Here is a 144,179-nt window from a genome sequence, read left to right as displayed (position 1 = left end):
TGTCACACCCCCTTAGAGTCAAGAAGACAAAGGCCAGCAGCACTACAACCAGACTTCACCCTGCATAAAAACCAGAGATGTACTGGGAGTGGAGCTGTCCTATCAACAGCAGCAGGGCTAGACTCTCACAGATTGCTGTGTGTGATTAACCACTAAACCAGGAAACAGCAGTAACGGCTGCTTTGGTCCTTTTGACTACTCAACATTTTTGATGTGATGATTTGCTGGTTAAAAAGCCCTCCAATCTCTGTGACATAACTAATGCTAAATCATTACATACATCATTGGACCCTTACAGGACTCATTTGAAAAAGAGACTTAAACGCAGCAAAAAATGAAACATCCCTTTTTCAGGACCTTGTCTTTCAAGATAATTCGGAAAAATCCAAATAACTTCACAGATGTTCATTGTAAAGGGTTTAAAATAAATGTCCCATGCTTGTCCAATGAACCATAAACTATGAATGAACATGCAGCACCTGTGGAACGGTCGTTAAGACACTAAGAGCTTACAGACGGTCGGAAAATAAGGTCACAGTTATGAAAACATAGGACACTAGAGAGGCCTTTCGACTGACTCAAAAACACCAAAAGAAAGATGCCCAGGGTGCCTTAGGCATGCTGCAAGGAGGCATGAGGACTGCAGATGTGGCCAGGGCAATGAATTGCAATGTCTTTACTGTGAGACGCCTAAGACAGCGCTACAGGAAGACAGGATGGACAGCTGATCATCTTCGTAGTGGCAGACCACGTGTAACAACACCTGCACAGGATCGGTACATCCTAACTTCACACCTGCGGGACAGGTACAGGATGGCAACAACTGCCCGAGTTACACCAGGAATGCACAATCCCTCCATCAGTGCTCAGACTGTCCACAATAGGCTGAGAGAGGCTGAACTGAGGGCTTGTCGGCCTGTTGTAAGGCAGGTCCTCACCAGACATCACCTATGGGCACAAGCCCACTGTCGCTGGATCAGACAGGACTGGCAAAACGTGCTCTTCACTGACAAGTCGCAGTTCTCTCACCAGCGGTGATGGTCGGATTTGCGTTAATCGTAGAAGGAATGAGCGTTACACCGAGGCCTGTACTCTGGAGCGGGATCGATTTGGAGGGTGCGTCATGGTCTGGGGCGGTGTGTCACAGCATTCTCGGACTGAGCTGGTTGTCATTGCAGGCAATCTCAACGCTGTGCGTTACAGGGAAGACATCCTCCTCCCTCATGTGGTAACCGTTCCTGCAGGCTCATCATGACATGACCTTCCAGCATGACAATGCCACCAGCCATACTGCTCTTTCTGTGCGTGATTTCCTGCAAGACAGGAATGTCAGTGTTCTGCCATGGCCAGCGAAGATCCTGGACCTCAATCCCATTGAGCACGTCTGTTGGATCAGAGGGTGAGGGCTAGGGCCATTCCCCCCAGAAATGTCCGGGAACTTGCAGGTGCTTTGTTGGAAGAGTGGGGTAACATCTCACAGCAAGAATGGGCAAATCTGGTGCAGTCCATGAGGAGATGCACTGCAGTACTTAATGCAGCTGGTGGCCACACCAGATACTGACTGTTATTTTGATTTTGACCCCCCTTTGTTCAGGGCCACATTATTCCATTTCTGTCAGTCACATGTCTGTGGAACTTGTTCAGTTTATGTCTCAGTTGTTGAATCTTGTTATGTTCATACAAATATTTACACATGTTAAGTTTGCTGAAAATAAACGCAGTTGACAGTGAGAGGACGTTTCTTTTTTTGCTGAGTTTAGGTCTCAATGTTACTGTCGAAGTAAAGGTTAAATAAAAAGTAAAAATGTACCTGTCTCTGTATGTTCCTGAGGAGTCGTGTGGGGCTGCTGGGTTCGTTCTCCGTGTCGGAGGGAGGGTCTCTGCCCCTCGATGTGAACGGCAGTCCTGCCGTCTCCGTTAGTAATGTCTGCTGAATCTGCCCGTCTGTCATCGGCTGGGAATCCGCCAAGACCACACCCCCCTGAGACCACAAACACACTACTATCAACCCCACCAGGGCATATTCACACCAAATAAAGCTGGTGAGGCGCGGACGGCTCATATGGCTTATGCAAACCATGTGCTTGAAAGCATTCCAGCCATTACTATAAGCCGATGAAGTGCCACCGGCCCCCACTAATTCACACATGATCATAGGACAGGTCGTGAGGGAGGTCGTGGTGTTTACAAATGTCTGGAGGCAGCAGGAGGAGGGGGCTGTCATGACTGCTGATGAGAGCTGATTGACAATGAGTGAATTAGATCTGGGAAAACTAATGAGAGATTAAAAACACCACAGGCACATTACAAGAACAGGTCCACACTGATGTCACACACACAGGCGCATCTAATTATAAAAGGTCAGAGGCTGACTAGAGGAGGAATGCTGCACATCCTTATCTAAAACACAACCTTTAATTAACTAGTCAAACCTCAGAAGGCTTTGTACAGAAGATAGAAAACAAAGTCAAGTGACAGACAGGCGTATGACAACCTCACCCCCCCTGCCTGGTCTAGAGCCTAGGGGATAGAGTCCCCTCTCTGTGTGTGTGTGTGTGTGTGGGCCAGGGTTCACTAGGGGCCTATGGAACTGGGCCTTACCTTGGTGGAGGTGATCTGTTTGTGCAGGTCCCCCAGTTGTTGGATGCGTCCCTCAAGCTCTGCCACATGCAGCTGTAACCAGGTCCACCCGCTGCCCACCTCTGCCCTCTCCCTTTGCCACCTCCACTCACACCTACTGGAGAGGGAGACAGACAAAGAGAGAGGTAGAAAGAGCATATGACCAGACAGTCAATTTCATATTTTTCTAGATTCATAATATCTGTAGGTTTGGTATCCTTTTTTCTTATTTTCCCCCCCATCTATTAAAAAGACAACCTTTTCCTTGAAACAGGTTGAACGGTTGGAGTGTTCGTAGGTTTACTGACCTTTATAACATAAATAGCCCAGCACAACAAGAGTACAGAGGCTGAGGACATATGGTTCATATTTACACAGTACCATCAACAAATAGCAAACACTATGACCTACATTATAAAGCACTAGATGAAAATGCTACTTTTGCATATCAGATTTTTCTTATTATATGGCGGATGAGGGGGCTTTATTCTTATTCTGTTGAGTATAAAGTATATCTAGGCCACAAATAAATCATTAGAAAACTGTGTAGGTTTCCATGGAGCTTCTGACTGCGTTCCACTATTACTGTAGTGCAGGGTTAGAGGTTGGTTTCTGGCAGGCAGTTAGGTTAGTTACCATGGCTCTATGTAGTGACCCTGGGAATGCCAGGAGCAAGCCACTTAGAGTGGACAACTAAAGGGAACATTTTTCATCAGACAGGCTGGGTCGGCTGGTGAGGCATAGACATAAATAGACCCCCACGCGAACAAACACAGGCCCAACGCTGTAACACCGTAGCCTCTCAAACTAAGAACACTTCAAGTTTGGTTTCATTTTACAGTAAGGAAAGTGACAAAATGACTTTTGACATCCTGAGTTGTAGGCTAGGTGGTGGAACGTATCCACACCGTAAAAGTGTAAAAAGCTGCCACCCCCATTCCCAGTCAAGCCGTCTCCGAGGAGAGGAGAGGCACTTCCTCCCTCCCTCTCGGGTTGCAGCATAAACAAACAGCCCACAGGACCTGGGCATTATCTCCATTCTCCAGAGACACTGCTGCCGCCCAATGGAACACCCCCCCCCGAGCCACTCTCTGCCGGGCCAGCTCAACAAAGATAAATATACAGCGCCACTATAGCGGTTCTATACTGCTGGTGCATTTCTTTACTCTTGCAGTTACACACAGGTTGTTTTCAGCCCTGATCCCAACTGAGGAAAAAGCCAGCCTGTCTGTATTAACTAAGCTCTGCTTTCTTAAACACGTATTTCTCTACTTGTATGTCTGGGCATAAAGTAAAGCTTACAGCTGGGATGGCCCATGGATCAAACCCCCCAAAATTACTATTTTAAATAATATACACTTCCATTTAAAAGTTTGGGGTCACTTAGAAATGTCCATTAAAATAAAATAAATTGAACAGAAATACAGTGTAGACATTGTTCATGTTGTAAATGACTATTGTAGCTGGAAACGGCTGGTTTTGAATGGAATAGCTACATAGGGGTACAGAGCCCCATTATCAGCAACCATCACTCCTGTGTTCCAATGGCACGTTGTGTTAACTAATCCAAGTTTATCACTTTAAAAGACAGTGTTTTCTAATGATTAATTATTCAAATTATGTTAATAACTGAAAACTGCTGAAACAGCTGAAAACTGTTGTTCTGATTAAAGAAGCAATAACACTGTCCTTCTTTAGACTAGTTGAGTATCTGGAGCATCAGCATTTGTGGGTTCGATTACAGGCTCAAAATGGCCAGGAACAAAGCCCTTTCTTCTGAAACTCGTCAGTCTATTCTTGTTCTGAGAAATGAAGGCTATTCCATGAGAGAAATTTCCAAGAAATTGAAAATCTCATACAACGCTGTGTACTACTCGACTTCACAGAACAGCACAAACTGGCATTAACCAGAATAGAAAGAGGAGTGGGAGAAACAGATGCCTCACAAGTCCTCAACTGGCAGCTTCATTAAATAATACCCGTAAATTGTCATTAATAACATTTTTTTTTTTTCTGCTCTAGAGGGCAGCTACCTAAACTTACAGTAATCATGTTCCAACTATTGACCGGGTCAGCAACCATTGATTTTGTTAGTCACTCTCACTCAGAGTGACTGCAAACATTTCTCACCACCCTATAGATTTCTTTTTTAGAATTGCAGAAAATGTTGCTTAGGGAACCCAAAAGGCTAGGGCCAGCTCTGACTGCATGTTTGCGTGTGGATGTGGGTACACAGACCCACAAGCCACTGCGGCCATGAGGAGTTCAGATGTGGCCCCCACTCCCATCAAAGTTGCCCATACCTGGTTACAAGGTGTACCCCACATTTCACTTTCAAATATTTATCCTAGTCTGCCACAGTAACTCCCACATCAAATTATGAACATATATGAGTGGAACTGAAAGAGGACAGAAATCAAGAGAGTTTGACTTCCCAATTTTATCCTTGTAACCATTGTTATCACTTTTTGAAGGAAGAGAGGCCAAAAATGGCCCATCCAGTCTCAGAAGAGGAGATATTCCCAGGGGAGGTGCATGCTATAACCTCTCCCCATGAAGGAGCTAATGAAAGGCCACAGAGACAGACCATCCTACCCCATAGAAATAGAATGAATAGAATAGGAACCGTTCTTTGTTCTACCCAGCAGGAGACAGGGGCTCCAACAAAGACAAGACTGCTGCTGCCAGGATGATGCCAGACCCAAACCACCCCTCTGCTCTGTCAAACAAATCATCACCCCCTCCCCTTCCACCTCTTCTCCCCTGTTCCCTGAGCTCATAAACCTGTAACTCTTTCTAACACACACACACACACACACACACACACACACCCCCCCGTTTATTAGACAGGGAATCACAAAGGCATCCCCTCCACATTCCCCTTTGGTCCCTTCTGCCCCACGCAAACCCTGTCTCCTTCCTCAGTCACTACATACCAGACAGGGAGAGCAGGTTACCTGGCGATGTGCTCCCGGCCTGGAACTTAAACACAAACCGGCTCATCTTTGCTACTTACTTAAAAGTTCAAACCTCCCAACAAACTATAATGAGAAACATGAAACCTTCCTAAATGCTGGATGATTCAAATGTTAAGAAACCTGGCGTGATCACAGTGTTTGAGTCTCAGAGAGCTATTACCTAGGCAGAGAGACACACATAGCAGAACCATTATTACATCCTCTTAATTTAGCCCTAAACACTTTCCTCGTCTCATGATCTGGGTCACACAGACTTCAGAGGAGGACTCAAAGGGCTCTTCCACCGAGGCAGTGTGTGGGGGTGGATATATGGCCTTACAAAGTCTGTTTATGTACCTGGCCTGGATGTGGGTTAGAAGAGGAGAAGGTCTGTTCTGTTCGTACTGTAGTAGAGGGTCAGGTGAATAGTGGAGGAATCTGCTGCCTCTGCCGCAAACTAAAGAGGTTATATGATTTTAACAACCGGTTTTGTGCATTGAATGCGGTCAAGTGAAATGTAATTTCAAGTGTAAGGTCTGTGTTTTTCTATGTATAATTCACTCACTGCCACACATATGGCATGTGTTTCTCATAGCCTACCTCTGCCCTTAACCCTGTTTATTTAGCTGTGATAACCCACTGTGGTATCCAGGAAAACACCACAGCTCTTTAAAATATGCCTGAAATATGAGAAACAGACTCGAGCTCAAACAAAGCTACAGGTTCAGCTCACAGCTTTTAACAAAACTCATCCAGAAACATAATTAACTCTGAAAATGCTGTGTTCCTGTTGCACAGTTAGGACAATGTTTTTGCATCCCAGTCAAGCATGAAATACATTTCTCTACCATTCTTATTCAACTGAACATACTTCCTGTTTCTCATAAGTAATTAACAGGTCTACAACATAATTACAGCACATTACCAGAATGTCTGTACTCACACTGGTTGAGACGTGGTCCCCCATTTCTGCTCAGGCTCCAACTCTTCATCTGAGCTACTCTCTGTGGCATCAGAGTCTACAGCCTCCTGAACCCCGCGCAGCACGGCCTGGGCATAGCGCGTAAACTCCTGGATGTCTGTGGAGGGAGATGGCGGTAAGGAGGTGTGCAGTAGGGCATGGCCCTGGGTCCTGCGGCTCAGTGTACCTGTCTGTCTCTGCCCCGTGGCTGGATCAAAGGGCTTGGTATTTGCAGGGGGTGAAGGGGGACCTGGGGTCTCCCTGCCCTGACTCCCCTTCAGACCCTCCAGCTGGAGGCTGCAGTGGCGAGAGGCGTAGTCCCCTAGTAGAGCTTGAAGTCTCCTCTGGAGCCGCCCAGCCCGTCCTAACTGAGACGTTTGTTGGGAGAGATGCCAGTGGGTCTGCTCTCTCAATGCCTCCTCTACCAATGCAGTCACAGGCTGCTCCAGGCCCTGGCTCCTAGCTCCCCTGACCCACAGCTGTGTTGGAGATGTGTCTGTGCTGCTGGAGCCCCCCTCCTCCTGCCTCTCAATGAGGGGTGTGGGGACAGCAGGGTTATACTGGGACATGAGGTCACCCTGGCAGTATTTTGAAGGGGACTGGGGGATATCATAGCCATCTGGTCCATGGCCACTGTGTTGAAACTGCTGCTGCTGCTCAGCCACAACTTGGCTATTGTGTTCAGGGACAGGAACCAAATACATGTCTTGTGCACCTGGACAGGCAGCCAGTGATTGCTTCAGGTTTTTGTTGAGAGACAGGAAGCTGAGCAGGGAACCAGGGCTGGAGAGAAGCACTGTTTTGTACTGGCCAGCCGAGGCCTGTAGAAGAGGGGACAGGAGCGAATCGGCAAAGTCAAGGGGACTCTTGCTTGAGCAACACGTGTCCAGAAAGGGCAGAGAGGCGAGGTTGAGCCACACCCTCTGAGCATAGCTGTCCTCCATCAGTTTCAACTGAGGATCACACTCGATGTTGAGCATTGCCCCATCTGCATCCATGTTGCTGGACGCCAGGTGCATTCCGTGGACGTCTTTGGAGAGCTTGGTCAGGGCTGGGGCCATTCCCTCCAACCAATGATGTCACTGCTGTTCTCTGTCACACCAGAGGATGCCAGATCTGCCTCAGACTTTCCCTTGACCAAAAAATAAAACCCTGTCAGCACTTCATCCACCAAGCTGAAAATAAACTGGAAATACTAAAAACTGCAAATTCTGGGTAGGAAAACATCCAGACAGTAGATAGGCAGCTAGGTACATTAGCTTAGCTATAGTGATAAAAGATGAAGTCAGAACGAAACCATTAACGTTAGCTAGCGATCATCATGGATGGCTCAAACAAGTCAATGAACTGACGAGGTGGGAACTGTGCTGATATTTATAATTGTCGAACTGCAGTCAGAAACACAAACGTACTCGACTTAATAACAAGACCGTTTGCAAGAATAAATCAAACACCTTAATCAGCTTGAAAGCTTCCTGGAACACAAAAACGGGCACGGAACGTCAAGTTGAAAATAACGTATCGACCATCTTTTTGCTATTCACCTTGAATGAAAATTGACAGGGTCCACGAAAATAATATTCTTGAAGCCTTGATTTATTTCGTGAAAAGCTAAGCCTTTCCTTCATTTGACATGTTAACCGCAAAAGTCTGGCTAGACAGTTTATCAGAAGATCTTTCGGGTTGACAGTCCCTTCTCCGTGGTCCTATTTATTTCCAACTGCCATGGAACGACGACGGCGGCGAAGACAACTGCTGCTGCTACTGCTGCTGCTGCTCTGCGTTTGACGCAATGACTGTTCGCGTTGAGGAGCTTTGAGTGAGTGTTGGGGGGCGTGGATTCCTACGTGGGGGCAAGTCTATGCAAACGTATTTCCATTCAGGACCAATAATATTCAGTCATATGAGAACGTTTAAAACAGTTTTTACTTTCTAGAAAACTAGAATCAATAATCACAATTTCTCCTCAAATCCTCGATTATTTCATAGCCTAGCCCAGTGGTTTCCAAACTGTGGGTCGGGATACACTTGTGGGTCGTTGCAGGGGTGGGTCACGGGGTGAATTCTTTTGAGGGTAGAAAATATAATGGTCCTATATATTGTTTAAATAATAGCTCATAAAAATAAGAGAAATTAAAATCACCAAAATAAAAGCTAGACAATCAAGCCCCCAATGATTGTGTTATGCTTGAGCATAAGAACGCAGCATTAGCCATCTGTAGAATTGGGGGAAATTAAAGTGAAAACTGCCAAAATTCTCTCTCAGCTCCATTGCAAATGTGCAGAATTGCTGGAAATTGGCATTAAAACTGCAACATTTTCTAGAGGGCCTCAAATGTTCTTGCCCAGGGCCATGACAGAATTGTGCATGCATAGAAAAGTCAGCCCATTGCCAAGCCCTGTGTCAAGCCCACCACCTAGGCCCCTTTCCGATTCAGAAAAAAAAACCTGCTCTAATCATCCACAGTTTTAAAATCATACCATGTAAAAAAAATCATGACGAAATAGGAAATGCAGGCAGATAATTGGTTTGTTTGACATGGTGGGATCTTTTTTTGTAGTTAAATCAATTTTGCGAGAAATGGCGGTGGAAACGCTTTTATGTGCTGTTTAACACAGAAGCAAATAGACCTGCTGTATAGTTCTCCATGTCACTAAGATCAATTGTTTGCCTGAAGTCTCCATCAGCCCAAAATGAAAATACAGGGGTGTGTATTCATTACACTGATTCTGTTGCGAAACGTTTCTTAAACGGAAGCAAACGGAATGAAACGGGGAGGGACCGAGTGACCTACCTGAATTCGTCCAATAGATTACTCTCATTTTAGTTGCAAAATGTTCCGTTTTGAAACTGTTCGGACTAATGATTACACCCCTGGCAACATAGCTCTCTTCTATATTATTTATTTATTGAGCACACAAAGTCATACTTCTTTTCACAAAGTGTTTTAATACATTTGTTACAAATGAACCAAAATAACAATTTCACGCAATAAAAGTCACACATTTCAAACAAGTTTTTTTTTTAGATTATATATTTGTTACAAATGAACCAAAAGCACAATTCCCACAATAAAGGTCACACAAATACAAGTATTTCTTAATAAGTTTACATGTGTAATCAAACACACAATCATGTATAATATATGAATATATAGGTCAATTTACAGCAAGAAAATGCATGGTTATCTTCATAATTTCTAAACAGATTATATTTGTTTTAAGTATAATCTATGCTCATACAATAGTCCACATGTCACACACCCTGATCTGTTTCACCTGTCTTTGTGCTTGTCTCCACCCCCTCCAGGTGTCATCCATCTTCCTCATTATCCCCAGTGTATTTATACCTGTGTTTTCTGTTTGTCTGTTGCCAGTTCGTTTTGTTTGTCAAGCGAACCAGCGTTTGTCCTGTCAGCTCATGTCTTTTCCCAGCCTCTCTTTTTCTCGCCCTCCTGGTTTTTGACCCTTGTCTGTCCTGTCCTGTCCTGTCCTGACCCTGAACCCACTCACCTAACCACTCTGCCTAACCCTGAGCCTGCCTGCCGTCCTGTACCTACGCCTCTGCTGTAATAAACATTGTTACTTTGACACAGTCTGCATCTGGGTCTTACCTTAAACTGATACCACAGAAGAACGAGAAAGATGAGAAAACGAAAAGGAATATCACAGGTCTGAGGTATGAGAACATGTTCAAGGTAGATACAGTGCATTCAAAGTATTCAGACCCCTTGACTTTTTCCATATTACAGCCTTATTCCAAAAATGATTAAATCGTTTATACCATTATTCTCTGCAGATCCTCTCAAGCTCTGTCAGGTTGGATGGAGAGCGTTGCTGCACAGCTATTTTCAGGTTTCTCCAGAGATGTTGAATTGGGTTCAAGTCTGGGCTCTGGCTGGGCCACTCAAGGGCATTCGGAGTCTTGTCCCAACGCCACTCCTGCGTTGTCTTGGCTGTGTGCTTAGGGTCGTTGTCCTGTTAGAAAGTGAACCTTCACCCCAGTCTGAGGTCCTGAGTGCTCTGGAGCAGGTTTTCATCAAGGATCCCTCTGTACTTTGCTCCGTTCATATTTACCTCGATCCTGACTAGTCACCCAGTCCCTGAAAAACATACCCCCAGAATGATGCTGCCACCCCCATGCTTCACCGTAGAGATGGTGCCAGGTTTCCTCCAGACGTGATGATTGACATTCAGACCAAAAAGTTAAATCATGGTTCCATCAGACCAGAGAATCTTGTTTCTCATGGGATGAGTCCTTTAGGTGCCTTGTGGCAAACTCCAAGCGGGCTGTTGTGCTTTTACTGAGGAGTATTTTCCGTCTGGCCACTCTACCATAAAGCCCTGATTGGTGGAATGTTGCAGAGATGGTTGTCCTTCTGGAAGGTTCTCCCATCTCTACAGAGGAACTCTGGAGCTCTGTCAGAGTGACCATCAGGTTCTTGGTCACCTCCCTGACCAAGGCCCTTCTCCCCCGATTGCTCAGTTTGGCCGAGAGGCCAGCTCAAGGAAGAGTCTTGGTGGTTCCAAACTTCTTTCATTTAAGAACTATGGAGGCCACTGTGTTCTTGGGGACCTTCAATGCTGCAGACATTTTTTGGTACCCTTCCCAGAACTGTGTCTCGACACAATCCTGTCTCGGAGTTCTACAGATAATTCCTTCAACCTAATGGCTTGGTTTTTGCTCTGACATGCACTGAACTGTGGGACAATATCTCGACAGGTGTGTGCCTTTCCAAATCATGTCCAATCAATTGAATTTACCACAGGTGGACTCCAATCAAGTTGTAGAAGGATGACAAATGGGAACAGGATGCACCTGAGCTCAATTTCGAGTCTCATAGAAAAGGGTCTGAATACTTATGTAAATAAGGTATTACTGTTTTTAATTTTATACATTTGCAAAAATAAAACGTTTTCGCTTTTTCATGCTGTATTGTGTGTATATTGATGAGGAATTCTTCTTTTTAAATCATTTTCAGAATAAGGCTGTAACGTAACAAAATGTGGAAAAACTGAGTGCCGTCTGAATACTTTCTGAATGCTCTGTAACCTGTTTGCATCTCAGATAGGCTATACATGTAGATGAAAATCAGAATTCAGAAACATGAACGAAAAACAGTCCAATTATATATTTGCTAAAATAAATATTTATATAGTTCTATGATGACTCAAAGAATCATTTTCACATTAAAGTCTACTTAATGGACCAGTTTCACAGACCCAGACTGTAATTTAATATTCTCAGATTAAGATTATTAACCATAGTCCAGGTACTGGACAAAGTTCTATGAGGTCAAATTATCATCATAGTATTCATTCAAACCAATGAATAATATGATGATAATTTGACTTCATAGAAATTTGCATACCACCCCAACAGATCCACCGATGATGCAATCTCTATTGCACTCCACACTGCCCTTTCCCACCTGGACAAAGGAACACCTATGTGTGAATGCTATTCATTGACTACAGCTCAGCGTTCAACTCCATAGCGCCCTCAAAGCTCATCAATAAGCTAAGGACCCTGGGACTAAACACGTCCCTCTGCAACTGGATCCTGGACTTCCTGACAGGCCGCCCCCAGGTGGTAAGGGTAGGTAACAACACATCTGCCACGCTGATCCTCAACACAGGGGCCCCTCAGGGGTTCGTGCTCAGTCACGGCCAGGCACGACTCCAACACCATCATTAAGTTTGCCTATGACACAACAGTGGTAGGCCTGATCAACGACAATACAGCCTATAGGGAGGAGGTCAGAGACCTGGCCGTGTGGTGCCAGGACAACAACCTCTCCCTCAACGTGATCAAGACAAATGAGATAATGGTGGAATAGAGGAAAAAGAGGACCAAGCACGCCCCCATTCTCATCAACGAGGCTGCAGTGGAGCAGGTTGAGAGCTTCAAGTTCCTTGGTGTCCACATCCCCAAACAAACTAACATGATCCAAGCACACCAAGACAGTCGTGAAGAGGGCACGACAAAACCTATTCCCACTCAGGAGACTGAAAAGATTTGGCTTGGGTTCTCAGATCCTCTAAAGGTTCTACAGCTGCACCATCGAGAGCATCCTGACGGGTTGCATCACTTTCTGGTAATGCAACTGCTCAGCCTCCGACCGCAAGGCACTACAGAGGGTAGTGTGAACGACCCAGTACATCACTGGGGCCAAGCTTCCTGCCATCCAGGACCTCTATACCATGCGGTGTCAGAGGAAGGCCCTAAAATTTGTCAATGACTGTTCTCTCTACTAGCGCACGGCAAGCGGTACCCGAGCGCCAAGTCTAGGTCCAAGAGGCTTCTAAACAGCTTCTACCCCCAAGCCATAAGACTCCTGAACATCTAGTCAAATGGCTACCCAGACTATTCACATTGCCCCCTCCCCTCTCCACAGCACTGCCACTCTCTGTTGTCGTCTATGCATAGTCACTTTAATTAACTCTACCTACATGTACATACTACCTCAACTAACCGGTGCCCCTCTCACATTGACTCTGTACCGGCACCCCCCTGTATATATTGTTCTTTTTTTTTTACTGCTCCTCCTTAATTAATTACTCAATGAAGTTCCACAGAGCACAAAGGAAGTCGAGAAATCCCTGCGGGATTCCCTGTGATGACCCTTATCTGACTGTGTAGTGGATTGGCAGAGGCATGGGCTGGTGGGAATTTTTACACCATATTTCTTATACCAAATCAAATCAAATCAAGACATAGCCCACATCACTATGAGATGAACACATGAAGTCTGTATTCATAAACCGACTCAGAATAGGATTGCTTATATATATATATATACATATATTCATTATAATCTAAAAGCTAGAACTGATCCTAGATCAGCCCTCCAACTCTCAGATGCTTTACAAATATGGGCCCTGAGCTTGAGTGTGATCATGAAAACATAACTTCCCCCAATGATCACATTTAAAGAGTCAACAGACAGGCAATTGTACAGAATGTTATTTTATTTATTAAATATGCATGTCTGACTAAAACGCCAGAGGTAATAGACCATTCATATTACAAGGAAAACAACAAAGATATAAAAGGGTACTCTATCTACAAATATAGTACATCTCTATGCAAACCATAAATGAGAGCTGACACTTAGCATGTTTATTGAACTGAATTAATCCAAGATTCACACACATACACACAGTCTTGTACAACGAACCATGTGAGGACACACAATTCAGTCCCATTCAAAATCCTATTCTCCCTAACCCTAACCCGTACCCTAATCTTAACCCTAACCTGAAAATCAAACCTTAAACCTAACCCTTAGCTCCTAATCCTAACCCTAAACCTAATTCTAACCCTAACACTAATTCTAACCTTAACCTTAAACCCCTTGAAATAGCATTTGACCTTGTTGGGACCAACAAAATATCCCCAGTTAGTCAAATGTGGGTTCCCACAAGTATAGTTAAACACATCCACACATCCACACACACGTCCACTCACACACACGCACACACAGCCTTTTGTGTTCCAAACTTCAGATGTTTGTCCCTACAGAACAGGGTGGGGTATGAGTCCCTCTGACAATGCAACATGTTGAAAATGTCTTCATACGTTTTTAACTGTTGAAATACATTCAATAAATTACAAAAACTGTTGTACTGTTCCGATCGACAGACAGCAGCTTGACCATCATTCAATGTGTCATAGGAAACCACTTTGGTGCATCTATTCTTCATCTGACAAATACAGTACATTGATTTTCCATCTGACATGCCGTTAAATATCTTTACACAATGTAACAATACTTGACACACACAAAACAAGTTTTTTGCAGCATTCTCTTTTCAACCTGCTTTTTCAGTACACACACACACACACACACACACACACACACACACACACACACACACACACACACACACACACACACACACACACACACACACACACACACACACACACACACACACACACACACACACACACACACACACACACACACACACACACACAGACACACACACACTTTGCAGAACAGACAGACATGCATCCACATATTATGAATACATGGTTTACACCGTAACTTTTATCATTTATGGATTGCTTTTATTATTGCTTTTGACATACGATCAAATCATATGATAAAATTTGTACTGATCAAATCAGTGTGAAGTGTTTTTGGTGCACTTAATCATGGATGTGGTTGACTGGAGACCAGGCAGTGGTAGCCTGCGTGTCAGTGTGTTTATGCTACCATGCCAACTCCTTATCACTCATTGCCATGTTTGGCTTGACAAGGACAACAATGGAGTATGCAAGAGCACAAACAAATCTGGGACCAGGCTAAAGCCTAATGTACACCTTCCACTTCTGAGCTGTCCGCTTGGTCCACTCAAACAAAATTATGCAAAATCGAATGCCCACTCCTGTCCGTTCGGACACTTTGCCAAGGAGGTGTGCAGATGCGGACCTTGTGTGGACGTTGAAGTGAAGTAGAAGGTGTGTAAATTAGGCTTATGGCAGTGGTGGAGTTGGCTGGTGAGGCAGGGCCAGAGGTGGAGTTGGCTGGCTAGGCAGGGCAAGAGGCGGAGTTGGCTGGTGAGGCAGGGCCAGAGGTGGAGTTGGCTGGCTAGGCAGGGCAAGAGGCGGAGTTGGCTGGCTAGGCAGGGCCAGAGGTGGAGTTGGCTGGCTGGCGAGGCAGGGCCAGAGACGGAGTTGGCTGCCGAGGCAGGGCCAGATGCAAAGTTGGCTGGCGAGGCAGGGCCAGAGGCGGAGTTGGCTGGTGAGGCAGGGCCAGAGGCGTGGTCTAGGCAGGGCCAGAAGCGGGGTTGGCTGGCTAGGCAGGGCCAGAGGTGGGGTTGGCTGGCTAGGCAGGGCCAGAGGCGGAGTTGGCTGGCTAGGCAGGACCAGAGGCGGAGTTGGCTGACTAGGCAGGGCCAGAGGTGGGGTTGGCTGGCCAGGCAGGGCCAGAGGTGGGGTTGGCTGGCTTGGCAGGGCCAGAGGTGGGGTTGGCTGGCTAGGCAGGGCCAGAGGTGGGGTTGGCTGGCTAGGCAGGACCAGAGGTGGGGTTGGCTGGCTAGGCAGGACCAGAGGTGGGGTAGCTGGGCGTCAGAAGTAGTCCCGACGTCGTGAGTCGTCGTTAATGAACGAAGGGTTCCATTGGGCGGGATAGATACAGGAGTGACGGGAGCCTGGCAGGCCAGAGAACGGGTAGAGGCCGTTACGCTCTAGGTCAGAGTTACGTAACGCAGGCTGCAACACAGATATGGGGTGGTCAGTATCAAGGGGGGGGGAGAGAAAGAGAACGTTGTAGGCTAATCCTTACCTGCTATGGTGGACCAAAAATAACAAACATAGTGGCCCTTCTGTCTAATTGGTTTGTCTATTGTCTTCTAGAGAATTGCTATGTTTATGTGTTAACATTGTGTTTTGTTTCTTTATGTGCCGCTAGATGTCTGTGCTTAGAGAATAGATGTTTATACATAGAGTACATAGACGTATACTGTATGTACAGAGTAGTCGTTTCTATATGTACAGAGTAGTAGGTTGTATATGTACAGAGTAGTAGTTTCTATATGTACAGTGTAGTAGTTTCTATACGTACAGAGTAGCAGATTCTATATGTACAGAGTAGTAGTTTCTATATGTACAGAGTAGTAGTTTCTATATGTACAGTGTAGTAGTTTCTATATGTACAGAGTAGTAGGTTGTATATGTACAGAGTAGTAGTTTCTATACGTACAGAGTAGTAGATTCTATATGTACAGTGTTGTAGTTTCTATATGTACAGAGTAGTAGTTTCTATATGTACAGTGTAGTAGTTTCTATATGTACAGAGTAGTAGGTGGTATATGTACAGTGTAGTCGTTTCTATATGTACAGATAAGTAGTTTCTATACGTACAGAGTAGTAGATTCTATATGTAGAGTAGTAGTTTCTATATGTACAGAGTAGTAGGTTGTATATGTACAGAGTAGTAGTTTCTATATGTACAGAGTATAGTTTCTATATGTACAGATAAGTAGTTTCTATACGTACAGAGTAGTATATTCTATATGTAGAGTAGTAGTTTCTATATGTACAGAGTATAGTTTCTATATGTACAGAGTAGTAGATTCTATATGTACAGAGTAGTAGTTTCTATATGTACAGAGTATAGTTTCTATATGTACAGAGTATAGTTTCTATATGTACAGTGTAGTAGAATCTATATGTACACAGTAGTAGATTCTATATGTACAGAGTAGTAGTGTCTATACATACAGAGTAGTAGATGTCTGTCATTTGTAGCAGGTTCTTGGTGCTACCGTTCTCCTGCATCTCGATGGCCTCTCTCCCCCACTCCATAGAAACACGGTTACTCTTTGGGAACTCTGCGTACGGCGACATTTGAAAATCGCCACTTTTGAAAATGATCTTGTTGATGTCATTCTTGTCTTTCCTGTAAAAAAAATATTATAAGTTCACTCAATTATTTTATAAACACTTATAACAGTTATTACAAATTGTGTGGTCAATTACATTTTTCTAATATGGCACAACATGGACTGAGAATAAGGAATTAGTGGTTGTCCTCTTACTACTGTGTTATTAAATGGTTATAACTACAGCAATAGTGTCATGGAATCTTACTTGCAGCAGGTGACAATGAGAGCGATGATGAGAACAAGGAGTAGGGCACCCCCTACTGGCGATACCACCACAGCTATCAGCTTGTAGACTAGAAGACAAAATGTTATGATTAAACTGGAGGTCTACGCTGTGACTGTGAGTGCAGAAAGAATAACCATGACGACAACTAAGGAGTTAAGTGATTCAAATGTTGTCTTGATTCTCCATTATATATTTTTCTCACACGTTTTAAATTATCATTTAAGTCATTAAAGTCTCCTACTTACAATTTCCACAGTTGAATCCTCCAAATCCAAATGTGCACCTGAAAGATATTAACAACCAAATATAAGACCAAAAAAATCATTAATAACATGTATTAATGGAATGGTCCAGTGGATTAGATGATTAGAGTTGTCACTGCTTACCTGACACAGGTTCCATTGACCCGTTTCAGACCATCACCACATTCTGTAAGATGTAATTTTACAATCATTTCAAAGCAACAACATTTTTGTTTTATAATACATTTTCTTTTCAAAAACTTGCCTGGTAAAATGAAATGAAAATAAATAAAGTCAATTTGATGTAAGATATGTTTGACCGAGGCTGGGTCATATTCACGAGGCACAAAAACGAAGAAAACGTACTAAAACCCCGCAGGGACTACGTGTTTTTTGTTTTGCATTGCAAAACGTTTTGCTATGGTATGCTTTATCGTCTGCTTGCTCCACCCTTCCAGGCCTCACCTAGACAAGATGGAAGACAACCCTCCACCTTATCCTCGTTTCAGGCCTCACCGAGACAAGATGTAGGACTACCCTCCACCTTATACTCGTTTCAGGCCTCACCCAGACAAGATGTAGGACTACCCTCCACCTTATCCTCGTTTCAGGCCTCACCTAGACAAGATGAAGAACTACCCTCCACATTATCCTCACCTAGACAAGATGCCTCCACCTTATCCTCGACAAGATGTAGGACTACCCTCCACCTTATCCTTGTTTCAGGCCTCACCTAGACAAGTTGGAAGACTACCCTCCACCTTATCCTTGTTTCAGGCCTCACCTAGACAAGATGTAGGACTACCCTCCACCTTATCCTCATTTCAGGCCTCACCTAGACAAGATGTAGGACTACCCTCCACCTTATCCTTGTTTCAGGCCTCACCTAGACAAGATGAAGAACTACCCTCCACATTATCCTCGTTTCAGGCCTCACCTAGACAAGATGTAGGACTACCCTCCACCTTATCCTCATTTCAGGCCTCACCTAGACAAGATGAAGGACTACCCTCCACCTTATCCTCGTTTCAGGCCTCACCTAGACAAGATGAAGGACTACCCTCCACCTTATCCTCGTTTCAGGCCTCACCTAGACAAGATGTAGGACTACCCTCCACCTTATCCTCGTTTCAGGCCTCACCTAGACAAGATGGAAGACTACCCTCCACCTTATCCTCGTTTCAGGCCTCACCTAGACAAGATGTAGGACTACCCTCCACCTTATCCTTGTTTCAGGCCTCACCTAGACAAGACGGAAGACTACCCTCCACCTTATCCTCATTTCAGGCCTCACCTAGACAAGATGTAGGACTACCCTCCACCGTATCCTCGTTTCAGGCCTCACCTAGACAAGATGAAGAACTACCCTCCACCTTATCCCTCCACCTTATCCTCGTTTCAGGCCTCACCTAGACAAGATGTAGGACTACCCTCCACCTTATCCTCGTTTCAGGCCTCACCTAGACAAGATGAAAGACTACCCTCCACCTTATCCTTGTTTCAGGCCTCACCTAGACAAGATGAAAGACTACCCTCCACCTTATCCTCGTTTCAGGCCTCACCTAGGCAAGATGTAGGACTACCCTCCACCTTATCCTCGTTTCAGGCCTCACCTAGACAAGATGAAGGACTCCTCGTTTCAGGCCTCACCTAGACAAGATGTAGGACTACCCTCCACCTTATCCTCGTTTCAGGCCTCACCTAGACAAGATGGAAGACTACCCTCCACCTTATCCTCGTTTCAGGCCTCACCTAGACAAGATGTAGGACTACCCTCCACCTTATCCTCGTTTCAGGCCTCACCTAGACAAGATGAAAGACTACCCTCCACCTTATCCTTGTTTCAGGCCTCACCTTAGGCAAGACCTAGAAAGACTACTACCTCCACCTTATCCTAGTTTCAGGCCTCAACTAGACAAGATGTAGGACTACCCTCCACCTTATCCTTGTTTCAGGCCTCACCTAGACAAGATGTAGGACTACCCTCCACCTTATCCTCGTTTCAGGCCTCACCTAGACAAGATGTAGGACTACCCTCCACCTTATCCTCGTTTCAGGCCTCACCTAGACAAGATGTAGGACTACCCTCCACCTTATCCTCGTTTCAGGCCTCACCTAGACAAGACGGAAGACTACCCTCCACCTTATCCTCGTTTCAGGCCTCACCTAGACAAGATGTAGGATTACCCTCCACCTTATCCTCGTTTCAGGCCTCACCTAGACAAGATGAAGGACTACCCTCCACCTTATCCTCGTTTCAGGCCTCACCTAGGCAAGATGTAGGACTACCCTCCACCTTATCCTCGTTTCAGGCCTCACCTAGACAAGATGTAGGACTACCCTCCACCTTATCCGTTTCAGGCCTCACCTTCAAGGCCTCCACCTTATCCTCGTTTCAGGCCTCACCTAGACAAGATGTAGGACTACCCTCCACCTTATCCTCGTTTCAGGCCTCACCTAGGCAGGACTGGTCCTCAGGGTTGAGTTTGAAGTACCCTGGTTGACACTGGCAGTAGGCTGTCCCATTGGAGTCGACACAGAAGGAACGCTCTAGGTGACACTGGGTGTTCTGGGCCAGACACAGACTCTCAACTGAGGGGCAGAGATAGGAGAGGGGTAGATTAGGATGGCTGTAGCAGGGTCAGGTATGAAATGTAAAACATGCTAATGTTTGACGTTCATCGTTTTTTTGGGCTAGAAAATGCTAAAGTTAGCAGATGGTGGCAGTGACGGCATACACAAACCCAATGCATGGATTGAATTCTACCTTTGTCCCCACGGGCTGCTTACAAGGTAACAAAACAAATATGTCATTTTGAAATTAGGATGAACTAATCCTTTAAGACTGGGATTAGGGGAAAGAGATGAGGATGGGTCATGAAGCTGAGGGTGAAAGAAGGGAAGACGGTGGATGGAGGAAGTTGAGAGAGGAAGATGGAGGTAAGAGAGTGCTGTTACCGTGATAGGAGCACTGGTGAGTGACCACCACTCTGCTGTGTCCAGCAGTGCTGTTACAGTTGTTCAGAGACATCTGTATGCTGTATGCTGTATAGTCATTCAGGGTAAGAGTTAGGGTTAGAGTAAAGAGGAGAGGATTGGTCATGAAGACGAGGGAGGAGGACTGAGGATGATGAATGGAGGAAGACAAGCGGGGCGGCAGGTAGCCTAGTAGTTAAGAGTGCTGGGTAATTAACCGAAAGGTCACTGGTTCAAATCCCTGAGTTGACTAGATAAAAATCAACTGATGTGCCCATGAGCAAGGCACTTAACCCCAACTGTAGGTTGCTCTGGATAAAAGCATCTGCTAAATGACAAAAAAAAATGAGAGCACATGACAGAGGGATGTAGAGAGTGCTGTACCTTGATAGGAGAGCTGGTGAGTGACCACCACTCTGCAGTGTCCAGCAGTGCTGTTACAGTTGTTCAGAGACATCTGTATGCTGTCATAGACCTCAGAGCTGGTCACGTCAGCAGAGAGGGAGAACATGTTGACAGCAGAGATATGAACTCCGTCTTCCCCTCTGGAACACACACACGACAGCAAACTTGATTTAAAGTCCATTTAAATCCCAAAAGGCGTCAGAGTTGTAAAGTTGTTGTTCTATTGAACATCCATTACAATAAAGTCCTTTTAAATGTATCAAGAGTGTATACAAGACCAATATACACCAGGCCAGTTCAATACAAGACCAATATACACCATATATTGCTGGATTTTTTATTACACTTTACATGCAATGTTGTCATGCATGTTGTGCAAAGACAATCTTATGGGGGAAGAAGAAACTCACTTTTTACTCAAAGTAGAGCGCCGGTAACCATGCAGAATTGATAATGAGGCATTGAGCTGTAAGAAAAAAAAGAGTGAAAAAAGAGGGGGGTCTAAATATCATTAGTTGGGCATGATCACATTTAATTATTTATAATATATTAACTATGTCTTCCTTATGTTCCTAATACATCTATCAAATTGATTGAACAGGCTTGCTGCATCATTACAACAAATACACAATACACAATGTCAGTGATAATCATTCCTCTCTCCACACTAGGGTTGCAAAACTCCCGGTAATCTAGCAAACATACCAACATTCTTGAGAGATTCCAAAATTACTGGTTACAGGGAAAATTCAGGGATGTATACAGGGAATATTCAGGGATGCATACAGGGAATTTTCTGGGATGCATACAGGGAATATTCTGGGATGTATACAGGGAATATTCAGGGATGCATGCAGTGAATATTCAGGGATATATACAGGGAATATTCTGGGATGTATATAGGGAAGATTCTGGGATGTATACAGGGAATATTATGGGATGTATACAGGGAATATTCAGGGATGTATACAGGGAATATTCAGGGATGTATACAGGGAATATTCTGGGATGTATACAGGGAATATTCAGGGATGTATACAGGGAATATTCTGGGATTGTCACGACTTCCGCCGAAGTTGGCTCTCCTGCCCATTCGGGCGGTGCTCGGCGGATGTCGTCGCCGTCCTATTAGCCACTACTGATCCCTTTTTCGTGTATCTGTTGGTTTTGTCTAATTGGTTTCACCTGTGTGTTGTTTAGTTAATTAGTGTCTGTATTTAATGTAGGTTGTCCCGCCCTTGTTTTGTGCGGGATTGTTTATTTTGTCATTTCGTTTTGTCTGTCGGTGTTAGCTGTTTGTTTTTTTCTCCGGTTAGTCTTTATCCTGTTTTGGATATTTCACCCTGTCTGTTTTGGGTTGACTGTTGTTTGTTTTTTGTTCACCGGAGAATAAACTTCATTATCGCATTCTGCTCTCTGCGCCTGATTCCACCCACCTTGACCAGACGTGACAGAATCCCGCACCACCCATGGAATCAGCAGGAGCAGCAGCGTCTCCTCTCCCATCGATGGAAGAGAGGGTCCTCCATCATACCAGCGTGCTTCACCGGATTGGTTCTGCTATGGACCAAATGATGGAGAGAATGGATCGATGGGAGAGGAGTGGCCTCCCCACATCATCTTTACCAACCCCTTCTCCAGCACCTCCTGTTTCTGCGACCTCATCTGGCTCTGGGGCTCTTCGGCTGACACTCCCACGGGTGTTTGACGGATCGGCGGCTGGGTGCCAGGGTTTCCTCCTTCAGCTGGAATTATACCTGGCTACCGTGCGTCCTGCTCCCTCTGGAGAGGAGAGCGTGTGCGCCCTCGTCTCCTGCTTGACTGGGCGAGCCCTCGAGTGGGCTAACGCAGTATGGAATGGTCCGGACTCGGCTAAGGATAATTACCCAGAGTTCACCCGCCGATTTCGAGCTGTTTTTGACCATCCACCCGAGGGTCGGGCGGCGGGTGAACGGCTGTTCCACCTGCGTCAGGAGAAGAGGAGCGTACAGGATTTTGCCCTTGAGTTTAGGACGTTGGCAGCAGGAGCAGGATGGAACGACAGGGCCTTGATTGATCATTTCAGATGTAGTCTCAGGGAGGACGTCCGCAGGGAGCTGGCATGTCGGGACACCACATTCACACTGGATGGACTTATCGATCTGGCTATCCGTCTCGACAACCTGCTGGCTGCTCGCGAGCGTTCGGATCAGGTCCTGTCGTTTCCTATCCCCAGCCCCCCTGTTCCTATCCCTATGGAATTAGGTGGTACGGCTTCAAGGGGGACTGGAGGAGGAGTGTTCTCCTGCACCAGTTGTGGTCGACGAGGGCACACGTCCGACCGGTGCTGGAGGAACTCGTCTAGGAGTCGGGAAGACAGGCAGAACACTGCTCGATCACCCCAGGTGAGTAAGCACCAAACTCATTCAGAGCTTCCTGTCGGTCATGTGTTTGTATTCATTTCTTTCCCTGGTTTTCCCCATCTCTACAGCATAAGGCGCTAGTTGATTCAGGCGCAGCTGGGAATTTTATGGATCGTGGGCTTGCGTTAAGGCTAGGGATTCCCCTGGTGTCGTTAGATCGACCTTTCCCCGTGCACTCCTTAGATAGCCGACCATTAGGGTCAGGAGTAATTAGGGAGGCTACGGTGCTGCTGGACATGGTAACGCAGGGTGATCATAAGGAGCAGATTAGCCTGTTCCTTATAGATTCACCTGCGTTTCCAGTGGTGTTGGGGGTTCCCTGGTTAGCTCAACACAACCCAGTGATTTTCTGGCGACAGGGGGCTCTTAAGGGGTGGTCAGAGGAGTGTTCAGGTAGGTGCATAGGAGTTGCCATTGGTGCGACCACGGTGGAGAGTCCAGACCAAGTTTCCACCGTGCGCATTCCCTCTGATTATGCCAATTTGGCTATCGCCTTCAGTAAAGGGAAGGCGACCCAATTACCACCTCATCGTCGAGAGGACTGTGCGATAAACCTTCTGGAAAACGCTGCACTTCCTAGGAGTCACGTGTATCCATTGTCCCAGGAGGAGACAGTTGCGATGGAAATGTTTCCGCATCGCTGGGACAGGGATACATTCAGCCCTCCATATCACCCGTCTCCTCAAGCTTCTTTTTTGTGAAGAAGAAGGATGGAGGTCTGCATCCGTGTATTGATTATAGAGGTCTAAATTCCATCACAGTGGGGTTTAGTTACCCACTACCTCTCATCGCTACGGCGTTGGAATCATTTCATGGGGCGCGATTCTTCACAAAACTGGACCTGAGGAGCGCGTATAATCTGGTACGTATCCGGGAAGGAGATGAGTGGAAAACCGCATTTAGTACTACTTCTGGTCATTATGAATACTGCGTCATGCCATACGGGTTGAAGAATGCTCCAGCCGTTTTTCAATCTTTCGTAGATGAGATTCTCCGAGACCTGCTCGGGCAGGGAGTGGTAGTGTACATTGATGACATTTTAATCTATTCTGCCACACGCGCGGAGCATGTGTCTTTGGTGTGTAAGGTACTTGGGCGACTACTGGAACATGACCTGTATTGCAAGGCGGAGAAATGTGAGTTTTTCAAACAGTCCGTTTCCTTCCTGGGGTATCGTATTTCCACCTCCGGCGTGGTGATGGAGGATGATCGCGTTACAGCCGTGCGTAATTGGCCGACTCCGACCACGGTGAAAGAAGTGCAGCGGTTTTTAGGGTTTGCCAATTACTACCGGAGGTTTATCCGGGGTTTTGGTCAGGTGGCTGCTCCCATCACCTCACTGCTGAAGGGAGGGCCGGTGCGCTTGCGTTGGTCAGCAGAGGCGGGCAGAGCTTTCAGTCGTCTGAAGGAGCTGTTCACCAACGCGCCCGTATTGGCGCATCCGGACCCCTCTTTAGCGTTCATAGTGGAGGTGGATGCGTCCGAGGCTGGGGTTGGAGCTGTGCTGTCCCAACGCTCGGGCGTGCCATCCAAACTCCGCCCGTGTGCTTTCTATTCGAGCAAACTCAGCCCAGCGGAGCGAAACTATGATGTGGGGGACCGGGAGTTGTTAGCTGTAATCAAGGCTCTGAAGGTGTGGAGACACTGGCTTGAGGGGGCTAAACACCCTTTTCTCATCTGGACTGACCATCGTAATCTCGAGTACATCCGGGCAGCTAAGAGACTAAATCCACGTCAGGCTAGATGGGCCATGTTTTTTACTAGGTTCCAGTTTACCCTCACATATCTACCGATAAATACAGGGATTATTCAGGGATGTATACAGGGAATATTCAGGAAAGTATACAGGGAATATTCCCTCCTTCTGCAACTCCCAGCCTGTCCCTGTCCTTACCAGCTGGTTGATCTCTCTCTGGATCTCATGCAGTGTGGCGCTCCTGGAGAGCAGTGGGTCATAGTGAGAGCTGTTGACACTGAACGTCCCCAAGAAAGTTTTTGCTGTAGAGGTAAACAGACACTGTGATTAACTAAGGTTCAAGACTGTCTCTAAAGTTTACAGTCATTTCTTTCAACTAATGAAATATAGCTAACCCTTTATTGAGAATGAATACATCATTAAGATTAGTTGTGTCTTATCTTATCATTACCTAATAACATAACCCAGGGTCCCCCAACTGGCAACCCCTGCATCGAATTTGCCCCGCGGGTGGTTTAATTATTTGTTCCAAAGTATTCTGACGCATAATAGAGAGAAATGTGAGCGTACACAAATGTAAGAAAAGTTGGAAATCATGTTTTAGTAAAATATTATATCTGTTTGGGCTAATAGCAGTCAATTTGCAGTCTACAAATAATTTGTAATTATGTTCCACCCCCCAATCATCTTGTTGATGATGGCTGACATAACCTATAACATAACCTGATCAACCACACAAGCCACGGCCTGTTCACCTCGCTATCATCCAGAAGGATCAAAGCTGGGACCGACAGATTGAAAAACAGCTTCTATCTCAAGGCCATCAGACTGTTCAACAGCCATCACTAGCCGGCTTCCACCCGGTTACGCAACCCTGCACCTTAAGAGGCTGCTGCCCCATATACATAGACTCTGAATCACTGGCCACTTTAATAATGGAACACTAGTCACATTAATACTGTTAAAATAATGTTTACATACTGCTTTATTCATCTCATACTGTATGTATATACGGTATTTTAGTTATTGCCACTCCGACGTTGCTCGACCTAATATTCAGTCTTTCATTCATCACCTAATATTACATTCTTTTAGACGTGTGTGTATTGTTATGAATTGTTAGAAACTACTGCACTGTTGGAGCTAGGAACACAAGCATTTAGTTAGATACTACTGCACTATTGGAGCTAGGAACACAAGCATTTAGTTAGATACTACTGCAATGTTGGAGCTAGGAACACAAGCATTTAGTTAGATACTACTGCACTGTTGGAGCTAGGAACACACTCATTTAGTTAGATACTACTGCACTGTTGGAGCTAGGAACACACGCATTTAGTTAGATACTACTGCACTGTTGGAGCTAGGAACACACGCATTTAGTTAGATACTACTGCACTTTTGGAGCTAGGAACACACGCATTTAGTTAGATACTACTGCACCGTTGGAGCTCGGAACACAAGCATTTAGTTAGATACTACTGCACTGTTGGAGCTAGGAACACACGCATTTAGTTAGATACTACTGCACTGTTGGAGCTAGGAACACAAGCATTTAGTTAGATACTACTGCACTGTTGGAGCTAGGAACACACGCATTTAGTTAGGTACTACTGCACTGTTGGAGCTAGGAACACACGCATTTAGTTAGATACTACTGCACTGTTGGAGCTAGGAACACACGCATTTAGTTAGATACTACTGCACTGTTGGAGCTAGGAACACACGCATTTAGTTAGATACTACTGCACTGTTGGAGCTAGGAACACACGCATTTAGTTAGATACTACTGCACTGTTGGAGCTAGGAACACATGCATTTAGTTAGATACTACTGCACTGTTGGAGCTAGGAACACAAGCATTTAGTTAGATACTACTGCACTGTTGGAGCTAGGAACACAAGCATTTAGTTAGATACTACTGCACTGTTGGAGCTAGGAACACAAGCATTTAGTTAGATTTACTACTGCACTGTTGGAGCTAGGAACACAAGCATTTAGTTAGATACTACTGCACTGTTGGAGCTAGGAACACAAGCATTTAGTTAGATACTACTGCACTGTTGGAGCTAGGAACACACGCATTTAGTTAGATACTACTGCACTGTTGGAGCTAGGAACACAAGCATTTAGTTAGATACTACTGCACTGTTGGAGCTAGGAACACAAGCATTTAGTTAGATACTACTGCACTGTTGGAGCTAGGAACACACGCATTTAGTTAGATACTACTGCACTGTTGGAGCTAGGAACACACGCATTTAGTTAGATACTACTGCACTGTTGGAGCTAGGAACACACGCATTTAGTTAGATACTACTGCACTGTTGGAGCTAGGAACACACGCATTTAGTTAGATACTACTGCACTGTTGGAGCTAGGAACACACGCATTTAGTTAGATACTACTGCACTGTTGGAGCTAGGAACACAAGCATTTAGTTAGATACTACTGCACTGTTGGAGCTCGGAACACACGCATTTAGTTAGATACTACTGCACTGTTGGAGCTAGGAACACAAGCATTTAGTTAGATACTACTGCACTGTTGGAGCTAGGAACACACGCATTTAGTTAGATACTACTGCACTGTTGGAGCTAGGAACACACGCATTTAGTTAGATACTACTGCACTGTTGGAGCTAGGAACACACACATTTAGTTAGATACTACTGCACTGTTGGAGCTAGGAACACAAGCATTTAGTTAGATACTACTGCACTGTTGGAGCTAGGAACACAAGCATTTAGTTAGATACTACTGCACTGTTGGAGCTAGGAACACAAGCATTTAGTTAGATACTACTGCACTGTTGGAGCTAGGAACACAAGCATTTAGTTAGATACTACTGCACTGTTGGAGCTAGGAACACAAGCATTTAGTTAGATACTACTGCACTGTTGGAGCTAGGAACACAAGCATTTAGTTAGATACTACTGCACTGTTGGAGCTAGGAACACACGCATTTAGTTAGATACTACTGCACTGTTGGAGCTAGGAACACAAGCATTTAGTTAGATACTACTGCACTGTTGGAGCTAGGAACACAAGCATTTAGTTAGATACTACTGCACTGTTGGAGCTAGGAACACACGCATTTAGTTAGATACTACTGCACTGTTGGAGCTAGGAACACACGCATTTAGTTAGATACTACTGCACTGTTGGAGCTAGGAACACACGCATTTAGTTAGATACTACTGCACTGTTGGAGCTAGGAACACACGCATTTAGTTAGATACTACTGCACTGTTGGAGCTAGGAACACAAGCATTTAGTTAGATACTACTGCACTGTTGGAGCTCGGAACACACGCATTTAGTTAGATACTACTGCACTGTTGGAGCTAGGAACACAAGCATTTAGTTAGATACTACTGCACTGTTGGAGCTAGGAACACACGCATTTAGTTAGATACTACTGCACTGTTGGAGCTAGGAACACACGCATTTAGTTAGATACTACTGCACTGTTGGAGCTAGGAACACAAGCATTTAGTTAGATACTACTGCACTGTTGGAGCTAGGAACACAAGCATTTAGTTAGATACTACTGCACTGTTGGAGCTAGGAACACAAGAATTTAGTTAGATACTACTGCACTGTTGGAGCTAGGAACACAAGCATTTAGTTAGATACTACTGCACTGTTGGAGCTAGGAACACAAGCATTTAGTTAGATACTACTGCACTGTTGGAGCTAGGAACACAAGCATTTAGTTAGATACTACTGCACTGTTGGAGCTAGGAACACAAGCATTTAGTTAGATACTACTGCACTGTTGGAGCTAGGAACACACGCATTTAGTTAGATACTACTGCACTGTTGGAGCTAGGAACACAAGCATTTAGTTAGATACTACTGCACTGTTGGAGCTAGGAACACAAGCATTTAGTTAGATACTACTGCACTGTTGGAGCTAGGAACACACGCATTTAGTTAGATACTACTGCACTGTTGGAGCTAGGAACACACGCATTTAGTTAGATACTACTGCACTGTTGGAGCTAGGAACACACGCATTTAGTTAGATACTACTGCACTGTTGGAGCTAGGAACACACGCATTTAGTTAGATACTACTGCACTGTTGGAGCTAGGAACACAAGCATTTAGTTAGATACTACTGCACTGTTGGAGCTCGGAACACACGCATTTAGTTAGATACTACTGCACTGTTGGAGCTAGGAACACAAGCATTTAGTTAGATACTACTGCACTGTTGGAGCTAGGAACACACGCATTTAGTTAGATACTACTGCACTGTTGGAGCTAGGAACACGCGCATTTAGTTAGATACTACTGCACTGTTGGAGCTAGGAACACAAGCATTTAGTTAGATACTACTGCACTGTTGGAGCTAGGAACACACGCATTTAGTTAGATACTACTGCACTGTTGGAGCTAGGAACACAAGCATTTAGTTAGATACTACTGCACTGTTGGAGCTAGGAACACATGCATTTAGTTAGATACTACTGCACTGTTGGAGCTAGGAACACACGCATTTAGTTAGATACTACTGCACTGTTGGAGCTAGGAACACAAGCATTTAGTTAGATACTACTGCACTGTTGGAGCTAGGAACACAAGCATTTAGTTAGATACTACTGCACTGTTGGAGCTAGGAACACAAGCATTTAGTTAGATACTACTGCACTGTTGGAGCTAGGAACACAAGCATTTAGTTAGATACTACTGCACTGTTGGAGCTAGGAACACAAGCATTTAGTTAGATACTACTGCACTGCTGGAGCTAGGAACACACGCATTTAGTTAGATACTACTGCACTGTTGGAGCTAGGAACACACGCATTTAGTTAGATACTACTGCACTGTTGGAGCTAGGAACACACGCATTTAGTTAGATACTACTGCACTGTTGGAGCTAGGAACACAAGCATTTAGTTAGATACTACTGCACTGTTGGAGCTAGGAACACAAGCATTTAGTTAGATACTACTGCACTGTTGGAGCTAGGAACACAAGCATTTAGTTAGATACTACTGCACTGTTGGAGCTAGGAACACAAGCATTTAGTTAGATACTACTGCACTGTTGGAGCTAGGAACACAAGCATTTAGTTAGATACTACTGCACTGTTGGAGCTAGGAACACAAGCATTTAGTTAGATACTACTGCACTGTTGGAGCTAGGAACACACGCATTTAGTTAGATACTACTGCACTGTTGGAGCTAGGAACACAAGCATTTAGTTAGATACTACTGCACTGTTGGAGCTAGGAACACAAGCATTTAGTTAGATACTACTGCACTGTTGGAGCTAGGAACACACGCATTTAGTTAGATACTACTGCACTGTTGGAGCTAGGAACACACGCATTTAGTTAGATACTACTGCACTGTTGGAGCTAGGAACACACGCATTTAGTTAGATACTACTGCACTGTTGGAGCTAGGAACACACGCATTTAGTTAGATACTACTGCACTGTTGGAGCTAGGAACACACGCATTTAGTTAGATACTACTGCACTGTTGGAGCTAGGAACACAAGCATTTAGTTAGATACTACTGCACTGTTGGAGCTCGGAACACACGCATTTAGTTAGATACTACTGCACTGTTGGAGCTAGGAACACAAGCATTTAGTTAGATACTACTGCACTGTTGGAGCTAGGAACACACGCATTTAGTTAGATACTACTGCACTGTTGGAGCTAGGAACACACGCATTTAGTTAGATACTACTGCACTGTTGGAGCTAGGAACACACGCATTTAGTTAGATACTACTGCACTGTTGGAGCTAGGAACACAAGCATTTAGTTAGATACTACTGCACTGTTGGAGCTAGGAACACAAGCATTTAGTTAGATACTACTGCACTGTTGGAGCTAGGAACACAAGCATTTAGTTAGATACTACTGCACTGTTGGAGCTAGGAACACAAGCATTTAGTTAGATACTACTGCACTGTTGGAGCTAGGAACACAAGCATTTAGTTAGATACTACTGCACTGTTGGAGCTAGGAACACAAGCATTTAGTTAGATACTACTGCACTGTTGGAGCTAGGAACACACGCATTTAGTTAGATACTACTGCACTGTTGGAGCTAGGAACACAAGCATTTAGTTAGATACTACTGCACTGTTGGAGCTAGGAACACAAGCATTTAGTTAGATACTACTGCACTGTTGGAGCTAGGAACACACGCATTTAGTTAGATACTACTGCACTGTTGGAGCTAGGAACACAAGCATTTAGTTAGATACTACTGCACTGTTGGAGCTAGGAACACAAGCATTTAGTTAGATACTACTGCACTGTTGGAGCTAGGAACACAAGCATTTAGTTAGATACTACTGCACTGTTGGAGCTAGGAACACAAGCATTTAGTTAGATACTACTGCACTGTTGGAGCTAGGAACACACGCATTTAGTTAGATACTACTGCACTGTTGGAGCTAGGAACACAAGCATTTAGTTAGATACTACTGCACTGTTGGAGCTAGGAACACAAGCATTTAGTTAGATACTACTGCACTGTTGGAGCTAGGAACACACGCATTTAGTTAGATACTACTGCACTGTTGGAGCTAGGAACACACGCATTTAGTTAGATACTACTGCACTGTTGGAGCTAGGAACACACGCATTTAGTTAGATACTACTGCACTGTTGGAGCTAGGAACACACGCATTTAGTTAGATACTACTGCACTGTTGGAGCTAGGAACACACGCATTTAGTTAGATACTACTGCACTGTTGGAGCTAGGAACACAAGCATTTAGTTAGATACTACTGCACTGTTGGAGCTCGGAACACACGCATTTAGTTAGATACTACTGCACTGTTGGAGCTAGGAACACAAGCATTTAGTTAGATACTACTGCACTGTTGGAGCTAGGAACACACGCATTTAGTTAGATACTACTGCACTGTTGGAGCTAGGAACACACGCATTTAGTTAGATACTACTGCACTGTTGGAGCTAGGAACACACGCATTTAGTTAGATACTACTGCACTGTTGGAGCTAGGAACACAAGCATTTAGTTAGATACTACTGCACTGTTGGAGCTAGGAACACAAGCATTTAGTTAGATACTACTGCACTGTTGGAGCTAGGAACACAAGCATTTAGTTAGATACTACTGCACTGTTGGAGCTAGGAACACAAGCATTTAGTTAGATACTACTGCACTGTTGGAGCTAGGAACACAAGCATTTAGTTAGATACTACTGCACTGTTGGAGCTAGGAACACAAGCATTTAGTTAGATACTACTGCACTGTTGGAGCTAGGAACACACGCATTTAGTTAGATACTACTGCACTGTTGGAGCTAGGAACACAAGCATTTAGTTAGATACTACTGCACTGTTGGAGCTAGGAACACAAGCATTTAGTTAGATACTACTGCACTGTTGGAGCTAGGAACACACGCATTTAGTTAGATACTACTGCACTGTTGGAGCTAGGAACACACGCATTTAGTTAGATACTACTGCACTGTTGGAGCTAGGAACACACGCATTTAGTTAGATACTACTGCACTGTTGGAGCTAGGAACACACGCATTTAGTTAGATACTACTGCACTGTTGGAGCTAGGAACACAAGCATTTAGTTAGATACTACTGCACTGTTGGAGCTCGGAACACACGCATTTAGTTAGATACTACTGCACTGTTGGAGCTAGGAACACAAGCATTTAGTTAGATACTACTGCACTGTTGGAGCTAGGAACACACGCATTTAGTTAGATACTACTGCACTGTTGGAGCTAGGAACACAAGCATTTAGTTAGATACTACTGCACTGTTGGAGCTAGGAACACAAGCATTTAGTTAGATACTACTGCACTGTTGGAGCTAGGAACACACGCATTTAGTTAGATACTACTGCACTGTTGGAGCTAGGAACACAAGCATTTAGTTAGATACTACTGCACTGTTGGAGCTAGGAACACAAGCATTTAGTTAGATACTACTGCACTGTTGGAGCTAGGAACACACGCATTTAGTTAGATACTACTGCACTGTTGGAGCTAGGAACACACGCATTTAGTTAGATACTACTGCACTGTTGGAGCTAGGAACACACGCATTTAGTTAGATACTACTGCACTGTTGGAGCTAGGAACACACGCATTTAGTTAGATACTACTGCACTGTTGGAGCTAGGAACACACGCATTTAGTTAGATACTACTGCACTGTTGGAGCTAGGAACACAAGCATTTAGTTAGATACTACTGCACTGTTGGAGCTCGGAACACACGCATTTAGTTAGATACTACTGCACTGTTGGAGCTAGGAACACAAGCATTTAGTTAGATACTACTGCACTGTTGGAGCTAGGAACACACGCATTTAGTTAGATACTACTGCACTGTTGGAGCTAGGAACACACGCATTTAGTTAGATACTACTGCACTGTTGGAGCTAGGAACACACGCATTTAGTTAGATACTACTGCACTGTTGGAGCTAGGAACACAAGCATTTAGTTAGATACTACTGCACTGTTGGAGCTAGGAACACAAGCATTTAGTTAGATACTACTGCACTGTTGGAGCTAGGAACACAAGCATTTAGTTAGATACTACTGCACTGTTGGAGCTAGGAACACAAGCATTTAGTTAGATACTACTGCACTGTTGGAGCTAGGAACACAAGCATTTAGTTAGATACTACTGCACTGTTGGAGCTAGGAACACAAGCATTTAGTTAGATACTACTGCACTGTTGGAGCTAGGAACACACGCATTTAGTTAGATACTACTGCACTGTTGGAGCTAGGAACACAAGCATTTAGTTAGATACTACTGCACTGTTGGAGCTAGGAACACAAGCATTTAGTTAGATACTACTGCACTGTTGGAGCTAGGAACACACGCATTTAGTTAGATACTACTGCACTGTTGGAGCTAGGAACACGCATTTAGTTAGATACTACTGCACTGTTGGAGCTAGGAACACACGCATTTAGTTAGATACTACTGCACTGTTGGAGCTAGGAACACACGCATTTAGTTAGATACTACTGCACTGTTGGAGCTAGGAACACAAGCATTTAGTTAGATACTACTGCACTGTTGGAGCTCGGAACACACGCATTTAGTTAGATACTACTGCACTGTTGGAGCTAGGAACACAAGCATTTAGTTAGATACTACTGCACTGTTGGAGCTAGGAACACACGCATTTAGTTAGATACTACTGCACTGTTGGAGCTAGGAACACACGCATTTAGTTAGATACTACTGCACTGTTGGAGCTAGGAACACAAGCATTTAGTTAGATACTACTGCACTGTTGGAGCTAGGAACACAAGCATTTAGTTAGATACTACTGCACTGCTGGAGCTAGGAACACACGCATTTAGTTAGATACTACTGCACTGTTGGAGCTAGGAACACACGCATTTAGTTAGATACTACTGCACTGTTGGAGCTAGGAACACACGCATTTAGTTAGATACTACTGCACTGTTGGAGCTAGGAACACAAGCATTTAGTTAGATACTACTGCACTGTTGGAGCTAGGAACACACGCATTTCGCTACACCCACAATTGCATCTGCTAAATATGTGTATGTGACCAATCAAATTTGATTTGATTTGATCTAATATAACCTAAACAAGGCCCTACGTATTGTTCATATTGTCATGTGATATGAGACTTGTAAATAAAGCATCTATGTTTAGTTGTATGTCGTGCAACTGGCTTACTTTAACATCACCCCAAAAATAAAGAGCTAAATATTGTTTATATTTTTATCGTCATATGAGACCGTAAACAAAGGCTGTATGTACTGTTTGTTAAGCCGTACCTCGCGTGCAGTCTCGTCCGTTCTCAATGTCAAGGCCCAGGGGACACTCGCAGCTGAAGGAGCCCCTGGTGTTAACACACGTAGAGTCACTGGGACATGGGCCCGAGGGGCCGGGGCCAATCTCACACTCATCCACATCTAGACACAGCAGAGACAGAGGACAGAGAGGGCAGTGTGAACATAGAGGACAAGATGACTATAGTGAATACAATCAGCAATATAAAGACATTTTCACATCTGGACAAACAAAGCAACACAGATACATAGACAGAGGACAAGGACAGAGGACAGCTGACAGAGGACAGATGACAGAGATCAGTTACACAAAACTGCACAAAACTTGAATCATTAAACCCTCAATAAAACTCTCTGGGGTCCTGGGCCAAGAGACTTGGGGCTCTATAGCTGCTGCATTAGGCATCCATCTCCCTATGGGTTGTATACAGGTTGTTCACACCTCTGTTACTCGGCCAGGTTGCTAGGGTCACCTAGACTCAATCATGGACACTCTTAAAGACAGTTGTGGTTGCTTTGCGTGATGTATTGTTGTCTCTACCTTCTTGCCCTTTGTGCTGTTGTCTGTGCCCAATAATGTTTGTACCATATTTTGTGCTGCTACCATGTTGTGCTGCTGCCATAGAAAGAGGAGTGGGAGGCCCCGGTGCACAACTGAGCAAGAGGACAAGTACATTAGAGTGTCTATTTTGAGAAACAGACGCCTCACAAGTCCTCAACTGGCATCTTCGTGAAATAGTACCCGCAAAACACCAGTCTCAACATCAACAGGGAAGAGGCGACTCCAGGATGCTGGCCTTCTAGGCAGAGTTGCAAAGAAAAAGTCATATCTCAGACTGGCCAATAAAAAGAAAAGATGGGCAAAAGAACACAAACACTGGACAGGTGAACTCTGCCTAGAAGGCTGGGAATGATAGGTTGAACTCACCCTCATTGCAGCTAGGTCCTGTCCATGCTGACAGACAGTAACAGGTGAATTCCCTCCCTCCATAGGTCTCTCCACACTCACCTCCGTTCAGACAGGGGTTGGATTCACAGGCACTACCTAAAGAAGAGAGATGGATTCAGACTGATGTACTGCAACTCATATCAATGCAGTTCATAGATTTTCTTCATTGTTCCAAACAACAGTCATTAGGATTTGGGAATACACACATCTTAATTCCACGTTTCCAGCTAAATTCAGGGAAAAACTAACTTTAGCACAATAAAAGTTTTAAAAGATATACTGTTGACAAACCTCGTGTCTGAGTTGTAGATCTGATGTCCATTGGAGCTGTGGTCACTTCTACCTCAGTGGTCCCCCTGTCAGTGTGTTTCCCTGTAGTGTGCAGTTCCACTGTGCTCCTGGTGGTGCTGCTGTGGCTGTAGGAAGAGGAGGCTGTAGTAGTGGTGGTGGTGATGTCCTGGCCGCTGTGGGGCGTGGTGTTCCCCGGTGTGGCCGTGCTGGTCTCCAGGTACAAGGTGGTTACATCGGTGAAGCTGGTGACGTTGGTGATGCTCACCCCTGTTGAGGGCTCCTGGGTCTGGGTCTGAAGTGTAGCTGGGCGCTGGGGGGTTGAAGCAGAGGTCTGGAGACCCAGAGTGGTCTCAGTGGTAATGGTGGTAGGGATGGTGGTGGGTTGAGTCTGGGCTTCGACAGAGGTGGTGCTAAGCTGAACCATCCTTGTTGTAACCAGAGGGGGTGTCAGTGTGGTGCTGGTTGCCGTAGTAAATCTGTAGGTCTCCTCCTCAGTGACCTGTGACGTCATCGTAACGGTAACGGATGTGGTGGACATCAGGACCTCTGTGCTCACCGCCGGCGATGGCTGCTCTGTCTTGGGGACAAAGGGAGGCTGGCTTGAGATGAACCGGGACAGGGAGTCGTCCAGGGCGGTGACACTTTCTCGTAGCGTCGGGTGAGCAGTAGTTAGAGCCAGACCTACGATGGTAGGTGTGTCCTCTGTGTGGAGTGATGTGACTCCTTCTGTCTCACCCTGACCCCCCTGAGTGCTGAGGGCACCTGTGGAGGACTCTGTGGAAGTGCCAGACCCGGTGACCATGATGGAGGGAGTATCTCTATCTCCTCCCTGAGAGGTGTTGGTGCTGGGATGACTGGGTCCTTCTGAAAACAGGAAGGGGAGCTGTGAAGAATCAGGGACCCCATCTTCTGTTTGGGACGTCCTGCCTCTGGAAGGCTGACTGGAGTCTGTTGTGTCTGTGTCCTGTCTGCTGTGGTTATCAGCCACACTGAGAGGGGGGGTGGAGTAGGGGGTTCCCTCCGAAATCAGAGAGGTGAGGTCCTGCTGTTGGGTCACATTGGGTGGTTCAGTCAGCGGGTTGGTCCCTCTGGAGGACAAACCACCAGGCCTCTCTGTTTAGAAGAAGTAGAAGAAGAGGAAGAGGGAGAAGAAGATTACTTTTTGTCCATTTACAACATAAGAAATGGAAATTAGTATTTTGCATATCCCATTCTCCCCGGTAGACATATACATACTGTATATACATATACACAAAGAGGGAATTTCAGAAGGTTGTTTACCTTGTGAAGAGTTGGTGTTGGAGTGGGGGTGAGAGTCAGACCCAGACGTAGCGTCATGCCCATGGTCAGGTCCAGTGGAGGGAATCCTGTCGGTGACATCGCCAGCCCCGGCACCGGTGCGGCTGGTCGGGAGGCCCAAGGTGGAGTCCTTAGGGTACATGGTGGTGCTGTTGGAGCTCACAGACAGTAAGGTCCTCTCTCCCGCTCGACTCATAGTGGAGGAGATGTAGGTGCGGTCGGTGTGGACAGGGATGGGGAGAGCCATGGTTCCTAGGTCGGTCCACTGTTCCTGCCTGAGAGTATCTGTTGACTGTCCTTGGCCGAGACCCACGGTGCCTTGGTTTGTGGAGTGGTCCTCTCTGAGACCCATGGTGCCACGGATTGTGGACTGGTCCTCGCTGAGGCCCACAGTGCCTTGGTTTGTGGACTGGTCCTCGCTGAGACCCATGGTGCTTTGGGTTGTGGATTGGTCCTCTCTGAGATCCACAGTACCTCGGTTTGTGGACTGGTCCTCTCTGAGACCTACGGTGCCTCGGGTTGTGGGCTGGTCCTCGCTGAGACCCACGGTGCCTCGGTTTGTGGACTGGTCCTCTCTGAGACCCACAGTACCTCGGTTTGTGGACTGGTCCTCTCTGAGGCCCTCAGTGCCTTGGTTTGTGGACTGGTCCTCTCTGAGACCCACGGTGCCTCGGTTTGTGGACTGGTCCTCTCTGAGACCCACAGTACCTTGGTTTGTGGACTGGTCCTCTCTGAGGCCCTCAGTGCCTTGGTTTGTGGACTGGTCCTCACTGAGACCCATGGTGCCTCGGATATTGGACTGGTCCTCTCTGAGACCCACAGTACCTCGGTTTGTGGTCTGGTCCCCTCTAAGGCCCTCAGTGCCTTGGTTTGTGGACTGGTCCTCACTGAGACCCATGGTGCCTCGGATATTGGACTGGTCCTCTCTGAGGCCCTCAGTGCCTCGGTTTGTGGACTGGTCCTCACTGAGACCCATGGTGTCTTGGGTTGTGGATTGGTCTTCTCTGAGACCCACAGTACCCCGGTTTGTGGACTGGTCCTCTCTGAGGCCCTCAATGCCTTGGTTCGTGGACTGGTTCTCGCTGAGACCCACGGTGTCTTGGGTTGTGGATTGGTCTTCTCTGAGATCCACTCTGAGACTGCTGTCAGCATCAGGGCTGTCCTGAGGTGGTCTGGCTTCCGTAACAGACACAGACTTAAGTTCTACTGAGCGTTTTGTTTCAGTCAAAGCCCTGAGCTGTGCTGGGAGCCCAGAGTAGGCCTCTGGTAGGTGGTCTGGTGTTAGTCTGGTCTTGTCCTCCCACTGTGTGGTAGCCTCTGTAGACACTACAATGGTAGAGCTCCTCTGCTCCGTCGACAAACCAAGGGTTCCTTCTGATGTCCAACTGGTTGAGCCCGAGGAGAGACGTATGTTTTGTTCCGTGGCTGAAGAATAAATATATAAATACAATTCAAAAAGGATGACAGGTATGTGTTTTCTGTATTCAAGGAAAGCTATGTGAAACATAGGCCTACATAAAAAGTTGGGAAGAAAGACACCCAAAACAAAAACCTAAATGTCTGGACCACCAGATGGCCCCAGAGAGGTTGTATCTTGCTTCAAACTCTAAAAGGGAAGATGTCAGGAGTTGCTGCCTGCAGCTGTTCTGATTTTGGGTGGAGAACAATTGGCAGCCAGGCCTGTCTACCCTAACAAAAGCCTGGGCCCTAAATATGGAGGTGACTCTGGCCTTTGGGACTTTGCCATTTCCTTCCTTAAGCTGACATAGCAGAAGTCATAGATGTTATAATACTGTCAAACTGCAGACATTGTTTGGGTTCATATTGAAGCAGAGTTTGCTCTTTGGCTCACAGTTTTTTGGGGCTTTTTGAAAACAGTCAGTTAAAGACATGCTCCACTAGTATTTTTTAAATGTCCCGCTTTGTGATGGATGTGTCAATGTGTAGTTCATACATGCATAATCTATAAGCAGAATTACTGTTTTACCTCAATTAGCCACAAAATCCCTAGTTTGAAAGTGTTTTTTGGAAGATGTGCGCTGCCATCTTGCCTACATGTACCCCTATTTGGACAGCCCTCTAGCAATTTGAGTTTCAGCCAATGAGCTTCAGCCCTTCGCCATTTAAGTGACAGCTAGCAAGACGCACACACAGTAGAGCGAGAGAGAGAGAGCAATGACAGGGTGCACATATGTGACTCATTTCAGGAAACTGGGCGTATGTCGAGAGTCACTAATTGACAGGAGAGCCATTTGAACGCAAACTATTATTTATTTATCAAAATGTGTTTTTTGGCAGAAATGCCTTCTGGAACATGTGAACTTTCATTTGCCTTAATAACAAACTTGTATGCCATCTGTAAACTAATAAAATTGTGAAATTATGAGCCTAGTTGGTTTAGCCATGGAAAAAGAAAGGAACCTTCCCGCTAGCCATGATTGACAGAGGTAATGGATGGGCTGGACATGCCGGCAGATGGGTTCGGAATGGTCTGCCATGTAGCTGCTTCTGTCTATAACATGAGCTGGTCAGTATTTGTAGATAATCCTTTCTAATACTGCTTTTTTTTAAGATAACAAAGTGTTGCTCTCCACTTTCTGGAGGACCGAGTTTTGAAATCAGTGGAAGGCCCGGTGGAATTAGAGTATGATAGCTAAGAAGATGGAGAAAATTCTGGTCTTTGATTGCAAATATGCAGTGGGAGTCGAAAAGAGAACACAGAAATTTGTATAAAACACCTGTCTCCGGATTACATCTTCAAACTAAGGGCAGCCATGGCATCCGCGACAGAGAGGGAGAAACGTCCATACATGTATACAGGTAAGACAGTCTAGCTAGCTACATTTTCAGATATTACACATTTCTAATTTTGTCAGAAAATAATTTTCATTTCAAGTTAAAGCATACTGTTAGGTAGCTAGCTAACATCAGCTGTATGGCTCGCTAGCTAACATTACGTGTATGATCTGTGACAATGCTCTGAGGTTATGAACACCCAGGGTGCACTCTGGCACTCCAGATTTAATTAATTAATACACCTGTAGTATAAACCAGCCTTTAGTCTTGAAATCTTTGGTTGATTATTACATGGCCTCACATGTGAACCCTTAAAGAGATGGGCGGGGCTAAGGCTTAAGAGGGTAAAAACGATGCAAAATGGGTGTAGACAAAGAAGAGCTATCCAGTAGGTTTACAAAAACATTCAAGGGCCATTTTCTCAAAAGTGAGGTTACAGGTTTATCAACTTTCAAAGCAGAATTACTTTCCCATTGTTCCTCAACTGTAGTGTATGATATGCCATTTTCTGGCTCTGAGTCTCTACTTTTATCCAATGTAAAACATAAGACCAAATCAACCACATATATACACATTTGTGACGTAGTACACAGGTTTTGGGGACTAAAGGCTAAAAAGTATACAAATCTCATTTAAATCTAACAATTGATTGGTATGTTCATTGCTTTATTTTTTTTCAATTAAGTTTCCGTTTGTAAAGATACATGACAAGGCCTCCTACTACTAAGATATGTCAGTTCTAGGCCTCCTACTACTAAGATATGTCAGTTCTAGGCCTCCTACAACTAATATATTGTAGTTCTAGGCCTCCTACTACTAAAATATGGCAGTTCTAGGCCTCCTACTTTTATTTATTTTATTTTATTTCACCTTTATTTAACCAGGTAGGCTAGTTGAGAACAAGTTCTCATTTGGAACTGCGACCTGGCCAAGATAAAGCATAGCAGTGTGAACAGACAACAACACAGAGTTACACATGGAGTAAACAATTAACAAGTCAATAACACAGTAGAAAAAAGTGAGTCTATATACATTGTGTGCAAAAGGCATGAGGAGGTAGGCAAATAATTACAATTCTGCAGATTAACACTGGAGTGATAAATGATCAGATGGCAATGTACAGGTAGACATATTGGTGTGCAAAATAGCAGAAAAGTAAATAAATAAAAACAGTATGGGGATAAGGTAGGTAAAATTGGGTGGGCTAATTACCGATAGACTATGTACAGCTGCAGCGATCGGTTAGCTGCTCAGATAGCAGATGTTTGAAGTTGGTGAGGGAGATAAAAGTCTCCAACTTCAGCGATTTTTGCAATTCGTTCCGTTTGGTATGTCAGCCCTAGGCCTCCTATTACTAAAATATGGCAGTTCTAGGCCTCATATTACTAAAATATGGCAGTTCTAGGCCTCATATTACTAAAACATGGCAGTTCTAGGCCTCCTACTACTAAGATATAGCAGTTCTAGGCCTCATATTACTAAAACATGGCAGTTCTAGGCCTCCTACTACTAAGATATGGCAGTTCTAGGCCTCATATTACTAAAACATGGCAGTTCTAGGCCTCATATTACTAAAACATGGCAGTTCTAGGCCTCATATTACTAAAACATGGCAGTTCTAGGCCTCCTACTACTAAGATATGGCAGTTCTAGGCCTCATATTACTAAAACATGGCAGTTCTAGGCCTCCTACTACTGAGATATAGCAGTTCTAGGCCTCCTATTACTAAAATATGGTAGTTCTAGGCCTCCTACTACTAAGATATGGCAGTTCTAGGCCTCCTATTACTAAAATATGGTAGTTCTAGGCCTCCTACTACTAAGATATGGCAGTTCTAGGCCTCCTATTACTAAAATATGGTAGTTCTAGGCCTCCTACTACTCAGATATAGCAGTTCTAGGCCTCCTATTACTAAGATATAGCAGTTCTAGGCCTCCTATTACTAAAATATGGCAGTTCTAGGCCTCCTACTACTAAGATATGTCAGTTCTAGGCCTCCTACTACTAAGATATGGTAGTTCTAGGCCTCCTATTACTAAGATATAGCAGTTCTAGGCCTCCTATTACTAAAATATGGTAGTTCTAGGCCTCCTACTACTAAGATATGGCAGTTCTAGGCCTCCTATTACTAAAATATGGTAGTTCTAGGCCTCCTACTACTAAGATATGGCAGTTCTAGGCCTCCTATTACTAAAATATGGTAGTTCTAGGCCTCCTACTACTCAGATATAGCAGTTCTAGGCCTCCTATTACTAAAATATGGCAGTTCTAGGCCTCCTACTACTAAGATATGTCAGTTCTAGGCCTCCTACTACTAAGATATGGTAGTTCTAGGCCTCCTACTACTAAGATATAGCAGTTCTAGGCCTCCTATTACTAAAATATGGTAGTTCTAGGCCTCATACTACTAAGATATGGTAGTTCTAGACCTCCTACTACTAAGATAGGACAGTAGTTCTACACGTGCAGATGACACATGTAGGCTATTTCATGGTATGAGAACGAGACCCTGGGTCTCGACCCCGCCCTGTGCAACTGGGTACTGGACTTCCTGACGGGCCGCCCCCAGGTGGTGAGGGTAGGCAACAACATCTCCACCCCGCTGATCCTCAACACTTGGGCCCCACAAGGCTGCGTTCTGAGCCCTCTCCTGTACTCCCTGTTCACCCACGACTGCGCGACAACGCACGCCTCCAACTCAATCATCAAGTTTGCGGACGACACAACAGTGGTAGGCTTGATTACCAACAACGACGAGACGGCCTACAGGGAGGAGGTGAGGGCCCTCGGAGTGTGGTGTCAGGACAATAACCTCACACTCAACGTCAACAAAACTAAGGAGATGATTGTGGACTTCAGGAAACGGCAGAGGGAACACCCCCTATCCACATCGAAGGAACAGTAGTGGAGAGGGTAGTAAGATTTAAGCTCCTCGGCATACACATCACAGACAAACTGAATTGGTCCACCCACACAGACAGCATTGTGAAGAAGGCGCAGCAGCACCTCTTCAACCTCAGGAGGCTAAAGAAATTCGGCTTGTCACCAAAAACACTCACAAACTTCTACAGATGCACAATCGAGAGCATCCTGGCGGGCTGTATCACCGCCTGGTACGGCAACTGCTCCGCCCACAACCGTAAGGCTCTCCAGAGGGTAGTGAGGTCTGCACAACGTATCACCGGGGGCAAACTACCTGCCCTCCAGGACACCTACACCACCCGATGTTACAGGAAGGCCAAAAAGATCATCAAGGACAACACCCACCCGAGCCACTGCCTGTTCACCCCGCTATCATCCAGAAGGCAAGGTCAGTACAGGTGTATCAAAGCTGGGACCGAGAGACTGAAAAACAGCTTCTATCTCAAGGCCATCAGACTGTTAAACAGCAACCACTAACATTGAGTGGTTGCTGCCAACACACTGACTCAACTCCAGCCACTTCAATAATGGGAATTGATGGGAAAGGATGTAAAATATATCACTAGCCACTTTAAACAATGCTACCTTATATAATGTTTACATACCCTACATTATTCATCTCATATGTATACGTATATACTGTACTCTATCATCTACTGCATCCTTATGTAATACATGTATCACTAGCCACTTTAACTATGCCACTTTGTTTACATACTCATCTCATATGTATATATGATGCTCTGCACCATCACTCATTCATATCTTTATGTACATATTCTTTATCCCCTTACACTGTGTATAATATATTAGTTTTGGAATTGTTAGTTAGATTACTTGTTGGTTATTACTGCATTGTCGGAACTGAAGCACAAGCATTTCGCTACACTCGCATTAACATCCGCTAACCATGTGTATGTGACAAATAAAATTTGATTTGATTTGAAAAAAAAAAACAGACACCCCGGGTGTGGTGTGTTCCTGTCCGTATCACCACTACTACTAGGGCCTACAAACTCCACCTAGGCCTAAAGCTGGGTTTATAGATGGTCTAGGGCCTGAAATCTCCACCCCTCTACTCTGTGGCAGCCTGCCTGTTTGTCTGCCTGTCTGTCAGCCTGGCACTTCTCCACTAACTCAACACTGCTGCTGGGGAGCTTTGGAACAATAACCTACTGCCACTGCCAAGGAAGAGCGCTGTCTGTGCTAGATAACATCCTGAATGTAACACATAGCAATGACACAGTCAAACAGTCAGGCTGTCAGACAGTAAGCAGATAGCGGGAAGAAGAGTACAGCAACGGTACAGTCATTCCACAGAGAGAGAGACCTAGGATGCGTCCCAAATGGCACCGTATTCCCTATATAGTGCACTACTTTTGACCAGAGACGTACAGTACCATCAGAAAGTATTCATAGCCCTGGACTTATTCCACATTTTGTTGTGTTACATACAGCCTGAATTCAAAAGTCATTAAATATATTTTATCACACATCTACACACAATACCCCATAATGACCAAATTAAAACACGTTTTTAGAAATAAATAATTCACACCCCTGAGTCAAAACATGTTAGAATCACCTTCGGCAGCAATAACAGCTGTGAGTCTTTCTGGGTAAGTCTCTAAGACCTTTGCACACCTGGATTGTATAATATTTGCCCATAAAATGAAGGTTAAATACATTAAATGAATATTATTTTCAAAATTCTTCAAGCTCTGTCAAATTGGTTGTTGATCATTGCTAGAAAAACGTTTTCAAGTCTTGCCATAGATTTTCAAGCAGATTTAAGTCAAAACTATAACTCGGCCACTCAGGAACAATCACTGTCTTCTTGTTTTAGTTATTGTCCCGCTGAAAGGTGCATTAATCTCCTAGTGTCTTGTGGAAATCTACGATTTCCTGTTTGGCCCTGTCCGGGGGTGTCCTCGGGTGGGGCCACAGTGTCTCCTGACCCCTCCTGTCTCAGCCTCCAGTATTTATGCTGCAGTAGTTTATGTGTCGGGGGGCTGGGGTCAGTTTGTTATATCTGGAGTACTTCTCCTGTCCAATTCGGTGTCCTGTGTGAATCTAAGTGTGCGTTCTCTAATTCTCTCCTTCTCTCTCTCGGAGGACCTGAGCCCTAGGACCATGCCCCAGGACTACCTGACATGATGACTCCTTGCTGTCCCCAGTCCACCTGGCCGTGCTGCTGCTCCAGTTTCAACTGACCTGAGCCCTAGGACCATGCCCCAGGACTACTTGACATGATGACTCCTTGCTGTCCCCAGTCCACCTGGCCGTGCTGCTGCTCCAGTTTCAACTGTTCTGCCTTATTATTATTCTGCTGGTCATTTATGAACATTTGAACATCTTGGCCATGTTCTGTTATAATCTCTACCCGGCACAGCCAGAAGAGGACTGGCCACCCCACATAGCCTGGTTCCTCTCTAGGTTTCTTCCTAGGTTTTGGCTTTTCTAGGGAGTTTTTCCTAGCCACCGTGCTTCTACACCTGCATTGCTTGCTGTTTGGGGTTTTAGGCTGGGTTTCTGTACAGCACTTTGAGATATCAGCTGATGTACGAAGGGCTATATAAATAAATTTGATTTGATTTGATTTTGCATTTCAGTTTATTTATTATCCTGAAAAACTCCCCAGTCCCTAATGATTACAAGCATACCCATAACATTACTCAGTAATGTGCTGTATTGGACTTTCCCCAAACATAACACTCTGTACTCAGGACAAAAAGTGAATTGCTTTGAAACATTTATGTTATGTTATTACTTTAGTGCCTTGTCGCAAACAGGATGCATGTTTTGGAATATTTTATTCTGTAGAGGCTTCCTTCGTCTCACTCTGTCAATTAGTTTAGTTTTGTGGAGTAACTACAATGTTGTTGATCCATCCTCAGATTTCTCCTATCACAGCCATGAAACTCTGTAACTGTTTTAAAGTCATCATTGACCTCATGGTGAAATCCCTGAGCGGTTTCCTTCCTCTCTGGCAGCTGAGTTAGGAAGGACTCCTGTATTTTTGTAGTGACTGTGTGTACTGATCCACCATCCAAAGTGTAATGAATAACTTCACCATGCTCAAAGGGATATTAGATGTCTGCTTTTTAAATGTTTACCTATCAACCAATAGGTTCCCTTCTTTCCGAGGATCTGGAAAACCTACCTGGTCTTTGTGGTTGAATTTCCATTTGAAATTCACTGCTCGGCTGAGGGACCTTACAAATAATTGTAGGTGTGGGGTACAGAGATGAGGTATTAATTCAAAAAGCATGTTAAATACTATTATTACACACAGTGTGTTCATGCAACTTATTATGTGACTTGTTAATCAAGTTTTTAATACTGACATTTTTTAAGATTTCCATAACAAAGGGGTTGAGAACTTATTGACTCAAGACATTTCAGCTTTTCATTTTTAATTAATTTGTAGATATTTCTAAAAACATAATTTCACTTTGACATTATGGGGTATTGTGTCTAGGTGTCAAATGTCTAGGTGATGCTGGTAAGACGGAGTCAGGCGCAGGACACAGAGATGAGTAATAACCGTTACTTTACTCAAAAACAATATTCCATAAAGGAGACTAAATAATCCAGGTCACAAAATCATACAACTTGACAATAACAAACATGCACAAAACCAAGGGGGAAACCAGAGGGTTAAATAGGGAACAATGATTATGGAATGGAAACCAGGTGTGTATAATGAAGACAAAACAAACTGAAAATGAAACATGGATCGGTGGTGACGAGAAAACCGGTGACGTCGACCACCGAACGCCGCCCGAACAAGGAGAGGGACCAACTTCGGCGGAAGTCGTGACACTTGGCCAGTAACGCAAAAATCTCAATTTAATCCATTTCAAATTCAGGCTGTAACACAACACAATGTGGAAAAGGTCAAGGGGTGTGAATACTTTCAATATATAGGGAATATGGTTTCATTTGTGACACACTCTTAGAGAATTAGGCCATTTTCCTCTAAACTAAAGCTCTCTGGATGGAGTCCACTGGCCTAACTGGCTGGCTTAGCCCTGCATTCAGTACACTGTAATCAAAAGCAGACTGGAATGGAGCACTATTGGTGCTGGCAGGACCAAGAAGTTAGCTTTTGTGTGTTTAGTTATTTTTATTTTTTTACTTCTGTGGCTCCCAGTTCATGATGATGATGAAATGGCTTCTGTCCCAAATGGCACCCTATTCTCTTTATAGTGCATTTATACCGCATTTTCATGGAGACTTACCGCCACACCAGTGAGTTGCCAGTGTTTAATGATAATACAAACTCTAGTGTAATTGTGTTTCCATAGCTCGGGCTGACAGTAAAGGCGTCCACATGCTTCCCAGCCGAAAACGGTTTGGAAAAGTTTGTGCATATATTATGATGACATTTTGTGACATTTTTGTTCGTTTTGGACTTCAGTGAGGGTTTTTTCGGCTGTTCGTGCAGACACATTTTTTTCTGGAGGCAAGCCGAAGTTCAGAGCCGAAGTCTACGTCCCTTCGTAGGTAATTGGTCAACAGTAGGGATTCTTCAATAAAGTCTTTGTTTTCATTCAATGAGATATGACTCATTTTCATGCACATTTTTTTCATTGCGTAATACTGCTCCAAACATTGCGCGATTAAAATCTTCTCTGCAAAAATTCATGACAGATTTCTTGAGTTATCTTAGATTAATTCTGACTATTTTGAGAAAGTGTATACTGGCTACGACGTCTCAAAAGTGACAAACAGTATTATTGCCAGTTTTTTCAAATGTTTCAAGTGAAGATCTTTTAAGGGAGTATGTGAGCACACTCTTTCGGTTTGGCTAGCCGAGTTTTGTCGAGGCCCAGCTGAACTGATGCATGCAGAATCAACAACCTCTGCATAATCAAAACAGATGCTTTGTGAGAAGGTGTTAAAGGTCACAGTCAGTCAGTGTTATGTAAATGCTGGCTGAAAACTATCAGTGGCCTGGCTTTGGCCCCAGGTGAAAGCAGGTCTGCCGGAGCCATGGCCTAGTGAAACAGAGGTGCCGGCCCCCGTAGATGGAAACAGAAAATTCTGAGCCTTCTGGGTAAAACACCTGGGGTAAATCCTGTATGGAAATGCATCATAACTTTTGACCGGGCTCTGGTCCTATTTCCTGGTCCCATTCCCTACATAGTGCACTACCTTTGACCAGGGTTTCAGGGCAAGCCATAAAGGTCCAGACTCAGACCTCTTGACAGTGACTTATGAAGTGGATGTGATAGTTACCCATAGTATGTTGGCTGGAGTACATCTGTGACATCACACCTTCCCTGATCTAAAGCCAACTGTCACTCACGGAGTGGCTCTTGCTCTGCTGGCTAAAACGGTTGGCTTTGAGTTCTGTAGACTTAGTGCATGTTTTTGTGCAGATGATTGCTGGTTTGCGCCCTGTTCACCACAGAAGAGAATGCACTCTGTTACACTTCTATATGGAGAGATGACACTCTTCACCTTCTGGAAAAGCGGAAAATGTACCTCTCTCACAAACTCCAATGCAGACTAAGGCATTCTTCCGGTAAAGGCCTGAGAGACATTGTGGTTATCCCAACTGTTGCCACCGATGTAGTGATTGAGAAGGGACAACGAGAACTGGACTTGAGCCAGCAACCCTGCAGGTAATAGGCAAGCACACTGCCCCCTGTGCCATAAAGGTTCAGACGTCTTGGCAGTGGCCGTAGTACGCTTACAAGGAAGCTATAATAACTAATGAACAATTATTCACCGAAAGAGTTAACACTTTCTCCACATGTAGTCACTGGCAATACCTCATAAGAATTTATGGAGGTAGACAACATTTCTAGCAGAGTCCTGAAACATGAGTCAACAAATACATTGATTGGTTTGAAAGGTATACCTTGGAAGTTGTTCAATACAAGGTGTATAATTCTAATCTACTTAGGCTATCAGCTGCCTATGATATTTTAGTATAATGACTCAAATGATCACTATGATGAATTATACTATTATAAGAAGACCTTATTATGGCGTAGATAAGGCTACATCAAATGTCCATAGGCATATAAATGAATGACAGGGGACAAGGCCAGTTGATTTTCTTTGAGGGGATGCCTGCACTAGATTACAAGAAAATAACCCAACAAAACCATCAAACAGGAGGGGGAAAACATGGTTCGAAGCTTGTGTCAGTGTGGAAACACCAGGTTCAGGTGGGGAATTCCAAGTACAATTCTGATAGCCCACATATATGGCCTTATATAATCTAGTCATTTAGTAAGTTAAATGTTGGTTTCTGACTGTCAGCAAATTACGCAATCATTGTATCCATATTTTAAATGTATCCATGTTTTTTCTTATTTTGTTCTGGGGTTATCAGCCTAAATGCCGTTATTTTAAATTAGTCCAAGTGGACCCAAGGAATGTTGATCAAAAATCATATAAACATGTAATAAACCACCCGTTATAGCTTCTACATACAATGATCAAATCATGACTGAGGTTTAAATATTGTCACTCTGCGCGACCCTTGCCACATAACGGGATGGGACAGTGTGTAGAACTCTTGTCCCGTTTTCGAAGCCCAAGGGTGCACTCTTCCATATGTCTGTACCATACTGCACCTTACCTAATTTGTCTTCACTCAACGCCCGTGTCTCACTCTCATCGGAATGCCTGACTCTGTGGTGGAGTTCTGTTCCAGATGATGGTGATGATACCTCCCTAAAGTCCGTAGAAGTTGCCGGAGTAGTAAACAAGTATTTTGGTAAGGCAGTTATGGCAGTTATTTCTTCAGAGTTGGTAACCCGGGGAGAGAAGTATACCCCCGTTACCAGTACCCTATCCATATCGTTGCTGCTGGAGGTGTACATCCACGCATTGAGGGGTCTCAGAACGACCAAGAGGACCAACAGAGAAAGACGGGTTAGGACTACGTGACTCAAATAGCAGGTTTCCATAATCATAACGACCCGAAAACGGCGGCGGGTAGGCGTATATTCCAAACAAGTAGCAGCGAAGTGCCCACAGCCACCATCAGAAACTATATTTTTCAAAAATGTATAATTTGAAATACCTTCGGAGACCCTAAACATCAATTGATCCGATGAATTTTAATACGTTTGCAGACCGTGAAGTGGTGCAGTGGTGCTGGAAACAGAAGCCTGTTATCACATCATAGGCGCCAAGCTCCTCCCACACACATCAGCGATAGTGTTTTCCACCCAATTCCGCCCGAGTAGGCTGAGGTTCCGCGGGATGTGGGCTATTGTTACACTCAACTAGACTTCAGAATATCAAGAATCTCTGAATCTGGTATTTTGCTGTGATTTATTCAGTGTAAGATACTATAGTAGACGTTACATGCATGCCCACAAGTGTGGAGTGCAAACCTCTCAGATGAAATGTCGACTTGATATTTCTGCAAATGTTACATTGTTGCTTGTGAACAAAGTTCCAAATGGTTACAGTTGCTTGCAATGGGGACATCCCCAACGTACAAGCAGATGAAGAAAGACATTCTAATGAGGTCAAACAGATTAGAAGTAAACATTCCATGGATTGCCTCACTCAGTCACAGAGACCTGTAAAAATCCATATCAATCATATTTATTTAGAAAACCCTTTTTACAAAGTGCTACACAGAAACCCAGCCTAAAACCCCAAACAGCAAGCAATGCAGATGTAGAAGCACGGTGGCTAGGAAAAACTCCCTAGATGACAGTAGAGTAAAATTTCAGCTTTCAGTCAGACTGTTTATAATCTGTCTATAAGGCCTAGAATGAGACATTACCTTAGCCTCGTCCCAGATCTGTCAAGTGCTGTTTTGCCAAGTCCTATGGTCATTGTCACGAGTTGTTAAGACAGCCCAACAGATCTTGGACCAGGCTACTATGGTCTGTGATGGGACCAGCCAACCAGAGGTTTGATGATCAGTTGAGTTGTAGGTGTGCCATCTTGTCTGGTTCAATAAAAGAAGACTGGTGGTAGCGGTCCCGAGAGCCAAAGTCCAGGTTTATTCCGTCAGCTGCCTAGTTTCCATGCCGACTCCTGACAGAGAGAGTGTCACAAAAATCTGGTCCTGAGGAAGCTCACCCCTGAGGAAAGGACATTAGAATAGAATAGAGTTAGAAAGCCATCTGATTAATCCGGTTAAATACATCAGTAACACGTTAATGTAAGTCTTCTAGTAGGCTATGATGCTTTATCATTTGTTCTACGCATAAATTATGAGCAATTTGTAATGTAGGCACTTGTGCTAGGTACTCATGACACAAACCGTTTACTTAAAGCTTGCAGGTGTGATGCTTCATTACTACTTTATAATATATTGGTTCTTTCTACTCATGACCAGCTCAACATAAATGGCAGGCCTATGACGCTTCTACAAACATACTGCACTACAATATGGATGTATCCTAAATGGCACCCTATTCCCTATACAGTACAGTACTTTTGACCATAGCCCTATGGGTCCTGGTCAAAAGTAGTGCTCTATATAGGGAATAGAGTGTCATTTGAGATGCAACCAATGTCAGTAACGTCCTACTCTGAACCCAGAACCAGTGGTAAACAGCTCCAGAGGCTACTGCAGTGAGTACTGTATCACAAGCAAGCAGCTGACCTGACCTTGTGCAGGGAAAGATACTGTTGTTTCAGGGCTCTTGGTTGTTTTCGCTGCTCAGAGCTGATATTGTACGAGCATTTCCTGAGTTCCTGAACATTTCCTGAACTTGGTTACAAAGACGTTGATTTCACTGCTTCAGTATGCTATATTTCATACATGATTGCAGATTTAATTTTAATTTAACCTTTATTTAACCAGTTAAGAACAAATTCTTATTTAACAGCCTAGGAACAGTGGGTTAACTGCCTGTTCAGGGGCAGAACGACAGATTTGTACCTTGTCGGCTCAGGGGTTTGAACTTGCAACCTTGCGGTTCCTAGTCCAATGCTCTAACCACTAGGCTACCCTGCCACATTCTTGGTCTTCAAGACATCATGAAAAAATATCATACAGTTAGAAAGCTGAATACATTAGATTACAAGATTTGGAGTGAAGCTTTATACCTTACCAAGCTACTCAGGGTGGTCCTAACCCATCTGAATAAGCTTAAACGAGCTGCAGCTCCTGTAGCTAGATTCACAAAACATACTGTAATTCAATATATTATTATATTTAATATATTATAAACCATACATTTCAATACTAAACTTGAGTTAAGAAGTGTCACTCTTTGCCACCCCAGAATAAAAATCTACTCCTCTGATATACAGTAGGAGATCTTTGTGTGACCTGTAAAATATGAAAACCATCTCACTACCCATGATACCTGTGGTACAAGCGGTGTCCATGTGTGATCTACAGTATGCCTCTGTCACAGTCTTGAGATAGGGTAAGCAGGGTATTGTTTGCCTGGCGACCCAGAATCCTTGCTACCGCCAAACGCTAGGCCACACCGTTGTTGCATAGACCCACTGAATGACAAACATGATCAGGATGGAATATAATGCCTGGACAGGGGGAAAACGTGAGTAAATCAAGAAAATACATTTAGATACAAAAGGGCAGAGGTGTGATACTACATGTTCAACTGGCTTACACCAATCAGTGCAATCTAGTGGTTGCAGAATTTGGCATAGAAGGAATCAGAGGGTTGGAGATAGAGAGTGAGAGAAACGCGGGGGGTCTGAATACCTTCGCAAGGTATTCAGACCCCTTGACGTTTTCCACCTTTTGTTAAGTTCCATCCTTATTCTAAAAATGAGTCAATTGTTTTTTTTCCCTCATCAATCTACCCCATGAAGACAAAGCAAAAACAGGTTTTAAAATATAAAACTGATATATCAAGTATTAGACCCTTTAGTCAGTACTTTGTTGAAGCATCTTTGGCAGAGATTACAGTCTCGAGTCTTCTTGGGTATGAAGCTACCAGCTTGTCACACCTGTATTTGGGGAGTTTATCCCATTCTTCTGTGCAGATCCTCTCAAGTTTTGTCAGGGTGGATGGGGAGCATTGCTGCACAGCTATTTTTAGATCTCTCCAGAGATGCTTGATCGGGTTCAAGTCCAGGCTCTGGCTGGGCCACTCAAGACATTCATAGACTTGTCCCAAAGCCACTCCTGCATTGTCTTGGCTGTGTGTGCTTAGGGTCTTTGTCATGTTGGAAGGTGAACCTTTGCCCCAGTCTGAGGTCCTGTGCGCTCTGGAGCAGGTTTTCATCAAGGATCTTTCTGTAATTTGCTCCATTCATCTTTCCCTCGATCCTGACTAGTCTCCCAGTCCCTGCCACTGAAAACATCCCCACAGCATGATGCTGCTGCCACCATGCTTCACCGTAGGGATGGTGCCAGGTTTCCTCCAGACGTGACACTTGACATTCAGGCCAAAGAGTTCAATCTTGGTTTCATCAGACCAGAGAATCTTGTTTCTTATGATCTGAGAATCTTTAGGTACCTTTTGGCCAACTTCAAGCGAGAGGTCATGTGCCTTTTACAGAGGAGTGGCTTCCGTCTGGCCACTCTACCATAAAGGCCTAATTGGTGGAGTGCTGCAGAGATGGTTGTCCTTCTGGAAGGTTCTCCCATCTCCATGGAGGGACTCCTCTTGGTCACCTCCCTGACCAAGACCCTTCTTCCCCGATTCTTGGTGGTTCCAAACTTCTTTGATTTAAGAATGACATAGGCCATTGTGTTCTTGGGGGACTTTTAATAATGCAGAATGTTTTGGTACCATTTCCCAGATCTGTGCATTGACACAATCCTGTCTCAGCTCTACGGACAAGTCCTTTGACCTCATGGCTTGGTTCTTGCTGTGACATACACTGTCAACTGTGGGAACTCATATAGACAGGTGTGTGCCTTTCCAACTAATGCCCAATCAATTGAATTTACCACAGGTGGACTCCAGTCAAGTTGTGGAAACATCTCAAGGATAATCAATTGAAACAGGAAACACCTGAGTTCAATTTCAAGTTTGATAGCAAAGGGTCTGAATATTTATGTAAGAAAGGTATTTCTGTTTTATTTGTTTGTAAATTTGCAAACATTTCTAAAAACCTGTTTTTCCTTTGTCATTATGGGGTATTGTGTGTAGATTGCTGAGGAAATTGTTTTATTTAATCCATTTTAGAATAAGGCTGTAACGTAACAAAATGTGGAAAAAGTTAAGGGGTATGAATACTTTCCGAATGCTCTGTACACTTCAACCATCCTGCCTTAACCACCACTGGTGCTCTCTGGCGGTGTTCCAGGGCAACCTGGGCCAGCCCCATCCGTCTCCCTTCATCTCCCTTCCTGCATTTGTTCTAAGGCTTTGATTCAGGGCGAGATGTCTAGGGCCTGGTTCCAGCGTGAAAACACACACACACACACACACACACACACACACACACACACACACACACACACACACACACACACACACACACACACACACACACTACTGATGGGCGTGGGGGCTGAGGAGAGGAAGTGGGGAGTCAGGGGGGTCAGTGTGCTGCGTTTCATAAGACACGACCAACCTTTAGACCGTTACGCTACACTCAACCTGCATCACAAATGGCACCCTATTCCTTCGAAGTGCACTACTTTTGACCAGATCCTATAGAATCTCCGTAGGGCTCTGGCCAAAAGTAGTGCACTATATAGGAAATTGGGTGCCATTTGGATTGCCCCCTCAGTTCCCTCACTTCACTCTCTCTGTGAGGTTAGTTTACTCTACTGACCACTCTAAAATTAGGCCATTCTCTCACCGTTTCCCGTGGAACCCACCCATCGTACTGGTACCACACCCTCCCACTCGAGACAGACTATATTGTATTTGATGGTTCTGATTTATAGCCAAAGAGAAAAACTTCAGTTTAAGTTATGTGACGGAAAACTGTTTGCAGCAAAATGTGTTTTTGCACTTATGTTAGTTATTTATTTAAGTGCTGGAGAGTACTGTGAGTAGGCTGCTGACATGGGGTTTAAGTGGGCTGTTATTTCTGTTCATATAAGAATTACTATCAGGAGCTTTATGTATCAACTGCCTCAGAGTAGGAGTGCTGATATAGGATCAGGTCCCTCTATCTATTTCACTTTATTCATTATGATCTAAAAGGCTAAACTGATCCTAGATCAGCACTCCTACTCTGAGACGCTTGAAACGTAAAGCACCTGATCCATTTATCTTAATATTTTGTGATTCATGGATCATCCATCCAGCCTGCCAGGCTTATCCAACCCTGGTCCAAGGAAGGTCAGGGCTGGGATGACCCTCTCCTTGGCGATGACCTGGAGGATCCTGGGTGCCCTGTAGACCACCCATGCAGGAGGCCAGCAAGGAGATGTAGAGACCCAGCAAAAACAGGAAATCCACCAAGGAGACCTGGGAAGTTGGAACAAAACCGAGAAAGAGATTAGTAAACTTTTCCCAGCTCAGTTCTGCTCAACCAACCCCTTTTGAAAGCAGAACAATGTAGGCATTTTGAAAATTAGAACAACTTCATATATTAATTTGGTAACACATTACTTGCAGACATTAAATAAAGTGTCACCATGAATTTTATCGTTTTTTTAACACAAAAAGAAATATGCTTGCAAACACCTTGGTGTACAGAATGTGTGATGTATATTTGTTCTGAGCTCCGTATTATTTCTGCTGTAGATAACACTACCACCCACTAATCCAACCCCCCACTACACTACCACCCACTAATCCAACCCCCCACTACACTACCACCCACTAATCCAACCCCCCACTACACTAACACCCACTAATCCGACCCCCCACTACACTACCCCCCACTACACTACCACCCACTAATCCAACCCCCACTACACTACCACCCACTAACCCAACCCCCACTACACTACCACCCACTAATCCTACCCCCCTACACTACCACCGACTAATCCGACCCCCCACTACACTACCACCCACTAATCCAACCCCCCACTACACTACCACCCTCCACTAATCCAACCCCCCACTACACTACCACCCTCCACTAATCCAACCCCCCACTACACTACCACCCTCCACTAATCCAACCCCCCAATACACTACCACCCTCCACTAATCCAACCCCCCACTACACTACCACCCACTAATCCAACCCCCCACTACACTACCACCCACTAATCCGACCCCCCACTACACTACCACCCACTAATCCGACCCCCCAATACACTACCACCCACTAATCCGACCCCCAATACACTACCACCCATTAATCCGACCCCCCAATACACTACCACCCACCAATCCGACCCCCCACCACACTAACACCCACTAATCCAACCCCCCCCCCCCCCCCACTGCACTACCACCCACTAATCCAACCCCCCAACCTTACCACAAACAGCTGAGCTGTCACTCCCTGTTTAGTGGATCAACCCCAGAGTGCCCACACCCCCTACTATCCCCTGCTGTATCTGATGTATGGACAGCTGTGACTGAAGATAGTGTGAGGCTGTGGGTGTGAGGGTATTGACCCTTAGCTGTACAGCAGGGCTGTGCACAGACCTTTGCAGGGGCAGGTGCTCAGTAAATTTGTAAAAATCCAACATATTTGTTTAGCATTTATTTCCTGCAAAAACACTCATCCCACTGTAAGCAAGCTACCTAGTGGGACGCAGGAGTCCCAATGTCAGCCTAATGTCCCAATAGACTCCCAGAACTTGTTGCGTCAAAGCTACCTAGCTAGTTTATTGCTCACAGGGACGGCAAATAGATGAGGGCTATCAGCTGATCATAGTGAATGTAGACTATGTAAATAAGCTAACTGTAAATAAGCTAAATAACTGCAAGCTATGCTGTTGTAACAATTGAAACTCTTTAACTGTGATTGGAGTTTGTTCTGCTGCACGATCTGCATTGTATGCCCATTTAAAAACAGTTGAATTGAACCCTTCCCTGTCTCTGATCGTGAGAGATGACACAAATTAAAGATATCCAGTGTGCCACTACTCATACTACCGCTACGCGCCGGTAGCGTCTGCTTTAGCTTCAGCGGTAATTTAACTGCAGGTGGAAGAGTGCAGTTCGCGCAGGGGAGAGAGAATTTTCCAAGATGTTTTATTATTTTTTAAATTAGCTAGTTTGATGGCCGATTTTTTTGAGATCAGGAGAGAAAAGAGACCAAACTACAATAAAAATGTATTAATAAAAAAAATATCATATTTCACAACCATAAATACTTTCAAACAAGCAAGCAAGCAAGCACACCAGATTTTCTTCAGAAAATGTACTTTTCTAGTTACAGATTAATTCCCATTATGCCCATCACACAGTTAGGCTATAAGGAAGCATACACAGACAATTCTTGTGTAACCTATGTCTGTGTATATTTTCTATATTTGAAGAATGTGTAGGAAGTATGACCTACATTGGATATGAATACTTCTGAACTTGTTCAACCATAGGAAAGAGAGTAACCTCTTCTAAAGGAAATAGTCACTATGTTTAACATGAGGAAAGCCCCTTGTAAAAAGGGGGTAGCCCTTTTGTATGGAGGAAGGGAGGATAGACGGAGAGAGTTTACCTTTTCCGCTATTAAGAAGTCATAGCACAGTGCCTCTCTGGTGCAGATGGCTCCCAGAAGGAACACAAAGATCAGATACAGGAACCACCTGTAGTGGCCAACAATACCAATAGCGGTTTATTATCAGTTAGATGGAAGATCACACACATCACACTATAAATAGAGGATTATGTAACATATTTACATAATGGATATGAATTCAGATGGCTGAAATTCTTAAATATTAAAGCACTGAACCTGTCACGAAAGGCTTCAGTCAAAGTTGTACTTAAATCTGAACTGGTTTCCATCAGATTAGTAAAACTGTCTCACCTTGTTTAAAAATAAATGGCCTTTTCCCATTTATTCAGATTTCAACTTCTCACTTTTGGTTATTTGAATCAAAACATTTGTTTTAAACAAGCCATAGAAAGCTGGTTGCAATTTCAGTTTAATCCACCAGAAAAGACAGAACAAATATTACAACAAATATTGTGGTTCAACATAAATACACTACTTGATGAAAAATATATGTATATTTTTGGAAGAAATGCTAAAGAACAGCATAATCATTGTTAATGATATCATAAATAGGACTGGTGGAGTTATGTCACACAATGCAGCTAAAAACTAAAAAAATATGTATGGAAATGTCTGCTCTATCCAACATTACAACCAACTGATTGCAGCATTACCGCAAAAAATGTCATTATTAAATGGAATTATACAAAAATTACTGCAAAAAGTGGAAGGGGGAGAAGGTAAGGAACTTGACTGTTGGCTCTACATTAAAGACCAAAAAGAAAATGTGATAAATAAAAAAAGTACAACAGTTTCATTTAAGGACAACAAAAAAATGGAAAGCTGCGCCAGGCAGGTTGAAAAATAGGTGGGAAGAGATTTTCGATGTGCCTATTTCATGGCATATGGTTTATGAACAAATATAATGTTATGTATATGGGGGACACAACCATTCCAGCTCTGCAGATTTTGCTGCGAAGAGACAGAATCATTAGATCACTTGTTTTGTTACTGCCCATATGTAGCTTGTTTTTGGTAGCAGATCAGGAATGCTGAAGAATTGCAACATTTACCTGAAGCCAACTCTGCAAATAGCACTGCTGGGTGACTTGAAAAGCCATAGTCAATCGATAAATAATATAACAATACTCTTAGTAAAAATTTTCATCTTTATTTTTACAATCTGTAGAAACTGAGAAAAGAAAGATTCAGAATTTAGAATTTAAAAAAAATATCAAAACTGGATGCTTTTCAGAGATAGATGGGAGGGGCTGAGGGTAGCTGAAGGGTGGGACTGGATGCTTTTCAGAGATAGATGGGAGGGGCTGAGGGTAGCTGAAGGGTGGGACTGGATGCTTTTCAGAGATAGATGGGAGGGGCTGAGGGTAGCTGAAGGGTGGGACTGGATGCTTTTCAGAGATAGATGGGAGGGGCTGAGGGTAGCTGAAGGGTGGGACTGGATGCTTTTCAGAGATAGATGGGAGGGGCTGAGGGTAGCTGAAGGGTGGGATAAAAACACATTAAAAAAGATAACGCATATAAAATATACTGTGTCCATAAAATGTATATAGTATGTATAAGCTGGAGGTAGAAGCCTAAGTATTGTTGTCCATTAGTTTACTCCAATTAGGGGAGGAGTGGAAGGGTTAGGGTAATATATATATATATATATATAAATAAAAACACAAGGAAGTAACAACAATAGACACGTACGAGGCAGAGACGGCAGCCAGAGATGTTGTGTTCAGGTCTCTGCAAATCAGAGCTCATGTTGAAGCCAGCCATCACACCTACACACCAGGGACAGGAGTACTGTAATAATGACATAAATCACAGGTATTCAAACACTGTGGAAGCTCACACCTACCATGAAGGCAATGTGTTCATTGAAATAACCCATTTAAATGAACAGCAGGACACCTAACAGATTGTGCCTTTACAGCACATATGTCAGAGTCAAGGCCCGCGGGCCACATCCGGCCCGCGAGAAGGTTTTTTACGGCCCCTGGGATGATCTTGATTTATTATTAGAACCGGCCCGCAGACCGCAGCAAGCCGGCAGCCCGCAGATCTTTTACACGCACCAATACTACATTTCCCACAATGCAACGGTGACGCACCGAGCAGTAGGCTGCTTCATTTCAATATTTATTGGCACAGCAGTCGTCAGCATCACAGTAAAATTAACTTTCAGATACCCATCAAAAATGGCAAAACGGAAGGTGGACACTGAGAACCGGGGTTTCAAACAAGGTGGGAGTCGGAGTATATGTTCACGGAGGTAGCTGGAAAACCTGTGTGTCTTCTGTGTGGAGAAAGTGTGGCGGTACTGAAAGAGTATAATCTGAGACGACATTATGAAACGAAACACGCGGACAAAAACAAGAATATGGACATGGAACAAAGGCTACAAAAGGCAGAGGAATTAAAACGAGGCCTCAAATCTCGACAGGCTCTGTTCAAAAAAGCCAAATCACAAGGCCAGGCTGCTGTCAAGGCCAGTTTTATTTTGGCAGAAGAGATCGCTAAATCAGCCCGGCCATTTACGGAGGGGGATTTCATCAAAAACTGCATGATTAAAGTTTGTGACGAAGTTTGCCCAGAAAAAAGGCAACTCTTTTTAAATGTGAGTCTGAGCAGAAACACCATTGCCGAGAGAGTAGACCAGTTGTCCATCAATCTAAAAGAGCAGCTTGTGAAAAAGGGAAAAGATTTCATTGCATATTCCTTGGCTGTGGATGAGAGCACCGACATTTCTGACATTGCCCAGTTGTCAATTTTCATCCGCGGAGTGGACTCCAGCCTAAGCGTGACAGAGGAGTTTTTGGCTTTACGTCCTATGCATGGCACAACTACGGGGCATGATTTGTATGAAGAGGTGTCAAGATGTGTAAATGAGATGGAGCTGCCTTGGGAAAAACTCGTGGGTTTGACAACCGACGGAGCACCTGCAATGTGTGGACACAGGAGCGGACTGGTGGCGAAGATACGGGAAAAGATGCAAGAGGAAAACGCGACAGGTGAGCTGACAGCTTATCATTGTATCATACACCAGGAAGCGTTGTGCGGTAAAGCCTTGAAAATGGAGCATGTAATGAGCATCATCACGCGCACAGTTAACTTTATCAGAGCCAAAGGTTTGAATCACCGCCAGTTCAAGGCATTTCTGACGGAGTTAGAAACGGAGCATGGTGATTTGCCTTATCACACAGAGGTGCGATGGCTAAGCCAGGGAAAGGTGCTTCAAAGATGTTTCGAGCTTCGTGAGGAACAAAGTGTTGTTTTTGATTAATAGATTTTTGCACTTTATTTTATTGTATTTCAATCCAATTATATTTTAAAAATATTTCAGTTGAGTGGATGATAGAAAATTGCTATTATTGTTTTTTTCTTTGAAGTAAATTTAGCCCACTTTTGCTAAAATAGAAAATATAGGCTACTGATGGTGCCTTGAATACCGGTTTCTTTCATTTAATGTTCATGTTATGGGGATTTTTATATAAAGGAAATTTGTCTTTTGTGTCTGTTGAAAATTAAAGATTACTGACAGAGCCATAAGAAAATATTGCTTTATTTATCTGATCATATTGGAATATATTTGTTAGGTTTTCAGTAGGTTCAATTAGGTTCACTAGACTATATGCGTCATTTAAAAATTTTTCAATGAACATTCGAACAGTCCGGCCCTCGGCTTGTAGCTAAATTTTTTATTTGGCCCTCCGTCCATTTGACTTTGACACCCCTGCTTTACAGTATGGCTTATGGCTTATAGTCGGTCCTTTCAACAACTATAATGTTACAAGTGTCAATGAATTCACTGACGGACTGGCTAAGAATGTCTGCTAAATTACACAATGTCACTGACGGACTGGCTAAGAGTGTCTGCTAAATTACACAATGAATCCACTGACGGACTGGCTAAGAATGTCTGCTAAATTACAAAATGAATCCACTGACGGACTGGCTAAGAGTGTCTGCTTAATTACACAATTTCACTGACGGACTGGCTAAGAGTGTCTGCTAAATTACACAATGAATCCACTGACGGACTGGCAAAGAGTGTCTGCTAAATTACACAATGTCACTGACGGACTGGCTAAGACTGTCTGCTAATTACACAATGAATTCACTGACGGACTGGCTAAGAGTGTCTGCTAAATTACACAATGTCACTGACGGACTGGCTAAGAGTGTCTGCTAAATTACACAATGAATTCACTGAAGGACTGGCTAAGAGTGTCTGCTAAATTACACAATGAATCCACTGACGGACTGGCTAAGAGTGTCTGCTAAATTACACAATGAATTCACTGACGGACTGGCTAAGAGTGTCTGCTAAATTACACAATGAATCCACTGACGGACTGGCTAAGAGTGTCTGCTAAATTACACAATGAATTCACTGACGGACTGGCTAAGAGTGTCTGCTAAATTACACAATGAATCCACTGATGGACTGGCTAAGAGTGTCTGCTAAATTACACAATGTCACTGACGGACTGGCTAAGAGTGTCTGCTAAATTACACAATGAATTCACTGACGGACTGGCTAAGAGTGTCTGCTAAATTACACAATGAATCCACTGACGGACTGGCTAAGAGTGTCTGCTAAATTACACAATGTCACTGACGGACTGGCTAAGAGTGTCTGCTAAATTACACAATGAATTCACTGACGGACTGGCTAAGAGTGTCTGCTAAATTACACAATGAATCCACTGACGGACTGGCTAAGAGTGTCTGCTAAATTACACAATGTCACTGACGGACTGGCTAAGAGTGTCTGCTAAATTACACAATGAATTCACTGACGGACTGGCTAAGAGTGTCTGCTAAATTACACAATGAATCCACTGACGGACTGGCTAAGAGTGTCTGCTAAATTACACAATGTCACTGACGGACTGGCTAAGAGTGTCTGCTAAATTACACAATGAATTCACTGACGGACTGGCTAAGAGTGTCTGCTAAATTACACAATGAATCCACTGACGGACTGGCTAAGAGTGTCTGCTAAATTACACAATGTCACTGACGGACTGGCTAAGAGTGTCTGCTAAATTACACAATGTCAAAATGAAGGCTGTCAGAGTTAATCCGTTTACTCCATTTCACTTTTTATTTTAGTGCATACTTTTTTTATCGTGATTCATTGCATTGTCTGAAAGTGTACAAAATACACTGAAAACAAAAAAATACACAATCTATATATCTTAAAAACAACAATGCATTGTAAAAACAAGTTGAAATTAAGGTTAAAGAAGTGTGTTCTTAATTTACCTAATTTTGCCAACTGTTACTTTAGACAAAATCAAAAGGTCAATAGTCTTGTAACGTTTTTGTATGAAAAATTGTAAATTACAGCTTAAATTGAGTAATTTCTGAATTTGCTATTAATCGCGATTAATCACACAACATCCTGCAAACACAATTCCATTTTTTTATCATTTGACAGCCTTAGTAAAAATGTAAGCAGCTGTAAATACGGCTATACTAATGTAAGATCATAAATTGATCACCATATTGGATTATTGTATTTGAGGTTTCAAAAGGCTTCTGAAGTTTGTCATTTCCACTTTGAAATTTCTGACTTGATTTCCCCTTATGAAAAATGTATCAACCCAAATATGTCCATTAACTATAATCCACGAAATAATTCACATTTCCTGTTGTATCAAACTGGCTCAAATTAAGATCATACAACTGCAGTAGTTGTAATTCGCCTGTAACAGCTGGGAAGAACACTCCAAACACAGTGAAGAATCCTTCTCCTGTCTTATAGTCTGGTAGAGTGGTCTTACGTATCAGCTCCTCTAAATACCCTATGAAACCATGTTCTGAAACCACAAAACATCCACCAAGACTTAGGTTTAACAGAAATATTCAGCATCAAATTATGTCTAATTTGTGTGGATATAGGGATGGAATCTTTACATTCATTACGTTTTCATAATGCGCTCAGGCATTTTAACTCCTGCCTAACTCCGTGATTGGTTCCATAACTCCTGGTAAAAAATGTGCGAAAGCCATTAGATTATTATTAAGGCTCATAAATGCTCATAACAAGTTATAAAGCATCCTGACTGCAAGTTAGGTGTTACCCTAGTATTTTTTCCATTGTCCGGAAGACCAAGGCTGAATTTCGGACTGGACTAATCCTAACTCTGACCCGCAGGGATCAAGTCAGAGTTGTCTGCTCTTATCCTGACAGCTAAAGCCCCTTAGATGCATTATTATGGCTCATACATGCTTATAACAACTTTTAAAGCATCATTTCTGCAGATGTTAAGTAAGACTGGATTCCCGGAACTGCCAGAACATCTGGACCAGAACCCCCGGGACCAAGCCAGAGGTGACTGCTCTGATCCTGACAGACAACCCCAGACCTTTACAACTCTAAACATAACCCAGCCCCATAAGTAACTATCCAGAAGGAGAAGAACCAAATGGGGCCCCGCCTAGATGCTAGCAATCAGGGGGCCAGATCCTAGTTCACAGTAACACATGCCAAGTTCAATAGCACTAGCAGGCTAGCTGTAACAGCACTGTGGTTCTGACAGACAGAGAGAGAAAGGGAGAGAGAGAGAGAGAGAGAGAGAGAGAGAGAGAGAGAGAGAGAGAGAGAGAGAGAGAGAGAGAGGGTTTATAGAGGGGGTGAGAGCGAGAGAGCGAGACAGACATACACACAGACAGAGAGCGAGAGAGAGTGAAAGAGCTGAGCTGGATTTGCTCACTCACAAACACAAGCAGCCTCACACTGGCGCCGGACGAAGATTTGCACGAACTGCAAATGGGAGATAAAAAGTTTTGCTCCTATACAGTTGTTCGGCCAAGACTGATTTGTTCACACCACCTTATGAAATTTAACATGGGGCATCATGTTGAGTATGGATGGCTTAGATTTCAGAGCACATAACTGGTCATGATATGCAGGCAGGCCTGCACGAAGTACAGCTATATCAATAACTGTGGAGTATATGGTCAGCCTACACAAACAATACCCTACAAGCAATTTAAAAAACACAGGAAAATATAAAGTCCTGACCATGAATACAAGCTTGTATGATTTGAGCTCCTCATTTGCGAGAAACTATTCCTGTAGTCTTTGTACATGGTTCATGTGGTTCTTCCTGAGGTTGAGGTACTGTAAAGTCTGTGCCCCAAATAGCATCCCATTCCCTATATAGTGCACTACCTTTGACCAGGGCACATAGGGTCCAATGTAGTGCACTATATAGGGAATAGGGTGCCATTTAGGACGTAGCCTATGTTCTTGTGCGGTTAAAAGGTTTAATCCAGAGGGTCAAATCTGAAGGACCCGCCTATGTTACGATCATGAACCATTTCCCTCTTGGTTATCTTGCGATGGGAAAGAATGTGTTCTCTCAGATTAATGACATGTTTATCCAAAAGGAAGTCGCCACCCTTTTCAGAAGCCCTGCTGGTTCCAAGTCCAAGAGAAAGAAACACAGACAGAGAGAGAGAGAGACAGAGAGAGAGAGAAACAGAGAAAGAGAAAGAGAGAGAAAGAGAGAGAGAGAGCTAAAGAGTGAGAGGAAGAGAGAAACAGAGAGGGCAAGAGAAACAGAGAAAGAAACAGAGAGAACGGCACCTTGTGTACTCTCATTTTAGCTCTGCAGCAACACCACAGAATGAACCAAACACCAACCTCGCTTTTGGCAACTGTAATAACAGGGACAAAGGTAAAAACTAAGCTCTCTTGAGTCGTCACTAGTTACCACAGCCACAAAGTCTTTAACCCTGCCTATGGGTGTGAACAAAACCTTTAAACAGGTCAACATTCACAAAGCCACTGGGCCAGACGGATTACCAGGATGTGTACTCAAAACATGCGCGGACCAACTCTCAAGTGTCTTCACTGACATTTTCAACCTCTCCCTGACTCTGTAATACCTACATGTTTCAAGCAGACCACCATAGTCCCTGTGCCCAAGGAAGCGAAGGTAACCTGCCTAAATGCTTACCGCCCTGTGGCACTCACATCGGTAGCCATGAAGTGCTTTGAAAGGCTGGTTATGGCTCACATCAACAGCATCCTCCCGGACACCCTAGACCCACTCCAAATCACATACCGCCCCAACAGATCCACAGATGACACAATCTCAATCACACTCCACACTGTCCTTTCTCACCTGGACAAAAGGAACTCTTATGTGAGAATGCTGTTCATCAACTACAGCCCAGGGTTCAACACCATAGTGCCCATGAAGCTCATCACTAGGCTAAGGACTATGGAACTAAACACCTCCCTCTGCAACTGGATCCTGGACTTCCTGATGGTCCACCCCCAGGTGGTAAGAGTAGGCAACAACACATCTGCCACGCTGATCCTTAACACTGGGGCCCCACAGGGATGTGTACTTAGTCCCCTCCTGTATTCCCTGTTCACCCACGACTGCGTGGCCAAACACGACTCCACCACCATCATTAAGTTTGTTGACGACAACAGTGGTAGGCCTGATCACCGACAACGATGAGACAGCCTATAGGGAGGAAGTTAGAAACCTGTCAGGGAGGAGGTCAGAGAACTGGCAGTGTGGTGCAATGACAACAGCCTCTCCCTCATTGTGAGCAAGACAAAGGAGCGGATTGTCGACTACAGGAAAAGGCGGGCCAACAGGCCCCCGTTAACATCGACGGGGCTGAAGTGGAGCGGGTCAAGAGTTTCAAGTTCCTTAATGTCCACATCACCAACGAACTATCATGGTCCAAACATACCAAGACAGCCGTGAAGAAGGCACGACAAAACCTTTTCCCCCTCAGGAGACTGAAAAGTTTTGGCATGGGTCCCCAGATCCTCAAAAGGTTCTATAGCTGCACCATCGAGAGCATCCTAACTGGTTGCATCACCGCCTGGTATGGCAACTGCTCAGCATCTGACCGTAAGGCGGGTAGTGCGAACTGCCCAGTACATCACTGGGGCCAAGCTTCCTGCCATCCAGGACCTATATAATAGGCAGTGTCAGAGGAAAGCCCATAAAATTGTCAGAGACTCCAGTCACCCAAGTTATAGAGTGTTTTTCTGCTACCGCACGGCAAGCAGTACAGGAGCACGAAGTCTAGGACCAAAAGGCTCCTCAACAGCTTCTACCCCCAAGACATTAGACTGCTGAACAGTTCATAAAAATCGCCCCCGGATAATTTACATTTGTAAAATCGCCCCCTCTCTCTCCCTTTTGTACACTGCTGCTACTCGCTGTTCATTTGTTACCTATGCATAGTCACTTCGCCCCCACCTACATGTACATACTACCTCAACAAGCCTGTACCCCTGCACACTGACTTGGTACCAGTGCCCCCTGTATATAGTCTTGTTATTGTTATTCTTATTGTGTTACTTTTTATTATTACTTTTTATTTTAGTTTACTTGGTAAATATGTTCTTCTTCTTGAACTGCACTGTTGGTTAAGAGCTTGTAAGTAAGCACAGTTAAAGTCTTGTTGTATTCGGTGCATGTGGCAAATCAAGTTTGATTTTATTTATTCTACCGAACCTTAAACACACTGCTAACCTTATGCTTAACCTTAAATTAAGACCAAAAAGCACATTTTGGTTTTCATGAATTTTTACGATATAGCAAATTTTGACTTTGTGGCTGTGGTAACTAGAGGAAACCGCTTTCTTGCTCTCCAGCAACAATGGCCACAAAATCCTTGTACATTCCATGACCCACTGAGACCTCCCTCTATCCAAACAAAGATAAGGTCACTGAAGTACAAGTGAACAGAGACAGGCCCAGGCAGGTTGTGTCCCAAAGGACACCCTATTCCCTATAGCCCCAGCTCTGGTCAAAAGTTGTGCATTATATAGGGAATAGGGTGCCATTTGGGACACATCCCCAGTGTCCATGAGCTCCACTCTAATGGTGTTCAGACTGACCAAGTTCACCTGACACAGCTCTTCCCACTCCTCTCATTCATCCACAATGACCAAAAGTAAATCAACCTTGTGCGTGAGTGCATGCATGCTGACTGGAGACCATAGAGATCCTATGATTCACTTCACCCTTGATAACATGCCTCTCCGAGCACTGAGCAGAGTCACCACAGCCAGGACCTTGTTCATTAGGAGGAGACCCTGATTTTCTGATTGGAGGACCATTCATAGTACAACAGGAAGGGATGATGTGGTGCTTGGTCTCAAGCACTCTCTCTTTTTGTCATTGTTCAAAAATGTGGGTGAGCCCGGTTAACACCCTACAACCTAAACCATGAAACACATTATGGAACTTCATGTCTGTTCGATCTGGAAAAGGGTTTAAATGAATATCGGGAGAGACGAGAGAGAGAGATAAGAGGAAGAGAGAACGAGAGAGGGAAATGGAGAGAGAAAAAAGGAGAGAGATTGTGTTTTGTGATGAAGTGACAACACTGTCTCCAGCGTTATAAATATGAACCAATAGACTAGCTTTGGTTACAGGAATTAGACCATAAAATCCCACTGGTTAAATAAATGAACCCATGCATGTATGATGCAAATGCTCTACCATGTGAGGACAGAGGTTATTCCTCGTATTAGTTATGAAGATTACTTTATTGTCCAGTTCACATAAACGTCCATTGTAAAACAAATCTTTATCCCACTGCTCTACAACACTGGTCTTTTTAGTCTCAGTAGTGGGCTATGGATTTTTATTTTACCTGAGAGTCAAACTACACTACTGCATCCAGGAAGGACTTGTCAGTCTACATCATTAAATAGCTACATGAACTGGGAAAGGAAGTTAAGATCACTTCACAAATCAAAGCGTCTCTAGTTTAAAGGGTTAGGCATATTCCCATTTGACTCATAATGAGTTTTCCACACAGAACACAGATCCGTGTGGCAGGATAACGATGCAGGAATGTTAAAGAGAGATTTAGAAGAGGTTTCAAAACCTATTCATATTTCACTACAAAGTTATGCCACTAGCTTCTGAATTCTCCCACGAGGAACTGTTAGTTAATCCGTCCTTCATGCCCTCTCAGATCTCTATACCGCCTCAGGTTGTCTGACATCAAGAGTACAGTCATAGTCAGTAAAGCACTATAGAAGCAGGTTGATGGGGTATAGAAAACTGCAACCATATAGCTGTTATTAGCGTAATAAGCAATAACTAAACCTTTACTACAACATTTCTGTAACATAGACAACAATTTCATCTACATCATCCATGACCAGAAACACATCAATCTTGCCAGAAAAGACAGCATTAACCGTTGAGACTACCCTGACCCTATGCCGACTAGGCCAGCTCCTCAAATCACCAGTCTGATTAAAAGTGTAATCAAACTATAAACACATCTGCATGGCAGCTCATTTTTCCAGCCACTGGCAGGTAACCAGCCAAACCAGGCCATGCAGCGCTCAGCCAAGTGTGTATCCAATATGGCACCCTTTCCCTTATATAGTGCACTACTTTTGACCAGAGCTCTATTGGCCCTGGTAAAAAGTAGTGCACTATACAGAGAACAGCGTGTCGTTTCAGACACAGTCCTAGTCTCCTACACTGGAGGACCCAGTGGCTCCGTGCCAAAGCATGAGGTCACTTAAAAACACAGCAGCAACTTAATTGGAAAAACCTTGGCAATCCACTGCCTCAGTTTCACTAGGCCACAACCACAAGATGTGGTCCATATGCCAGCTCTGGTGTGTGTCCCAAATGGCACCCTATTCCCTTAGGGACTCTGGTCAAAAGTAGTGCACTATGCAGGGAATAGGGATTAATTTGGGACGCAGGCTTGGACTCTGGGTTCTAACTGAGAATGGGGAGAGGATCATTAGGAATGAAAGGTTTGAACTGGAGAGGAGAGACATGGTGGGCAAAAGGCTGGGGTAAGGTTTAAGGTTTCAGCTTCCTGAACTAAACCAACTCCCACCACCACCATTGACTCTAGTCCTTGTGGTTTGTAAAAAATAAAAATAGAAACATTTTTAAAAATCCCAGGCCCTACAGGTAAATGGTGTTTTTGCATCCCAAATGGAACCCTATTTCCTAATCAGTGCACTACTTTCGACCATGGGCTCAGGTCAAAAGTAGTGCACTACATAGGGAGTAGGGTGCCATTTGAGATGCATGCTGTGCTTTACCCCTGGCCTGGACAGGAAGTGGATAATCAGTGAGAACAGGAAGAGCAGGGATCAACTTCCTGTTGAATGCTGGGGAAAGAATACATACCGTCTGAAAGCACACCCACCCCTTCCTCATCATGAAAAACCTTCTGGGTAAACATTACACAAGATTTAGTGCTGCCCAAGTCAATTAAACTTAACTCAGGGCTGATTGCGCTCTATGCATTATCTTTGCTCATAAGCTACTACACAGGCATGCACAAACACACACACACACAGTCTTGTTTTAATAACCTTGATTCCCATTCAAAATCCAATTTTTCATAACCCTTAACCTAACCCTAACCTTTAACCCTAACACTAATTCTAACCCCCCTAGAAATAAACTTTGTCCTTGTGGGGACTGGCAAAATGTCCCCAGTTGTTCTCATTTTTGATTGTTTACTATTCCTGTGGAGATTTCTGGTCCCCGCAAGTATAGTTAAACATGTTCACACACACAACTAGTCTGGAAACTTCAAACTGTGATGGGGACGAAACAAGGCTCTCTACAAGGTGATTCTATTTGACCAAGGGGAAGAACTAGGTATGCTTATAAGCTACAGCTACTGCATAAGAGCATGATGTAAGAGGTGCAGTATATTTGCAACAAAGCTAGAGGGCTGAGAGACGGTTTATGAACTCTGAAGTCAGTAAATACAAAGCCTGGAGGATTACCACAGGCTATATTATGCCACAATGACACCTACTGGAGAAAACAGTTAATAGGTCCTTTAATCTATGCTACACAACAACAATTCCACCACTGTGCTACTCCTGGCACTCAACTCTAATCTGTCAGATCTACAGACAAACAAGAGTTACATGTGATTTTGTGTACTATGTCACGTACACGCCTATGTCACGTACACGCCTATGTCACGTACATGCCTATGTTCCGTACACGCCAGTAGTATCATCTGGGGACGGATGATCCATTTACCCTCGGCGAGGTTAATACCCAGAAAGCAGAGCAGGATAATAGCCACTGACATAAATTCATTATTGAAATAAATTCTGTTCAGATAAACTGAAATTAAGTAGCCTTACAGAAGGTATACTGTATATTATCAACAAGTGGACAACACTACATTCAGCAGCTACATTGCCTTGCGAAAGTATTCGGCCCCCTTGAACTTTGCGACCTTTTGCCACATTTCAGGCTTCAAACATAAAGATATAAAACTGTATTTTTGTTGTGAAGAATCAACAACAAGTGGGACACAATCATGAAGTGGAACGACATTTATTGGATATTTCAAACTTTTTTAACATCTCAAAAACTGAAAAATTGGGCGTGCAAAATTATTCAGCCCCCTTAAGTTAATAATTTGTAGCGCCACCTTTTGCTGCGATTACAGCTGTAAGTTGCTTGGGGTATGTCTCTTATCAGTTTTGCACATCGAGAGACTGAAATTTTTTCCCATTCCTCCTTGCAAAACAGCTCGAGCTCAGTGAGGTTGGATGGAGAGCATTTGTGAACAGCAGTTTTCAGTTCTTTCCACAGATTCTCGATTGGATTCAGGTCTGGACTTTGACTTGGCCATTCTAACACCTGGATATGTTTATTTTTGAACCATTCCATTGTAGATTTTGCTTTATGTTTTGGATCATTGTCTTGTTGGAAGACAAATCTCCATCCCAGTCTCAGGTCTTTTGCAGACTCCATCAGGTTTTCTTCCAGAATGGTCCTGTATTTGGCTCCATCCATCTTCCCATCAATTTTAACCATCTTCCCTGTCCCTGCTGAAGAAAAAAGCAGGCCCAAAGCATGATGCTGCCACCACCATGTTTGACAGTGGGGATGGTGTGGTCAGGGTGATGAGCTGTGTTGCTTTTACACCAAACACAATGTTTTGCATTGTTGCCAAAAAGTTCAATTTTGGTTTCATCTGACCAGAGCACTTTCTTCCACATGTTTGGTGTGTCTCCCAGGTGGCTTGTGGCAAACTTTAAACGACACTTTTTATGGATATCTTTAAGAAATGGCTTTCTTCTTGCCACTCTTCCATAAAGGCCAGATTTGTGCAATATACGACAGTGGTCTGATACTCCTTCCATTTCAATATTATCGCTTGCACCGTGCTCCTTGGGATGTTTAAAGCTTGGGAAATCTTTTTGTATCCAAATCCGGCTTTAAACTTCTTCACAACAGTATCTCGGACCTGCCTGGTGTGTTCCTTGTTCTTCATGATGCTCTCTGCGCTTTTAACGGACCTCTGAGACTATCACAGTGCAGGTGCATTTATACTGAGACTTGATTACACACAGGTGGATTGTATTTATCATCATTAGTCATTTAGGTCAACATTGGATCATTCAGAGATCCTCACTGAACTTCTGGAGAGAGTTTGCTGCACTGAAAGTAAAGGGGCTGAATAATTTTGCACGCCCAATTTTTCAGTTTTTGATTTGTTAAAAAAGTTTGAAATATCCAATAAATGTCGTTCCACTTCATGATTGTGTCCCACTTGTTGTTGATTCTTCACAAAAAAATACAGTTTTATATCTTTATGTTTGAAGCCTGAAATGTGGCAAAAGGTCGCAAAGTTCAAGGGGGCCGAATACATTCGCAAGGCACTGTATATAGCATGACTTTAGAAGAATCTCAGAACTGTTATGTTTACATGGCCTACGGTAACAGACCCCATATTCATAGGGCATCAGAGTAAGAGGCTGATCGAGGACCAGCCACCTTGCCTGACGACCCACCCTGAATTTATTTCCGCTGCTCTATCGATCGCTGTCACACCCTAATCAGTTTCACCGGTCCTCATTATTGTCTCCACCCCCTCCAGGTGTCGCTTGTTTTCCCTAGTGTATTTACCCCTGTGTTTTCTGTCTCTCTGTGACAGTTCGTCTTGTATGTTTCCAAGTCAACCAGCGGTTTTCCCGCTCTCCTGCTTTTTGCATTGTCCTTTTTCTAGTCCTCCCGGTAATGACCCTTGTCTGTTTCTGGACTCTGTACCCGCCTGCCTCTCCATTCTGCCTGCCTGACCATTCTGCCTGCCTTGACCATGAGCCTGTCTGTCACTATATACCTCCTGGACTCTGATCTGGGTTTGACCTTTTTGCCTGTCCACGGCCATTCTCTTGCCTACCCCTTTGGATTAATAAACATTGTAAGACTCCAACCATCTGCATTTGGGTCTTGCCTTGTGCCTTGATATTGTTACATACATTCTGCCTGAAACTGCCATCCTAGAAGTCTTTTCGTCTAACAAATCAAATCAATCAGAGTCAAAGTTGATAACGTTGTTGTGTAGGCTGGCTCTAGCCCATCCTACTTGGAAACGATCAAGTCAAGAAGTATTATGCCGAGTTAGTGGTTCAGCCAAACTATTTTTCCCTTGCAAAGGTAGAAACAGCCAACATTTCCAGTATGCTAGCAGAGCTTAAATGATCCAAAGCCACAGGCCTGTATAATATTCCTGCAAGATTTCTTGTAGATTCTGCTGAGCAAATTGCCATTAGTATTACACATATCGCTAATCTCTCTCTTGAACAAGGCATCTTTCCCATGGACATGAAACACACTACAGTTATACCTCTGTATAAGAACGGGACAAAGTCTGACCCTGGGAATTATAGGCCTGTATCCATCCTCAGTGTAACATCAAAGATCCTGGAGAGAGTTCTACATGAGCAAATTTATGAATATGGCAATAAACAAAGTCTAATGTATGATTTTCAGTCTTGGTTTAGAAAAACATACTCCACTGATTCATGTCTACTTTACTTGACTGACTTCATCAGGAAAGAGATTGATGAGGGAAATCTGTGTGGAATGGTACTGCTTGACCTACAGAAGGCCTTTGATACAGTTCACCACTGTCTCCTAATCTCCAAACTGGAGGCACTGGGGTTAAGCTACAGAAAGCCTTTGATACAGTTAACCACTGTCTCCTACTCTCCAAACTGGAGGCACTGGGGTTAAGCTACAGAAGGCCTTTGATACAGTTAACCACTGTCTCCTAATCTCCAAACTGGAGGCACTGGGGTTAAGCTACAGAAGGCCTTTGATACAGTTAACCACTGTCTCCTAATCTCCAAACTGGAGGCACTGGGGTTAAGCTACAGAAGGCCTTTGATACAGTTAACCACTGTCTCCTAATCTCCAAACTGGAGGCACTGGGGTTAAGCTACAGAAGGCCTTTGATACAGTTAACCACTGTCTCCTAATCTCCAAACTGGAGGCACTGGGGTTAAGCTACAGAAGGCCTTTGATACAGTTAACCACTGTCTCCTAATCTCCAAACTGGAGGCACTGGGGTTAAGCTACAGAAGGCCTTTGATACAGTTAACCACTGTCTCCTAATCTCCAAACTGGAGGCACTGGGGTTAAGCTACAGAAGGCCTTTGATACAGTTAACCACTGTCTCCTAATCTCCAAACTGGAGGCACTGGGGTTAAGCTACAGAAGGCCTTTGATACAGTTAACCACTGTCTCCTAATCTCCAAACTGGAGGCACTGGGGTTAAGCTACAGAAGGCCTTTGATACAGTTAACCACTGTCTCCTAATCTCCAAACTGGAGGCCCTGGGGTTAAACTACAGAAGGCCTTTGATACAGTTAACCACTGTCTCCTAATCTCCAAACTGGAGGCACTGGGGTTAAACTACAGAAGGCCTTTGATACAGTCAACCACTGTCTCCTAATCTCCAAACTGGAGGCACTGGGGTTAAGCTACAGAAAGCCTTTGATACAGTTAACCACTGTCTCCTAATCTCCAAACTGGAGGCACTGGGGTTAAGCTACAGAAGGCCTTTGATACAGTTAACCACTGTCTCCTAATCTCCAAACTGGAGGCACTGGGGTTAAAACTGGAGGCTACAGAAGGCCTTTGATACAGTTAACCACTGTCTCCTAATCTCCAAACTGGAGGCACTGGGGTTAAGCTACAGAAGGCCTTTGATACAGTTAACCACTGTCTCCTAATCTCCAAACTGGAGGCACTGGGGTTAAGCTACAGAAGGCCTTTGATACAGTTAACCACTGTCTCCTAATCTCCAAACTGGAGGCACTGGGGTTAAGCTACAGAAGGCCTTTGATACAGTTAACCACTGTCTCCTAATCTCCAAACTGGAGGCACTGGGGTTAAGCTACAGAAGGCCTTTGATACAGTTAACCACTGTCTCCTAATCTCCAAACTGGAGGCACTGGGGTTAAGATACAGAAGGCCTTTGATACAGTTAACCACTGTCTCCTAATCTCCAAACTGGAGGCACTGGTGTTAAGCTACAGAAGGCCTTTGATACAGTCAACCACTGTCTCCTAATCTCCAAACTGGAGGCACTGGGGTTAAGCTACAGAAGGCCTTTGATACAGTTAACCACTGTCTCCTAATCTCCAAACTGGAGGCACTGGGGTTAAGCTACAGAAGGCCTTTGATACAGTTAACCACTGTCTCCTAATCTCCAAACTGGAGGCACTGGGGTTAAGCTACAGAAGGCCTTTGATACAGTTAACCACTGTCTCCTAATCTCCAAACTGGAGGCACTGGTGTTAAGCTACAGAAGGCCTTTGATACAGTCAACCACTGTCTCCTAATCTCCAAACTGGAGGCAGGCACTGGGTAAGCTACAGAAGGCCTTTGCTACAGAAGGCCTTTGATACAGTCAACCACTGTCTCCTAATCTCCAAACTGGAGGCACTGGGGTTAAGCTACAGAAGGCCTTTGATACAGTCAACCACTGTCTCCTAATCTCCAAACTGGAGGCACTGGGGTTAAGCTACAGAAGGCCTTTGATACAGTTAACCACTGTCTCCTAATCTCCAAACTGGAGGCACTGGTGTTAAGCTACAGAAGGCCTTTGATACAGTCAACCACTGTCTCCTAATCTCCAAACTGGAGGCACTGGGGTTAAGCTACAGAAGGCCTTTGATACAGTTAACCACTGTCTCCTAATCTCCAAACTGGAGGCACTGGGGTTAAGCAGTATCCCTCTAGGCTGGGTAAAGTCCTATTTATCAAGTAAGGAGCAAGTAGTAGAGGCAAGGCCTCCCGGGTGGCGCAGTGGTCAAGGGCGCTGTACTGCAGCGTCAGCTGTGCCATTCAGGGTGGGTCGTCAGGCAAGGTGGCTGGTCTTAGATCAGCCTCTTACTCTGAGGCGCGCCCAAGCTCTGTCGCAACCGGCCGCGACCGGGAGGTCCGTGGGGCGACGCACAATTGGCCTAGCGTCGTCTGGGTTAGGGAGGGTTTGGCCGGTAGGGAAATCCTTGTCTCATCGCGCACCAGCAACTAACCAAAGGTTGCCAGGTGCACGGTGTTTCCTCCGACACATTGGTGCGACTGGCTTCCGGGTTGGATGGCGCTGTGTTAACAAGCAGTGCGGCTTGGTTGGGTTATGTATCGGAGGACGCATGACGTTCAACCTTCGTCTCTCCCGAGCCCGTACGGGAGTTGTAGCGATGAGACAAGATAGTAGCTACTAAACAATTGGATACCTCGAAATTGGGGAGAAAAAGGGGTAAAATAAATAAAAATAAAAAAGTAGTAGAGGCATACTTAGCACAGAGCTTAATTAGCACAGAGCTTACTAACATTAGCAAATAGCTTGGAGATAATAAGCTATCTCTGCACATAGGTAAAACTGAGGGAATTATTTTTGGACCCAGACCTAAATTGAGTAGGTCCTCTGAAATCAGACTGGAGTTAGGGGGTGAGGTGCTGACTACTAAAACCTCTGTTAGGTACCTGGGATGTATCGTTGATGGAAGCTTGGGAGGTGTGAGCATGGCCACTTAAGTGATAGGGAAGGTTAATGGTAGGACTAGAAAGTCCAAGCTGCTTGATAAGGACTCCATGAAAGTGCTAGCCACTGCCCTCTTTCAATGTTATTTTGCCTAAGCTAGTACTTACTAGTTTGGGGGCTTATCTAAGCTTATGAAGGGGAAGCTCCAGATAGCCCAGAATAAGCTGATCAGGGTAGTATTGAAGGTGAGTCCACGTACTCACATATACAGGAGCTGCTTTCAGGAACTCAAGTGACTGTCTGTTGAGTTCTAGAGTGTCCCAGATTAGACTGGGTTTGGTTAAAGGAGTATTTATGTTTCTGCGCCCAGATATCTAAGTGATTACTTTCCTCGTGTTAGGGATGCACATAATCACAGCACCAGATCAGGTGTTGCTAACGTGTGCTTATACAGGTCCAGGAGTAATGCTGGGACAGGTACTTTCTTGTATACTGGAGCCTCAGAATGGAATGACTTGCCTCTGCTCATAAAAATAACGTCCTCTCTGGGCAGCTTTAGACATAAAGTAAAACACTGTTTGATGTCTTCTGTGCCCATATGAACATCCCCTAGGATGAAACTGCAATGATGATATTGATGTTCTTCTTCTTTGTTTTTTGTTTTATTATCTCGCTGTCAACTGTGTTCAACCATGTTAGATTTTGTCTAGCACCTTGTTTCAACAGGACCAAAATGGAAATAAGTCCCAGACTTTATTGTGTGTTATCCTCATGATTTTACTCATGCACATGTATGGCTTTTTCAAGTTTTATGTGTGCTTGTTTTTTTTAAATGGTCAAATTACTAAATTAAACAAAACAACCCATTGGTTTCTGGGACCAATCAGAATGGTCAGAATGTGTTTGAGTTCTACAAATCATTGGGGGAAGCAGACAAATCCATACTCATTATGGAGAACAAACGTCAGTTGGCCGGAGCAATGTTGATGGGTAGCCAGGCAACCAGCCCCTCCCCCTGTCCATACAGTCTTATTCATTATGATCTAAAAGTAAAAACTGATCCTAGATCAGCACTACTACTCTGAGATGCTTTATAAATACAGACCCAGATATCTGGTGAGAGTTAAAGCAAGAAAAAGGTGGAAGAAACATGATTAAAGTCGATTAGAAAATGAAAACAGAGAAATAATTATAATGTAAGAGTTACTATGCAACCAAATCCTTTTCATTACACCTTTGTGGCTTACATTTCTTAATTTACAATCTAATAAACCCATGAGTGCTTTTCCCCCCACAACCCAATTACATATGGGAAAGTGCTTCCTATATATATTCTTCTATTTTCATGATTTCCAAAATTGACCATTTTAATCTAACATAAATACGTATATTTGTATTTGTAATAATCACAGTGGTTGTCAAGGGTGCAACAGGTCAGCACCTCAGCAGTAAATATCAGTTTACTTTTCATAGCCGAAAGAGAAAGAGAGAAATTAGAGAGCATACTTAAATTCACACAGGACACTGGATAAGACAGGATAAATACTCCAGATATAACAGACTGACCCTAGCCCCCTGACACATAAACTACTTCAGCATTAATACTGGAGGCTGAGACAGGAGGGGTCGGGAGACACTGTGGCCCCATCCGACGATTCCCCGGACAGGGCCAAACAAGCAGCATATAACCCTACCCACTTTGCTAAAGCACAGCCACAAGACCACCACAAGAGGGATATCTTCAACCACCAACTTACCATCCAGAGACAAGGCCGAGTATAGCCCACAAAGATCTCCGCCACGGCACAACCCAAGGGGGGATGCCAACCCAGACAGGAAGATCACGTCAGTGACTCAACCCACTCAAGTGACGCACCCCTCCTAGGGACGGCATGGAAGAGCACCAGTAAGCCAGTGACTCAGCACCTGTAATAGGGTTAGAGGCAGAGAATCCCTGTGGAGAGAGGGGAACCGGCCAGGCAGAGACAGCAAGGGTGGTTAGTTGCTCCAGTGCCTTTCCATTCACCTTCACACTCCTGGGCCAGACTACATGCAATCATAGGACCTATTGAAGAGATGAGTCTTCATTAAAGACTTAAATGTTGAGACCGAGTCTGCGTCTCTTACATGGGCAGGCAGGCCATTCCATAAAAATGGAGCTCTATAGGAGAAAGCCCTGCCTCCAGCTGTTTGCTTAGAAAATCTAGGGACAGTTAGGAGGCCTGTGTCTCGTGACCGTAGCGTACGTGTAGGTATGCACGGCAGGACCAAATCGGAATGATAGGTAGGAGCAAGCCCATGTAATGCTTTGTAGGTTAGCAGTAAAACCTTGAAATCAGCCCTTTCCTTAACAGAAAGTAATATGATCAAATTTTTGGGTTCTAGTCAAGATTCTAGCAGCTGTGTTCAGCACTAACTGAAGTTTGGTTAGTGCTTTATCCGGGTAGCCGGAAAGTAGAGCATTGTAGTAGTCTAACCTAGAAGTGACAAAAGCATGGATACATTTTTCTGCATCATTTTTGGACAGAAAGTTTCTGATTTTTGCAATGTTATGTAGATGGAAAAAAGCTGTCCTTGAAACAGTCTTGATATGTTCCTCAAAAGAGAGATCAGGGTCCAGAGTAACGCCGAGGTCCTTCACAGTTTTATTTGAGTCGACTGTACAACCATAAAGATTAATTGTTAGATTCAACTGAAGATCTCTTTGTTTCTTGGGACCTAGAACAAGCATCTCTGATTTGTCAGAGTTTAAAAGTAGAACATTTGCAGCCATCCACTTACTCATGTCGGAAACACAGGCTTCCAGCGAGGGCAATTTTGGGGCTTCACCATGTTTCATCGAAATGTAGGGCTGTGTGTCATCCGCATAGCAGTGAAAGTTAACATTATGTTTCTGAATGACATCACCAAGAGGTAAAATATACAGTGAAAACAATAGTGGTCCTAAAACTGAACCTTGAGGAACACCAACATTTACAGTTGATTTGTCAGAAGACAAACCATCCACAGAGACAAACTGATAACTTTCCGACAGATAAGATCTAAGCCAGGCCAGAATTTTTCCGTGTAGACCAATTTGGGTTTCCAATCTCTCTAAAAGAATGTGGTGATCGATGGTATCAAAAGCAGCACTAAGGTCTAGGAGCACGAGGACAGATGCAGAGCCTTGGTCTGACGCCATTAAAAGGTCATTTACCACCTTAATAAGTGCAGTAACAGTGCTACGATGGGGTCTAAAACCAGACTGAAGCGTTTTGTTTGTTTGTCTTCAGGAAGGCAGTGAGTTGCTGCGCAACAGCTTTTTCTAAAATTTTCGAGAGGAATGGGAGATTTGAAATATGCCGATAGATTTTTATATTTTCTGGGTCAAGGTTTTGACTTTTTCAAGAGAGGCTTTATTACTGCCACTTTTAGTGAGTTTGATACACATCCGGTGGATAGAGAGCTGTTTATTATGTTCAACATAGGAGGGACAAGCACAGGAAGCAGCTCTTTCAGTAGTTTAGTTGGAATAGGGTCCAGTATGCAGCTTCAAGGTTTAGAGGCCATGATTATTTTCATCATTTTGTCAAGAGATATAGTACTAAAACACTTGAGTGTCTCCCTTGATCCTAGGTCCTGGCAGAGTTGTGCAGACTCAGGACAACTGAGCTTTGGAGGAATACGCAATTTAAAGAGGAGTCCATTATTTGCTTTCTAATTATCATGATCTTTTCCTCAAAGAAGTTCATGAATTTATCACTGCTGAAGTGAAAGCAATCCTCTCTTGGGGAATGCTGCTTTTTAGTTAGCTTTGCGACAGTATAAAAAATTACATTTAGGATTGTTCTTATTTTCTTCAATTAAGTTGGAAAAATAGCGTGATCGAGCAGCAGTGAGGGCTCTTTGATACGGCAAGCCAGTCATAAGACTTCCAGTTTGGTGTGGCGCCATTGGAAGAATGGAAGAATGCTTCAGAGCTTGGGTATTTTCTGTATACCAGGGAGCTAGTTTCTTATGACAAATGTTTTTGGTTTTTAGGGGTGCGACTGCATCAAGGGTATTGTGCAAGGTTAAATTGAGTTCCTCAGCTAGGTGGTTAACTGATTTTTGTAATCTGACGTCATTGGGTAGGCGGAGGGAGTCTGGAAGTGCATCTAGAATCTTTGGGTTGTCCGAGAATTTATAGCACGGCATTTGATGATCCTTGATTGGGGTCTGAGCAGATTATTTGTTGTGATTGCAAACGTAATAAAATGGTGGTCCAATAGTCCAGGGTTATGAGGAAAAACATTAGGATCCACAACATTTATTCCACGGGACAAAACTAGGTCCAGAGTATGACTGTGGCAATGAGTAGGTCCGGAGACATGTTGGACAAAACCCACTGAGTCGATGATGGCTCCGAAAGCCTTTTGGAGTGGGTCTGTGGAATTTTTCATGTGAATATTAAAGTCACCAAAATGTGAATATTATCTGCCATGAGTACAATGTCCGATAGAAATTCAGGGAACTCAGTGAGGAACGCTGTATATGGCCCAGGAGGCCTGTAAACAGTAGGTGAGGTATCACAATCTCTTTCAATAATGACAGGAATGGAGGAGGTCTTTATTCCAGTGATATTGCTAAGTTGAACACCGCCATGTTTAGTTTTGCCTAACCTAGGTCGAGGCACAGACACGGTCTCAATGAGGATAGCTGAGCTGACTACACTGACTGTGCTAGTGGCAGACTCCACTAAGCTGGCAGGCTGGCTAACAGCCTGCTGCCTGGCCTGCACCCTATCTCATTGTGGAGCTGGAGGAGTTAGAGCCCAGTCTATGTACGCAGATAAGATGAGAGCACCCCTTCAGCTAGGATGGAGTCCGTCACTCCTCAACAGGCCAGGCTTGTGGGTGAGTCCCAGAAAGAGAGGCAATTATCTACAAAATATATCTTTTGGGAGGGGCAGAAAACAGTGAAAGCACTTTAACAGTGAGTATCTAGTCCCCCCCCATTTAAAGGGATCATAAGTATTTGGACAAATTCAATAAAATGTAGTTAAAAGTTAAGTATTTGGTTACATATTCCTGGCACGCAATGACTGCATCAAGCTTGTTGGATGCATTTGCAGTTTGTTTTGGTTGTGTTTCGCATTATGTTGTGCCCAATAGAAATGAATGGTAAATCATGTGTACTGTATACTTTTATTATAAATAGGAATAGAATGTTTCTGATCAAAATGCTAATCTCCCCTGGTATAGGTGATTTGTATGTTTTTTTACTTTCCCAGGTAAATTGACTGAGAACACATTCTCATTTACAGCAACGACCTGGGGAATAGTTACAGGGGGGATGAATGAGCCAATTGTAAACTGGGGATGATTAGGTGGACATGATGGTATGAAGGCCAGATTGGGAATTAGCCAGGACACCAGGGTTAACACCCCTACTCTTACGATAAGTGCCATGGGATCTTTAGTGACCACAGAGTCAGGAGAACAGTTTAATTTACCATCAAAATGACGGCACCCTACATAGGGCAATGTCCCCAATCACTGCCCTGGGGCATATTTTTCTTTTGACAAGAGGAAAGGGTGCCTCCTAATGGACCTCCAACACCACTTCCAGCAGAATCTGGTCTCCCATCGAGGGACTACCCTGCTTAGCTTCAGAAGCAAGCCAACAGTGGGATGCAGGATGGTGTGCTGTTGGTAATGGTGCGAGGGCATGTATGGGGGGGGCATGATCTTTGGGTGAATGTAAATTTCTTACTCATTACATTTACATTTAAGTCATGATCTTTCCAGAGCGACTTACAAATTGGGTGAATCCAGTGGAACAACTTTACAATTACTAAATACTCATCATCATTATTCATGAATTTATCACAAGTAGACTCCAAGTTGTTGAGACATCTCAAAGATGATCAATGGAAAGCTCAATTTCAAGTCTCATGGCAAAGGGTCTGAATAGTTATGTAAATAAGGCATTTCCATTTTTATTTTTGATAAATTAGCTAACATTTCTAAAAACCTGTTTTCACTTTGTCATTATAGGGTAGTGTATGTATATTGATGCATGTTTTTATTGAATCCATTGTAGAATAAGGCTGCAAAGTAACAACATGTGGGAAAAGGGTCTGAATACTTTCCAAATGCTCTGTACATTTCGGTTTTGACCAGTGACAATTTAAAGGTGTGTTGCTCTGCTCCAAAAAGATACAGCTCGGCTAAAGTCCTTTGTTAGTTTTAACCAACCTTCAAATAGGCAGTTGTCAGCAATTGGGTTTTAATGACATATCAAATTCAGAAGTGTAATTTGTGTATTTTATATGCCTCATCATGGAAAATAACCGAATCAATATCAAAGCATTTCTTCAATAAATAATATATACCTATAATGAACAATTATATAATTATTATACTTCCAAGAAACCAGTAGGCCTACTGTATGGATAATTATTTTTATTTGGAAGGACATGATAAAGAATCAAAAACCAACAATTGAAGAATCAGATTTTTCACAAGTCCATATAATATATTGCATAAATCTAATAGAACTTTACTGAAATAAAATAAGCTACAATTAAAGCAGTACATTACATATAATATCCAGTTCAATCGAATCGACAACTAAAAGACCATGCAAATCAACATCTTGCTTTTGATCAACCATCTGTGAAATATAATAATTCATCACAACTTGACTAACAATGAGTTTACTATCCTTCCTTCTGTAGCTCAATGATAGAAGATCTGAGTCAAAATAACTCCGTCTCAAAGGAAGAAGCTCTTGTCCACAACTGCCAAAGAAGCTCAACATATCCAAAATCAAACAATTATCTGATATTAACTGAGGACTGTCTGCAATAATGACTATATGACATACATACTTCAGAGCCTTTTTACAAGCAACATATTTTTCAAAAATAGAAGAAAGCATCTATCAAAAAGTTTAACATTTATACTTTTCCCCCCAATCTGATGAAACAAGTTTCATTTTTTCCCAGCTTATACAAGGACACTTATGGTCAGTTTATGGATAGGGGGTTACTGTAAGTGGTGGAACTGTCCCAAAAATGGGTTGCTTTTTCACAACCATAAGAGAAATCTTTTCAGTTCCCTCGGTATGCAGTTGAAGAAGGAACATATTGGGTCTCAAACTTATACTGTAAGTTCAAATCTAAGATAGTCGTGGAAAAGTACACATACAACTATACACCGTGCTTTTGAAAGGGCTTTCTTTCACCGGTGTACAGTAGGTTTAGTTGAAAACTTAAACCCATACAATCAGATAAACGGAGCCAAAAATGAAATGAAAACAAAAAAGAAAACATTTTTCACATCTCATGATTGACTACAGGTCAACATTTCAGTTATATGCCACAACATTGAATAATCTTTGTTTTGTTGATGAATTTACGAGGATGATGCCCCAGTTATTCTTCAAACTGACAGTCCAGTCCACACTACAATACTGGAACTATTATTTAATGTAAGGATGGGCGGACTTTAATTACTGCGAGTCAAATCATAGCTGGTCAAAATCCCTAATGAGGGAAATAAATTTTAAAAAATAGGTGGAAAAAACCTATGGTTTCACAGAACATGAAGTGACAAACATTAAACTGCATTGAAAATCTAATGAAAAGTGGCTCCATAAAACATTGTACACCAGTCCTCACTGTAGCTACAACCATCAGTTTGTCCAGAACTGAAAATACACAAGCCAAAGATATTCTACTTATTTACAGCAGAGATACCAACTATCTATACATTGTACAGAGGGAATGTTTACAGGGTAAAGTTTAGTAGCTGTTGAATCCAGAACGAGGGTATTATTTGTCCCTGATTGTCAGAGCTAGCATTTGATGTAAAACACAATGTTGACATAATATAACTAACGTGACATCAATTCTATAAGCAAAACAATTTAACTATAAAAGACATGAACAACAAAGCACAAAAAGAAAGACATCATGCAAGACAAAATAGCAAGACCAAAATGACTAAGGCAATATAACGAGAAAAATAATTTCAAACCATTTCATTTTGTCAAGGTAACTTTCAAAAGTGGCTGTTATTGTGTTTCGCTTCACATGCAACAATTATATCAATCTGTTACAACAAATACCATAGAAACCCAACAATGCAAGAGAGTCAACAAAATATATCTCAAACCTTTTCTGTAACCTCTGCCAAATATGCACAACTATTCAGAAAGGTAGGCAGTGTGTAATACAGTAATAGCTATAAAGAAATAACCATTCACTTAAAATGTCATCGTGCAATTCAAATCTTAATTTTCAGAACTTTCTTAGCCACTAAAAGCCATCCTACCACTTTTGCTAATGTGAGAGCACACAGATAAAACACCCTAACAATAGATTACCGGTAGATACAACATTTATCATATCTGTGCTACAAAAGATAGAAAATCGGAAGAGATGCCAGTGGTCAGTCTTTGCTGTAATAGCAAGAGGGGTAAAATGTTTGAAAGGGACGTCCTTTTAAAGAGCAGAAAGTTCCACTTTCATTGTAAATAACTTTGAATTGGGTTTGTTTCAGAAAGTGCAGATGGGGCTAGTATATTTAATTGACAGACACCAAAAATGACTATGAAACATATGGGGATGGCTGGAAATATTTAAAAAAGGCACTGATGACTAATAAAACTAATAAAGATATTTTCCAGGACAGGAGCCTAAATGAAAGACAAACTTGAATCTCTTACAACTATATGTGCAATGTAGGATATAAAGTACTGTGGAATGGGCAATTCTCTTACAAAAAAGAAAATTACATTTCCAGCAACAGTTTTTATGTGAGTAAAGTCAAAACGTATAAAATAATCACGATAGTTGTGATGGAAAGCAGAAGTTTCAGTACAATTCTATTAATGCCCACAGATAATGTTCGTTCAACATGGATCTTTTTGTGTTGGTAAAATATATTAGGCAAGAAATGTCAGTGGAAATGCCCTTACGTGCAAATATTGATATAAGAACCATCATATTGAAGTAAACTTGGGAGTCATGGGATGATATGTTGTGTGGTCCTCCCACTTCGACTCGTCGGGAAAGCATGCAGTTTATTAGGCTACAGATGAAATAAGTTATGAACTTCACAGGATGGTGAAAGTGCAAGCTTGACGTTGTTTTCCAATAAATATATTGAGTGTCTTATTCTGGTGACATGATGATCTATGCTTGGCTGCCATTTAACAAATATTCTTGCTCTTATCCATAATTTCATCATGTAGATAGCCAACCCGCACTGTGTCTGCGAGCTGTTGGCTATAGAGAACGCATGCAAAGACCAGAGTCGGAACATTCCCTATTTAATAAAATTTGGGTGGGACAAAACAAACAGTAGAGTTGAAAACGCGATTTTTAATTTTATCTCAAAAGTTATGGGGACGACGTCATCACGCACAGCCTTTTATCCACAACAAGTTAATTAGTTGTAAACATCTCTGGTGGGAAAATGTGCATATTGTTTTTAACGCAGAGTTTAGAATATTCACATGAAAATCTGTCACCAACTGGATGGAAACCTACCTACGCTGACATACATTCACCCGTAATAAAGTGATTATTTGATATAACTTTACGGGGTGATTTCCCTCTCTACTCATGGATTTTTCCCCTTGCGGTCTTCACCTGCTACTGGAAAAACAGCCGTAAGACTAACAACACCTTCTAGAGACTTCAGCCTCCAATGACTGCTTAGATTGATACATCTGCAATGAACCATGATTTGTTTCCCAATAAGTGCATGCAACATAACTGTAGAACATGTCGATGACCAATAAAGCATTTAGGTTCTCATTTGAACCATGATCTAAACCCTAAAAAGATCATCAATTAACCTCACTTAAGGTACATTGTGCAAACATAATTTAATATTCAGACAAATTACATTTGTTTAGTATCTTTAGATTATTTAGAATGGTCAAGACCAACCTATTTCCATCAAGTACTATTGATTTGGATGAAGAATGACATACACTATATGCACACACAAAAGTATGTGGACACCCCTTCAAATTGGTGGATTGGGCTATTTCAGCCACACATGTTGCGGACAAGTGTAAAAAATCTAGCACACAGCCATGGAATCTCCACAGACAAACATTGACACTCACTACCGAGTTCCAAACTGCCTCTGGAAGAAACATCAGCACAAAAATGGTTTGTTTGTCAGGAGCGTCATACTTTTCCATGGCCGAGCAGCCGCACACAAGCCTAAGAACACCATACGCAATGCCAAGCGTTGGCTGGAATGGTGTAAAGCTAGCCACCATTGGACTCTCGAGCAGTGGAAATGCGTTCTCTAGAGTGATGAATTACGTTTTACCAAATGGCAGTTGACGGATAAATCTGGGTTTGGCTGATACCAGGAGTACGCTACCGGACCCAATGCATAATGCCAAATGTAAAGTTTGATGGAGAAATAATGATCACAGTCTGTTTTTCATGGTTCAGACTAGGTCCTTTACTGTAGGGAAAACTTAAGACTACAGCATACAATGACATTCTAGACAATTCTGTACCTCCAACTTTGTGGCAACAGTTTGGGGAAAGCCCTTTCCTGTTTTAGCATAACAATACCCCCGTGCACAAAGTGAGGTCCATACAGAAATGGTTTGTCAAGATCGTTGTGGAAGAACTTGACTGGCCTGCAGAGCCCTGACCTCAACTCCATCGCACAACTTTGGGATGAATTGGAAACCCAACTGCGAGTCAGGCCTAATCACCCAAAATCAGTGCCCAACCTCACTGATAGTCGTGGCTGAATGGAAACAAGTCCATGCAGCAATGTTCCAGCATTTAGTAGAAAGCCTTCCCATAAGGCTGTTATAGCAGCAAAGGGGGGACAATTTCCATATTAATACACAGGATTTTGGAATGAGATGTTTGATGAGCAGATGTCCACATACTTTTGGTTATGTAGTGTACTTCATTCCACACCAACCACCATACATTTCTTCCAGGGGAGAGCTTTGAATCAAGTGACTTTAAACTAAGACTTATTAAATCAAAAGATCAAATACAAATAAAATCAGATTTCAGGCTACACACCATGAAAAAGGAATTTAGCAAGCAACTGAAGAAAACATTCTTTACATAAATTTGAAATGAATTCTGTTCAGATAAACTGAAACGAAAAGGTCTTACAGCAGGTATACTGTACATTATCAACAAGTGGACAACACTACATTCAGCAGTTATATAGTATGACTTTAGAAGAATCTCAGAACTGTTATATTGACATGGCCTACGGTAACAGGCCCCGTATTCATAGGGCCTGAGAGTAAGAGTGCTGATCTAGGACCAGCCACCTTGCCCGACGACTCACCCCAAATGTATTTCCGCTGCCTTATCGATCGCTACATACATTCTGTCTAAAACCTACATCCTAGAAGTTGTTTGTGCGACTTCAAAATGAGGGGAGTTGTACAAAACAAATTCAATGGCAATTGGGTCATCCAACAAATCTAATCAGAGTATCACAGTTGATAACATCACGTTGGCTGGCCCTAGCACAACTAATTGGTTTCTGGGACGACTTAGACAGGTCAGAATGTGCTTGCATTCTACAAATCATTGGGGGAGGCAAGCGATGTTGATTGGTAGCCAGGCAACCCCCCCCCATCCATACAGTCTTATTCATTATGATCTAAAAGTAAAAACTGATCCTAGATCAGCACTACAACTCCAGATGCTTTATAAATACAGACCCAGATATCTGGTGAGAGTTAAAGAAAGAAAAATGTGGAAGAAACATGATTAAAGTCAATTAGAAAATGAAAACAGAGAAATAATTATAATGTAAGAGTTATTACTATGCAACCAAATCCTTTTCATTACACCTTTGTGGCTTACATTTCTGAATTTACAATCTAATAAAGCCCATGAGTGCTTTTCCCCCGCAACCCAATTACATATGGGAAGGTGCTTCTCATACAGATATCCCCCCTATTTTAATGATTAAATTGACCATTTTAATCTAACAGAAAAGTATATGTATATATATACATATATATATACACATATATATATTTTTTATCACAAATGCTTTGAGCAACAGCAACCTTTGCAGTGTAACCTATTTTGGCAGAACAGAGGATATGTATATGAAAGTGCCTTCCAAAATGATCGCAGAAATAAATAAAAATATCCTCAACCAAACGTTTGACTCCTTGTAGCATCAGGGGAAGAGTTCAATTGAGACCTCGTCTCAAGGGAGAATTCAGAGAAGTCTGTTCCATGACTTCGCAGACTGACTTGTCCATTGGCAATAGTAAATTGGGAGGTGATTCCAGAACGTGACGAGGCCTGGAACTGTGACCGGAAGTTCTGATCGAAGGTGCTGATTTGAAAAGTCTGATGCAACCCTTGAGCATCAGTCTTTTTCGAGGATGCAACTTCCTCCAGAAAGTCTTCGGTTGGCGACACAGCTGAGGGGGTCGTTTCGTCCCCTGAAAATGAGAAAGAGTGCTGGGAATCCCCTACAAGTAGTCCAAAATGGGGTTTCTCCAAGGTAGAGCGTAGTGGAGAGTTCATCCCTGACCTACCAGTGGTAAACCTGCTGGGGGAAGGGTTCTGTTTCTCTGTGGAGAACAGAGGCTGGTTGGAGAGACTGGGGCTCTCGGTGACAAAGGTAAGACTCTGGCTGCTCAAGTAGCTATCGTTCTGGCTGGTTCTCTCCAGTGCTTGCTGAAGGAACTTTGAGTACTCATGCAGGAGGCTAGACTTCTCTGCTGGTGGGGCTTGAGGGTTACCTCCCAGGCTCTCTACCGGGCTGGCCTCAGACACATCCGAGGAGTTGATGGAGATGCTGGAGGTCACCTCCGTGTCAGCCACACTGAAAGAGATATCAGGTTGCCCATTGGCCTTGTTTGAGTAGTGGTCCAGGAGAGTCTGGAGAACCTCATCCGGGAGAACGTTCTTGTCGTGGTTGGACTTGATCTCGACGCTCAACGGCTGGGGTTCCAAGATGGTGGTGGGAACAGTTTCGTCGATGACATCGGCCACTGCGGCTTGTCTAATGGAAGGCTGGGACGTGATGCTGCTTACATTCAGGGCATAATTGCGGTTGTTGGACAGAGTGGCCTGCTGGAGATACCTCTTCTTCTTCAGGAACTGCACTGCATCATCGTAGTTTGTGCTGCTGGATGCTGGTTTCGTCTGCCCTCCTTGGAGAGCATCTACTGGCTCCAGGTCAGAATTGGCCACATCCACATCCAGAAGACCTTGTTTGTCCACGATCTCAAACGTGTACCTGGTGATTTTGCCATCTTCAAAAGAGGACAAAGGGGACAGACTCACAGGTGGTTCGGGTTCAGTTGGTTGCTTCAAACTCCTCTTGGGGACCTTCTTAAGGACCAGCTTGGGAGGATGAATCTCCTCAGGGGAGAGATTCTCCCCACCCAGCCCCAAATGCTGCTCGCCGGACGAGTCTGGAAGCTCCACAGAATAATCTGCCACAACATACTCATCTTTGACCACCTTGGAGGTAACTGCATAGAGAGGTAGACATTCGATTTTGTTAGGTCTTTGCTCCACCTCCTTATCCATGGCGCCAAAAGAAGAGACCGTGGCAACGTCTTCAGTGACAGCAGCTGAGCATTGAGACTTGTCTGAAGTCTTCAAGCGTTTCTTCTTGGGCAGCGAGCATTCTTTGGCAGAGAAGGAAAAGCCCAGAGATTCTGTGTTGCGCAGGAGTCCTCCATCTTTCCCCGCTGCTGCAGCCTTGTGGGCTTTCCTCTCCTTCATCTCATGGCACATGCGCCTGTGCTTTAGAACCCGGTCAGTTCTGGAGAAGTACTGTGGAAAACAAAACCGAATGGGTTTGTGGCATACATGGATAGTAGTAGAATAAATGTTTTTAAAGAAACGTCTGCATGCTATATAAACCAGTTTTAAACTAGAATTTGAACTAGTGATGTATACTATTTGTGCCATCTTGGTAACTCCTAAGGTCATTGTCTATCATGGCAAACCATAGGAGTTGGCTATACAGCACAAACAGATATGGGACCAGGCCATTGAGATGTGCTTTGATAACATAAATAACCAACCTGGTGGCAGTAGTCACATTGATAAGGCTTCTCTCCACTGTGGGTCCTTCTGTGCCTCTCCATGTGGTATTTCTGAATGAACCTCATGCCACACTCCTCACAGCGGAAGGGCTTCTCACCTGACAAAGTCAAAGGGACAGCTCATTCTGTGGGCTAGTAACATCAACATTCAACAGGTGGGATCTTTGACTAACCATTGGCTAACATAGTTCAATCACAGCTTCGTGGGGCATTCTCTTACCAGTGTGGATTTTCTCATGTCTCTGGAGAAGGTACTTCTGTATGAAGCGCATATCACACTGGCTGCACTGAAATGGCTTCTCACCTGAAACCAAGCAAGTTGGTCAGTTAAACCATATTTTTCTTGCTTCTATTCAATGGGAAATTGTGTTAGTTACAATTTCTGCATAATAAGTAGGCTTACAGCATAGGGCCTAGATCATAGTTTTGTTAATTTAATGTAAAGCAAGAGGCTTGACTGTCATAAGACATACCAGTGTGGATGAATACATGTCTTTGTAGATGGTAGTTGGTTCGGAAGGCTGCGTTGCAGTGCACACACACATGACACTTTGGACTCTGGAGACCCAATGACCCATCCTCATTGATGGTGAGAATCTAAACAAAGAGAGATACATGGAAAGACAAGGACCAGAAATGTGTCAATTCACAATTTATTTACAACTGAAGCTGGGTGAGCCTTCACAAAATAATAATAATGGTTTTCATGTTGCTTGTTTTGGCAGTCCCAAAATAAATATGTAATCTGCACAGACCATGTGGTTATAACCTGATTCAAATGCAAAAATGTATTATACATTTGCACCTTGGCAGGAGAGCGCTGCTTTCGCTTCTTCTTCTTGTGACACTCTGTGAGGTCTCTGGGCTGTTTTCTTTCTTTCTTCCCCAGCATTAGTTGATCAGAAGTCAGCTTCAACTCTTGTTTTATGCTTACCTACAAAACATTGTTTAATGTTTGAATTGCACTGCTTAAAGTCAGAATGATACTTCGCTCAATGGGTGAATCTCAAAAGTCTTCAAAATTAAGACCGGGAGAAGAGAGGAAGTAAGGAATGAGGAAAAACTTGAGATTCACCCAGTGTCACGATTTACAGCATGTATGGCAAGAAGACTGGCAATAAGAATGTATGCATGACATGGACTCACAGGCAGCTTGTGTGAGAGTCTCTGATTCATTCCCCATTCCCTGCCATTCACAGTCTCCTCATGTACCACCATCTCATCAGTTGGGATCAGGTCATGGGACACCACTGAAACCCCTGTCAGGTCATCATCATCCTCTTCATCATCGTCTGCTAACAGGGGGTGGTGATCTAACCCCCGCTCGCCCAGGGTCATGACGACTGGACCTCCACCCCCTAACCCCACACTCTCATCCACTCCCCCACCACACTTCAGCAGCATCCCCTCCAGCTTGTCATCAATGTTCATCTTAACTTAGAGGGACCTACGTGTCTGTGGGGTCAAATGAGGACAGAAGTATTAGCTAGCTAACGAGTTACTGTAACTTAGTTAAAGACAACGAAAACATTTAGCTACATTTAAGAGGGGTCATCATTGAGTAATCTCGGGTTTAGCTGAGTTACCTAGATGAATAACTAACAAACAAAACCTTTTTTGTCAGCCAACTGAATAATTACTGTAGCCATAAACAATCCCTTTAGATCAAAATAACACAGCGAGCGTTAGCCTACTAACGTTAGCTAGTTTTAGTACTACGGCGGCTATTGTACATATTATGTTGTTAGCTAGCCTAGCTACTACTATGTCGCTATAAAATAAATTGAGTGGTCAACTAGCTGACTAGCTAGCTAAATGAACTACATTTAGACGTTAGATGTTAAGATGATTGGTAGCTTTAGCTAGCTAAACAACTGTACCTAAACAAGCAACACAACTAGCCAGCTAACGTTAGATAGCTATCAGTGTTGACAGGCAACGTTAGCTAGCTTGCTAACTTGGTTATCTGTAAATAGCAAACGTTAGCTAGCTAGGCCTGATCAGAAATAACAACCCAGAAGATCTGGTAAGAACTCAAGTCAAGATTTAGGTTAGCTTCACTCAAGTGAAATCGAGAAGGAGCTAATGCACGGCAGAAAACTGTTCACAACTAGCTAGCTGTCTAGATAACGTTTCTAACCAAATATATGTATTACTAACGTTAGCATTAGCTAAGATAGCTAACGTAACGTATTTAGACTGCTTACCTACTTTGGAGTCTAATAAGGTCGTTTAGCAGTCATGGTTAATCTGCAAAAGTGTATCCGCTGTGTGATATATGCCGCGAGAGAAAGAAACGTCACCGCATTTGGCCCAACTGCAGTGCATGGGGAATGTACGTTATACTATCTAGTTTGCGTTGTGATGTCGTTTACCTGTAGCAAACATTTTGTAAGTAAACCAAGATAGACCACAACGTGTCGATTCCAATGGGAACAAATGAGTCATAGTGGGCAGAACCAGCAAGAAGATGGGCAGAGCCAAGCATAAGGTTGCGAGATCCTATTGGCGTGTTCTAGCACAAATCTGCATATGTCCATTAGGGAACGCCTACTCTGTAAAGTGCGCGAGTGCAATAACTCAATTGGTCTTCTAAACCTTCTAAACAACGTGATTTTAAAAATCGTTTGCAAATGGTAAAGTCTCCAAATCTCAGTCCACTCTTTTCATAACATAAATTAGTTTGGGGAACAGAACACTGTGTTTAGATCAAAAGTTTCATCAATGACAAAATTTGAAGAATTTCGCCCAAAATCCATCTCGTTCCATTTTCTCTCACGACCCGCCTTCAGGTTTTCGCTCACTACCATATTTAGTAGTGAGTGGAAATGCCAAGCGGATGCTTCACATTTATACATCCAGTGAAATATCTGTCTCATTGTTCTATCTGTGCCTGTAGTGACTCGTGGAGCAAGCACTACAGTGTGTGTTCAGCAGCCCTTTTCTACATATCTTTAGCGCGCTCGCACGCAGAACTAGAATATGACTACGCTACTATTTGTTCCCAAAACACGATGTTTAATGCATTCAAGAAACAGAATACTGTTTGACAGATAGTCATATCAAAACTTCCTCATTAACAAAAAATAAAACAAAGATTTGTTAAAGAACTTACTATTAAATCAATTCACTAGTACACAAATTAACCTTTAGCTACTACATTAATCTGATTAGAGCACAACTGTATCACATAAATCACAGAGCAAACGGGGCCTAAAAATGTAAATTGATTCTCGAGCATTTATTACCAAAACACTATTTTAAGTTAACAACAGATGGCAGCATTCACTGAACATTGATTGCTTCTGTCTGATAAACGCATAATGGAACAATGTGTATCTTTCAGTCAGCCTCCTTTCCTTTCCCATAGAAATATATACAATACCAGTCAAAAGTTTGGACACACCTACTCATTCCAGAGTTTTTCTTTATTCTTTATTAATAGTGAAGACATCAACACAATGACATAACACATGGAATCATGTAGTAACCAAAAAAGTGTTATTCAAATATATTTGAGATTCTTCAAAGTCGCCACCCTTTGCCTTGATGACAGCTTTGCACATTTCTTGGCATTCTCTCATCCAGCTTCATGAGGTGGTCACCTGGAATGCATTTCAATTAACAGGCATGTCTTGTTGAAAGTACATTTGTGGCATTTCCTTCCTTCTTAATTGTGACAAGGTAGGAATGTTATAAAGAAGATAGCCCTATTTGGTAAAAGACCAAAACCATAGTATGTCAAGAACAGCTCAAATAAGCAAAGAGATTACTTTTTCATTACTTTAAGACATGAAGTTCAGTCAATCTAAATTCAACAAATGTTCAAGTTTCTTCAAGTGCAGTCGCAAAAACAAAGCGCTGTGATGAAACTGCCTCTCATGGGGACCGCCACAGGAAAAGAAGACCCAGAGTTACCTCTGCTGCAGAGGATAAGTAAATTAGAGTTACCAGCCTCAGACCTTGTAGCCCAAATAAATGTTTCAGAGTTCAAGTAACAGACACATCTCAACATAAACTGTTGAGAAGAGACTGTGTGAATCTGGCCTTCATATTTGAATTGTAGAGTGAAGGAAAAGCTGTAATCAAAGGGTGGCTACTTTGAAGAATATAAAATATATATACAGTTGAAGTCGGAAGTTTACATACACCGTAGCCAAATACATTTAAACTCAGTTTTTCACAATTCCTGAAATGTAATCCTAGTAAAAATGTCCCTGTCTTAGGTCAGTTAGGGTCACCACTTTATTTTAAGAATGTGAAATGTCAGAATAATAGTAGAGAGAATGATTTATTTCAGCTTTTATTTATTTCTTCACATTCCCAGTGAGTCATAAGTTTACATACACTTAATTAGTATTTGGTAGCATTGCCTTTAAATTGTTTAACTTGGGTCAAATGTTTCGGGTAGCCTTCCACAAGCTTCCCACAATAAGTTGGGTGAATTTTGGCCCATTCCTCCTGACAGAGCTGGTGTAACTGAGTCAGGTTTGTAGGCCTCTTTGCTCACACACGCTTTTTCAGTTCTGCCCACAAGTTTTCTATAGGATTGAGGTCAGGGCTATGTGATGGCCATTCTAATACCTTGACTTTGTTGTCCTTAAGCCATTTTGCCACAAATTCAGAAGTATGCTTGGGGTCATTGTCCATTTGGAAGAGCCATTTGTGACCAAGCTTTAACTTCCTGACTGATGTTTTGAGATGTTGCTTCAATATATCCACATAATTTTCCTCCCTCATGTCATCTAGTTTGTGAAGTGCACCAGTCCCTCCTACAGCAAAGCACCCCCATAACATGATGCTGCCACCCCCGTGCTTCACAGTTGGGATGGTGTTCTTCGGCTTGCAAGCCTTCCCCTTTTTCCTCCAAACATGGTCATTATGGCCAAACAGTTCTATTTTTGATTCATCAGACCAGAGGACATTTCTCCAAAAAGTACAATATTTGTCCCAATGTGCAGTTGCAAACCGTAGTAAGTTTTATGACGGTTTTGGAGCAGTGGCTTCTTCCTTGCTGAGCAGCCTTTCAGGTTGTCGATATAGGACTTGTTTTACTGTGGATATAGATCATTTGTACCAGTTTCCTCCAGCATCTTCACAAGGTCCTTCGCTGTTGTTCTGGGATTGATTTGCACTTTTCGCACCAAAGTACGTTAATCTCAAGGAGACAGAACAGGTCTCCTTCCTGAGCGGTATGATGGCTGCGTGGTCCGATGGTGTTTATACTTGCTTACTATTGTTAGTACAGATGAATGTGGTACCTTCAGGCATTTGGAAATTGTTCAAGGATGAACCAGACATGTGGAGGTCTACAAATTTTTTTCTGATGTCTTGGCTGATTTATTTAGACTTTCCCATGATGTCAAGCAAAGAGGCCTTGAGTTTGAAGGTAGGCCTTGAAATACATCGAAAAGGTACAACTCCAATTGACTCAAATGATGTCAATTAGCCTATCAGAAGCTTAAAGCCATGACAATTTTCTGGAATTTTTCCAAGCTGTTAAAAAGGCACAGTCAACTTAGTGTATGTAAACTTTTGTGAAACAGAATTATAAATTAATCTGTCTAAACAATTGAAAAAAAAAAAAAATGCGTGTCATGCACAATGTAGATGTCCTAACCGACTTGCCAAAACTAGTTTGTAAACAAGACATTTGTGGAGTGGTTGAAAAAAGTTAATGACTCCAACATAAGTGTATGTAAACTTCCGACTTCAACTGTAGATTTGTTTAACAATTATTTGGTTACTACGTGATTCCTTGTGTTATTCATAGTTTAGATGTCTCCACTATTATTCTACAATAGTAAAGTAGAAAATAGTCAAATTAAACAAAAACCCTGGAATGAGTAGGTGTTTCCAAACCTTTGACTAGTAGTCTATATACATATATTACACATTCTCTAAACTTTGTTTTGTCTCATGAGTAAAAACATGATTTAAGGACTGACAACTAGACTTCATATTTATTAGTGTATTTTTGGCACAATGATTACAACCGCATAAACAGTATCCATTTCCTGCCGGTGTTCTGATCTCATCTCAAATGAATGATTAACATTACACCTCCTCCCCTGGCCCTTAGAGTGAACTAAAATACAAGAGGCCTGGGGTTGTCTCAAATTGCACCCTTCCCTATATATAGTGCACTACATTTGAAAAGTATACACTACATAGGGACTAGGGAGCCATTTGGACCACATCCCCAGTACACATAAAGCACCAACATAAGGCAATTATCACATCCTGTTTTTCCTGTGACCTTCCTATTCCTTTGGCTAGATTGATCAAAAACACTGAACCACCCACTCCAGAAATGACAACACTGCCATTCATCATAGTGGCTACTTAAGACCCAGTGCCAGATTACAACCTTGAATGGAAAAGTACAGAAAGGCCTTTAAATATACAAAAACATCCCAAAAGGTTGAACCACTTATTTAGTACACTGGGACAATGCAATGAGAGAGTAGAGAAAACAGAAACGTCAATATACCAACCACATGGTCCACTCAAGAGAGTAAAACATTTACAAAAGCAGAATCAGTAAAGTATGCATGAAAATGACAAAAAAGTAAAGAATATTGTTCTTATAGAACAAATCTCATTATCTATTTTTAACATTGTGTAAAAGGCAGCATTGGAAAATTAGCTTCAGTCCACATTTCTTGCCATCGCTATAAACACAGTGAAAGTGCTTAGTGATTTTCCTTACAAAAATCCACGTTTCAGCAAAATTAAATGTGTACGAAAAAACACATACATTTGACAAAAAAATGCAATGGCAAGTGGACAAATCTAAGCAGCCAGCAATCAGACATGATAAAGACATAGAAAAGGAATAAACTGATTCTCTTGTGTATAACTGATCAACACACCTCTCAGTATACTGCCATGGATACTTCAGTAGAATGAATGTCCAGGAATGAGTCCCAAAAACAACCCTTATTCCCTATATATAGTGCATAAACTCCAGAGCTCTGGTCAAAAGTGGTACAATACATAGGGAAAAGAGTGCCATTTGGGATGCAAGCTCCAGGAGGAGTCCCCTGAAAATAAGCCTGTTCTGGCAGTTTTTTTGAAGGGTCTGCTTTGGCCTTGAAGATCACATCTTGTTGAAACACTCCTTTGCGTTGGTCCACACTTGTATTCCCTGAGAGAGAGAGGGGTGAGACAGAAACAGAGAAAAATAAGTATTAACATATTTGGCATTGATAAAATAACAAAATAAACATTTCAGGGCAGAATACTCTGTTTTAAGTATCAGTGGGGAGGTGTCACCTACCTTTTTGCACATGCTGATCTGCATGACTGCATAGCTAATTAGGGCCTCCTTCAGATCCCGGTCCTTCTGGTCCTTAAAGCGTTCAATGTCTTCCCAGGCAGTCTTCACAAACTCACTGGGGAGACAGACTTGCTTTAGAACCTTCTCAAATAATTGAAATGAAAAAATATGGTCAGCTGGTCAAACTTTCAAAGCAGCTGATTAGAGCAGCAAATTTAGTGATTCAATTATAACATGCTAGACAAATCGACTGACAGAGAGAGCGAAAAATATGAAGACCGAGAGAAGAGATTGGAGGGTTTCTCACTCGCTCTCGGTGTTCTTCTCTTTAACAGCCTCCTCTCCCTCCTTTAGCTGCTGTTCTAACACTTGTAACTTAGCCTCCCTCTGCTCTGCAGTCTCCTGGCCAAACAGCTTACTGGTCATCCCCTTCAGTGAGAAGGTCCGCACAGTCTGAACACAGGGAGGGAAAGAAACATTCCATCTGGCCATTTGGATAAGCTTAACTTTGATCAAATTCAATGTACGCATTTCTGTGCTTGCTACTGTATGTGATCTATTGTGTCATTATCTTCTGGTGAGTTCCATGGCTCTTTAGAAAATGGATTCTATATCCTACTGTACACTTTGTATTTGGGCTGACCCCAATTAGTCGACTGGTCGTTTGTTTGGTCTTAGGCTAGGCTATTGGTCAACCGAGATTGTTTTAGTCGAGTAGTCCCTCACACAAGTCAAAAGTTGAGACAACCTACTTATTCCAGGGTTTATTTAAAATGTTGCACTATATTGTACAATAGTGGAGACAACAAAACTATGACACATGGAATATTTGAGATTCAACTTAACCACCCTTTGCCTTGAGAGCTTCACACACACTTCAGACCCCTTGCCCTTTTTCCACATTTTGTTATGTTACAGCCTTTTTCTAAAATGGATTAAATACATTTCCCCCCTCAGTCTACAAAAAAAAAAATAAAAAATCTACAACTTGTTTGGAGTCCACGTGTGGTAAATTCAATTGATCGGACATGATTTGGAAAGGCAAACACCTGTCTATATAAAGTCCCACAGTTGACAGTGCACATCAGAGCAAAAACCAAGCCACGAGGTCAAAGGAATTGTCCATAGAGCTCAGAGACAGGATTGTGTTTTGGCACAGATCTGGGGAAGGGTACCAAAAAAAAAAAATGTCCAAGAAAACTGTGACCATCATTCTTAAAATGGAAGTAGTTTGAATCCACCAAGAGTCTTCCTAGAGCTGGCCGCCCGGCAAAACTGAGCAATCGGGGTAGAAGGGCTTTGGTCAGGGAGGTGACCAAGAAACTGATGGTCACTCTGACAGTGCTCCAGAGTTCCTCTGTGGAGATGGGAGAAACATCCAGAAGGACAAACATCTCTGCAGCATTCCACCAATCAGGCCTTTATGGTAGTGTGGCCAGACTGAAGCCACTCCTCAGTAAAAGGCACATGAAGTTAAGACTCATCAGAAACAAGATTCTCTGGTTTGATGAAAGCATAAACTCTTTGGCCTGAGTGCCAATAGTAACATCTGGATGAAACCTGGAACCATCCCTACGGTGAAGCATGGTGGTGGCAGCATCACATCATGGGGGATGTTTTTCAGCGGCGGGGACTGGGAGACAAGTCAGGATCAAGGGAAAGATGAACGGTGCAAAGCACAGAGAGATCCTTGATGAAAACCTGCACCAGAGTGCTCAGGACCTCGGAAGGTGTACCTTCGCCCCAGTCTAACAGGACCCCAAACCCAAGAATACAGCAAAGACAACACAGAAGTGGCTTCGGGACAAGTTTCTGAATGTCCTTGAGTGGCCCAGCCAGAGTCCGGACTTGAACATATCTGAAGAGACCTGAGAATAGTTGTGCAATGATGCTCCCCATCCAACCTGACAGAGCTTGAGAGGATCTGCAGAGAAGAATGGGAGAAACTCCGCAAATACAGGTGTGCCAAGCTTCATATCCAAGAAGACTTGTGGCTGTAATCACTGCCAAAGGTGCTTCAACAAAGTACTGAAGAGTAAAGGGTCTGATAACAAATCAAACGTTTGGACACCTACTCATTCAAGGGTTTCTTTATTTTTACTATGTTCTACATTGTAGAATAATAGTTAAGACATCAAAACTATGAAATAACACATATGGAATCATGTAGTAACCAAAAAAAGTATTAAACAAATCAAAATATATTTTAGATTCTTCAAAGTAGCCACCCTTTGCCTTGACAGCTTTGCACACTCTTGGCATCCTCTCAACCAACTTCATGAGGTAGTCACCTGGAATGCATTTCAATTAACAGGTGTGTCTTGTTAAAAGTACATTTCCAGATTGACTGACCTTCATGTGTTGATGGACTGTAATGATGGACGGTCATTTCCCTTTGCTTATTTGAGCAGTTCTTGCAATATGGACTTGGTCTTTTACCAACCCTACTTTGTCACAACACAACTGATTGGCTCAAACGCATTAAGAAAGAAATTCCACAAATAAATGTTTAACAAAGCACACCTGTTAATTGAAATGCATTCGAGGTGACTACCTCACGAAGCTGGTTGAGCGAATGACAAGAGTGTGCAAAGCTGTCAAGGCAAAGGGTGGCTACTTTGAAGAATCTAAAATATATTTTGATTTGTTTAACACTTTTTTGGTTACTACATGATTCCATGTGTGTCATTTCATAGTTTGTCTTCACTATCACTATTATTCTACAATGTAGAAAAAAAGAGAAAGAAAAACCCTTGAATGAGTAGGTGTCCAAACTTTTGACTGGTACTGTAGATAACTCACCCCAGTGACCAGTTCCTCCTTCTGCTGTTTCTTACAGGCTAGGTCCTGTGCAGCCATCTCCAGCTCAAACTGTGTCAACTCATGCTTTCTGCACACCGCCCTGCAGAAACAGAGGCCTTTGCTGATCAGCATGGCTGCTACTGGATGGACTGATGCCAAGTTGCTTATTATGGTTGCTACTGTACATGTATGACCATTATGCACCATACACACACACACAGGGTCAGAGGGCTGTTCTATAGATTCAATGAGGGGGGGCTCAGTGAGTACACTATATGCCTTGGGAATTTTGTCCACACAGGTCTTCGTCAAGGTAATGTGAGGATGTGACGCTACCTACATAACACATACAACCTAGGGCAGACTGACTAGTGATTTGGCATGATGATCTTCAGGGGTGTCAAACCTATTTTGCAACAGGGGCCATCTTCAATGAGGTCTGGAGGGCCGCATCAAGATTGGATGTACTGCCTTGCCGACAAAATTTGCTAAAAATAGTCCTCTATCCATCATTATTTAAATGTCGATGCTCCCTACCTGCTTTCAGGACAGTGATTATTAGCAAGATGGACAGACAAGAAACTATAATTTCTACACATTCTCACTTTGATTTTAGTCATTAGTATATTGCGTTTGCCCCCCCCCCCCAAAAAAGAAAAAAAATATATATATATATTTTGTTTTAACTCAAACCACCCGTGGGCCAGATTGGACCAATCGCGGGTCATATGTTTGACACCCCTGGTTTATATAGTGATATGTACTTGGCCTACAGAAGCAGTCCCAGTGTAGTAAATACCTTAGTGCATCAGTATAGAACAGGTACTCCTTCAGCTGATCAGCATAGTGCTCCTCCTCCTCCAGAATATCATCTACAGAAGCAGCATACCTGTAGACAAGACGGGAGTCCATATGAATACATTTGCTTTACAACAATCACACCTTTAACAGAGGGATGGGGAACGACATATGCTTTATTCCCCCAGAGTCAGATGAACTCGTGGATACCATTTTTATATCTCTGCATGCAGTTTGAAGGAAGTGGCTAACTAACGCAAATGCTAGTAGACATCACAGACTTCCAGTCATTGCACTAATGCTAGTTAGCATTGGCTCATGAAACTAACACCAACTCCCTTCATAATGGACACAGAGACTGGTATCCATGAGCTCATCTGACTCTGGGGAAGTAGTTAACGGGCCTCATTGACAAAATCCTGAGGTATCCCTTTAAAAGCTATAGGTATCTGCATCCCAAATGGCACCCTATATAGTGGACTACCTTTGACCAGTCCCCATTTGGACTCGAACGTTGATAGAAATTCTGCCTTACTTGATACGCCTCAGTGGCCAAGCGCTGTGACCCCAGACCTCTAGAATTGAGTCCTACAATCTAGTAACCATCAGTGACGGGGTAGGGGCAAATCATGTTATTACTCTGAGGTGTGGGTGCATGTTACTACTCCAAGGACATGGCCCGAGACCACTCATGTCACTCAAAGAACTATACACAGCACCCAAGTTGTAGGTAAAAGCCTCTGGCTATTTGCCAGCCAGTTCTCAGTTTGAACCCAGAACCTCCACAACTCAAGTCTCCCCAGTCCTCATGCTACAGCAGACTCTATGCATCAAATATGAAATGCTTTCAAATCAAGACACGGTAAATGTGTTGTATAGCTTAACTAGAAACCATGTAATATGTACAGCGTTGCTGGGGGGGAAATGGCGTTGTGCAACACCGACATATCAGCTACTTTTAGTGAGTCTGTATGAGGTCAGAGGGTAAGGAAAGAGGTTGGCTATGTCTGAAATGGCAACATTTTCACTATATATTGCATCATTTTTTGACATACAATCCTGTTGTAATCCAATAAAATTATGATTAATATGGTATATTATTGCATGGTTACAACTAAATTGCCTTAGTGTTTAACCTGAGATTGGGAGTTCGATCCCAGGTCGAATCATACCAAAGACTATATAACTGGAACCAGATGCGTCTCTGCTTGGGACTCTTATTTTACTGTAATTTAACCAGGTAGTCCAGTTGAGAACAAGATAAAGCAAAGCAGTTCGACAAAAACAGAGTTGCACATGGGATAGACAAATGTACAGTCAAAAACACAATAGAAAAATCTATATACAGTGTGTGCAAATGTAGTATGATTAGGGAGGTAAGGCAATAAATAGGCCATAGTGGCAAAATAATTACAATTTAGCATTACCACTGGAGTGATAAATGTGCAAGTAGGGATACTGGGGTGCAAAAGAGCAAAAATAAATAACAATATGGGGATGAGGTAGTTGGATGGGCTATTTACAGGTGCAATGATCGGTAAGCTGATGCTTAAAGTTAGAGAGGGAGATGTAAGACTCCAGAAACAGTGATTTTTGCAAATCATTACAGTCATTGGCAGCAGAGAACTGTAAGGAAAGGCGGCCAAAGGAGGTGTTGGCTTTGGGGATGACTAGTGAAATATACCTGCTGGAGCGTGTGCTACGGATGGGTGTTACTATGGTGACCAATGAGCTGAGATAAGTCTTTGCTAGGTAAAACCCTGCCTTATAGATGACCTGGAGCCAGTGGGTTTGGCAACGAATATGAAGCAAGGGCAGGCAAACATGGGCATACAGGTCGTAGTGGTGGGTAGTATATGGGGCTTTGGTGACAAAACAGATGGCACTGTGATAGACTACATCCAATTTACTGAGTAGAGTGTTGGAGGCTATTTTGTAAATGAGATTGTTGAAGTCTAGGATAGTACATTTTATGAGGGTATGTTTAGCAGCATGGGTGAAGGAGGCTTTGTTGCGAAATAGGAAGCTGATTCTAGATTTAATTTTGGATTGGAGATGCTTTAATGTGAGTCTGGAAGGAGAGTTTACAGTCTAACCAGACACCTAGGTATTTGCAGTTGTCCACATATTCTGTCAGAACCGTCCAAAGTAGTGATGCTAGTCGGGTGGGCAGCGATCGGTTGAAGAGCATGCATTTAGTTTTACTAGCATTTAAGAGCAGTTGGAGGCCACAGAAGGAGTGTTGTATGGCATTGAAGCTCGTTTAGGGGTTTGTTAACAGTGTCAAAAGAAGGCCCAGGTGCATACAGAATGGTGTTGCCTGCGTAGAGGTGGATCAGAGAATCACCAGCAGCAAGAGCGACATCATTGATGTATACAGAGAAAATAGTCGGCCGAGAATTGAACCCTGTGGAACCCCCATAGAGACTGCCAGCAGTCCGGACAACAGGCCCTCCAATATCACACACTGAACTCTGAGAAGTAGTTGGTGAACCAGGCGAGGCAGTCATTTGAGAAACCAAGGCTATCGAGTCTGCAAATAAGAATGAGTCGAAAGCCTTGGCCAGGTTGATGAAGACGGCTGCACAGTACTGTCTTTTATCGACGGCAGTTATGATATCATTTAAGACGTTGAGCATGGCTGAGGTGCACCCATGACCAGCTCGGAAACCAGATTGCATAGCGGAGAAGGTACGGTGGGATTCGAAATGGTCAGTGATCTTTTTGCTTACTTGTATTTCAAAGATTTTAGAAAGGAAGGGCAGCATAGATATGGGTCTATAACAGTTTGGGTCTAGAGTGTCTCCCCCTTTGAAGAGGGGGATGACCGTGGCAGCTTTCCAATTTTTAGGGATCTCAGATGATACGGAAGAGGCTGAACAGGCTAGTAATAGGGGTTGCAACCATTGAGGCGGATCATTTTAGAACGAGAGGGTACAGATTGTCTAGCCCAGCTGATGTGTAGGGGTCCAGATTTTGCAGCTCTTTCAGAACATCTGCTAGCTGCAGGGGGTGGGGGGTGCTGAGCTGTTGGCTGGGGTAGCAGAGTCAAAAGCATGGCCAGCCATAGAAAAATGCTTTTTGAAATTCTCGATTTATCGGTGGTGACAGTGTTTCCTAGCCTCAGTGCAGTGGGCAGCTGGGTGGAGATGCTCTTATTCTCCACGGACTTTACAGTCCCAAAACTTTTTTTTTTGGGGGGGGGGGGGGGGGGTTGTGCTATAGGATGCAAATTTCCTGTATATTGGGTCCTAACTTCCCTGAAAATGTGCATATCACGGGGGCTATTCGATGATAATGCAGTACGCCACAGGATGTTTTTGTGCTGGTCAAGGGCAGTAAAGTCTGGAGTGAACCAAGGGCTATATCTGTTCTTAGTTCTACATTTTTTGAACGGGGAATTCTTATTGAAGATGGTGAGGAAAGCACTTTTAAAGAATAACCAGGCATCCTCTACTGACGGGATGTAGTCAATATACTTCAAGGATACCCGGGCCAGGTCGATTAGAAAGGCCTGCTCGCTGAAGTGTTTTAGAGAGCGTTTGACAGTGATGAGGGATGGTCGTTTGACTGCGGACCCATCATACACACAGGCAATGAGGCAGTGATCGCTAAGATCCTGGTTGAAGACAGCAGAGGTGTATTTTGAGGGCAGGTTGGTTAGGAAGATATCTAGGAGGGTGCCCCCGTTTACAGATTTAGGGTTGTACCTGGTAGGTTGCTTGATAATTTGTGTGAGATTGAGGGCATCTAGCTTAGATTGTAGGACAGCCGGGGTGTTAAGCATATCCCAGTTTAGGTCACCTAACAGTACGAACTTTGAGGATAAATGGGGGGCAGTCAATTCACATATGGTGTCCAGGGCGCAGCTGGGGGCTGAGGGGGGTCTATAACAAGCAGCAACAGTGAGACTCGTTTCTGGTAAGGTGGATTTCTAGTAGAAGCTCAAACTGTTGGGGCACAGACCTGGATAGTATGACAGAACTCTGCAGGCTAACTCCGCCCCCTTTGGCAGTTCTATCTTGATGGAGAATGTTGTAGTTGGGGATGGAAAATTTAGAATTTCAGACAGGGTTGGCAGAGTGTGCGAAAGCAGTGAATAAAACAAACTTAGGGAGGAGGCTTCTGATGTTAACATGCATGAAACCAAGCCTTTTATGGTTACAGAAGTCAACAAATGAGAGCTCCTGGGGAATAGGTGTGTTACTGGGAGCTACAGGGCCTAGGTTAACCTCTACATCACCAGAGGAACAAAGGAGGAGTAGGATAAGGGTACGGCTAAAGGTTGTAAGAACTGGTTGTCTAGTGCTTTGGGAACAGAGAGTAAAAGGGGCAGATTTCTGGGCGTGGTAGAATAGATTCAGGGCATAATGTACAGACAAGGGTATGGTAGGATGTGAGTACAGTGGAGTTGAGTGACGATGAGAGAGATTGTACCTGTGGATGCACCAGTTAAGCCAGGTGAGGTCTCTGCATGTGTCTGGGGTGGGACAAAAGAGCCATCTGAGGCATGTTGAGACTGGGGGCTCTACAGGACTGGGGGCTCTACAGTGAAATAAAACAATAAGTACTAACCGAGACAGCAGTAGACAAGGCATATTGACATTAGAGAGGCATAAAGCAATCAAGGGTGTTGATCGGGAGAGCTAAGACAACAATGGGTAAATGGCGATGAATGGGCAGAGAGGGTCAGTTAGGTATGCACATGACCCGAGTTCGAGGTTGGGGCCGACAGGTAATCAAAAAGAGGTACCGCGTTATTGAACAGTCCAGCAGGCATCAGCTTTGTAGCCGAGTGATCATAGTGTCCAAAAAGCAGCAATAGGCGAGTAAGGGAACCATTCGGTAGTCGCTACTATGTTAGGCGAGCCGGAGACAACGGCGTTCAGAAAGCTAGCGGGCTGGAGCTAGCGGATGGGTCTTTGGCGACACCGCAACGGAAAAGCCTGTTGAAACCACAACGGACGATTACGTTGGCAGACCAGTTGTGTTGGACAGGCGGGGCTCCGTGTCGACAATAAAGGGTCCAGGCCAATTGGCAAAAGTGGTATTGTAGCCCAAGAAGTTAGCTGGTATACTGGCCTTACGAGAGGCTAGCTCAAGGCTAACCAGTGCTTGCGTCGGGACAGAGTCGTTAGCTAACAGTAGTCACTCAATTGCAGCTAGCTAGCGGCGATGATCCGGTGTAATGGTCCAGAGCTTGCGGCAGGAATCCGGTGATGTGATAGAGAAGCAGTCCGATATGCTCTGGGTTGATATCGCACTGTGCAGACTGGTAGGTATTATCCGAGCTAAAGCTGGCTGGTGTCCGAGCTAAAGGTTAAGACTGCTAGCCGTGGCTAACGAAGACTGGTAGCTAGTTAGCTGGCTAGCTCCTGAAGGAGGTTCCAGTTATAAGGAATAAAAATAGCAGATCTGTACCATATTGGGTGAGGCAGTTTGCAGGAAAGTATATTAGTTCGTATATAGAAAGTGAGATTAAAATATACGAAAAACTGACTATTTACATGGGATAAGACAAAGCATTGAGTGGACAGATTGGTGGTAAGGCCCTGCAATAGACTAGCGTCCTGTCCAGGAGGTGTACTTGTACTTCATGCTGCCTCGAGCTACAGAAACCGCTTGTATAAGCCAAACTTGAAGGTAAGTAGCCTTGCACAACTCAGTGTGTTTGTGTATCACTAGGTAGGTTTCCAACCAATTTGTAAGAGATTTTCATGCAAATATTCCAGTAACCGCATAAAACAAATACACATTTTCCCAGTAGTGGAATGCGTCCACCAAATGGACTTGTTCCAGATGAAAATGTGATGAAGTACAGTAGTGCACACACAATACACTTTTCCATTGCATTTTCAACTCTACCATCAATTGTGTGGGAGAACCACACCATATCATCGCATGACTCCACATTTACTTCGACATGCTGGTTATTATATCAATATTTGCACCTAAAGGCATTTCCAATAACATTTTCAGCATAATTAATTTTACAGATACAAAAAGATCTCACCATGTCGAACGAACAAATGATCTGTCGGCATTTATAAAATTACACTGAAACTTCCTGTTTCCATCACAGCTGTCGTGATTTTGTTTTGGACGATATGACTTTACTCGCATAAAAAATGTGGAAGGAAACGTGGTTATTGAAAACACTTACGCATCCATGTGATGGCCAGCACTTTGTAGTCCATCTCCCATCTCTTTCTCTATGGCACTCCACTCACTGTCCAACACATGGAGAACATACTTCACAAAAAAACACAAGTATGCATTTGACATACACTTAAAACATTACATAGTACATAATGCAACAGCTTTATACACACACACACACCCTTTCGTCCAAACACATGACTCTTACCTGAAGACTCGTCCATAGTTTCCATGCACTTTGTACACCCCATACAGTCGATCTGCTACCCTCTGAGTGGATGAAGGTGGTCAAGTTCTAGGTTAAATTTCACAGTTTCTTTGATACTGCTGCTTCCATGTTATGTTACATATGGTGTTATGAAACAGAGACAATAGTGAGGTAGTGTCGCAGACAGCCGCTTTATTGAGGAGTGTTCTACTTACTATGCACATGTGGTCTGGGTACCTAGCTACCGTAAGTTGAATGCAACATAGCCCCCCTTGTTCAGTTATGGGGAAGCAGTATGTGTTACTGTTTTCTCAAAACAAGTAGAAATCCACTTCTATCAGATAAAACATACAGCTGGTCTATCTGTGTAATGTATGTGAATTTCCACACTGGAGGGAATAGCGTGACATTTGGGACACAAACCTAGGTTGTATGTTACAACTTGCAGTGTGCTGGATGGTGTAGTCCGTCTAATTGTGGCCCTTTTATGTGTGTTACAACCGGCTGGCAGTATGTCTAGTCATTAAGTTGTGTGTTACAGCAGCAGCCAATCCACCTTTATCAGACAAGACCAGCTCTGCGATTTATCCTTCTGATGCATATCAACTTCCAGCCCAGCTCATGTGTTTTAACGCTAGTTGTATGTCTAGTCTCGTCAGTAAAATGTATGTTACAGCTGGCAGTATAGTAAACAGACATGGGTTCAAATACTATTTGAAATCACTTAAAATACTTTGTCTTTGCTCAATTCAGCTTCAGCTCAATGGAACAATTGAATAGTTCCAAAACTCCAAACCTCACCCATCTGGCATTACAGGCAAGCTAGACCAAACATTCAAAGTATTTGAAAGATCAAATAATAGTTGAACCCAGATCTGGTTGTCAGTAAGACGTGTGAATATGCCGACAGCTGCCTGTACTTACCGCCCGTACTCTCAGCAGCTGGGAGAGTACAGTCTGTAGCTCGTCACTGTAGTGTTTCAACTCTGTAAACCTTCTGCAGACGCCAGGGCCAGAGAAGAACAAGAATCAACACTTTCTTCCAGGCAAGGCAGATAAACAAGACAATAGTCAATGTTGGAACTGACATTGACCTGCTCCTACTGTACTTCCCACACAGTCCCAGAACAAAGTATGGCAGTACATCAAATAAAAAAGAGGAATGAGATGGATAGTAGAGACAGAGTCCAAATTATTAATGTTACAACACATGGAGATAGAAGTGCATTTTTGGCTCCACACAAAAGAAAACTGACAAGAAAACAATGGATGGATCCGAAATGGCACCCTATTCTCCCTATAAAGTGTACTACTTTTTACCAGAGTCCAGAGCACTATATACACCAGGGCCAGGACGATACCAGTATCACGATACTCATTAGTATTGTGGAAAGGTAAAAAAACTTCAAGAAAACAGCCCTAATGTTGGACACAAACATTATGGCACACAATATTTTACATACAGCAGGTTATTAAAGGACCAAAGAGTATGGTCTGCTTCGTGTTGCCCTTTTTGCCAAGGAAAAAAATATTGCAATACTGGTATCGTGACAGCCCTATCATACAGTTTACCCTTTAGGGTGTCATTTGGGACAGAACATTTCTATGACCTACCCATCTGGATTCTTCACCCTGAATGCTGCATTCACAGCTTTCAACCTGGAATCAGCCTGTATTAAAAAAAAGACAAATTAAATATCAAATGGTTTCCTATGTTTGTTAGTTCAGAAGTTGCTATTGATGACTTGAATAATTTTAGACAACACTGTACCTTTGAGACATAAAATATGATGTATCAGAATAAGTATTATATATATAAAAATAAATGTACACAGATTACAACCTTTACAATATACCTTTATTACACCGCTATGGTTTGCAAAGTCACATGAGGTCACCCGGTAAGGTATTATCAAAGAAAGTTGACAGGACAATGCAACCACGAAAAGACCATAAAGTGCTGATGGAGTGAGTACCTTTGCTTGAAATCCTGTCTCGTACACCATTTCCTTCCAATCTTTATCCTGCTGGACAGAGAGAGGATGCTGTGTGACTTTGACAAAGACCATTAGAGATAGGAGAACCTGATGCATGGGGGCACTCTGTCACACCATCAACTCAAAAGGTCGAAGGTGATCCTATCAACTCTCCATGACAGAACGACTACAGCAGCACAGTAAAGAGTTTAGCTTAAGGCCTACTTCATAAGACATTATTTACAAAACTCTCAACCCTTAGAGCTAATAGCCTAACTACGGATCAAGCAACATTACATCGGCGGAAAAGTGTGAATGGAAGAATAGTTCAAATACTGCTGCTGCAGGATTTTGCTGCGACAATACTGGTCAAATAAAGATACTACATCTGTAACTGACCTCAGTGAGGAAGATATAGAAGATATTGTCATTGCAGAGAACTGGGTGGGAGGCGACTCGGTGCAGGAAGTTTTCCAGTCCAACCCTTCTCCTCTCCACAAAGTCTGGGTCCATGTTGTCCGCCGACAGCTTGTGCCACACAATCTCTGCCTGTGAGAAACAGACAAATAATTACTACTATATTGATAAGGAGACAAAACATTAGCTTCAGGAATGTCTTCAACATAAAACTGGATGTTGTACAGAGCATTACAGGTACTGTAGTAAGTACATCATGTTACAAATATCACTTCCTAAACTACACTGCATTAATTTAATCCAAGGCATCCTCCTTGTTCTCACATACCCTCTTCTCAGGTAATGGGGCAACAACGACAAAGGGATAGGTGACCAACAGGTAGTTTCTGAGAAGCTCAAACTCGCTGTATCTTCGCCATAAGGAGTCTGGGGTTATACCTTCTGTCAGAGCATCAACCGGCCTGTCAGAAGAGAGGGAAGGATTTAAGTCATACAACTGCACTTGACTAAGAGTACCACCTAAACATTTGATTCATGTTACAGCATCTAAGACGTCTTTCAAGGTACCAAGTACAGTATTATCCAACATTCTATGAATTCTTGATGCCAACACTTTGACATAAAGCAAGAGAGAGAAACACTACTGACAGAGAAAGAGAGATAAAGGGGAAGAAGGGGAGACTTCAACTTTAGAAGTATATGTGGATCCAGCAGCAAGGACTAGGGAGAAAGGGATGGGAAAAGAGCAGGGAAAGAGTTAAATACAGGAAAATAAGTAGCTGGGTGGTAATCTCCAGTCTAACTGAACTGAGTGCCTGGCTCCAATACACTCCTCCAATACACTCCCTTCTCAATGGCCCACTGGTAAACAAAGGCCCAGTGTGTGTTTGTGTGTGTGTACAGTATGTATAGCTTGTGTGCTTACATGATTTCCGTGTGTGCACGTTTATTGTGTGATTGCATGAAATGAAACCAGTAAATAGATAGCTTGCTAGATAAAAGTAAGAAAGAAAGCTGGTGTGATGTGCAATTCTTGAACAAACCAAACTTAAAAGAACACATTCTCAATGAATGGAGTGTCTAATTTCAAATGTTTTACCTTTAACTAGGCAAGTCTGTTAAGAACAAATTCATAATGACGGCCTAGGAACAGTGGGTTAACTGCATTGTTCAGGGGCAGAAAAAACAGATTTGTTCCTTGTCAGCTCGGGGATTCGATCTAGCAACCTTTCGGTTACTGGTCCAACACTAACCACTAGGCTACCTGCCGCCCACATAATTCTAAAAGAGTCAGATGCTTGAATCATCATCATCATGGCCAGATCGATCACCTGTAATGACAGTGTGGAATTATGAGCAGACAAGGTGGTATAGGTGTGATTGTGGAAGTAGCTGTTCATGGCAGTGTCACAAAATGGTAGTACTGGCCTGGGAGATGTAGGCTATCACAAATAGTTTGAGAGAATTCACACAGATAAGGCATAATTACCGTGTCTCAATTAGATAAACAGTGTATATCTCCTGCATGTTGACTGTATTCTTCCCAGTCCTTTTCTCTGCCTCTGCAACGCTGATCTCCATCTTTCGTAGAAGACTCGTCCCTTTTTCAATCTCAACCATCTAGAATAGGCCAATGCACATCATAACATGGTAACAATAATAATGCAATATAATTTGATGTATGTTTGCAATCATGGGCATCAATAATTGGTCAAGCTGGTCCTAGTACTTGTAACATAAGCCAAGTCCCTTTAAACCGCTGGCCCCTCCTGTCAAATTAGCAAACTTTGTAGCAGAAAAAAAGTTGTTGGCTAGCAAGCTAGCTAGTTCCTGGAAATGGTCAAGCTAACCATGTTAATAAGAACGATCTAGCTAACTTCACTTTATGTCGACGTGGACATTACAATGAGTTGTTGAACTTTTAGCGGTCAGTTCCTGCACATGCAGCTACCTACAGCTGCTGCTGGCTCAGTGGAGTTCTCTGCGAAACTCCGTGGATTAATCAGGCCTAGAAAACCCAACTCATTCAAACAGGCTCCCTAACAACTTTGCTACGTACAAATGCCTCGCTTTTTGACAATACGAATACGTTTGAAGCTATACCGTGTTTTTAATGTTGTTATCTAGTTCTGCCGAGGTGAGCTCGGTGTTCCCGATCACCGCTACTTCCTTGGGTCCGGAGTCTGCCATCATATCTTCCTGAGTTGTGTGTTGTTGTCAGGGGTATAGCAGCCAGACATAACCTCGCATGCGCACTTTTAACCCTTTTATTTTCCCAACCTCAACCAGAGATCTGTGACGAGATGCTAATGTACCCACCCTAACTATGGGAGTCGTTGTGCCAACGGTGGGAAGGCAGGCGACAAGCTTTGGTCCAAATTAAGACCAGATTTTGGACAGATTTTGGCGAAAGTGAATCCTCTCGCTTCATCGCTTCCTCTCTGCCTCAACTCACCTGAGTGTCACGAGACACATCAGCTGCTGTCCGCCCTGTCCCGTGTCCTTAGCAAAAAACATCATCAACTGGAAATACTGGCATTATAACAGTCATGTCAATATTTGACAACAACCAAAATAACAATCACACAAACATTGTGTTATTATATCGGTTTATTACAGAATGATATATAAGCTAAAACTCCTTTATAAGCCATGTGTAAAGTGTTAGCAAAAAACCAATCTGTTGCATCATAATGCACAGTGAACGTGTAAATTAGGCTGTTATTGCTAGCTCAAAGTGAATAGAATATAATAACTTTTCCCGGAAAAGTCTTCGGCTGTGAGACAATAAATAGCCTAACGTTGCACGATAAATGAAACACAGCAAAACACACATGGCAGATATAAAGACAAGACTAAAGCCGACAACATCTAAACACAAAGACAATTGCACCCTCAATTTTCAAGAATGATCGTTCTGAGCTATTATTGTTATTATTAGTATTAGGAGTACTATTTATATTATCCTACTACACATCCCAGTTCACCCTGTCACCCCACATTCTACAGATTTTGGATCCGATATTTATCAAGTTCAATTCCTGGGCGGGTCCCTTAACACAGCTGGATGAAAAACATCTGGATCTGCCTACACGGAACTCCAGCCAAAAGCCCCAAGCCCAACCAGTTGTTCCACTGAATACAGCTTCAATAAACTCACTACTCACATTCTCAAATACATAGAAAGATACAGTTCGACCACGACGTTTTGACCGGGTTTACATTTTTATGTTAAGATTATGGGGTGCTGGAGATTCTCGGCAGTGAATATTGTTCTTCTGTCTTTCTGTAAGTATTTTTTTATTCGTTACTCACTCTGTATTCACTTTTAAGTGTTCAGTGTCCATTGTTTCTTCAATTTCGTGAAGTTGTGAAGGGGGAGGAGGATCAAATGTTTATTCAAAGGAAGATCTGGCCGTGTAAAACAGACTCTCAAAATTACTCTATTTCTGAAATATGACAAGAATACGTTTATTCAGTGGAAAAGTGACCTAGGTGTTATTTTGTGATGGAATAGCGGATTTAATGATAATAAACTGTCACGTTATATATTATTTCTTCCTTTCCCTTTGTTAATTTGTTTAAATCTATTTTTGTATTTACCTTAGCTATGCGATTCATTAAACCAGTAGTTTTACAACATTTGTATGTGCCTGAGCAGTTACTGTCCAACTAAAGGATTTCCTGGCAGTCAACTAAACTAAATCAATAGGAATAGTCCTCGGGAACCTCTGGAGGCACATAATCAAATTGAAATGACTGCATTGTAAAACCATGATCCAAGTCATCCAATCTGGTGAAAAACATTTATGACACTTTGACAGTCCTTTAGCTATGCCTGTTTGAATTATTATCAGCAGACTTTGAATGTTTAATAGAATTTAACTTAAAATCATGTATTGTTTACTTCGATGTTCAAAGGTTTGCCAATATTAACAGAATCCGAAGTAAACGAAACTAACTAACATTTGTCTCAAACAATTTCCCGCAATAATTTCAGATTTTATTTGAATATGAAGTCAATAAGCTATAACAACAACTCACAAACATTAGGGTTATTTTATTTAAGGACATAAAAATAAACAACCCTGGCTTGATCAATACATCAATGTAACTGTAACAAGTTTACTAGACCCGGTCTCAGTAGTTGTGATAGTGAAAAGATACAATAGAACTGTGATGTGATGTGACCACATCAAAAAATGTTACTGCTGCCATCTATAATGAAAATTTCCAAACAGGAAATTGATTCTGAGGCTCAATTATCCCTGCTGCATGCAAATAGGGGCACTTCTCCTCAAGGAATACAAGATTGGAAGCACTGATATAGATTGAGGAGGAGTTTGTAGCTCAAGTACACTCTTGTAGGCATTGTTACTGTAGAAGAAGTGGGGAAACTCCTCACTTGACCCATTTTCAGTGTGTCCTTTTGAGGACTTAAAAAGTTGCACACTTACTGCTTACAAGTGATATTGAGAAATCAAAGGGACAAGATGTTGAGGAGGTCATGTAGCCTACTGTAAGTACTGTAGAGGTAATGGTGTTCTACTCGCATCTTATGAAGATTACTCCTGGGCTATAGAAGCAACTTAAAACTCATTGATATTCATGATACAGAACTTAGTAAGAGTTGAGCAAGTCCTCTTGTGAATGATGTAACTTCTCACATGACCTATTTTCAGGGTTTGCCTTCTTGGGGACATAAGTTGCATACTTACTACTTACAAGTGATATTCAGTGATATGGAGGGAGCAAAGTGACACAGAGCACAATGAATGCCATGACATGATGAGCTTTGTGTTGTGTTCTCTAGCCTGACCTTCCATCATCCCACATCAGCCCACAATGACAAGATTGTGATGACATAAGCAGGCAAAAATAAGATGCAAAAATGCCCCTTCTTCTCCTCCTACCCCCTCCTCCTTCTCTATGTGCCCAGCTTGCGATGGCCACTGGGGACACAAACAGACCCCTGTGTGTTCTGTTAGCCTCTGTATGTGTCCCCTGTATGTGTCCCCTGTAAATGGCACCCTATTCCATATAGAGTGCACAACATTTGACCAGAGCGCCATACACCCTGTTCAAAAGCAGTGCACTACATAGTGAATAGGGTGTCATTTAGGACAAAAAATATTTTTCTACTTTGGTTGGCAAGGGTGGCATTGCACTCATGGAGGAGCAAAGAACGATTCAACCGATTCACAACAGATACAGTGGCTTTTCATTGTTGAGTATGAGAAAATAGCCTGTAGCTATAACAAGAGAGAATACTATGCCCCCAATTTTACCTCTGGCCACTCCTCTTATTTTAGTGGCTTATTCTCATCCTTTGACTAAACTTTAGGCTACAATAAGATGATTCACTTGGAATCATCTTATGTACAATGCACTCGGAAAGTATTCAGGCACCTTTCTTTTTTTGTTACGTTACAGCCTTATTCTGGCCTTCTAGGCAGAGTTTCTCTATCCAGTGTTCTTTTGTCCATCTTAATCTTTTCTTTTTATTGGCCAGTCTGAGATATGGATTTTTCTTTGTAACTCTGCCTAGAAGGCCAGCATCCTGCCTCTTCACTGTTGACGTTGAGACTAGTGTTTTGCGGGTACTATTTCATGAAGCTACTAGTTGAGGACTTGTGAGGCGTCTGTTTCTCAAACTACCCATCCTAATATACTTTTAAAATGATAAACTTGGATTAGCTAACACAACGTGCATTGGAACACAGGAGTGGTGGTTGCTGATAATGGGCCTCTGTATGCCTATGTAGATATTCCATAAAAAATGAATAATCAGCCGGTTCCAGCTACAATAGTCATTAACAACATTAACAATGTCTACACTGTATTTCTGATCAATTTTATATTATTTTAATGGACAACAAAATGTGCTTTTCTTTCATAAACAAGGACATTTCTAAGTGACCACAAACTTTTGAATGGTTGTGTATATTTTTTACATAAGTATTCAGATCCTACACAGTACTTTGTTGAAGCACCTTTGGCAGTGATTACAGCCTTGAGTCTTCTTGGGTATGATGCTACAAGCTTGGCACAACTGGGGAGCTTCTCCCATTCTTCTCTGAAAATCCTCCCAAGCTCTGTCAGGTTGGATGTTCGATGATGTTCAATCAAGTTCAAGTCCGGGCTCTGGCTGAGCCACTCAAGGACATTCAAAGACTTATTCCGAAGCCACTCCTGCATTGTGTTGGCTGTGTGCTTAGGGTTGTTGTCCTTTTGGAAGTTGAACGTTTGCCCCAATCTGAGGTCCTGAGCACTCTGGAGAAGGTTTTCATCAAGAATCTCTCTGTACTTAGCGGCATTTATCTTTCCCTCAATCCTGACTAGTCTCCTAGTTCCTGCCGCTAAAAAACATCCGCACAGCATGATGCTGCCACCACCATACTTCACCGTAGGGATGGTGCCAGGTTTCCTCCAGACGTGATTCTGAGCATTCTGGCCAAACAGTTCAATCTTGGTTTCGTTAGACCAGAGAATCTTGTTTCTCATGGTCTGAGAGTCCAGTAGTTGCCTTTTGGCAAACTCCAAGCGGGCTGTCATGTGCCTTTTACTGAGGAGTGGCTTCCATTTGGTCACTCTACCATAAAGGCCTGATTGGTGGAGTGCTGCAGAGATGGTTGTCCTTTTTGAAGGTTCTTCAATCTCCACCGAAGAACTTTGGAGCTCTATCAGAGTCACCTCTCTGACCAAGGCCCTTCTCCTACAATTGCTCAGTTTGGCCGGGGGCCAGCTCTCGGAAGAGTCTTGGTGGTTACAAACTTCTTCCATTTAAGAGTGATGCACTGTCAACTGTGGGACCTCATATAGACAGGTGTGTGCCTTTCCAAATCATGTCCAATCAATTGAATTTAGCACAGTGGACTCCAATCAAGTTGAAGAAACAGCTCAAGTATGATCAATGGAAACAGGATGCACCTGAGCTCAATTTTGAGTCTCAAAGCAAAGGGTCTGAATGCTTATGTAAGTTATTTCTGTTGTTTTTTAATACATTTGCAAAAATGTCTCAACTTATTTTTGCCCTTTCATTGTGGGGATTTTGTGCGTAGATTGATGAGGGAAAAAATATGTTATGCATTTTAGAATAAGGCTGTAATGTAACAAAATGTGGAAAAATCAAGGGTTCTGAATACTTTCTGAATCCACTGTATCTAATGCAATCTTCATATCTCATGTTTTTTTAATATTATGAATATTGACACATTGATTGTGTTATGCTTAAGGTCCAGCTTTAAGACTGGACTAAATCACATCCTTTGATTGTTAGAACTAATATCTGGTTGTGTAAAGTTTATTTATATTTGTTAAAACATTTATTTTGTAATTTAGTAGACGCTCTTATCCAGAGCGCCTTACAGGAGCAATTAGGGTTAAGTGTCTTCATCAAAGGCACGTCAACAGATTTTTCACCTAGTCGGCTTGGGGATTCAAACCAACGACCTTTCGGTTACTGGCCCAAAGCTCTTAACCACTAGATTTTTTATTTATTTAACCTTTATTTAACTAGGCAAGTCAGTTAAGAACAAATTCTTATTTACAATGATGGCCTACCAAAAGTCAAAGGCTTCCTGTGGGGACGAGGGCTTGGGATTAAAAATACTAAATAAATACAATATAAATATAGGACAAAACACACATCACAACAAGAGAGACAACACTACATAAAGAGGGACCTAAGACAACAACATAGCAAGGCAGCAACACATGACAATACTACATGGTAGCAACACAACATAACAACATGGTAGCAGCACAAAACATGGTACAAACATTATTAGGCACAAACAACAGCACAAAGGTCAAGACGGTAGAGACAACAATACATCACACAAAGCAGCCACAGCTGTCAGTAAGAGTGTCCATGATTGAGTCTTTAAATGAAGAGATTGAGATTAAACTGTCCAGTTTGAGTGTTTGTTGCAGCTTGTTCCAGTCGCTAGCTGCAGCAAATTGGAAACAGGAGCGACCCAGAGATGTGTGTGCTTTTGGGACCTTTAACAGAGTGTGACTGGCAGAATGGGTGTTGTGTGTGGAGGATGAGGGCTGCAGTAGAGATCTCAGATAGGGGGAGTGAGGCCTAAGAGGGTTTTATAAATAAGCATCAATCAGTGGGTCTTGCGACAGATATACAGAGATGACCAGTTTTCAGAGGAGTATAGAGTGCAGTGATGTGTCTTATAAGGAGCATTAGTGGTAAATCTGATGGCCGAATGGTAAAGAACATCTAGCCGCTCTAGAGCACCCTTACCTACCGATCTATAAATTATGTCTCTGTAATCTAGCGTGGGTAGGATGGTCATCTGAATCAGAGTTAGTTTGGCAGCTGGGGTGAAAGAGGAGCGATTACGATAGAGGAAACCCTATTTATTGTTTAAGACTAGGCGGGATCGCTCAAAGGGATATATGTGCAGGAGCCCTAGGTAATTTAATTGTGCTCTTGTCTATTTAATCAGGAAATGCTTTCCTTTTGAGTCCTGTGGAGTGGGATGTCAGCATGCTGCATTAATAATGGGGAGATTGGTTGGTGTGGAACGGGCCAACTAATGGCTTGGTTTGGTTACTTTGCTCGATGTGGGGCTCAGCGAGTCTGTCACTTATACAGTAAAACCAGCAGAATACCACTGCTGGCTTGCTTCTGAAGCTAAGCAGGATTGCTTCTGGTCAGTTCCTGGATGGGAGACCAGATGCTGCTGGAAGTGGTGTTGGAGGGCCAGTAGGAGGCACTCTTTCCTCTGGTCTAAAGAAATATCCCAATACCCCAGGGCAGGGTACACTGCCCTGTGTAGGGTGCTGTCTTTTGGATGGGACGTTAAACGGGTGTCCTGACTCTCTGAGGTCATTAAAGATCCCATGGCACTTATTGTAAGAGTAGGGGGTGTTAACCCCGGTGTCCTGGCTAAATTCAGTCAACTTACCTGGATAAATAAAGAGTATACTGTTTGAACTAAGACTTTTCTAATGTAAAGCTAACTTTGCACAAACATGGACTTTACAACGACACCAGGATGGTTCTCTGTCCAAAAGGACAAAAGGAATGAGAGTGCAAATGAGAAAAATAAGAGATTTGGGAGCTTTCTTGTTTTATTTACCCATATTAGGCGAACTAACTTGAACAATAGCAATATCACCATCAACACATAATGTAGAGGATTTTGCATGTTCTGGTGATGTCTTGAACATATCTTCTAAAAACAAGATCCAGACAGAATTCAATAAACATTTGAACCCACTGAGCTTAGACTACATTACATTTTTACAGAACTGATTCGATTTAAAGACCTCACTACTTTCTTAGATTTTTCCTTAAAAACCACATTATTTGAGAGGGTAAATATACATGTATTACAGTATGCACTTGATCTTTTTAGAAACATTAACCTTTCAGCTCTTCCACTGTGTTGGTGTTTTTTGTGTGGTGAGTATAGTCAGTGTAGTTATAAAAATATAATCACAGATCCTACCAATTACGATCTACCCATTTCAGACCAACTTGTATTAGAATCACTACGATGGCATCCCATTTCTATGGGTAAGCTGATAGGGAACCAGGGAGAGTTAGTCGAGACTTGAGGCTGAAACTGAAAACCAAATAAATGCAGCCAACATCCCTGGGCCTCCCCGTTGTAAGCATGCAGCAGAGCGGTTGGATTTCCCATAAGACACAAAGGGGCCGAGCTTCAAACTTGGCTCAGGCGAAACTTCTGGCTTCAATTTATTTCTGGAGCAGTCACTGCTGATTTTAATTAGTTGAACGTTTGTGAAGGGTGCTTTTTTTTGTTGCTTACCCAGCCTTTTTAGTTGTATTTTTTTCTCTATTTTCTCCCCCCTCTTCCTTAGTCTTTGTGTGTGTGTGTGTGTGTGTGTGTGTGTGTGTGTGTGTGTGTGTGTGTGTGTGTGTGTGTGTGTGTGTATTTTGATGGTTGGCATTGGCCAACATCTGGAAGCCTTTGTGTAATATGTGTACAGCCTTTTTTAATGTTTGCGTAGTTTTGTTAGATCACCATCCCTCCCGGAGTAATAAAAATCCCTCATCTGGCTTGAATCAGCCATTAATATTGTTGTTATGTGGAAACACAAGCAGGGAGGGAACGGCAGATAAGATGTGTGGGAAGAAACACTCACTATGCCTTCTAGAGCCTGTGTCAAACCACAGCACCACAGCCAAACCAGGCCTGAGCCAAATACATATTCACTGTGTTTCATTTACAATCAAAAACTTATTTGAAAAAGGTTTGGAATCAATTATATACTTTGTAGATAAGCAAAAATGTATAATAAAACATAAATATTTTGAATAAGAACCATTTACTAGTAAAGCTTCCCTGTATGTCAGTTGTCTCTACCAAGAGGTCTGGACCGTTATGGCAGAGGAATGGGAATGCTCTAATAAATCATGCATTTTAGTGTCATTCAATTTGGTTTGGAAGCACCCTCAAACGCCTACAGTATGAGGCACAGAGTCAAATTGGGCCAATGTCTGCAGACCTTCACACATTATGGATATCCTATCCCAGCCCTTTGCTTATCTAGATAAACCAGGGGTGCGTCCCAAATGGAATCCTATTCCATTTATAGTGCACTACTTTTGTCAGGTTTTGATCAGGACCCATAGGGCTGTGGTCAAAAGTAGTGCATTATCCAGAGAATAGGGTGTCATTTGGGATGCACCCCAGAGCTGTGCCTGCAACCTATCTGATGTGGCTTGTCACAATAAAAAGTGTGTGCTCTAAAATGCAGAACATTTGGCAGATCGGTGTGATAACGATATGGTTTTGGAGATATATCAAAACTTGATTTGAAAGTTAACTTTGTCCTCTGAAGAATGTTGTGAAAACCTGTTTAGCCTTGGTTTATAGTCACAGAGCCATGTAAAGTTGTATAGCCTGGCCCTTTGGTTCTGTTTTGTGCCAGCCATTCTATACGGAGCCAGAACTGCTTTCCTCTGATTATTGTGCGTGTGTGTATGTGCTTGCCTGCGCATGTGTATGCACTTACATGTGTGCATGTGTATGTATTCCACAGGCCTTCCCATCCTCTCCTTCACACACATCAAGACCAGCCTGTGTAAGTGGTGTGACTACTCCAGCCCTATTTGTGAGGACAGTGTGTGTTACACCAACTGTTCCCTCTCCTCCTTCTGTAATCTGAGTGAAGAGATCTGCGTTGCTATATGGTAAGTGTGCAGGTTTCCTAAATTCAAGTTTATTTGAAATAGGCTATATAAAGAATGAGCCTCTCACATTAAAAGCAGCAAGAACATTATGGACAAATACATACAGATATACATACTAAATACAAACAACTAGTAATGTTGATCTGGTTTAGCTTATAAGGGCGGCAGGTAGCCTAGTGGTTATAGTGTTGTGCCAGTAACCAAAAGGTTGCTGGGTCGAATCCCTGAGCTGACAAGGTAAATCTTTGTTGTTCTCCCCCTGAACATGGCAGTTAACCCACTGTTCCCCGGTAGGCTGTCATTGTAAATAAGAATTTGTTCTTAACTGGCTTGCCTAGTTAAATTTAGAAAAATACATATATATTGCTTCCCATTCGAGGTATAGTATATATACACAATAAGGCCTGAGGAGGTGTGGTATATGGCCAATATACCACAGCTAAGGGCTGTTCTTATTCAACGTGGAGTGCCTACATACAGCCCTTAGCAGTGGTATATTGGTCGTATACCACAATCACCCGTTACCAACGTAATTGGAGCAGTAAAAATAAAAAAATTAGTCAAACCTGTGATATATGGTCTGATATACCACGGCTGTCAGCCAATCAACATTCAGGGCTCGAACCACCCAGTTTGCTTTCCTGTGTTTGCAATGAAGCGGACAAAGTCAATTGTGTCTCTATTTGATTACTACTCTCAGTCTGGTATGCTGGAACCTGGTGGTCAAACCTCTACAGTAATAAAGAAATAGTTTCCTATGGGCCCTGGTCAAAAGTAGTTCATGTTTTAGGATATGCATACTTGGTCTTAGTTCCTGTCCTCATAGCCCCACTTAGCCCAGGGTGGTTGTTTCTGTAAAGTCTATTGGTTGCTCCAATGGCACCCTATGGTCACTGGTCAACAGTAGTGCACTACATAGAGAATATGGTGCCATTTGGGATGCATACGGATTGAAAGAGACTGGTGTTATTGAGACTGGTGTTGTTGGCAGGCTGGATACAAAGCAGATTGGTATGAATATTTGTAAAATAAAAACTTCCAGTCCACTCAAACAAATCATGCATAACAATTCCACACAAAATCACAAAAGTAAAAAGGCAACTTCCAGACCAGTTTGTGTGTGTGTGTGTGTGCCTGCATGTGTGTGTGCCTGCATATGTGTGTGCCTGCATGTGTTTGTGCCTGCACGTATGTGTGGGCCTGCACACGTGTGTGTCCGTCTGCCTGCTCGCCTGCCTGCCTCTCTGCCTGTCTGCTTGCCTGTGTTTGTGGGTTTCCATGTGACCCAGGCGGAAGAACAACCAGAGTACGAGTGTGAAGACGTTATGCCACCAGCCCCAGCAGCCCCTGGAGAACATCATGTTGTCCAACTACTCCTCCAACGAGTGTGTGATGACTCCTCATCCTTCTGAGGACGGGGTCCTGTTCGTCTGTGGCTGCCTGGGAGAACACGAGTGCAACGATAAGCTCATATTCGACAAGGGCTCCAATGGTAAGAAGCAATTTTTTGTTACCCTGGAACCAGGCGTGGTGTACATGGTGCAACCAGACATTTCTTACATTGAAAAGTATTTTATTAAGATTATTTAAGTATTTGACGATTAATTAGGATTATTTACAATTTAGTCTATCAATAAAAAGAGGAGAAACATGTATAATGTACAGTGCCTTCAGAAAGTGTTCATACCCCTTGACTTATTCCTCATTTTGTTACAGCCTGAATTCAAGATGGATTAAATGTGATAATGTTTTCACCCATCTACACACAATTCCCCATAATGACAAAGTGAAAACAGAAATATCTTATTCACATACAGTACCAGTCAAACGTTTGGACACACCTACTAATTCAAGGGTTTTTGTTCATTTTTTCTATTTTGTACATTGTAGAATAATAGCGAAGACATCAAAACTATGAACTAACACATGGAATCATGTAGTAACCAAAAAGGTGTTAAACAAATCAAAATATATTTGAGATTTTTCAAAGTAGCCACCCTCTGCCTTGATGACAGCTGTGCACACTCTTGGCATTCTCTCAACCAGCTTCATGAAGTAGTCACCTGGATTGCATTTCAATTAACAGGTGTGCCTGGTAAAACGTTCTTTTGTGGAATTTCTTTCCTCCTCAATGCTTCTGAGACAATCAGTTGTGTTGTGACAAAGTAGGGGTGGTATACAGAATATAGTCCTATTTGGTAAAAGACCAAGTCCATATTTTGTATTTACATTTACATTACATTTATTTTATTTATTTCACCAGGTAGGCCAGTTGAGAACAAGTTCTCATTTACAACTGCGACCTGGCCTAGATAAAGCAAGCAGTGCGACAAAAGCAACAACACAGAGTTATACATAAACAAACGCACAGTCAATAACACAATAGAAAAATCTATGTACAGTTGTGTGCAAATGTAGAAGAGTAGGGAGGTAAGGCAATACGTACGCCATAGAGGCGAAATAATTACAATTTAGCATTAACACTGGAGTGATAGATGTGCAGATGATGATGTGCAAGTAGAGATACTGGGGTGCAAAAGAGCAGGAGGATAAATAACAATATGGGGATGAGATAGCAGGGTGAGCTATTTACAGATTGGCTGTGTACAGGTACAGTGATCGTTAAGCTTCTCCTTATAGCTGATGCTTAAAGTTAGAGAGGGAGATATAAGACTCCAGCTTCAGTGATTTTTGCAATTCGTTACAGTCATTGGCAGCAGAGAACTGGAAGGAAAGGTGACCAAAGGAAGTGTTTGCTTTGGGGATGACCAGTGAAATATACCTGCTGGAGCGCGGGCAACGGGTGGGTGTTGCTATGGTGACCTGTGAGCTGAGATAAGGCGGGGCTTTACCTAGCAAAGACTTATAGATGACCTGGAGCCAGTGGGTTTGGCGACGAATATGTAGTGAGGGCCAGCCAACGAGAGCATACAGGTCGCAGTGGTGGGTAGTATATGGGGCTTTGGTGACAAAACAGATGGCACTGTGATAGACTACATCTAGTTTACTAAGTAGAGTGCTGGAGGCTATTTTGTAAATGACATCGCTGAAGTCGAGGATAGGTAGGATAGTCAGTTTCACGAGGGTATGTTTGGAAGCATGAGTGAAGGAGGCTTTGCTGTGAAATAGGAAGCCGATTTTAGATTTAATTTTGGATTGGAGATGCTTAATGTGATTCTAGAAGGAGAGTTTGTAGTCTAACCAGACACCTAGGTATTTGTAGTTTTTCACATATTCTGAGTCAGAACCGTCCAGAGTAGTGATGCTATTCGGGCAGGCGGGTGGGGGCAGCAATCGGTTAAAGAGCATGCATTTAGTTTTACTAGCATTTAAAAGCAGTTGGAGGCCACGGAAGTAGAGTTGTATGGCATTGAAGCTCGTTTGGAGGTTTGTTGTCCAAAGAAGGCACCCCGTAGAGACTGCCAGAGGTCCGGACAACATGCCCTCCGATTTGACACACTGAACTCTATCTGAGAAGTAGTTGGTGAACCAGGCGAGGCAGTCATTTGAGAAGCCAAGGCTATTGAGTCTGCCGATAAGAATGCGGTGATTGACAGAGTCGAAGGCCTTGGCCAGGTCGATGAAGACGGCTGCACAGTACTGTCTTTTATCGATGGCGGTTATGATATCATTTAGGACCTTGAGCATGGCTGAGGTGCACCCATGACCAGCTCGGAAACCACATTGCATAGTGGAGAAGGTACGGTGTGATTCGAAATGGTCGGTGATCTTTGTTAACTTGGCGTTCAAAGATTTTAGAAAGACAGGGTAGGATGGATATAGGTCTATAACAGTTTGGGTCTAGAGTGTCTCCCCCTTTGAAGAGGGGGATGACCACGGCAGCTTTCCAATCTTTGGGGATCTCAGATGATGCGAAAGAGAGGTTGAACAGGCTGGTAATAGGGGTTGCAACAATTTTGGCAGATCATTTTAAAAATAGAGGGTCCAGATTGTCTAGCCCCGCTGATATGTTGGGATCCAGATTTTGCAGCTCTTTCAGAACATCAGCTGTCTGGATTTGGGTGGATTTGGGTAGAAAAATGCTTATTGAAATGATCGATTATCATAGATTTATCGGTGGTGACAGTGTTACCTAGTCTCAGTGCAGTGGGCAGCTGAGAGGAGGTGCTCTTATTCTCCATGGACTTTACAGTGTCTGTTCTTAGTTCTACATTTGTTTTGAACGGGGCATGCTTATTTAAGATGGTGAGGAAAGCATTTTTAAAGAGCAACCAGGCATCCTCTACTGACGGGATGAGGTCAATATCCTTCCAGAATACCTGTGGCAGGTCGATTAGAAAGGCCTGCACGTTGAAGTGTTTTAGGGAGCATTTGATAGTGATGAGGAGTGGTCGTTTGATCGCGGACCCATTACACACGCAGGCAATGTGGCAGTGATTGCTGAGATCAAATCAAATCAAATCAAATGTATTTGTCACATACACATGGTTAGCAGATGTTAATGAGAGTGTAGCGAAATGCTTGTGCTTCTAGTTCCGACAATGCAGTAATAACCAACGAGTAATCTAACCTAACAATTCCAAAATGAATACCTTATACACACAAGTGTAAAGGGATAAAGAATATGTACATAAAGATATATGAATGAGTGATGGTACAGAACGGCATAGGCAAGATGGAGTAGATGGTATAGAGTACAGTATATACATATACATATGAGATGAGTAATGTAGGGTATGTAAACAAAGTGGCATAGTTTGAAGTGGCTAGTGATACATATATTACATAAAGATGCAGTAGATGATATAGAGTACAGTATATACATATACATATGAGATGAGTAATGTAGGGTATGTAAACATTATATTAAGTAGCATTGTTTAAAGTGGCTAGTGATATATTTTTTACATCAATTTTCATTATTAAAGTGGCTGGAGTTGAGTCAGTGTGTTGGCAGCAGCCACTCAATGTTTGTGGTGGCTGTTTAACAGTCTGATGGCCTTGAGATAGAAGCTGTTTTTCAGTCTCTCGGTCCCTGCTTTGATGCACCTGTACTGACCTCGCCTTCTGGATGATAGCAGGGTGAACAGGCAGTGGCTCGGGTGGTTGTTGTCCTTGATGATCTTTATGGCCTTCCTGTGACATCGGGTGGTGTAGGTGTCCTGGAGGGCAGGTAGTTTGCCCCCTCTGCTGGTTGAAGACAGCAGAGGTGTATTTAGAGGGCAAGTTGGTCATGATATCATCAGGACGTTATGTCCTGTGAGGGAAGCGGTGAGGGGACATAACGTGGTTATGGATTTAGGTTATGGATTTAGGGTTGTACCTGGTAGGTTCCTTGATCATTTGTGTGAGATTGAGGGCATCTAGTTTAGATTGTGGTGTTAATTAAGCAAGTCCCAATTTAGGTCACCTAACAGTACGAACTCTGAAGATAGATGGGGGGCAATCAATTCACATATGGTGTCCAGGGTACAGCTAGGGGCTGAAGGGGGTCTATAACAAGCGGCAACAGTGAGAGACTTGTTTCTGGAAAGGTTGATTTTTAAAAGTAGAAGCTCGAATAGGTTTGGATAGTATGACAGAACTCTGCAGGCTATCTCTGCAGTAGATTGCAACTCCTCCCCCTTTGGGAGTTCTATCATGTCGGAAAATGTTGTAGTTAGGGATGGACATTTCTGGATTTTTGGTGGCCTTCCAAAGCCAGGATTCAGACACGGCTAGGACATCCGGGTTGGCAGAGTGTTCTAAAGCAGTGAATAAAACAAACTTCGGGAGGAGGCTTCTAATGTTAACATGCATGAAACCAAGGCTTTTACGGTTACAGAAGTCAACAAATGAGAAAGCCTAGGGAATGGGAGTGGTGCTGGGGGCTAGAGGGCCTGGGTTAGACTTTACATCACCAGAGAAACAGAGGAGGAGGAGAATAAGGGTATGGCTAAAGGCTATAAAAACTGTTTGTCTCATGCGTTCGGAACAGAGAGTAAAAGGAGCAGATTTCTGGGCGTGGAAGAATAGATGAAAGAATAGAGGCACCAGTTTAGCCAGGTGAGGTGACCGCATGTATGGGGGGGTGGAACAAAAGGTCTATCTAAGGCATATTGGGGAGGGCTAGGGGCTCTACTGTGAAATAAGACAATAACCACAGAGACAAAGACAATATTATGGCAAGAACAGCTCAAACAAGCAAAGAGAACTGACAGTCCATCATTACTTTAAGACATGAAGGTCAGTCCATCCGGAAAATGTCAAGAAATCCGTAATGTTTCTTCAATCACATTCGCAAAAACCAACAAACGCTATGATGTAACTGGCTCTCATGAGGACCGCCACAGGAAAGGAAGACCACAGAGTTACCTCTGCTGCAGAGGATACATTTATTAGAGTTACAAGCCTCAGAAATTGCAGCCCAAATAATTGCTTCAGAGAGTTCAAGTTACAGACACATCTCAACATCAACTGTTCAGAAGAGACTGCGTGAATCAGTTCTTTTTGGTCTATTTGCTGCAAAGAAACCACTTCTAAAGGACATGTGACGTAGAAGTCCGTCACTGGCCGCGGGCAGCATTTGGTTCTTTAACGCACACACATATTCATCACTCCTCCCTGCGCCATTATAAGATAAGTTAACAATGTGGGTCGACACACAAATTAACTTCTGTCTTGGTGCATGCATTTCACACTTGTCAATGTTCATATTTGAGAGATACAATAATTATTGTACTTATCAATGTTGTGGATGAGCGCATTGTTTGTTTGTTCTGTTCCTCTCTCTCCATCTCTGTAGCTTCCGGGTATGCTGGAAAAGGACCCGAGCTAAGGGAATTGGGTTGGCTTTATAGTGCCTGTCCCAAATGGCTCATAAATGCATATGGGCATATTGAAAGATATTGTCAGTAGTGATGTAATGTATTAAATGTTATGTTGGGATATTGTTTAAAACTGTGTTGCAATGTATATCCTTTAGTATGTTTAGTTCATGGAAAATGTAGGTTTCTATTGTTAATTGATTAATTAATTAGGGTTAATTGTTCTGAGGGGAGGGGCTAGCCCTACAAAAGGAGCCTCTCTTTCAGTCATGGAGAGGCAGTTTGGATTGAGCTGTGGATGGGGCAGCATTGTTTTTAAGCTGTACCATAAGGTAGACGTTGATGGCAGTACTGTTGTTTTTTTGTTCCGGAATCACTTGTAAATAAACACCTTTGCACAGAAGAACTTTTGCGGTTCCGCCATCTTTTTATTTTGATAGAGGTTAGGTTATCCAGTTTAGCCTTCTGGCCTACTCTACGTGACAGGACACCAATAATAAGAGACTTGCTTGGGCCAAGTAACATGAGCAAGGGATATTAGACCAGTGTAAATCTGTCCCCTGGTTTGAGTCCAAATTTGAGATTTTTGGTTCCAACCGCTATGTCTTTGCGAGATGCAAAGTAAGTGAATGGATGATCTCCGCATGTGTGGTTCCCACCATGAAGCATGGAGGAGGAAGTGTGATGGTGTGGGGGTGCCTTGCTGGTGACACTGTCTATGATTTATTTAGAATTTAAGGCACACTTAACCAGCATGGCTATCACAGCATTCTGCAGCGATATGCCACCCCTTGTGGTTTGCGCTTAGTGGGACTATAATTTGTTTTTCAACAGGACAATGACCCACAAATATCTAAAATATATTAACACTTTTTTGGTCACTACATGATTCCATATGTTTTAGTTCATGGTTTTGATGTCTTCACTATTATTCTACAATGTAGAAAATAGTCAAAATAAAGAGAAACCCTTGAATGAGTAAGTGTGTCCAAACTTTTGACTGGTACTGTAAGTATTCACACCCCTGAGTCAATACAATGTAGAAGCACTTTGGTGGTGATTACAGCTTTAAGCCATCTTATGTATCAGCTTTACACATCTGGATTTGAGGATTTTCTCCCAATCTTCCTTGAAGATTTTCTGGAGCTCTGTTAAATTAGATGGGGAGCGGCGGTGAACAGCAATCTTCAGGTATTTCCACAGATTTTCAATGGGATTCAAGTTTGGGCTTTGGCTGGACCATCATGGACTTTCACATTCTTGTTCCAAAGCCATTCCAGCATTGCTTTAGCTGTATGCTTGGGGTCCAGTCTAAGGTTGTTTGCATTCTGAAGCAGGTTCCCATCAAGGAGTTGCCTGTATTTGGCTCCATTCATTGTTCCCTCATCCTTACCAGTGTCCCTGCCGCTGAAAAGCATCCCCATAGCATGATACTGCCACAACCATGCTTCACGGGAGGGATGGCGTTAGACAGGTGATGAGCTGTGTCTGGCTTTCTCCAAAAGAGAGTTACATTTGTCTCATCAGACCACAGAATATTTTGCTCTGAGTCTTTCACGTGCCTTTAAACTCCAGGCATACTGTCACGTGCCTTTAAACTCCAGGCATACTGTCACGTGCCTCCAGGCATACTGTCAACCTTTAAACCAGGCATACTGTCACGTGCCTTTAAACTCCAGGCATACTGTCATGTGCCTTTAAACTCCAGGCATACTGTCATGTGCCTTTAAACTCCAGGCATACTGTCATGTGCCTTTAAACTCCAGGCATACTGTCATGTGCCTTTAAACTCCAGGCATACTGTCATGTGCCTTTAAACTCCAGGCATACTGTCACGTGCCTTTAAACTCCAGGCATACTGTCATGTGCCTTTAAACTCCAGGCATACTGTCATGTGCCTTTAAACTCCAGGCATACTGTCATGTGCCTTTAAACTCCAGGCATACTGTCATGTGCCTTTAAACTCCAGGCATACTGTCATGTGCCTTTAAACTCCAGGCATACTGTCATGTGCCTTTAAACTCCAGGCATACTGTCACGTGCCTTTAAACTCCAGGCATACTGTCATGTGCCTTTAAACTCCAGGCATACTGTCATGTGCCTTTAAACTCCAGGCATACTGTCATGTGCCTTTAAACTCCAGGCATACTGTCATGTGCCTTTAAACTCCAGGCATACTGTCATGTGCCTTTAAACTCCAGGCATACTGTCACTCCAGTGCCTTTAAACTCCAGGCATACTGTCATGTGCCTTTAAACTCCAGGCATACTGTCACGTGCCTTTAAACTCCAGGCATACTGTCATGTGCCTTTAAACTCCAGGCATACTGTCATGTGCCTTTAAACTCCAGGCATACTGTCATGTGCCTTTAAACTCCAGGCATACTGTCATGTGCCTTTAAACTCCAGGCATACTGTCAAACTCCAGGCATACTGTCATTTTAAACTCCAGGCATACTGTCATGTGCCTTTAAACTCCAGGCATACTGTCATGTGCCTTTAAACTCCAGGCATACTGTCATGTGCCTTTAAACTCCAGGCATACTGTCATGTGCCTTTAAACTCCAGGCATACTGTCATGTGCCTTTAAACTCCAGGCATACTGTCATGTGCCTTTAAACTCCAGGCATACTGTCATGTGCCTTTAAACTCCAGGCATACTGTCATGTGCCTTTAAACTCCAGGCATACTGTCACGTGCCTTTAAACTCCAGGCATACTGTCACGTGCCTTTAAACTCCAGGCATACTGTCACGTGCCTTTAAACTCCAGGTGCATTTAAACTGGCATACTCACGTGCCTTTAAACTCCAGGCATACTGTCATGTGCCTTTAAACTCCAGGCATACTGTCATGTGCCTTTAAACTCCAGGCATACTGTCATGTGCCTTTAAACTCCAGGCATACTGTCATGTGCCTTTAAACTCCAGGCATACTGTCATGTGCCTTTAAACTCCAGGCATACTGTCATGTGCCTTTAAACTCCAGGCATACTGTCATGTGCCTTTAAACTCCAGGCATACTGTCACGTGCCTTTAAACTCCAGGCATACTGTCACGTGCCTTTAAACTCCAGGCATACTGTCACGTGCCTTTAAACTCCAGGCATACTGTCAAAACTCCAGGCATACTGTCACTCCAGGCATGCCTTTAAACTCCAGGCATACTGTCACGTGCCTTTAAACTCCAGGCATACATACTCACGTGCCTTTAAACTCCAGGCATACTGTCAAACTCCAGGCATACTGTGCACTTTAAACTCCAGGCATACTGTCATGTGCCTTTAAACTCCAGGCATACTGTCACGTGCCTTTAAACTCCAGGCATACTGTCATGTGCCTTTAAACTCCAGGCATACTGTCACGTGCCTTTAAACTCCAGCATACTTTAAACTCCAGGCATACTGTCACGTGCCTTTAAACTCCAGGCATACTGTCATGTGCCTTTAAACTCCAGGCATACTGTCACGTGCCTTTAAACTCCAGGCATACCAGTGCCTTTAAACTCCAGGCATACTGTCATGTGCCTTTAAACTCCAGGCATACTGTCATGTGCCTTTAAACTCCAGGCATACTGTCATGTGCCTTTAAACTTTAAACTCCAGGCATACTGTCATGTGCCTTTAAACTCCAGGCATACTGTCATGTGCCTTTAAACTCCAGGCATACTGTCATGTGCCTTTAAACTCCAGGCATACTGTCATGTGCCTTTAAACTCCAGGCATACTGTCATGTGCCTTTAAACTCCAGGCATACTGTCATGTGCCTTTAAACTCCAGGCATACTGTCACGTGCCTTTAAACTCCAGGCATACTGTCACGTGCCTTTAAACTCCAGGCATACTGTCACGTGCCTTTAAACTCCAGGCATAAACTTCACGTGCCTTTAAACTCCAGGCATAAACTCCAGGCATACTGTCACGTGCCTTTAAACTCCAGGCATACTGTCACGTGCCTTTAAACTCCAGGCATACTGTCACGTGCCTTTAAACTCCAGGCATACTGTCACGTGCCTTTAAACTCCAGGCATACTGTCACGTGCCTTTAAACTCCAGGCATACTGTCACGTGCCTTTAAACTCCAGGCATACTGTCACGTGCCTTTAAACTCCAGGCATACTGTCATGTGCCTTTAAACTCCAGGCATACTGTCACTCCAGGCATACTGTCACGTGCCTTTAAACTCCAGGCATACTGTCACGTGCCTTTAAACTCCAGGCATACTGTCATGTGCCTTTAAACTCCAGTACTGTCATGTGCTTTAAACTCCAGGCATACTGTCACGTGCCTTTAAACTCCAGGCATACTGTCATGTGCCTTTAAACTCCAGGCATACTGTCATGTACTGTCTTTAAACTCCAGGCATACTGTCATGTGCCTTTAAACTCCAGGCATACTGTCATGTGCCTTTAAACTCCAGGCATACTGTCAGGCATACTGTCATGTGCCTTTAAACTCCAGGCATACTGTCATGTGCCTTTAAACTCCAGACATACTGTCATGTGCCTTTAAACTCCAGGCATACTGTCATGTGCCTTTAAACTCCAGGCATACTGTCATGTGCCTTTAAACTCCAGGCATACTGTCACGTGCCTTTAAACTCCAGACATACTGTCATGTGCCTTTAAACTCCAGACATACTGTCATCTCCAGACATACTGTCATGTGCCTTTAAACTCCAGTCATGTGCCTTTAAACTCCAGGCATACTGTCATGTGCCTTTAAACTCCAGGCATACTGTCATGTTTAAACTCCAGGCATACTGTCACGTGCCTTTAAACTCCAGACATTCAAACTCCAGGCATACTGTCATGTGCCTTTAAACATACTCCAGGCATACTGTCATGTCAAACTCCAGGCATACTGTCACGTGCCTTTAAACTAAACTCCAGGCATACTGTCATGTGCCTTTAAACTCCAGGCATACTGTCACGTGCCTTTAAACTCCAGACATACTGTCATGTGCCTTTAAACTCCAGGCATACTGTCATGTGCCTTTAAACTCCAGGCATACTGTCACGTGCCTTTAAACTCCAGACATACTGTCATGTGCCTTTAAACTCCAGGCATACTGTCATGTGCCTTTAAACTCCAGGCATACTGTCACGTGCCTTTAAACTCCAGGCATACTGTCATGTGCCTTTTTCTCAGGAGTGGATTCCATTTGGCCACTCTCCCATAAAGCCAAGATTGGTGAAGTGCTGTAGAGACCTTTGTCCTTCTGGCAGGTTCTGTCATACCAGCTAAGGAACTCTGTCGTTCTGTCAGAGTTGTCATTGGGTTCTTGGTCACCTCCTTGACCAAGGTCCTTCTTGCCTGGTTGCTCATTTTGGTCAGACGGCCAGCTCTATGCAGAGTGGGTAGTTATGTATTTTTCTCAATTTCCCAGTGATGGAGACCATTGTGCTTTTGGAAACTTCACTATTATTAAACTTGTTTTATACCCTTCCCCAGATATATGCCTCATCACAATCCTAATTCGGAGATCTACTGACTGTTCCTTGGACTTCATGGTATAATTTATGCTTTGACATACACTGTCAACTATGGGACCCAAAATAGACAGGTGTGTTCTTTTCTAAATCTTGTCCAAACAATTTAATTGGCCACAGGTGGACTCCAATCAAGTTGTAGTGACATCTCAAGGAAGATCAAAGGAAATTGGATGCACCTGAGCTCAATTTTGAGTGTCATAGCAAAGGGGTGTGAATACTTATGTAAATGAGATATTTCTGCATTTAATTTTCAATAAATTTGCACAATTAAAAAAAAACATGTTTTCGCATCTTCATTATAGGATATTGTGTGTAGATGGGTGAGAGAAAAAAAAATATTTAATCAATTTTGAATTCAGGCTATTAAACAACAAGATGTGGAATAAGTCAAGGGGTATGAATACTTTCTGAAGGCACTTTAAATACTACAAAATGTAGTAGTAGTAGTAATGTTGTATACTTACCTATGATCAGATTCCATGTTGTCTTCACTGTGTTTTTAACTGTGTCCTCAGGTTTTTCCAAGCTCAAGAGTAAAGATGTGATCCCAGTGGTAGTGATCAGCCTGGTCCCTCCCTTCTTAGTGGCTATCATTGCTTCCATGGCTTTCTACCTGTATCGTACCAAACAGCCCAGCAAGCAGCCCAAAGACTGGGCTCCCAAACGCACACACTACAAGGTGGGTGGAACACTGAAAAATATAATAGCTTCCAATTAGTTATTGTGTGTCCCAACTGGCACCCAACAACATAGTGCACTCCTTTTGACCAGAGCCCATAGGTCCCTGGTCAAAAGTAGTGCACTATGTAGGGAATAGAGTGCTATTTGGGACACAACCATAACAAACTGGAAGCAATAAAAAGCTGTCAACTAAAATCCCCTATTGGATGGGTTGCTAAAGGCGACTTGATACATAACTACAAATATAGTTAATTCATTCATTCACCAGGCCTTAGACATCCCGGAGGGACTTAGTGGGGACGTCATCACCAGTGGTGAGGACTGCCATGGCAAACGGTCAGCCATCAATGGCGACACCACCTCTGACATGTGTCCTGTCCGGGCCTATAACTTCAACCACAACATGGAGCAGCTGCCTATCCAGCTGGAAGCCTTGGTGGGGAAGGGTCGCTTCGCTGAGGTGTGGCGGGCCAAGCTCCACCACCAGGCCGCGGGTTCTCTGTACGAGACAGTGGCAGTGAAGGTGAGGGTTCTTACCTCTCCCCTGTTTTGTTTTCCCTCTCCCTAAATGGCACCATATTCCCTATGTAACGCACTGCTTTTGACGCTCTGGTCAAAAGTAGTACACTGTGTAGGAAGTAGGTTGTAATTAGGTACACAACATTTGTTTTCCCTCTCCCATTAAAAAAAAATTACTATTCTCTAACGTGTTCTGGATGAATGAATACCTTATTGTCCATTTAGGGGAAATTTGTCTATACACAAAAACACAAGACATATAACACTTCACTTATGTGCAACACATATCAAAGGACAAACTTTAGACAGACATATACTTTAGATGAATACTGTAAGTGTGGGTTTGCTTTATAGTCCGTCTGTGTTTAGGAATCTGATGCTGTTTGGAATAAATTATTTGCATCCCGGTTTGTTCTGCAGAGTGGGGTTTTGAGTGTTGGCTGGACTGTACCATTTTATATTGGTCGTTCAGAGGGTGTGTGCTGTCTTTATTGATGTGATATAACACTTTGAATACATTTTGATTTGAAGATCTTCCCGTCTGTGGAGTATGTGTCCTGGAGTAAGGAGAGGGCCATCTTCTCTGACGCCAACCTGGAGCACGACAATGTGGTTAAATTCCTGACAGCAGAGGAGCGAGGGCCCTCCGGCTCCCCTCAGAGGCAGTACTGGCTGGTCATGGCCTATCACAGCCTTGGGAACCTGCAGGTATGTTTATCTTTGTCAGTGGTGTAAAGTCCTTAAGTAAAAATACCTTAAACTACTACTTAAGTTGTTTTTTAGGGTATCTGTACATTACTTTACTATTTATATTTTTCATAGGGGGTACATATATTTTAGATATTTTTTACTTTACTCCACTACATTCTTAAAGAAAATCATGTACCATACATTTCCCCTGACACCCAAAAGTACTGGTTACAAATTGAATGCTTAGCAGGACAGAAAAATTGTCCATTTCACACACTTATCAAGAGAACAAATTGCAAAAATCACTGATGTTGGAGACTTTTATCTCCCTCACCAACTTCAAACATCTGCTATCTGAGCAGCTAACCGATCGCTGCAGCTGTACATAGTCTATCGTTAAATAGCCCACCCATTTTTACCTACCTCATCCCCATACTGTTTTTATTTATTTACTTTTCTGCTCTTTTGCACACCAATATCTCTACCTGTACATGACCATCTGATCATTTATCACTCCAGTGTTAATCTGCAAAACTGTAATTATTCGCCTACCTCCTCATGCCTTTTGCACACAATGTATATAGACTCCCTTTTTTTCTACTGTGTTATTGACTTGTTAATTGTTTACTCCATGTGTAACTCTGTGTTGTCTGTTTACACTGCTATGCTTTATCTTGGCCAGGTCGCAGTTGCAAATGAGAACTTGTTCTCAACTAGCCTACCTGGTTAAATAAAGGTGAAATAAATAAAATAAAAACATCCCTGGTCATCCCTCCTGCCTTTGATCTGGCGGACTCACTAAACACAAATGCTTAGTTTGTAAATGATGTGTGAGTGTTGGAGTGTGCCCCTGGCTAGCCGTAAATGTAAAAAAAAACGAGAAAATTGTGCTGTCTGGTGTCAGGGAAAAATTACATACTTACCTGATTTGTTTGATATTAATAGTAAACGGTTATATTTTTAATTAAGAATAAGACTGGCCTGCTAATACTGAGTTTTACGGTGTCTACTCTAGCTTCCTGCAGTTAGTCTGGGCGTCTGGTCAAGGAAATGGGTTTTACTAGGGATAGCATTAGCTCACAATAAGTTGGTGATAAAAATCTAAAAGCTGGCATTCTATAGACAAGATGTGGTGTGTGTGACCCAAGATAGAGAGAGCCTGGAAGAGTTTAGAATGATGCCTCATTGTCTCATCTTCCTGGCATTTGTGAAACTAAGCCGTGTTGGAAGTAAAACAACATCCTGTGAAGATAACCTGGAGGTGGACCAAGGTGGCTTATGGGAATGGTAGAAATGACTGACTGAGCATTTAGGTCCTATATAAGATCTGTTTTTTCATTATCAGTTAAGCTCTTGGCAACACAACTTAGTGTGCGGTCAACGGTTTCATTATTGCAATAATTAATCGGTGTTGAATAAATATGATTGTTTGAATAATTGTCCAAGTCTCTCTTAGTAGTGAAATTTCCACTACACTGTTTTTTTTTAATATAAGGAATTTCAAATCATTTATACCTTTACTTTTGAAACTTATATTTTAGCAATTACATGTACTTTTGATACGTAAGTAGATTTAAAACCAAATACTTTTAGACTTTTACTCAAGTAGGATTTTACTGGGTGACTTTCACTTTTACTTGAATCAGTTTCTATTAAGGTATCTTTACTTTTACTCAAGTTTGACAATTGGGTACTTCTTCCACTGCTGGTCTTTGTTTTGGTTATTGCTTAGTTGATTGAGGCCAGGATCCAATCGAAGTGACGTGGTCAACAAGCGTATTGCATTTGACTTCTAAAAGTAATTTACTCTTAAGCCGATATCCGCAGCGTTTGCCATGAATGTGATCTCTGTGAACGTTGGAGAAATTGCCTTTAAAAGGCTAAAGGGCGACTTGACACAAAAATAGATTTCATTTATTCATCCATCCATTCATTTCAGGACTTCCTGACAGGCCACGTGTTGAGCTGGGCTGAGCTTTGTGCTATGGCTGGGTCGGTGGCTCAAGGATTGGCCCACCTTCATAGTGATACCACCCTCTGTGGGATCCCCAAGGTGCCTGTGGCCCACCGCGATCTGAAGAGCAGCAACATCGTGGTGAAGAGCAGAAGAGAGTGTGCCCTCTGTGACTTTGGTCTGGCTCTGAGGCTGGACCTCTCACTCACCGTGGATGACTTTGCCAACAGTGGCCAGGTAAGGTGGAACAGGTGTAATGTTCATTGTAGTCGCTAAGGGAACGAGGTATCAGTGTTCTACTCTAGCTACAGCAACTATAAAGTAGGCCTGCATGCTGCCTTCTGACACAACTACTGTATCTGTGAAAATTCTTACAGAAAATAACAATATATTAAATCGTAGAGTCCTGGTTGAATGCCACCTTAAATAAAAACTACGCTATATGAATGAAAATTGTATTATAATGCGGTGCTAAAACCAAAATGATGTTTAATGTACAGATGTAGGATCTTAAAGTAAGCCAATTTGTTACAACAGGATAATAATGCTGTAGCAAAAGGACATTTTAACTATTATGTTGATTATAAATAATGGACATTTCTGTCTGGGTTGATACATTTTTCAAATGGGAAAATCAAGTCTGAAATTTCACAGAGGAAATTACAAACTTCAGAAGCATTTTTAAACCTCAAATAAACTACAAGTTTAAAATGTCCTGCATTGTAGGACAGTTCTCCTGCAACAGGGTGATCAAATTTATATCTACATCTGTAATGTCCCTGTCCCTTGTTGTCCAGGTGGGGACAGCTCGCTACATGGCCCCTGAGGTGTTGGAGTCTAGGGTGAATCTGGAGGATCTGGAGGCCTTTAAACAGATGGATGTCTACTCCATGGCCCTGGTCCTCTGGGAAATGGTTTCCCGCTGCGAAGTCATAGGGGGTACATTAAGCTATTCTACTACAGTGAATCGGGGTAAACGTTTGTAACTCAGACTTTGATTAAAGTAACATAGACTGTGTAGAATATATGACAGTGTTTCCTGTATTTTCATAGAGGTGAAGAGTTATGAGCCGCCCTTTGGCTCTAAGGTGTGTGACCAGCCGTGTGTGGACAGCATGAGGGACCTGGTCCTGAGGGACAGGGGCAGACCTGAGATACCCCCCAGCTGGACAACACATCAGGTACACTGTGTTGTGTGTGAATGGTGAGGGAACTGGGAAGTCAGCACTCCTCTGCCCACTGAGGCCGGTATTAAATACGAGCGCTCTCGTCGATAATGCGGCTGTTGAAGGAAATGTAATATATTACTTCCATCAGTTTACTTCCTGTATAGTACCAATCAAAACACCAGTCTCAACATCAACAGTGAAGAGGTGACTCCGGGATGCTGGCCATCTAGGCAGAGTTCCTCTGTCCAGTGTCTGTGTTCTTCTGACCATCTTAATCTTTCAATTGGAAAATTATACATTTGGATTAGCTAACACAACGTGCCTTGTTTTTGAAAGAAAAGCTATTTTTTTGTCCATTAAAATAACATCAAATTGCTCAGAAATACAGTGTCCACATTACTAATGCTGTAAATGACCATTGTAGCTGGAAACGGCTGATTTTTAATGGAATATCTACATAGGCCCATTATCAGCAACCATTACTCTGGTGTTCCAATGGCACGTAGTGTTAGCTAATCTAAATGTATAATTTTTAAAGGCTAATTGATCATTAGAAAACCCTTTTGTAATTATGTTAATAACACAGCTGAAAACTGTTGTGCTGTCCTTCTTTAGACTTGTTGAGTATCTGGAGCATTAGCATTTGTGTGTTCGATTACAGGCTCAAAATGGCCAGAAACAAAGCACTTTCTTCTGAAACTCGTTAGCAAAAACACCCGTCTCAACGTCACCAGTAAAGAGGCAACTGCAGGATTCTGGCCTTCTAGGCAGAGTTGCAAAAAAAGCCATATCTCAGACTGGCCAATAAAAAGATTAAGATGGGCAAAAGAACACAGACACTGGACAGAGGAACTCTGCCTAGATGGCCAGCATCCCGGAGTCGCCTCTTCACTGTTGATGTTGAGACTGGTGTTTTGATGGGTACTATTTAATGAAGCTGGCAGTTGAGGACTTGTGAGGCATCTGTTTCTCAAACTAGACACTCAAATGTACTTTTCCTCTTGCTCAGTTGTGCCACGAGGCCTCCCACTCCTCTTTCTAGTCTGGTTAGAGCCAGTTTATACTGTTCTGTGAAGGGAGTCGTACACAGCGTTGTACGAGATCTTCAGTTTCTTGGCAATTTCTCTCATGGAATAGCCTTTATTTCTCAGAACAAGACTGACGAGTTTCAGAAGAAAGTTCTTCTGTTTCTCGCCATTTTGAGCCTGTAATCGAACCCACAAATGCTGATGCTCCAGATACTTAACTAGTCTAAAGACCAGTTTTATTCAGAACAACAGTTTTCAGCTGTGCTAACATAACTGCAAAAGGGTTTTCTAATGATTCATTTGTCTATTAAAATTATAAACTTGGATTAGCTAACACAACATGCCATTAGAACACAGGACTGATGGTTGCCGATAATGGGCCTCTGTACACCTATGTAGATATTCCATTCAAAATCAGCCATTACCAGCTACAATAGTCATTTACAACATTAAACAGTGCCTACAATGTATTTCTGGTCAATTTGATGTTATTTTAATGGACAAATTTGCTTTTCTTTCGAAAACAAGGACATTTCTATGTGAAAACAAACTTTTGAACGGTTGAGTATATATATATTTTTTTTACTTTTACTTTCTGTATTGACTAAATAGTCAATGAATCAAACCTTCCTGGTCCTACTCTTCCCTACTGTAGGGTATGGATCTTCTGTGCGCCACCATCAATGAGTGTTGGGACCACGACCCAGAGGCCAGGCTCACAGCCCACTGTGTGGTGGAGCGCTTTGGAAGTCTAGAAGAGGAGATGGAGCAGAAGGGGTTAGACACTATCAACAGCCAGAACAACCATCAGGGTCCTCCCTCTGGCATCTTCCCTGACTGTGACGTGGACCCTTTGACCCCTGAAACAGACACAGAGGGACCCTCATCCCTGGGCCACTGACCAAGATAATATAAGGATCACCAGAAAGAGACATTTCTGTATGATAGATTGATGGCACTCTACCCTAACAACAAAAGAAAAGGGACACATTTTTGTATGATATATTGTTTAATTTGAAGGAGCTGGTCTCCTGTTTGATTTGTGTAATATAGCCTTTATGAAGTGTCTTACGAATGCACTTATGAACTTGTGACACTGAAGAGTTCTTTCTGCCCCTTGGAAAGTTTTGTGCACAGGATTCAGGGAAGAGAGCAAACTGGCATACCACTAATTATCATCCCAATTTAACGTGTACATTTGACCAATAACTAAAAAAGCAGATCAGTTTCCAAATCTGAAGTACAAAAATCCTGTAGTGAATGTTGACATGTATGCGTCACTAATGGCACCCTGTTCCTTACTACTGTTGACCAGAGCCCTATTGCTCTGCTATATACAGGGACTAAGGTGCTGTTTGGGAGGCAACAATGGTTGTTATTTGCTACAGTACAGACAGCACTATATTTTGTGACAATCTCCATTGGTATTCCAGCTATTTAAATTGGTCCTCTTTCCAATTGGAGAGAATTTACCTTTCAAGAATGATTCCATACCACATTTTGTCTTCTTCTCAAATGAACTGTTCCATTGCCTTCTTAGTGTGTAGCCTCAAAAGCCCTATTTATACATGCCGCTTACATGCGTTCTTCGTCCTGATCTTCTCCAGTCTTGCCAGTTTACACTTACAAGATCTGATCAAAATCAGTAAACAACGAGTCTTTTAATAATCTACACATGTCTAACAATGTGGGCACAATCAAAATGAGTCAAGATTAGGACAAAGGGCACATGTTAAAACCAGGTATGAAGTGGCTAAAGAGCAGTGTGGTCCTCGTTCTGCCAGTATGTGTCCCAAATGCCACTAGGCTCTGGTCAAAAGTAGTGCACTATATAGGGATTAGGGTGCCATTTGTGATGCACACGAGAGTTATCTCAGAGCTGAGGGGTTTGTATTTTTCTTAACCACAAGCTGCTGCGACTGTGAATGGTGAATATTAATAGACTAGGGACCACAACACACAAACTAGCATGGAGAAATGTCCTTTTTAAGATGAAAGAAAGCCAAAGAGCATTTAATGATTCCTTTGAACTAATAGCTGCACACATACACATGTTTGGGTCACTTAGAAATGTCCTTGTTTTTGAAAGAAAAGCTATTTTTTGTACATTAAAATAACATTAAATTCAGAATTAGAATTACAGTGTAGACGTTGGTAATGTTGTAAATGACTATTGTAGCTGGAAAAGGCAGATTTTTAATGGAATATCTACAGAGGCCCATTATCAGCAATCATCACTCCGGTGTTCCAATGACACGTTGTGTTAGCTAATACAAGTTTATCATTTTATAAGGCTAATTGATCATTAGAAAACCCTTTTGCAATCATGTTAGCACAGCTGAAAACGGTTGTGCTGTTTAAAAAAGCAATAAAACGGACCTTCTTTAGACTAGTTGAGAATCTGGAGCATCAGCATTTATGGGTTCGATTACAGGCTCAAAATGTCCAGGAACAACGTACTTTATTCTGAAATGCATCAGTCTATTCTTGTTCTGAGAAATTAAGGCTATTCTATGCGAGAAATTGCCAAGAAACTGAAGATCTCGTATAACGCTGTGTATTACTCCCTTCACAGAACAGTGCAAACTGTCTCTAGCCAGAATAGAAAGAGGAGTGGGAGGCCCCAGTGCACAACTGAGCAAGAGAACAAGTACATTAGAGTGTCTAGTTTGAGAAACAGATGCCTCACAAGTCCTCAAATGGTAGCGTCATTAAATAGTACCCGCAAAACACCAGTCTCAACGTCAACAGTGAAGAGCCGACTCCGGGATGCTGGCCTTCTAGGCAGAGTTTCTCTGTCTTAATCTTTTCTTTTTATTGGCCAGTCTGAGATATGGCTTTTTCTTTGCATCTCTTCCTAGAAAGCCAGCATCCCGGAGTCACCTCTTCACTGTTGATGTTGAGACTGGTGTTTTGCGGGTACTATTTAATGAAACTGCCAATTGAGGACTTGTGAGGTGTCTGTTTCTCAAACTAGACACTCCAACGTACTTGTCCTCTTAATTGTGCACCGGGGCCTCCCATTCCTCTTTCTATTCTATTTGCACTGTTCTGTGAAGGGAGTAATACACAGCATTGTTCGAGATATTCAATTTCTTGGCAATTTCTCTCATGGAATAGCCTTCATTTCTCAGAACAAGACTGACGAGTTTCAGAAGAAAGTGCTTTGTTTCTGGACAATTTGAGCCTGTAATCAAACCCACAAATGCTGATGCTCCAGATACTCAACTAGTCTAAAGAAGGTCATTTTAATCTTTAATCAGAACAACTGTTTTCAGCTGTGCTAACATGATTGCAAAAGGGTTTTCTAATGATCAATTAGCCTTATAAAATGATAAACTTGTATTAGCTAACACAATGTGTCATTGGAACACCGGAGTGATGATTGCTGATAATGGGCCTCTGTACGCCTATGTAGATATTCCATTAAAAATCTGCCTTTTCCAGCTACAATAGTCATTTACAACATTAACAATGTCTGCACTGAATTTCTGATCAATTTGATGTTATTTTAATGGACAAAAGAAAATAGCTTTTCTTTCAAAAACAAAGACATTTCTAAGTGACCCCAAACCTTCAACGGTAGTGTATGTATGTATGTATGTATGTATGTATGTATGTATGTATGTATAATTTAAAGCTATTGCATACAACTGCATTGATTGTCAAGATGTTTTTTATGTGAAGTAGTTGCTGCCTTCATCCATTTACTAAGATAAAATTATATTTGTTTCAGTCAAATCCTATGTCTGACCATTAATAAGGAGGGTATGACCTATTTTAATGTACAACATTGAACTCACAGTGAGTGGGACTGCTGTCCCAGACAGCCTGGTATGAGATTCTCAGATCTACACCAATTCAATGACTCTCTTGCTTCAAAGGTAACAATAAAGTCGTCCATCACACTAACCATGCGGACTCAATATACAGGAATTGGTGTAGATTCTATTAAGCCATTAAGATCAAAAGACTTTCCTCTGAGAAGCAAATGTTTGGGAAAGCAGCTCTCTTATTGTGAGGCATGACACGGACGTCCTCTTCAAATCATGAGCTGGGTCGTGTTCAATAGGTACAAAATGGAAGAAAATGGATTGAAATGTGGAAATACTATCTTAGACTTGTCCAATAAGAAGGGCTTGTTTTTGCTTTCCGTTCAAAAACGTTTTGCTACGGTGTGACTTAATGAACACAACCCAGTTTAACCCTCTTCCCTCGGAATGGTCAAGTTTGGGGATGCAGAGAGTAAGAACAAGGCCTTAACTATATGGCTGAATGTGTCTAACATTAATGATCTATGCAGAAGATGTTATTTGACTTCTGATAAATGACCACAGATAAATACCAAATGATTGTGAACTGGTTCCACTATCTAACATGTCGCCTATTTGTCTTATAAAATAGTTTGTATCAATCTTTTATTTTCTTCCCATTTGTGATTAAAAAAACAACACTAAACTGTCATAAAAACACACATGAAAAAGAACAAACATTCCACTGTCAAGCGGCTTTATTGGTTTGTTGTTCCGGATCCCTTATTTTAAGAGGTTGACATTGTACACGTGTCACAATATTTCAGCAAGGTGCGCAGTATAAGGCCAGGATTCAATCCGATTGTGCTTGGTCAGCTATGAGCCATTTAAAGGCCGATTGAACCAACATATGCAGCATTAACCGTGAATGCGAACCTGGGAACATTGCCTTTAAAAGGTGCATTGCTGACAAAGTGTG

General features: G+C 42.9%; 5 protein-coding genes across 10 annotated transcripts in view; 1 reads left to right on the top strand and 4 right to left on the bottom strand.

Moving 5' to 3' along the window:
• The window catches only part of kansl1l (KAT8 regulatory NSL complex subunit 1-like), a 28,682-nt gene extending 20,368 nt beyond the window's left edge, over positions 1 to 8,314 (bottom strand). The window contains exons 1-4 of one of the 2 annotated variants that reach the window (XM_064976679.1): positions 6,725 to 8,314; positions 6,520 to 6,655; positions 2,602 to 2,737; positions 1,811 to 1,981 (exon numbers count right to left, since the gene is read on the bottom strand). In XM_064976679.1, coding sequence (XP_064832751.1) covers positions 1,811 to 1,981; positions 2,602 to 2,737; positions 6,520 to 6,655; positions 6,725 to 7,598 — 1,317 coding nt within the window. In that variant the 5' untranslated portion in view covers positions 7,599 to 8,314. Of the gene's footprint in view, positions 1 to 1,810; positions 1,982 to 2,601; positions 2,738 to 6,519 lie in introns of both variants that reach the window. The other variant, XM_064976678.1, reaches the window with a different exon arrangement.
• A 7,003-nt stretch (positions 8,315 to 15,317) lies between these two features.
• On the bottom strand, positions 15,318 to 50,092 carry LOC135547564 (protein HEG-like). Of its 2 annotated transcripts, none has more exons than XM_064976675.1 (14): positions 49,551 to 50,092; positions 37,213 to 38,655; positions 35,932 to 37,044; positions 35,620 to 35,736; positions 34,677 to 34,814; positions 25,081 to 25,184; positions 21,195 to 21,250; positions 20,764 to 20,924; positions 19,861 to 19,995; positions 17,548 to 17,590; positions 17,407 to 17,444; positions 17,141 to 17,228; positions 16,772 to 16,949; positions 15,318 to 15,760 (listed from the first exon to the last, which is right to left on the bottom strand). In XM_064976675.1, exons 1-14 carry the CDS (start codon positions 50,014 to 50,016, stop codon positions 15,617 to 15,619), a joined length of 4,224 nt encoding a protein of 1,407 aa, XP_064832747.1. In that variant the 5' UTR covers positions 50,017 to 50,092; the 3' UTR covers positions 15,318 to 15,616. The 2 variants fall into 2 exon arrangements, with proteins under 2 accessions (XP_064832747.1, XP_064832748.1); XM_064976676.1 differs by having other exon boundaries at positions 49,998 to 50,092.
• Positions 50,093 to 82,666: 32,574 nt separating this feature from the next.
• Positions 82,667 to 92,744, bottom strand: LOC135547562 (zinc finger protein 148-like). Of its 2 annotated transcripts, none has more exons than XM_064976673.1 (7): positions 92,533 to 92,744; positions 91,472 to 91,780; positions 91,131 to 91,259; positions 90,799 to 90,922; positions 90,546 to 90,629; positions 90,305 to 90,423; positions 82,667 to 90,050 (listed from the first exon to the last, which is right to left on the bottom strand). In XM_064976673.1, exons 2-7 carry the CDS (start codon positions 91,754 to 91,756, stop codon positions 88,404 to 88,406), a joined length of 2,388 nt encoding a protein of 795 aa, XP_064832745.1. In that variant the 5' UTR covers positions 91,757 to 91,780; positions 92,533 to 92,744; the 3' UTR covers positions 82,667 to 88,403. The 2 variants fall into 2 exon arrangements, with proteins under 2 accessions (XP_064832745.1, XP_064832746.1); XM_064976674.1 differs by having other exon boundaries at positions 92,537 to 92,744.
• A 3,525-nt stretch (positions 92,745 to 96,269) lies between these two features.
• LOC135547561 (sorting nexin-4-like) lies at positions 96,270 to 112,411 on the bottom strand. Of its 3 annotated transcripts, none has more exons than XM_064976672.1 (14): positions 112,287 to 112,411; positions 111,457 to 111,587; positions 110,296 to 110,428; positions 109,950 to 110,099; positions 109,551 to 109,601; positions 109,189 to 109,244; positions 108,499 to 108,571; positions 107,575 to 107,636; positions 107,371 to 107,436; positions 101,209 to 101,298; positions 100,410 to 100,509; positions 97,915 to 98,060; positions 97,608 to 97,722; positions 96,270 to 97,475 (listed from the first exon to the last, which is right to left on the bottom strand). In XM_064976672.1, the coding sequence occupies exons 2-14, from the start codon at positions 111,585 to 111,587 to the stop codon at positions 97,428 to 97,430; spliced, it is 1,221 nt and encodes a 406-aa protein (XP_064832744.1). In that variant the 5' UTR covers positions 112,287 to 112,411; the 3' UTR covers positions 96,270 to 97,427. The 3 variants fall into 3 exon arrangements, with proteins under 3 accessions (XP_064832744.1, XP_064832742.1, XP_064832743.1); XM_064976670.1 differs by lacking the exon at positions 112,287 to 112,411 and adding an exon at positions 112,071 to 112,251; XM_064976671.1 differs by lacking the exon at positions 112,287 to 112,411 and adding an exon at positions 112,071 to 112,250 and having other exon boundaries at positions 109,551 to 109,598.
• A 633-nt stretch (positions 112,412 to 113,044) lies between these two features.
• Positions 113,045 to 143,867, top strand: LOC135547560 (TGF-beta receptor type-2-like). The gene is made up of 10 exons (XM_064976669.1): positions 113,045 to 113,255; positions 121,002 to 121,152; positions 122,442 to 122,644; positions 133,923 to 134,086; positions 134,357 to 134,611; positions 135,139 to 135,315; positions 137,237 to 137,488; positions 138,049 to 138,190; positions 138,305 to 138,432; positions 140,104 to 143,867. Exons 1-10 carry the CDS (start codon positions 113,207 to 113,209, stop codon positions 140,347 to 140,349), a joined length of 1,767 nt encoding a protein of 588 aa, XP_064832741.1. The 5' UTR covers positions 113,045 to 113,206; the 3' UTR covers positions 140,350 to 143,867.
• The last annotated feature ends 312 nt before the right edge of the window (positions 143,868 to 144,179 follow it).

This window comes from Oncorhynchus masou, chromosome 10, assembly GCF_036934945.1.
Source record: "Oncorhynchus masou masou isolate Uvic2021 chromosome 10, UVic_Omas_1.1, whole genome shotgun sequence".
NCBI classification, from domain to species: Eukaryota; Metazoa; Chordata; class Actinopteri; order Salmoniformes; family Salmonidae; genus Oncorhynchus; species Oncorhynchus masou.
Note: the sequence above shows the minus strand (reverse complement) of the source record. Positions and strands in the feature narration are given on the sequence as shown.

Excerpts from the sequence above, each read along its gene's own strand:
- LOC135547562 (XM_064976673.1), bottom strand. The coding sequence starts at position 91,756 with ATGAACATTGATGACAAGCTGGAGGGGATGCTGCTGAAGTGTGGTGGG. Across the intron at positions 91,260-91,471 it reads GACTCTCACACAAGCTGCCT|GTAAGCATAAAACAAGAGTT; the intron begins GTGAGTCCATGT and ends AATGTTTTGTAG. Across the intron at positions 90,923-91,130 it reads AGCAGCGCTCTCCTGCCAAG|ATTCTCACCATCAATGAGGA; the intron begins GTGCAAATGTAT and ends CTCTTTGTTTAG.
- LOC135547560 (XM_064976669.1), top strand. The coding sequence starts at position 113,207 with ATGGGGTGCTGGAGATTCTCGGCAGTGAATATTGTTCTTCTGTCTTTC. Across the intron at positions 134,087-134,356 it reads CCAAACGCACACACTACAAG|GCCTTAGACATCCCGGAGGG; the intron begins GTGGGTGGAACA and ends TTCATTCACCAG. Across the intron at positions 138,191-138,304 it reads CCGCTGCGAAGTCATAGGGG|AGGTGAAGAGTTATGAGCCG; the intron begins GTACATTAAGCT and ends GTATTTTCATAG.
- LOC135547564 (XM_064976675.1), bottom strand. The coding sequence starts at position 50,016 with ATGTTTAGGGTCTCCGAAGGTATTTCAAATTATACATTTTTGAAAAAT. Across the intron at positions 20,925-21,194 it reads CGCTCTACTTTGAGTAAAAA|AGGGGAAGACGGAGTTCATA; the intron begins GTGAGTTTCTTC and ends TGTGTGTTCCAG. Across the intron at positions 16,950-17,140 it reads CTCATTGTCACCTGCTGCAA|GAAAGACAAGAATGACATCA; the intron begins GTAAGATTCCAT and ends TTTTTTTTACAG.
- LOC135547561 (XM_064976670.1), bottom strand. The coding sequence starts at position 112,160 with ATGATGGCAGACTCCGGACCCAAGGAAGTAGCGGTGATCGGGAACACC. Across the intron at positions 101,299-107,370 it reads GCTGGCCATCACATGGATGC|GTATGCTGCTTCTGTAGATG; the intron begins GTAAGTGTTTTC and ends TCTTGTCTACAG. Across the intron at positions 97,723-97,914 it reads GAGAAGAACACCGAGAGCGA|TGAGTTTGTGAAGACTGCCT; the intron begins GTGAGAAACCCT and ends CTGTCTCCCCAG.